Here is a 132,980-nt window from a genome sequence, read left to right as displayed (position 1 = left end):
ACCATTCCATTGTTCGGAAGGGCGTCTAGTGATACCCTAATCTGTGATCTCCTCTTCGCTTTATCACATTTCACCTCCTCCCACTCACCCACGCTGCACCTCCTGGACTCACGCACACCTGCCACGCCCCCCGCGACCCCCCAACACACCTGCGTTACTGAGGATCCCCAGGTACAGCAGGTGCGACAGTACACTGCCTTGCGATAATCCGGAGTCACGGTAAGAGTGGTAAGTGAGTTAATCCTTTATCTGATTGTGATGTCAAGGGGGGGGAAGGGAAAGGAGGGGAAAGGAGGGTAGGGAGGGGAAACTAGGAGGTGTTGGGGGAGGCTCAGAACCAGCACGACCACCACCACGACTACCACTACTGCTACTGGAGGAGGAGGAGGAGGAGGAGGAGGAGGAGGAGGAGGAGGAGGAGAGACCAGCTGCAGACACAAGCTGATGGTCACAATTGGATAATAAGGGAGAAATGGTGACATCCTGGAGTGCTGCCCTCCTCCTCCTCCTCCTCCTCCTCCTCCTCCTCCTCCTCCTCCTCCTCCTCCTCCTCCTCCTCCTCCTCCTCCTCTTATTTTTTTTTTATGTTTATCAGGACGTTTTCATATTTTTTCTTATCTAGTCTATTCATAGTATGTCTACCACCCCCTCTCTCTCTCTCTCTCTCTCTCTCTCTCTCTCTCTCTCTCTGTTGCCGCCAGGAAGCAATTATAAACAAGCATTTCATTAATTCCACAAGTTAAAGGCCACTTGATTCAATTGTCCGCCCGGGATATGAATGAAGGAGGAAGTGAAAGTATGAATGAATAAGCCTCAAAGTATACATGAATGAACCAGGAGGAGGAGGAGGAGGAGGAGGAGGAGGAGGAGGAGGAGGAGGAGGAGGAGAGGAGGAGGAGGAGGAGGAGGAGGAGGAGGAGGAGGAGGAGGAGGAGGAGGAGGAGGAGAAGGAGGAGGAAGAAATATGATGTCATTTTGCCACATATACACCGCTCCTTCCTTCCTCCTTCTCCTCCTCCTTCTCCTCCTGCTCCTCCTCCTCCTCCGCCTCCATTCACCATCTCCTCTCTCACGATTCAGCCTTACTTGAGGTCCTTTAAAAACATAATAAAGGTTGGTAATCGTGGGAATAAAGTGCTCTACCCTCCCATGATGCTATCGCTCTTCTTATGTTCCTCGTTCGCTTTCTGCCATTATGTTAGCTGCCATTATTTTTACTGTTTTATTTTTATGTCTACTGCTTCTTGTTTCCTTTTTGTTTTCATTCGTGTTGTTTTTCTTCCTCGTCTTCGTATTTTTATGCCTTGTGCTTCTTGTTTTGTTTTTCTATTCTTCTTTTTTCCTCTTCGTCTTTATTATTGTACTTTTCTTCTTCTTCGTCTTCGTCTTCGTCTTCTTTTTATGCCTTGTGCCTCGTGTGTGTGTGTGTGTGTGTGTGTGTGTGTGTGTGTGTGTGTGTGTGTGTGTGTGTGTGTGTGTGTGTGTGTTTGCCTTATTCTTCTTTCTTCTTCCTCGTCTTTTTCATTGTATTTTTCTTTTCTTCTTCTTCTTCTTCTTCTTCGTCTTTTTATTATTCTTTTCTTTATATTCTTTTCTGCTTATGTTATGTTGTCATCAATATTTACTCTTCTATTTATTGGTTAATTTGTCTGTTTATCTTTTTTTCTGCTTCTTCATCTGGTTTTCTTTTGCTTAATATTTTTTTTTCAACCATATTGTTTTCTTGGTTTATGTTTCCTTTCCCTATATAGTGTTATCTTTATGTTTGATATTTTCTTACTTTCTTTTGCATCTTGTTAAATTTTTTTTTTTCAGCATTTATCCTTGAAGATTGACTTTTTTCAACATTTGCTGATCTTTTTTTCCCGTTTTCGTCATCGTTTCACTTCTTTTCCTACTATTACAATGATTTTTTTTTCAGACTTCTTAAAATGTTTCCAGCTACTTATTTTCTTATCATTGTCCTGGCACGTTTATCCAATTCCTTTGCTTATAATGCAATCGTGTGTTCATATTTTACTTTTCATTTGTCCTTTTGTATTTTCAATGTTTACCACTAATATTTTCCCGTGTTTGTGTTAATTCCCACCATATTTTTACTTGTTCTATATTTTCTTTATTTTTCAACCCTTCCTTGTGTTAATTTTCGCCAGACTTTCACTTGCTCAGCTTTGCTTTCACTCACTCTAGTGTTTTTCATTTATTACTCATTCATTGTACCATTCTGGGACAGTTCAATTACTTTCAAAACTCTTATAGTGAAATAACTAGTTTTAAGGACGTTTATAAGGTTCAAGATTTCTACATTTTTTACAGAATTAACAATACTGGTAGAATTGGCCAATCATCTCTATGGGCTTTGAAAATGGCCGCGGTGAGAGTAAAGCATTTCTGAACAAGGCTAATGATGAAATGACGAGTTCTTAAGGACGTTTTTAAGTGTTCATGTGAGAAAGATGCAAAATTTCTACATTTCTAACAAACAATCTCCGTGTCCTTTGAAAATGGTCGTGGTGAGACAGCAAGGCATAATAATATAACAAGTTTTTAAGGAAGCTTTCAAGGTTCAAGTGACAGGTAAACAAGATTTCTAAATTTTAAACAGGACACACTATCTTGAGAACGCGGCTAAACATCTCTGTGGCCTTTGAAAATAGACATGGTGAGAGAATAAAGGGTTTCTAAATTAGGGTTTTTTTTAGTGGTGAGACAGGGGGGAGGGGATAAGTGGTGACAGTTCTGTGGACCTGAGGTCGTGCTGGTGACAGAGTAAGGCAGACGTGAATTGGGAGCACAGTGACGTAAGAGCGAGCATCTCTCAACCCTCCCTCAATGACGTTGAGATGTAGGCCGCTTAGAGATGTTATTTCCTCTCTCTCTCTCTCTCTCTCTCTCTCTCTCTCTCTCTCTCTCTCTCTCTCTACATCGGCTGTTTTGCTCTTTTTTTTTCATTCTTCAAGCTTTCTTTATAATAGTATTTCTAGCGTAACTCTCTCTCTCTCTCTCTCTCTCTCTCTCTCTCTCTCTCTCTCTCTCTCTCTCTCTCTCTCTCTCTCTCTCTCTCCCCGCATCTTTTTTCTTTCCTCCTTCAAGCTTTCTTTATAAATGTTTCTAGCGTACGCATCTTCTCTCTCTCTCTCCTCCTCTCTCTCTCTTCTTTATAAATGTTTCTAGCGTACATAATTCTCTCTCTCTCTCTCTCTCTCTCTCTCTCTCTCTCTCTCTCTCTCTCTCTCCGGCAGTAATCAGTCCCCCGTTACCTGTTACGGCGAGTCAAGGCAACACTGACAGTAACGGCGATTCTGCTTCTGTTGCTTCCTGTTGGTACTTCGGTCGAGGCTATCATGGCGGTGGCACTGTCCTCTGCGGTGAGCACTGTTGGTGGCGTCACTGTGAAGGTGGTGGTGGTGGTGATGGTGGTGGTAATGGTGGTGGTGGTGGTGGTTGTCTTGTTAGTAGTGTTGTTTCTGGTGATAGTAGTTGATATTATAGTAACAATGATGGTGGTGGTGGTGGTGAGTGGTGATGATCTTTGCTTTAATGGTGATGCGGAAGAAATGGTGATGATTCATAATGGTTGTGGTGATGATGATGGTGATGTCATCTGTTATGATAATGAAAGTGGATGGTGGTGATACTGAATGAGTGGTGATGATCTTAACTAACTGCTATTATGGTGATGCGGAAGAAATGGTGATGATTCATAATGGTTGTGGTGATGATGGTGATGATGATGTCATTTGATATGGTAATGAAAATGGGTGGTGGTGATACTGGTGATGCTGATGGAGAGATGACACATAATAGTGGTGGTGACTGGTGTTGATAATGTGGTGGTGACTGATAATGATCGTGACGGACTGGTATTGCTGTTGATAGTAGTGGTTGTGTTAAAGAAGTGGTGGTGTTGGTAGTGGTGATGATGGTGGTGGTGTTGGTAGTGGTGGTGATGGTGGTGGTGTTGGTAGTGGTGGTGATGGTGGTGGTGTTGGTAGTGGTGGTGATGGTGGTGGTGTTGGTAGTGGTGGTGATGGTGGTGGTGTTGACAGTAGTGTTGATGGTGGTGGTGCCGCAGTGACGCTCAGGGTTAGACTAGATCTTTCCTTCCACTTATGCCAACCAGCGGATACGGGTGGGACTGAGAGAGAGAGAGAGAGAGAGAGAGAGAGAGAGAGAGGAATATTAGCAACACTCCCTCGACTTTTTTTCCTTATATGGCGCAAACAAACATATCTAATAATCTTTGTGCTTTGTTTGCTTACAGAACGAACCACAGAAGATAGAGAGAGAGAGAGAGAGAGAGAGAGAGAGAGAGAGAGAGAGAGAGAGTAGTGAGGAATAACTCAATCACTTTTATCAAATTTTAGTCTTTGTTGTTGTCATTTTTTTCTATTTTTCAGTATTTTTAATCTTTTAGTTATATGACTCATTACTGGTGTTGTGTATTTGTGATTATATATATATATATATATATATATATATATATATATATATATATATATATATATATATATATATATATATATTTATTTATTTATTTATTTATTTATTTATTTATTTATTTATTTTACAGTTTTTACAAAATACAAAAATGCATAATGTGTAAATAAAAAGAAATTAAAGAAAATGTGCAATTTCTCGGTAACTGAGGGCTTCCATCGCCGTGTGGTAACAGGTGGGACTCCCTCAGTAGTGAAAGGGACTGCACAAATGAGTTCAGCATTATTCCTCTCTAGGGTTGGGTGTTGTTTAGGTTTTATCCAAAACCGGTGCCAAACCGGTACATTTGAAACGTTGCCGGTACTTATATGGTGCCCGAACAGGAGCTTAAAGAATGGAAAACATGCAAACTCTGTCCAAAAACGCTGCCTTTTTATTTTCAAGGCATTTTGTGAAGTGCAATTTGAACAGAATATTAATGCCCGTATCACACGGTCACGTATACCCGCGACAGCGTGTCGCCCGTCTGGAATATCGACGACCGCGTCGCAGAAAACGCCGATTTTCAGAGGACAGCGGGTCATCGGGAATGATCCAAGACCGTTGTCCATTTCCCGCAACTGGAAGACCGTCGTGGAAAGACTATAATGAACATACTCCACAAAAATACTGAATTATTTTTCATAATGCTTTATTTGGCATATATCATCAATATAATGGTGTAATTTTCATGATTTGCATACCCATCACTTATACGATATTTAATAATTACCTACAGATAGTATCGGATTTTGTTTTGGTTTGTTTACCACCACAAGTGCTGGACTAGCCACCTTCGCGTCCAAATCCTTGCCTTCCTTTTTCGTTTGTTCTGCTCTTGCAGTGCAATTGCATAAAGTCCAACAGCTAAGATAGCGTGGTCAACTGGGTCCGGGTTTGTTGTTGTGGTGGTGAAGGTCTCGGATGGAAGATCAACGCCGTGTGCTATGTTTCCTGCGATCTGATCGTCGAACATACTGGTCGCACGACACGCTGTCGCGGGTATACGTGACCGTGTGATACGGGCATAATTCAAATCCCTAAATAATAGGCTATAAATACAAATGAGACTAAGAAATAGATTATTAACTAGTATAAAATTATATTCACAGTAATCTGATGGGAGTAAATTTACTCATCACTATTTATAGCCCTGCTCTGACCACCCTACTGCCCCCACCTCCCTGTGTTCGCTCCTGCTCCTCTGTTGTTTGACACGCAGACACTCGCTGCTAACACACAGCGTGCAGGAAGACACAGAGAGGAGCAGTCATCGCTAATGACGTTCAATAAAAGTTTCACAGGTGAGGCTTTAAACAGACTATTCTTTACTTAATACATATATCTGTATATGAGGAAGACCTTGAGGCGGCTGATCACAGGAGATCACTGCTGACCACTACTGCACTATTGCTGTATTGGGGCAAATAGCTCACCTACCTAAAGTAAATGTAGTGCTTGAAGTTGGCTAAGTGTAAGACAGAGTCGCGAGGGTGATGTGTCAGTGACAGCTAGTGCCTGCCAGTCAAAGAAGTATAGGTGTCCTGCGCGCAACTATGTTGTTGGCGGAAGAGCAGATAAATGTAGACCCGTGAACAGTAGAGGGCATCTCTCCGATCTAATATTTATTTTGATTTTATTCTGTCCTGACATCTTTCAGCTAGACAGGGCAGTCTATGCGCAACAAGCACTTTATAATTCGTTAGTAAAAAAAAAATAATAATAAATAAATAAAAGAATAAAAAAAAACGTGAGGTCGTCTTTGACGACTGCAAAAAGGACGGCAAAAAGCGCAGGGACCGAAGCACCCTTTGGGTCTATGTGTGCACGTGCCTGAGTGGTAGTAGTAGTAGTAGTAGTAGTGGTGGTAGTGGTAGCGGTAGTAGCGGTAGTGGTACCGGTAGTAGCAGTAGTATAGTAGTAGTAGTAGTAGTAGTAGTAGTAGTAGTAGTAGTAGTAGTAGTAATAGTAGTAGTAGTAGGTTCATAGGGTAAATACTCGAAGGAAACTCATAAGCTGCTACTAACCTAACTTAACCTGACCTGACCTTTGACAGATCTCTCTAATAATACTTCGTGACCAAAACTTCTACAGTGAATATTCCGCTTTCACCTTACCTCACTTCCTTACCTTCAGCAGGTGTCTCGGGAATAACAATAACAAAACCAACAAGAGAACAACAACAACAATAAAGTAACAATAACAATTATAACAACAAGAAGGGAACAACAACAACAACAACAACAACAAGGAGAAGAGAGAGAGAGAGAGAGAGAGAGAGAGAGAGAGAGAGAGAGAGAGAGATTCTTTACCTGAGGCTTAACACTTTCGTGCTGTCAAATTAGTTTTTTTTTTTTTTTTTCGTTTTCTTTTTTCTGTCTTTCCCATCATGTAGGTTTTGTACTGTTCAGGGTGACAAGGAGGGAGAGAAAGAGATAAGGAGCGGGAAAATTGAAACATAAATAACAACTCTCTTTAACGAATGAAAATAGCAATAATACTTGTAGTTCTTCATAAAGACTAAAAATATAAAAACTACGAAGGAGAAAGAGAGAGAGAGAGAGAGAGAGAGAGAGAGAGAGAGAGAGAGAGAGAGAGAGAGAGAGAGAGAGAGAATAAAGATAAAAAATAATAGCTCTAATAAATGAATGAAGATAGATTTTTTTATATTTTGACGTAGAATACAAAAAGTAGAAGAGTAGGGAGAGACGAAGAGAAAAGAAAATAACAATAATATTCGTGGGCTTTCTATATAGACACGGAGTATGCAAACTGGTAACAAATCTTTATTGAAACAAAGTGAGAAATGAATGAAGAAAATAAGACTATTACAAATCACTGAAAGTTTTGATGCATTGAAGGGAGTTGAGATCAGGCATGAGGAATGAGGAAAGAGGAAACAGGGGAGAAGGAAATAGGGAAGGAGCGGAAATATCTTCTTTACCAGGATGATGATGATGATGATGGGGAGGAGGAGGAGGAGGAAGACGACGAGTATTGTAGGAGGAAAAGGACGAAGAGAAGGAGAAAGATATGGAAGTAGGAGAAGGAGGTGAATAAAGAAAACAAGAAGAAATAGGAGGAGGAGGAAGAAGAGGAGGAGGAGGAGGAGGAAAAAGAGATAAGGAGAGAAAACAAGTAAGAGATTGAGAAGGAGGAAAAGAGAAATGTGATGGAAAAATAAGAAAAAATATGGTGAAAAACGACGGTAATGACGATGATGATGATGATGAACAACAACAACAACAACAACAACAACAACCAAGGATATCAAAAAGGCTGTATGTGTATCAAATTCAAACGCTTTAAAAGTCCCGCGCTTGACTTTGTTTTCCGCGTCAATCTGCAATCCGCTTCGCCCGTCCCTGCAGCCTTCTCCCTGCCCAAGCCACAGCGGGGGAGACTGTCGTGGGAGTCATGGGAGGCTTCAGTAATACGGATGATTCTTGGAAGTATTTATTTCTTTTATGTAAGAGGGGAAAACTGTCCAAGGGCAACAAAAACGAATGAACAAAAAGGCTCACTGAGATTTCAGTCACCGATACACAGTAATTCATTGTATGTTAAGGTATTTTTACATGAACCACAAAACTATTATATATCTGCTAAGTGACTGATATCCTGAGGCGAGGACAAGGATAATCCACTCCTTGCGTGAGGGCGTGGAGTTTGTCAGTCAATCGGTCAGTCCAGCAGGCGGCTGGAAGCCTGGAACGGGGAGGTCAGGGTCAGCTGAGCAGTGTCTTGAGAGAACCCTACCCGTATTTGATAAAAGTAATCCTTCGTGTCTCTTGTACAGTCCTGTGTTTGATCTGCTGTTTCCGTTATTCATTCGTTTATTTATTTATTTCTGTATTTATTAATTTATTTATGAGGTACAGTACCTTGTTGATTTTTCTTTCGTTCTCTCTCTCTCTCTCTCTCTCTCTCTCTCTCTCTCTCTCATTTGTGTGCGTATTCACGGTCATCTGCTGGTCACCCAGCCAGCCTTTTCCTTAAGGCGGTGTCACGCTTTTTCCGTCGAATAATGCGATTTCCGTCAATCTTTAAACGTTCCGGATTAACTTATCGCATGAATTTGTCAGACGATAGGGACCGTTTCCGTCTGCAAATTTTCCGCCTTTGTTTACATACCAACTTACCAAGACTACAAGACTTGCCGCGTCTCCACAACCTGCTTCTACGTGCATTGGTTTTACCACTAACCATGAACGCATCCATGCACGCTTTTTGGCTTGTTTAGTTCGTCTAAGTTTCGTAATACACAGTATTACGTTCAGAGCAGCGTATCTTTGCCGCAGCGTGGCCTCCATGTTTGTTTACATTGTCGGTCTGTGTTGGAAGGCCGGGAAGTGAGTTCAAGTGACGACGGAAAGTGACGACGAAACACCGTTTGTGTGTGACAAGGCCGTAGCCAAAATATTGTCGATTTTCTGAAAAACGACGGAAAAAGTAGACGAAAAAAGTGCTAGTGTGACACCGCCTTTACGGAAAGAGCTCAGAACTCATAGACCGATCTTCGGGTAGGACTGGGACCACATCACACACTATACACACCGGGAAAGCGAGGCCACAACCCCTCGAGTTACATCCCGTACCTAGGTACTTGTTGTTAGGTGAACAGAGGCTACACATTAAGAGGCTCGCCCATTTGCCTGAGCGGTGTGTGTGTGTGTGTGTGTGTGCCTAAAAGGAAGGAAATAAGATACCAGTGTTATCTTTGACCACACGAGACCAATTAATCTGTGTAAAGCCCTTTCTCCCCCATCTCTCTCTCTCTCTCTCTCTCTCTCTCTCTCTCTCTCTGAGACGTGTTCCTGGGATTGATTTTAGTGCTGCTGCCTCAAGACGTTGCTTTATTGTTATTTGTTATGAAGTTGTCAGTACGAAGTTAGATGTATAACCAAAGGGAAAAGATATACATAAGGAAGTAAATAGAAAAGAGAAAAGGCATTTGAAAGACCACCACTACCACCACCACCATCAACAACAGTAACAATAATAGGTAACAACAAAAGAAGATAAATGAAGAAGAAAAAAAGAAAGTGACAACAACAACAACAACAACAACAAGAGGAGGAGGAGGACGTGAAGGATGAGGAAGACGAAAAGGGAAAGAGAGAAAAAAGACATAATACAAAAAGAAATTAAAAATAAAGAAATTACTATAGAAGAGAGAGAGAGAGAGAGAGAGAGAGAGAGAGAGAGAGAGAGAGAGAGAGAGAGAGAGATTATCAACTAGAAGGAAATGTGACAGGAGATAAGAGGTGTCCCAAGTGGTCAGCTAGATCAGGTCACACCAGTCAACCCTGCCAAGATGACCCCGGTTGACCCGCTCAGTGAGAAGGTGACCTGGATGAAGTGAACAGTGAGCAGCAGCACCACACGCCTTATCAGACACAAAGGTAAGAGACAGAGAGAAAAGTAGCAGATAGCGAGAGACAAAGGAGACTAACGTTGCAGGAATAATAAGGAAAAAGAAAGGCGAAATAGTAAGACAGAAAATAAAACAATATTGTATGTGAAGTAGCAGAGTTTGTCAGGAGAGAGAAGATAGAAGAGTAGCAGGAAGATGGAAGGTGAAACAGCAGAAGATAGAAAATAGGGCAGTGTTGGGCCTGAGAGAGAGAGAGAGAGAGAGAGAGAGATTATGGAAAGATTTGTCAGTTTATATTTTTTTCTCTAATCTTCTACTTTTATATGTCTTTGTAATGCTTTGGCGTCATATATTGATAATGGAGGAAATAACAACAGTAAATCTAGGATAAAAATAGCTGACATTTAAAGGCAGTGGTAGCGAGAATAGGTGTCGCTCACTCACTAATATTTCCGTGACGTTTTCTTTCACTGTACAATTAGTTTTTTTTGGTATGGTGCTTGTTAGTTACTTAGTCAGTTAGTTAGTTCCCGTAGTACGCAGATTATTGCGAGCTTGAATATTTTGCGTATGTTTTTCATTAGCAACGCGAAATATCTCAAACTTGTTTATGTATAAGTCTCGTTAGAATGGTTAGATGGTTCATCTCTGCGCCACGACCACAAGAACAGAGAAGAGTCACCAGTCCGTTTTGTTCAGTTCACCTTGATCAGGGAAAATGTGCATAAAACTATTATCATATTTTGTAAGATATTCATGTGCTAGGTGATGGGATTAGTAATTTCTATGGAGAATAAGATGCGGGAGGTATTTTGCTGCAATAGAAGTGACGTCTCACTGTAATGTGATAAGAAATAATTTTGCCATTTTGTCTCTTATCTTCCTTTTCTCATATTCTTGTGTTCATAATTTGACAAGGCAGTAATATGGCAAAATAAGCTTCAGAAATAGGATGAAACTACGTATAAGTAATATACTGATATTTGTTGCTTTACCCACTCGCTTTATGAATTAGTGCATAATATTGCAAAATGATCATTATAACTGAAATGTAAGTATTAATTAAGATGTAACAACATTGCGTCACGCATCAATCATATCAGCGGGCATCATCGGTAATCTCGACAAGATACAGATACTGCGTTCATATCACATTCGTTTGTATGAGTGACTGTTACATAGTCTTTGATTACTGCCTATCATTAATATTATTATTTTTCATCAATAATTTGATATTATAATGAAATATAAATTGTAAGATAAAACATTTACATTACTAAGATAACATTCATAACTACAACGCAAACTCCATTAAACATATTATTTTTATTAATTACTAAGGGTTAGAATTTGCATTGATTAAAATATAAACATATAATTATATATAAAGAATAGGATATAATGACAAACAAATATATATTATCGAGATAGCAACATATCGTCGCAGTCCTTCCTCCTCGCTGCGTCTATCGAGCTTCTGTGCGAGAATGTGAGTCCTCACTTATCCTTTTCTATCCTTGTCCTTGTGTATCATCCAGCCTAATAACTATGCTAGCGTGACTCATTAGCTGATGAGAATCGCGATAAAGTTATACCAGGATAGAATAAATTAGGAGGAATCATAATATAGTGATGTGTAGGTGGTGTCTCATGCTCGCCTCGCCATTGAGTGACTCGTGTTTCAGATCGCCTGCTGTGTTGATTCTCACTTGGAGGATACTAACCCGGCCATGGACGATGATTGGGAGACTGACGGAGATCTGGCACCAGGTGAGGCAAGGCAATATCTAATATGTAATAAGCCTAGGGCAGGAAATTGTATTCGTGTTTGTTATAACTACTCTTTATTTCTTAGACGCGAGCTTTGTGTTCATTTTTTCTAGAGGTGATTTTATCCACTTTTCTTTGATTTATGAATGTTTGTGGCTTTATACAGACTCTTCTTTATATGATAGTGTTTTATTGTATCGACTACTGTTAGATTTATAGAAGCGTGTTTGCTGTTAATCATTTGTGGGTGTCTTCCTCAAGATTTACACTGTTTCCTTGATGGTTGTGGTTCACCTTTCATATGTACGTATACGTGTTTTTAATGTACAGACTGGTCTTGAAAATTGAAAACCTTACAATTAATACTCCTTATGATCATTAGTTCATTTAGGGCTTGTCCACAAAGTTTGTCACTTAAGTATGCTTCATATTGGCTAACTAACCTAATTTAGTTATTTGTAATCTGGATATTGTTTGTCAGCATCTTAACTAACCAAACCTGATCAAACCTAAGCTTATCAGACCAAACCAAATTGGTAATTTTTTTTTTTTTTTTACTCTACATTCTCTCCTGAATGAACTTATTTTTTTGGTAGTTTTTGTCTTTTGAATGATTCTGCACTTCGTTTCTGTTGCAAATTAGTATATTTTTTTATTCCTCCTCATAAAACATGGTCTATCCCCTCAGAAAGTAATGTGCTGTATTGCAATAAATAAGTAAAAATGTTACAAAACAGGCTATTTTTAGTTTCATCTTAAGCAACATGGCTTTTCTCACCTCTTTTCATATTGAGCTTATTGTGAGTAATTTGGGTACATTTATAGTCTTACACAAACATTTAATTTCACGACCTGTTTTGAATGAATTTGCACTTTGTTTCCATCACACATCAGTAGGTTCTGTATTTTCCCCTCCTCCCACATACTTCAAAATATATGGTTTAGCCCCTCAAGAAGTACTATGTTGCAATGAAAAATAAAATGCTTCATACGTTTGAAACATCAAAATGTACCAGAAGAAAATAGTTCCGTTATCACAAAGTACCACTAAAGTAACAGTAAATAGGTATGGGATGTAACTCGAGGGATTGTGGCCTCGCTTTCCCGGTGTTATGTGGTCTCAGTCCTACCCGAAGATTGGTCTATGAGCTCTGAGCTCATTCCGTAATGGGGAAGACTGGCTGGGTGACCAGCAGGCGACCGAGGTGAAACACACACACACACACACACACACACACACACACACACACACACACACACACACACACACACACACATTAAGGAACACTTATAATGGCATTACTCAGTGCCGGGAAGTCTATTTCATGTGATATTACCGATTTCCCCCAAAAAACTGGTAAATCTTAAAAAAATTATCATTGACATTATAAACAATTTGTGACAGGTATGTATGGGTTCCAATTACTCAGAATGAAAAGCTATAAGATGAGAAGAGTAACAGAAGCCATGTTGATGTTGGTGTAACACTATAATAATACAGTAAATTGAACTGTACATACCTGTTGCAAATTGTTTATAACACTGATAACAATTTTCAAAGATTTACCATTTTGGGAGGGGGAGTGAGCTTAATATGTTGCGACACTCACACATGTGATGGACTTGATAGGCACTGAGGAACACTGTTAGGTGTGTTTGTGTACTGTCACATTATTTGCACGTGTGAAATCAATCATGGCGATTAGTTTTATATGAGCTTGAGGCCACTAACTAATGAAAATAATACATAATAAATTTAGGCAATCAGAACAATTTGTGGAGAGAAGTGACTCAATTTGAATCAGTATGTTAGATGTTTCAATGGGCTGGGTGTCACCTTGATTATATCCAGTGTACAGCTAGATTTTACAAAGAAAATGAGATACTGATTTCATGTTAATTTCTTAGTGTTACTAGTCGTTAAGCTTGTTTGCTTTGGTTAGATCAGTTGAATTGGAATAGATACGAGGTAATTTGCTGTGAGGAAGATGTTTCAGCTGTATGAGTTGCTTCAATTAGGTTACATGAGCTGGGTTTCGTTAAGTTAGCTTTAACATAACCTAACTTGATCTTGTTGAGGTGAAATGCACTGCTAAGAAGTCTTCCTCAGAATAGATGAACTTTATGAAAAATTAAACTGACCTAACCAAAGTCTCAGGTCAACCTTCCTAGTGGTCAGACGTGTCTGATAGTGGTGACTAGTCTCCGTTAGTGGTGTGTGATCTGCTGGCTTCTTTACGTAGTGATGGTTTTCCCTGCTTTCCATACGGTTTTGGCTGGTTGTGTTAGCTCTCCTATTCTCGAGGCCTTTGTTATGAAGGTCTCAGAGGTGGAGGCTGAGTTCCATCGAAGGATCTCGGAGGTGCGAGATGAGTTTCGAGGCCGAATCTCTGACCTGCAGGCCGAGTTCTGCCGAGTGAACTCCGCTACTGAGGAAGTGGCGGTTCCTGCAGTCTCATTACCAAGTAATGAGATGAAGGGCCAGGAAGAGTGGCGAGTTGTGTCCTCAGGTGCAAAGAGGAGAGAGGTCCTCAGGGCGACACAGCGAGTGGAAACGGAAAATTCCTTTGCTGTGGAGGAGGAGAAAGAGGAGGCGGGAAGCGACGAGGCCAGGAGGGTAGAGGGGTCCCTACCCGCAGGTAAGGGACTGCTTATCGGTGACAGTCAGGTGAGGCATTTGGATGCTGTGTTTTGTGATAAGGACAGGAGGAGGAGGAGGGAGGAGAGTGTGCCTCCCCGGGGCCGGAATTGAGAGGGTGAGTGATCAGCTGGACACGTGTTTGGCGGATGGGACCAAACCCATTGTTTTCCTCAGCGGGGAAATGACATTTGCAAGGTAAGGAGTGAGGAGCTGTTTAGGAGATTTAAGGAGGCTTTGGCTAAAATTAGAAATAAGGATGCAATCCCTGTGGTATGCGGTGTGTTGCCAAGGAGGGACTGGGAGGTGAATGGCTGTCCAGGGCTATTGCATTAAATTGCAGACTTGCAGATCACTGCAGGAGCAATGGATGGGCGTTCATCGATAACTGGGACCTCTTTTACGGCAAGGACACCTTGTATGCCAGGGATGGAGTGCATTTATCACGCCAAGGTGTTCGAGTTTTGGCTGGAACACTTGAAGGCGAGTTAAATGCACTCCAGCGCTTTTTTCGGTGGACAGGAAAGGGAAGGGGTATCGGTGACCCATAGGCAGGAAGGAATAGTCAAATCTAGAAAAGTAACCAGCTTAGTAAATGCAAAGAATAGTTTAAAAGTGTATTACACAAACTGTAGGAATGTTTTGAGTAAGATAGATTTGCTGAGGTGCAGCTTGTGTTGAAAATTTTTGATATAATTGCTTTAACAGAAACCTGGTTAGATATGTCAGGGAAGGTGTTTGATCAGGAGGTGAAAATTGATGGTTGTACACTTTTTCATGACGGAAAACAGAAGAGGGGGAGGAGTGGCCTTGTACGTCAAGGACACACTCAGGAGTCGGGACTTCGCATTGTCTCCGCTTTACCATGGTAATTCCAGACCACCACCAGGGAATTGTAAAATGGTATAATGCGAAGGCGGGATACGGTTTCATTACGGACCAACGAATGGGGAGAGACGTCTTTGTACACGCCACAGGACTCTCGAGGCCTCTTAACCCCTTCCTTACCGCAAGACTGTTTTGTGGTACGTGCGTACCACGCGCAAAAGCGACCTTGTGGTACCGCAAGATGCTGCCGTGGTACGTGCGTACCACACCAATACATTTCCGTGTATAACCGTGGCCTGAGTGTGGATTTTGCCTTTTCATACTCCACGTGGTTCACTATAAACAAACAAACACTGGAGGCGTTATTTTTAGCCACCCCAGCGTAACAAAACCATCCCCCCCACTAGCCAATCAATATCGGAGTTAATTTTTCATGCATAAACTATAAAGCCAATCACTATTCTTTGACATATATTATTCCCACAGTCCCCCCAAGAACATCAGTTCTCTAGTATCGGCCGTGGTGAAACTGTTCGTGTAGCAGCGATGAGGATTATCATAATTATGAGACAGATAGTGAGGATATACTGAAAGACTCTCCAGATGAATATGATTCAGACTATGATCCTGAAAAAGAAATAGGAGAGAGTGATAGTGACAGCGGTGTTGAAACCCTCTCGGCAAGTGAGGGGGAGCAGCCTAGTTATGACTGCCTCAGGGCCACCCTCACCAGGTGCAGAGTGTGTGGTGCTGAATTTATGATTAGTGCACAATTTATGATTATGTTTACGTTTTCTTTTATTAATAAAATGACAAAAATATGTTTAGAAAAAAGTACATAACACTGAGTTAGAAAGAAATATAATGTGTAGATCTGGCCGTGAGGCACATGGGCAGGGGACTGCGGTGTAGGAGGGGAACGCTTTGTTTATATCGGGGAGTGGCTGCGGTAAGGAAGGGGTTAAGGAGACTGCCAACGGAAAGGGACAAAGTCCTTCTGAAACTTTGTGAAGGCGCAAAAGGACCGGAGGCAAGAGATGTGGCTTGGGACGGACCACCTTATCGTCAACCAACAAAAAAGAAGATGAAGACAAAGATACCACACAGAACTGATGAGAAGGACGTGCAGGCAAAAATATGGGCTTGCATATACACAGCCAAGGCCATTGCAGGAGTGGACAACCGCTGACTACAAGACCTACTTCCGCTATTCGTGCAGCACAACAGCTTTCCTGCTATTTACATTCCCAGGACTGCCATTGACGTCCCCCACCGCTCCATGCAGAGGCCAACACGTCGAGCCCCTCCAGCTGACCACCGTAGGGAGGCGCTCGATGTGGACGAGCACTGCCAAAACCAACCAACAGTTGAGGTGGAGGGAGTTGAACCAAAGGTGGAAGATGAAGAGATAGATGTCGAACACGTTGAAGAGGACAATAACATGGAATATGGTGACGAAGATGAAGAACAAGAACGTGTGCACCTCACAACAAAGACAGGAACAGCCGACACAAACAAGTAAGGTATATATTGAAATGGCATGAAGCTTTTAGAAAACAACAAAAGAAGAGTACCTGAATTCAGAAAGGCTAATTTTGATGGATTAAGGGATTATTTACAAATCGCTTGGCAGGGACAAGGCAGATCTAGTCAGGTAGACGGAAGGGAGGACTAGGGAAGAACAGGGAGGTGTGAAGTCAGGATGGGGCGGAGAGAGAGTGAGGCGGAGGGGGAAGCTGGGAGGTATCCCGCTCAGCTGAGGATTAGTGAGAGCTATACTGAGTTCCTACGTAAGATACGTGACAGTCAGATAGCCAACATTCCATATAAAACAATAGAATCACGAAGCAACGATCCTAAGTGGATGAAAGACACATTAAAGCAGTGCATAGGGCAAAAAAGGAATATATTTAAGAGGCTAAAGGCAGGAGATGAAGCTTTAAGGCCACTATACTGAATTAGTAAGATCAGTTAAAGAGGTTAACGAGGAAAGCTAAAAGTGAATATGAGTTGAGGGTAGCCAGCCAAGCAAAGACGGACCCTAAGGGATTTTTTCAATTATATAAGATGAAAAGCAGGGAAGAAATAGGTCCCATGAGGACAACAAATGGTGAAATGGCTAGTTCTGCGGAAGAGATTAGTAGAATTATGAACGAGTATTTTTTAACTGTCTTCACCCAAGAGAACACACAGGAAATCCCAGATAGCGATGAGGTATTTAGGGCAGAGGATAGTGAAAAGTTGACTGATATCCTTATAACTAAGGCAATGAATGGTAGAGCAGGAGATAGATAAACTAAAGAAATTCAAGTCACTGGGACCTGATGAAGTATATCCAAGGGTTCTAAAGGAATGCAAGGACGTTGTAAATGAGCCTTTAGCGGCACTTTTTAGGACGTCACTGGAGTCAGGTGAGGTACTGATAATGTGGAGAGAAGCTAATGTGGTTTAAGAAGGAGGATAAAACCCTAACGTCTAATTACAGGCCTGTCAGCTTAACTTCAGTTGTGGGTAAACTAATGGAATCAATAATAGCGAAAAACATTAGGGAACACCTAGACAAACACGGCTTGATAAATCACACACAACATGGATTTACAAAGGGGAAGTTGTGTCTTACCAACTTGTTGAGCTTTTATAGCAAGGTTTATGAGGCAGCAGATAAAGGTGATAGCTATGACATTCTATACTTAGATTTCAGTAAAGCCTTTGACAAAGTACCTCACCAGAGGCTCTCTAAAAAGGTTAAAGCACACGGTATAGAGGGTAGAATATTAGGCTGGATTTAAGCGTGGTTAGACGGCAGGCAACAAAGGGTAGTAATTGATGTTTCGAATTCCGAGTGGGAAGAAGTAGTTAGTGGGGTGCCACAGGGCTCAGTTTTAGGGCCATTATTATTTCTAATATATATCAACGACTTGGATAGTGAGTGGAATTAATAGTGATATCAGTAAATTTGCGGACGACACAGATAGGTAGATTAATTAGGTCCGATTCAGATGCCAAGGATTTGCAGGCTGACTTGGATAGGATGAAAGAATGGACAAATAGATGGCTAATGCAGTTCAATATTAACAAGTGCAGGGTGCTGAGCGTGGGTAGAGATAATCCAAACAATAGGTACACAATAGATAATGTGGCACTAGGAAGTTCCAAGTATGAGAAAGATCTAGGAGTCATAGTTAACTCTGAATAAATGAAATGTCCAGAACAAAATCTCTTGAAGTGAGTAATCGCAGCAGAGCCAAACCACCACCTGGACAGGAGTAAAAGTTTGAATAATCAGCCAGCCAGCAAAGCCAACACCAAGAGCAATTGATTGAGTGACAGGCCACATGACGGCTGTGCTGGGCACACACTGGGGTGTGGTGTAGTAGGACAGAAACATTGCTGCTGCTGCCACTTAAAAAAAAAAAAAAAAAAAAAAAAATACTGTACTCATTAAGAAGTAGAGACCCAAACGTAAATGAAATAAAAACTAGTAAAAAACATAGGGTGTGATAAATCTTGGCGGGAAGTGAGCCAGGGTGCTGCTAAGCAACTAGTACTTTTAAGCACCTGTAAGCATACTTGAAGAGTATATGTATGTACAGGGCCGGCCCAAGCCTCCATGGGGCCCTAAGCGAAATTGTATTTGGGGGCTCCCTAAGTAAATAAACTGGTAGACAATGTTCTTACTGTAAATGTGTCATGTTTAATTATTTTTGGTTTTAAAAAAAAGTGCAACGGCAATGTGGAACAATAAATTGTAATGCAAGATGCAAGATCAATATAAACAAATAACACTTCCAAATTTCAAGTTTATTAGCTCACAAAAATTATAAATTCAATTGTACAAAGACATAAAGAATAAAATAAAATAATGAATAAATACCACACAAATATTTAATGATATAAATGAACAGAGCTACTGTACTGTACCTAAAACAAAGTAACACAAATGGTTTATTTCACCCACTCTTAGTGTCCTTAGTGGTCACGTGGATTAAGGCGCCACATTCTGCCACGATGGTGGTAGATTGCGGGGCATCGATTCGAATTCCATAACATTACTTATAATATATTTTTACGACTCCATATTGTCTCCATATCTTTGATCATATAGAAATAACTATTTATACATGGGCAAAAAATAACAGGCTACAATATATTTTTTATTGCTCTTGGGGCTCCTTGTGGCCTTGAGGCCCTAAGCCACCGCTTACTTAGCTTATGCGTCGGGCCGGCCCTATGTATGTGGGAAGCTCTGTTAAGCTTTTGCCCATTATTGGCGCAGGCAATTTTATTTATAGTACCCATATTAGGGCCCATATCACCAGCCAAGTGCATCTTTGGTGTAACCACCTAGAACCTGGGTATCTCTCTCACACACACACACACACACACACACACACACACACACACACACACACACACACACACACACACACACACACACACACACACACACACACACACACACACGGCCCGGTAGCTCAGTGGTTAGAGCGCTGGCTTCACAAGCCAGATGACCGGGGTTCGATTCCCCGGCCGGGTGGAGATATTTGGGTGTGTCTCCTTTCACGTGTAGCCCCTGTTTACCTAGCAGTGAGTAGGTACGGGATGTAAATCGAGGAGTTGTGACCTTGTCCCGGTGTGTGGTGTGTGCCTGGTCTCAGACCTATCTCAAGATCGGAAATAATGAGCTCTGAGCTCATTCCGTAGGGTAACGTCTGGCTGTCTCGTCAGAGACTGCAGCAGATCAAACAGTGAATTACACACACACATGAATGGATCTACAATGAAATAAAAGAACCAAATTCATCCACACCTAACCTAATCCAGCTCTTGGATGAAAAATAATAATGTATCAGTAATACCCACCAATGCTTTGTTTCAGTTGCACGTGCGAGTGACTCACAGATCCCTGAGTTCCTGAAGGATTCCGCCACGTCATTCTTTGAAAATGCGGGTATGGGCAAAGGAGGGGGAGGATTCGACTCCAGCGATGATCCCTTCGCTGCCTTTGGTGACAGCTCTAAGGGGCATTCCTCGGGGGTATGTGTCCTTCATTCCCTTGCTTGTTGTTACTATGGTTTGTCCAGTGACTTAAATAGTGACTTCTATGCACTTCAGTCTAGTAAGGGACAGTAAGGAATTGAAGGAAAGTGACAGTCAAGAATAGTAGTTGCTAGTGGTGTGGGTATATGTTTTATTTATACTGAGTGTCTTTTTAATTGGAGTGTAGATGTTGCTAGATTTAATGTAAGTTTTTATTTTTATCTTAAGGATCTTCATGAGTTCCTACCTGATATGTCTTATAATCTCTTTTGTGACTCCCAGCCTGCTTCTGTATTTCCATTTTTCTATGACCTGAATTAAGAGAGACTTGACATTTATCCCAATCTTTTGTGTGACTCACAGACCTACTCGGGGACTGGCATCTAAGTGGGCCTTCTTGTTTAATTGTTTTTGTTGCCCATGGCTTCTTACTTAAAATCATCTTTGTTTCTCTGATGTATTACTATTCCTTTGTTTGCTTTGATATCTTACATTCAGAATGTTGTCATTCTTTTCCATTTCAAAGTACGGAAATACTTCATTGTTTCCCGAACTCTTTTGTGGCCAGAATATGTTTATGTTAAAGTAACTTGCTTTATTTTTCCCTTAATCTTTGATGTCTGTCCATTTCCAATCGAAGTAACTTTTTTTTTTTTTTTTTTTTTTTTTTTTTTTTATTCCCTTCAGTTTGGTGGAGGAGGAGCTGTAATGTCCTTTGATGACTTGCCCTCGTCTTCCTTTGGTGACGATGAAGGCTTTGGGGGAGACAGCCGTGGACGAGGGCGGGGCCGTGGCCGTGGCCGGGGTAGGGGGCGTGGAGGCGGAGATGGTGGTGGAGGGGGTCGAGGAGGAGGCAGCTGCTACAATGTAAGTGTGAAGAGACCGCTTGTGATTCGTTAATACCAATGCTGTTTCTCTTTGATTACTGTGCAAGCATTACATTTCTCTACACTTATTGTTTGATACATATGCAAAGATGACGTTTCATTACTCTACTTGTCACCTTCGATGTGTCATGTGAGGTCCGCCATTTTTCACTTGTTGATACTTGCGTAAATTTTTCTTTACACTTTTTTATGTAAACACCAAAGAGTGCCTTTCTTTACACTTCTTCTTTGCTATATGATGTAAAGACCACACTTCATTTACTCTACTTATCTTAGATACGTAATAGACAGACTTACCTTCTTCCTGTTGTATGACGTAAAGACTGCATTTCATTACTCTGTTGATCTTCTTTTGATGTGTAACAGTCTAAGACTCATCTACTGTCTTGTCTTTGATACACTGCTCAACTGGTGAAATATAAGACTGTTGTGTGTGTATAATGGCTGTTATTTATCCCTTGTGCCCACAGTGTGGCGAGGAGGGCCACATGTCACGAAGCTGCCCCAAGAAGGAGGGTGGCTCTGGAATGGACTTTGGTAGTGGTGGTGGCAGTGGCTTTGGTGGTTTTGGTGGCAGTGGTGACAGTGGTTTTGGTGGCGGTGGCGGTGGTGGTGGTGGACGAGGTGGAGGATGCTTTAATGTAAGTATTGCTTACTAATGATGGACTTTGTTTTATTGTGTGTTTATAATATCAGAAGAAATCTGCATCTGCTGGTTTACAAACATCTGGCTGAACTGACTTGGCTAACAAATAATTGGTCAAACTAACTAGACATTTGGCTGAAAAGCTAAAAGGCTAAAAAGCAAAAACAATATTGTACAAACAAAAATTTTAAGGTTATTGATTATAAGGAAATTTATTTTAAAACAATATAGCATGTACTCAGAATCAGTTATCTGATGCATATTATACTTCAAAGTGATTGAGGTTAATGATTGGGGCTTCTTTGATTTTCTTAATCCTTCTGATTCTATCTACTCAATTGTCAACCCCCCTATGTGATGCTACTTTCTTGTTTTCAAACCAGACAGAGTTGGGTATGTGACTCATTTTCTGTGCCATCCTTCTAAAGAGCTTGTTGTCTATGGTATGTTGTTGTAGTTCTCTTGTGTTTCACGTACTGAATTTAAAAGTTGGTTTTTGTTGTCTTCCTCACTGTATAACACCAATCCATGTTGCTTTATAAAGTAGCCAAGATATTCAGAGAGAAGTTCATAAGTTTCATCATAAAGAGGTGAGACATTCATTAAAGCTCAACATCACCAACTGACATGAATGTCAAAGCATAAGCAGACTTGACAGTCTGTATTAGTTAGGAACTAGCTAATATTGGAAGAGATTATTGAGACAAATCAGTACAGTCTGGTGACAATAGACGTGACCACGGAAAAACAACAAACGCAACTTCCCTTGTATTGTAACTCCTCCAACCACTACAAAATGTCTACGACGTAAAAAAAAAATACTGTGTCAACTCATCCGAGCTGTCACTCGAATTTTGAAGGATATTTAAATTAATGGTCAGTTTTGATCACTCCTTTATTGGAGATAAAGATGCAGTGTCACCCTTCCACCCAACTAATCCGCACGACCTTGTGCAACTGACAAACATCATCAAGCACAAATATTTGATATGTCAAAGAGATACACAAAGTGAGATGAGATAACAAGTGTGATTCAGTGCTACAAATTAGGGCTACACATCCATGAAACAAGGTGGAAACTGGTGTGAGTGCATGTACAGTGCAGCGCCTTGTTGCAAAATTCAAGGCAAATGATGAGCGTGAGCTTCTGTGCCACAATTTTGGTGGAGGAAGACGTCCAAAGATTTCTGAAAAAACTTTGACTGTTATAAGACATGAGTTAGAGAAAAAAACAAATAGTACAGCAAGACAAATTAAAGAAAATAATGCTAGTGTTCTTCAAGGAGTGAGTGTGCGAACCATTCAGAGAGCCGTCTGAAAAAAACTGAAATACAAGAATGAAAAAGCACGAAACAAACCATTGGTGACAGAGGCACAGCGAAGGAAGAGGCTTGAATTTGCACGGAAGTAGGTGCCATGGACTGTTGATGACTGGATTAAAATTTTGTGGACTGATGAATCTGTTTTGTGTGAGTGACACAAAAGGCTTGAGGGTGTGGTGCTGCCCGGGTTTGACCCTTGGGACCCCAAATATACTGTGAAGACTCAAGCATCCTCCTCCTGTTATGGTGTGGGGTGCATTTTCATACGGAGGTGTGTCTGACCTGCATCTTTTTTCCAAGGGTGAATCAGTCACTAAGGATGTATATTTACGCCTTTTAAAGGATAAGTTGGCTACTTGCTTTGCCGTCACTGGCTCAGAGGTGTTCCACCAGGACGGGGCTCCTTGCCTCACCGCATGTGTTGTGAAGGAATGGCTGAGAGAGAACGAGGTTGAGGTGATACCTAACTGGCCACCAAACAGCCCTGATATATCACCTATTGAAAACCTCTGGCCTTTACTTAAACACAAGTTGAGAGAAGAAAACACGTCCACCGAGGACAGATTAAAAGAGGCAATTCATCGGGCGTGGAATGTGATACTTGCAGCAACTCTGCAGAACCTTGCAGCCTCTCTACCAGATCGTCTCTTGGAAATAAGAAAACGCAAAGAACACCCCATGAACAAGTAAAAGGTTAGTTATTGAGGCTACATATGCACTTCCAATTCACTATATATAATTACTTAGTTATTTTCAGCACACAACAAGTTGCGTTTGTTGTTTTTCCATGTAGTCACGTCTTTTGTTGCGGACTGTAATGTAAAGCTTGTTCAAGGTTTCGAAGCTTTTTAATTAACAAAAAGCTGCTGAGAAATTAAGAGATGAAAGGATGTGTCATTGGTTCTGTTTGACTAAATTTCTATTTGGCCAAATGTCCATCGGCTAAATATCTGTTGCTCATTTGTTTAGCCACACCTGCTATGGTCTCAGGATTGGTGTAATTGCAGGGTAGGGAACAATCTCATTATGAAGGAGCAGGAATGAACCAGTATATGCTTTGGTGTCTCGCTTTATATGAATGGCCAGTTATGTTATGCCCAAGCTCCTGAGATGTAGTTCAGTGGTCCACAAGACTATCCCTCTCCATTGTGAGACCAGAAGAGCTAAGAATGGAAAGTGTGTGTGTGTGTGTGTGTGTGTGTGTGTGTGTGTGTGTGTGTGTGTGTGTGTGTGTGTGTGTGTGTGTGTGTTTACCTAGTTGTATTTACCTAGTTGTAGTTTTACAGGGCCTGGGCTTTATGCTCGTGTGGTCCCGTCTCCATATCTACACTTATCAAATTTTTCTTTAAAACTATGTACACTCTTTGCTGACACCACTTCCTCACTCAAACTGTTCCAAGTCTCAACACATCTTTGCGGGAAACTAAATTTTTTAACATCTCAGACATCGTCCCTTCCTTAGTTTCTTACTATGCGATCTTGTGCTTCTAAAGTCATATTCTTCTCTCAGGATCAATTTTTCATTATCCACTTCCTGCTTGAATTATTTCCCATATACTATCCTAACTTATGGATTAGTTTCAGGTATAACTATTGTGTTGTCGGAGGATAAGGTAAACTATGACCTGGTTTTATAATGATGCAGAAGTGATGGGGCATTTTTCTTGCTCCCTCAGTGTGGTGAGGAGGGTCACATATCACGGAACTGTCCTAAGGAGAAGAAGCCCAGGAAGGATGGAGGTGTGTATGGCACCTGTACATAAGTATTATCTCTACCACTCTTTCATGCATTAGGTTCCAAACGGAGAGGCAGGAAAGAATGATTGACCTTATCTTTAAATAGGATGAAATGTTTTAGAATGGTTAGTTTTTTGCATTATAGACTTATTTTTGTAATTTTCTCTTGTGAGGAGATCCCAGATCTTAAATTTCAGTTTGATCAGGTGCCTATATGAGGCGCCCCGTGCCATATTGTCGTAACCCGGGAAATTTGAGATTCTGAGTTAACGGTTGCTCGGTGTAGGGGAAGGGTGTAAAAGTCATATGCTAAGGTCGGCCAAGCCAAACTCAACCATTTGGGCACCTAAAACAAGGTGCAAAGTCGTGCAAATTAATACAGGGAAAGTCGAGACTAACATGTATCCCGAGCGGTTTTGTCGTATCTCCACGCTCACAGCTGCTGGCAGCCAGCCAATCAGCAGCGCGTAAGCGCATGACGTCACACCCACGCCTCGCCATGTGCGTCGCGGCCGTTGCCCTTTAACTCGCCACAGCAAGACCTATGCTATTCTTTTCCTGAACTTACGGCTTTTACCAGCGCCCCTTCAATTTCCCCAGCCTTGGAAGAGCTTTGTCGACCTGCTGAAGGCCCCCAGAAGAAAAAGAAGGCTGATAAGTCTCAGTGGGAGAAAGATGTTGCCAAGAAGAGGAGAGACAGTGGTTTGGAGTACGTGAGATTGGCAACGAAGAAGGTTGTGGCTGCTCGTAAGGTTGGGGAGCCATGTGAGTGTCCTAAGGCCTGCTTTACCATGCTTGGAGACTGCACTGTGCAGGAGATCTTCAGTGGATATTGGAAGATGGCAGACAGCAACGCCCAGTCTGCTTACCTGTCCAAGGCAGTGATCTCAAGGGAGGTCAGCGATCCACGTGTGGGACCCAACAGCAGGAGGAAGGTGACGTTCGAATATGCTGTGTATGTGGACAACACGAGGACCGTGGTGTGCAAGAAAGCGTTCCTCAGCATACACAGCATCAGTGAGAGGCATGTGTCCTACGTGTTGAAGAGGATGGGAGGGACTGGTGTGGCCCCTGTTGATCGTCGTGGGAAGACAGCACCACCGTACAACAAGACTCCTGATGTGATGCAGCTTGTCCACGACCACATCATGTCCTTGCCCACATGTACCTCTCACTACTCAACGTGCGAAGAGCCAATATCGCGTCTACCTTCCTCCTGGCTACTCTCACAAACGCTGCTACGACCTCTTCAAGGAATGGTGTGGCGAGAAGGAAGTGCCTGCAGAGAAGATCATGCGCTTCGATGGGTACAGCAGGGCGTTTTCAAGGTTCAACATCGGTTCCAGATCTCCCATGGTCAACACGTGCAGCTACTGCAACAAGATTGCCAACAAGGTAGAGGTGGCAACAGCGAACAGGGACGAGGCGAAGAAGAGTCAGCTGCTCACGCAGAAGAAAATCCATCTCCTGAAGGCGAAGGTGGCAAGAGATCTCATGACTGCGTACAAACAGGACACCAACCCCACCCTGTTTGCTTTTGCCATGGACCTCCAGCAGACTCTTGTCACGCCACGTCTTTCCACCAACATCGCTTACTACAAGAGGAAGATGTGGACCTACAACTTTGGCGTCCACAACCTCAAGGAGACCACCCCTGCTACGCTGTACGTGTGGAACAAGTCGCTCGCCAAGAGAGGTTCGAGTGAGATCGGCAGCTGCCTCCTCCACTACATCAACACGTACGTCCCTGCCTCGATGACCAAGCTTGTAATCTTCAGTGACAACTGCGGTGGCCAGAACAAGAACCTCAACCTCTCACTTCTGATGCTACGTTTCGTCCAGAGTGGGAGGTTCTGCTCGATCAAGCACTACTTCTTGATGTCTGGCCACTCCTACATGTCATGCGATCGTGACTTCAGCAACCTGGAGAACTTCTTTCGTGGGCAGGAGATTTACACCACTGATCACTACGTCGAGCTGATGAGGGAGGCACGACGTGAACACCCCTTCAACGTGGTCCAGATGACGGGTGAGCAGTTCGTGGATCTTCAGCCCCTCCAGTCCAAGTGTACGAAGACCCAGGTTGCCAAGTCAAGATACAAGGAAGGCAGGATGTTCATGTACACTGAAGAATACAAGCAAGGTATGAGAATCTGGCAGACGTACGTAGATGACATCGGGACGCCACTCCAAGTGAAACTGCAGAAGGGGAGAGGAGCTGCCTATGATCCGAGGAACTTCGACCTCACCACCATCGACCTGCCAGCGAAGTATCCCCAGGGTGTGGTGCTACGACCAGAGAAGTTGGCAGACCTCAACCACCTGCTGAGCTTCATTCCCCTCGAGTACAAGCCCTGGTACAACGACCTCTTCGCTGCCCAGGGACTGCTGGCTGCAGGTGCTGCTGAAGATAACCCTGACGACCCGGACACCCTAGAAGACGACTTCCTCGACTATTGAAAGAACCTGACGAAAGTGTCACAATCCTGCTGTGGCCACCAACCGTGAAATAAATCCTCAGTCAACCCTACTTGGTGGGTTGAAGGGGATTTATTTGGTTGGTAAATCTGCTAAGGGCATTGTTGGGATCATAAAAACCTTGATCCTGATAATGATGAGAGCCAACCATCATTTATTTTTGTCATAAAAGAAAAAATATTTCTTAACAATAATTAAAAATTAATAGAAACTTTCATTATTGTATTTTAGGTAAAGACAATGCATAAATACATACTTTTACCTTTAGTCAACCCTTTCGAACAATAATAGAAAATGAAACATACTTGGAAGGATAATGAAAGTTGCGCTAATAATAAATTATTTATTTTTCGCTCAAAAAAAATTCATATAAAATCGAGTTTTGCAGCTATCATCATGAAATCTTCACACACTCCTAATTTTAACATGTATTCTTAAACTAGCACCTTAGAAACCATTTCACCTAAAAAAAAATTACCATTATGGAAATAGGCAAAAAAAATCTACGGACATGAACCCAAAATTTTCGGATTTACTATTGAAAACCACCATAACTAAACAAAACTACCTGAGATCTTTCATTTGATGTATAATCTTATATAATTCTGACCGATTTCATGCGTGTTTTCAGTGTTTAACTTTAAGCGCGTTTTACTTGAAAGTAGGGTTGACGGGGTTATGACAAAATGGCACAGGGCAACTCATATAAAAAAAGAATGTCAACTGATACATCTGCTCAGGCACTGGCATCTCAGTGGGCCTTTTTTGTTTTTATTCCCCTTGGCCAGATTTCCCCTCTTATATTAAAAGACATGATAATGCAGAAAGCTGAATAAAGCAACTCTGGCAGATTCCTTTGGTGGCGGCAGTAGCGGTTTTGGCTCTTTTGACAAGAAGGACACTGAGGGCACGGGGGAGGAGCCAGACCGACCACCTCTCTTCTGTCCTAAGGAGGTGGATGAGAATGAGCTTTTTGACCTGGGTGTTAAGACCGGGGTGAACTTTGAGGCATACGACAAGATACCCATAAAAGTGACTGGCGAAGAGCCGATACCTCCCCCAGTGATGACCTTCGAGGAGATGAACCTGCGTAGTGTGCTGCTGGAAAACGTGTGCAAGGCGGAGTTCCCCAGGCCAACCCCCATTCAGAAGTATGCCATTCCTATCCTCATGAACCAAAGGGACCTTATGGCTTGTGCTCAGACTGGCTCAGGCAAAACAGTAAGAATTGGAACTGTATTGGCCCTTTATTGACCTATTCTCACTCGGCACTATTTGGTCTTCTCTTTCTTAATCTGTACTTGTTAGAATGGTTGGTATCTCAGTAAGATAAGATTTATTTTGTGCATGAAAGGATACTAATTTCTTGTTTGGATATAACCTTTCACATTCAACAGTTTAGGTTATTGTCGCATTTTATTGTCTTTTCTTACTGGACTTTGTTTTTTCTAGTGTCACTTTTCCCTACCTGACAGTGGTTTCTCTTGCGTTTTTCTAGTGTCACTTTTCCCTACCTGACTGTGTTTCCTCTTGCATTGTCAAATCTTGCAGCCTTTCCCTCCTTGACATTGTTTCTTCTTGTACTGTTGAGATGTTGTATAGGTGTGGAAGGGTGTTCAGATCTATAAACTTGCCTTGTAGGCTGCCTTCCTGCTGCCAATGCTACACTATATCCTGGAGAACGATATCGAGAGCCACAGTTTTGAAGAAGTGGCTCAACCAGTTGGACTTGTTGTCGCTCCGACCCGAGAGCTTGCCATCCAGATATTCCATGAGGCCAGGAAGTTCTCGTTACAGACTGTGGTCAAAAACTCCTGTATTTACGGAGGAGTTGTAACAAATTTCCAGTTGAGGCGTATGAAGGTAACTGATTTTCTTTAAGTTAATTGTTTAATACTTGTCTTTTTAAATCAATGTTAACTACTTAGTGATTGTTTGTAAATTACATGTACTTAATACTTTGGCATGTTTACTTTTTTACATCATGCTTTTACATTCTTACGTTTCTTTTATGATTTAGAATTTGAGAACTGCTATGCTTTTGTGTGAAGCAGCGTTGCATTTACTAATACTTTCAGGAGCAAGGTTGTCATATCATAATAGCAACGCCAGGAAAGCTACTGTTCTTCCTGCGAATGGGGAAGATCACCTTGAAGTCCCTTAAATTCTTAGTGTTTGATGAGGCTGATCGCATGCTTGACTTGGGCTTCATTGATGACATGGAGAAGCTGGTGGCACATCCTGATATACCACCCAAGGGGGATAGATTAACCATGATGTTTAGTGCAACTTTTCCTGAGGAGGTGAGTGTACTGCTGTTCACAGGTTTGTGTTTATTTGTGTGGGAATTTGTGTGCGTGTATGTGTATGTTATTCAGTTACATTGCAGTGTTGTGAATGACAGGTTCAGCGATGTGCCCTGCGCTTCATGGACAACTACCTGTTCCTCGTAGCTGGACAGGTTGGGGCAGCAAATAAGGATGTGTGTCAAACTGTTGTGCAAGTTGCTAAATTTGAGAAGAGGGATAAGCTTGCTGAATATCTTAAAAGCTTTGCAGATAGTAAGTTTGTCCATTTATTCTTTAAAGATGCACACTGTAATGTGAAACCATTGTTTGGTAATGCTTTTAAATATATAATGTCTTGCACTTTGCAAGTATCAAAAAGATTTAATTTGTTTCAGGCCAAGAGAAAGTTTTGGTGTTTGTGGAAATGAAACGTCAAGCTGATTTTGTGGGAACATATCTAAGCACTAATGGCTTTAGATCGGTTACTCTTCACGGAGGTCGCTACCAGGAGCAGCGCGAGGAAGCTCTGTCTGCCTTTAGGTCTAACAAGTACAGAGTGTTAGTGGCTACCTCAGTGGCAGCCCGTGGTCTAGGTGAGAGTTTTGTTTGACATTAGGGATGTAAGTAAAAGATGGCATTTTTGCTTGACTTTGCGATGAATCCTTTTTGTTAATTGTCAACAAACCTTTTTTTATGAGAGAAATACAATGCCTAACTTTTTTTTCATAATTTAATATTGAATTATCTCAAGCTCCGTTCAAACAAATGTCATTTTGGCAGACATTCGAGGTGTAGGATATGTCATCAACTACGACCTTCCCAAGTCTGCTGACGAGTACGTGCACCGCATTGGGCGAACAGGACGTGTTGGCAATTGTGGCCAGGCCGTGAGCTTCTATGACCCAGAGCAGGACTTTAACTTGGCCAAAGACTTGGTCAAGATACTCAGAGATGTAAGTGTCTATCTTCCTGCCTCATGGTGGTACAGTTAATATTGTCCTTCACATTATTAGTGAAGCCTTTAAGCACAGCCTTTAATTAGTGAGAAATTGAAATGAATGATAGATGGACATGGATGTAATGAATGTGTTGAGGTTCTCCACAAAAGGCACTTGAGCCTTCCGTCATCTGAATCTCATGCACTATATTTTTGCCTGGAATCATGCTAAGTCTATTCTTCAGTTTGTCAAACACTCCTTCATTAACCCTTAAAGTACAGGGAGTTGGTTTAATTTCCATCTGTTACAACGGGGAAAATCACACCTGTCAAAAATGCCAACAGATTTTTTTTTTTTTTTTTCCTTATAAAAGCATATTTCTTTGTGTTATTCTGAGTTTAACAATGTAGTTTTCAACATGTTATGTCTCTCTCTCTCTCTCTCTCTCTCTCTCTCTCTCTCTCTCTCTCTCTCTCTCTCTCTCTCTCTCTCTCTCTCTCTCTCTCTCTCTCTCTCTCTCTCTCTCTCTCTCTCTCTCTCTCTCTCTCTCTCTCTCTCTCTCTCTGGAAATAATGATGATGGTAAGTGATTTTTTCGTAATAGGTATGTATAATAAGAAATAAACCAATGCAAATTTTTGAGAAAAGCAATATTGTCTTCCTTCTCAAGAACATTTTCGGAAAATGACAAAAGAGAGAAAGCGTAAATTTTTATGGTAAACTAATCTATTAGTACCACAAGAAAAAAATTCCATTATGGCACATCAGTACTTTTCTGTACTGTAATGATAATGAAAGGCAAGTGTGCCATCGTATCATATGTGACCTACATTCTGAGAGATCTCGTGCAGTATCTGGGAAAGAAAACACACATTCTTAACAAAAAAGCAGGCATGATGCAATATGTGCATTATCAGATATGTTACAAGCTCCCCAATGACACAAAATACACATCATGGTGTTGAAGGGGTTAACCTCTTGCTTGCCTAACATCTTTGAATTTATCCTCAATAGGAAAATTCTTAAACATCTGTTACATCACAATCTTTTATCTGATCACCAGTATGGCTTCTGTTAAGGTCGGTTGCTCTACTGGTGATCTGGCTTTCTTGGTCATCGTCTTTTAGAGATTTCGGTGAAACTTTTGCTGTCACGTTAGACATCAAAAGCTTTTGATAAAATTTGGCACAATGCTCTGATCTCAAAACTATCCTCCTACAGTTTCTCTCCTCTGCAACTTTATCTCAAGTTTCCTCTCTGACTGTTCTATTGCTGCTGTGATAGATGGCCATTGTTCTGAATCTACTAACAGTGATGTTCCTCAGGTCTCTATACTGTAACCCACTCTTCCTATTATTCATTAATGATATTACCAAACTTCTTGGCCCATCCCCTCTTATGCTGCTGATACCACTCTACACTTTTCCATGTCTTTTCAGAGATGACCAACCCTTCAGGAAGTTAATAGTTCCTGCAGGGATGCCACAGAATGCCTGACTTCTAATCTTTCTGAGATTTATGATTGGGGCAGAGAAAATTTAGTAGTGTTCATTGACTCAAAAACTCAATTTCTCCATCTCTCAACTTGACACAACCTTCCAGACAACTATCCTCTCTTCAGTGACCCTCAACTGCTCTTCTACAATGAATATCCTTGGTCTGTCCTTTACTGGAAACTTCACATCTCAACTGTTGCTAAAACAGTTCTGATGTCTTGTCAGTTTTTCATGCCTCCCCTATTGCTAACTGTACAAGGGTCTTATTTGCTCTTGTATGGAGTACTCTTCTCATGTTTGGGCATTTTCACTTGCACAGTTTTATTAGATAGGGAGGAATCAAAAGATTTTTGTTTTATCAACTGTCCTTCTCTTGCTGATTGTCTTCAGCCTCTCTCTCTCTAACTGCTGGACCTCGCTATCTTGCTACCACTATTTTCATGCTACCTGCTTTTCTGATTTTACTAACTGCATACCTCCCCACCTCCTGTGCACTCACTGTACAAGGCTTTCTTCTTCCTTTTACCTGTATTCTGTTCAACTCTAATGCAAGACTTAACCAGTACTCTCAATCATTCATACCTTTCTCTGATAAACTCTGGAACTCCCTGCCTGCATCTGTATTTTAAACATCCTATGATGAATTAATTTAAGAGGGAAGTTTCAAGACATTTATCCCTTTCTTTTGGCTAACTTTTGGACCTGGAACGGGACTGGCAACAAAGCGGGCCTTTCTGTGAGAGCCAGCTTTCTCCTCTTATGGGAAAAAAATAAAATAGAATAAATAAATGTATGTATACTGTGTAGACCTACTGTCTTCATGGAGTTGGCCTTGTGTTCTTGTATTACTGACAGGCTGAGCAAGAAGTGCCATCTTGGTTATGTTCAGCTGCTGATGGTGGAGGAGGAGCAACTTACTCTGGCAGTGGCCAGTTTGCTTCCACTGACATCAGAGATCAGGTGTGCTGTTAGTCCAGGTGTTGAAATGCTAGTCATTGTAATAGTTGATGGTATGTTATGTAAAGTGAATATGATCAATCTATTTAGATGGATGTGTCATTTCAAGTAATGTATTACTTCTCTCTCCCCAATGATGCTGAAGATAACATGATTCCTTCCAGAGCAATTTGTTTGAAGCACCAAGTGGGTTGTCTCACCTGGGAGGTCCTGTTCCAAATGATGATGACGAATGGGATGACTAATACAACCTTGGGGAAGATTGCCTTGTTCATAGAGTGCTCTACAGTATGTGCTCATTATGAGGAAATATGTGGTGTGCAAATATATAGCAAGGTTGGCTGAGTCTGGTGTGGTAAGGATGTTGATCTGTTCTTGCACTGGATGAAGTACTTCACTGCACTCACCTGTAATGTTTAGTTGGTGATTGTTGCCATATCAAGCAGATGTTAAACACTTGTGTTGATCAATTAATGATTAAGCTGTTCAGAGAAAAATTATTGTTAGCATCAAGGATTTCTTTTAAGTGTATTCTTGTTGTTATTATGAGTGATGCCCTTATTTATGGGCTTATTATTGTACTAGCTATTAACTCTAAAATAATCTTATTTATTTATTATTATTATTATTATTATTATTATTATTATTATTATTATTATTACTACTGCTACTGCTATTATTATTATTATTATTAGTAGTAGTAGTAGTAGTAGTATTAGTATTATTAGTATTAGTATTATTATTATTGTTTTAATGCTTTTGGAATATACCTGGACATTAAACTGTTGTATAACAATCATTAGGAAGACTTTTGTTTCATGTGAAGAACCTTGCTTGAAGTGTATTTTTATTGTACTCATATTTAATATAGCTTGGTGTGTTGTCTTCATGAGATATTGATGGTTTCTGGAGTGTCCGGAGCTGTGCATTGTGCACATCTGAGGTTATTGTAAAATTAGAACTGGTGTGGCAGTCGGGTATGAAACAAGAATGATATTTTGTAACTTTATTTGATGTACCATTGAACAAATATAGATGATGATGCTACAGATATAAGACTATCTTTATGATTGGGAAAAGAAGGGTGAACAACATCCTAGTTTAATCTTGTATTTTAGAAAGCTGTCCTTTACCAGGTAAGTATCCCAGAATATGACTTTAAATTGATATAAGGAGTAATGTCAGTATTTTCTAATGGACTTGGAAAAACCAATCCTTTACAAGGTAAGCTCCTGTTATTTTACTATTTGTATACCACATTAATTAAATAAGGTGACTGATATGCAACAGATATTCAGATTGCAAAATTGATGTCAAGTATTGCTGGCCTATTGTTGAATGTTCTCAGATCTACACTCCTCATTGTCAGTATGTTCAGTTACTGACCAATGGAACCTGGCTGAGTTACTTTGTGTCAAATCAGCTTGGCACATTTAGAGTGCCATGGGTCGAGAAAATCCCTTGGGAAGTGACAAGATTGCCATATCACTCATGAGGGTCTTGGGGCTGGGCAAGTCACTTTGGGCCTTCTCATTCCTAGGGAGAAATATTTGTTAGAAGCTAAATGTATTGGCAGCTGCTATTGCATTCTTAAAAATCAAAATTACACCCTGGTAGTCCATCCTTGAAATTGAATATAGTGATGTGGGTACAGAATGAACTTGGAAGGAGGAATTCACAAAAACTAGAGGTCTGGAGGAAAGACTGCAATTCAATAAATTTTGTTACCTATCTCAGAAAAAGGATGTACTTGCCTGGAGGAGACTACAGAAGAGGACCTGGAGAAGAAGTGAAGAATGGAGGATGCATCAGACCTTGTGGAGGACTGCATGGAGACTGAGGGTTGGTGGGTTAGGGAGGGCAGGATGCAGCACAGCCAGGGAAGGCGACGACTGAGCTCCTGTTACGGGTTTGTCGGGGAAAAAGGTCACACTATTTGTTAAGTCGTTACGTAGTGCATATGAATTTTGTAGTCGGTACTCGTCACTTCAGTCATTACTCATTGCTTTAGCTAGTCGATTATGGTTACTCTACATCAATAACAGTACTTGTCACTTAAAGCTTCATTATGAATCAAACAACTACGTAATTTGTTTTCATTTTCATATGCCAGGAATGGTTGGAATGTTATTGCACTTATTTAGTTTAGTAAGTTTTCTCTTATCACACCTTGACACTTTCTCATCCCCTATTCTGCCCATCTCTATGTAATGCAAGAATTAACAAGCACTTGGTCATTCATCCCTTACTCTGGAACTCCCTGCCTGCTTCTCTATTTTTATCTTCCTATGACTTGAACCCACTGAAAAGGAATGTTTCAATATATTTATCCTACTCTTTTTGGCTAACACTCAGATCTGCTTGGATACTGGCATCTACGCGGATCTTTTTGTATAGTTACTTAATACTTATGTTACCCTTGGCCAGATTTCCCCTCTTAACGGAAGAACAAAATACTGATACACAACTTACCTGCCTGTACTTGTGGTGTGAGATGGCATATATGAAGGGGTTGTAGACTGTGGAGAGCTTGGCAAAGAGTGCAGGCAGGGCAGTGGTCAGTGGAGAGAGGAGGCTATACCAGGAAGACACTCCAAGCAGGGACACAACTGGCAGGGAGAAGAGTGACCATTAGTAGCGAGTTAGATGTTCATTTGGAGCTTTATTTATTTGTTTATATTTTAGCTTGTTTACCTTGCAGTGTGATGCCTGAATTTTTATATCATGTACTTAGTTTGCAGACACGTACACACAGATAGGCTGGAGGATATTATGGATTTTACACAGGAAAATCATTATCATCAATACCTTTATAGATAATGGTATGAGCTAGAAAGTCAGTCAGTAAAGCATTAGAGGAAGACAGAGCACTCGGTGAAATAGAAGTGCAAATACATAAAACGACTTCACTTGGTTATACAGATAATTAAATAGTTCAGTGTTAATTTTTGTTTAAGTTTCTCATGCTTTCATACAGGATGGCACTGTGACATTGTAACTTTGCCTGCATGTATAGATAATTAAATTGTGTATTGTGTTGATTTGTTTTGTATATATTTTACGTGCTTTTATACAGGATGGCACAGTGACAGATGTAGACTGACTCGCCTGCATAGGGTGTCCATGCCAGTGCCCAGAAAAGACTGAGGTCAGCACCACACGGGACAGCTGAGCCTCACGCCGGTGCAGGTTGCGATACTTGACGGCCTGGTGGTGCAGTGAAGGGATGTGTGTCATGGCTTTTGGAGGCATGTATTCAGAAATATTTTGCTGTTACTATGACTATTTTCAGGTTCTCATAGTGTTTCTCCTGTTTATAGTGTAGAAATCTTGTTAACTTGTTGCTGAAACTCTAAAACCTTTTAAAGCCCATACAGCTTTATTTAGGGTTTTTCAAGAGTCAGGATGCAAGTAGAAGTATTTCACAATATAGTCCAGAATTTTTTAAGAACGCAATGTTATTAGAGATTTGAATGTATGTACATATATGTAGTATTATACGTAATTAACATCACACTCCCACTAACAGTTCATTTGATGTTGGTTATTTAATGTGGAGAATAATAGGATGTGTTTAGCTACGTGTGAACAAAATCTCGTAAATTGGTACAATAACATGGCAATACCTGCACCTCTCCTTGCACTCGCTGGTGGCCGAGTATTTCCTTGTCATGCTGCTTGACAGAAGACATGATGTAGAAGTAGCAGTAGCTGATCACCCCGAGAGGCAAGGCATAGGCTGCCAGGAAGAGCATCACAATGTACGACTTGCTCCACAGGTCATCACTCAGGTAGTCAAAAGAGCAGCTGAAAAAGGAAGTGTTTCAGTTGTGAGGGAAGGTAGAAGGATGTGGTGATGGAGTGAGTGTGTAGGAAGATGTTGCAGAGGCTGAACACTGGAAAGTGCAAAGAATGTTTGGTTCAGAAGAGATGGAGATTGTCAGGGTGATACATTCAGCTTTCAGATTTTTTTTTAACTTGTTAATTCTTTTACCCTTGGCCAACACTCCTCTTATATATAAAGAATTTGGGTTGAAAGGGTACTGAAATACACTTCATGTGCAAAGAATAATATGAAATAGGTAAAAAACAATTATTAGCAATAAACATACTTTCAGCAGGCTTACCTTGTTAGAAAACCTTCCAGGACATACTGATTCCAGCCCAGGAAAGGCAGAATACACCAGGACACACTGTACACCCACACACCACACACCCACCATGCTGCACGCCTCATGCTCAGCCTGGTACCTGCAACACAGCTGCTTGTCACAAACACACAACACACAGACAGTGGAATTAGCTCATGTTGTCAGATTACAATATAAAAAGATTAATAAGGTGTAACTTACTGCCAAATGGAGACATGATGGCCCTGTATCTGTCCAGAGCTATGAGTGCCAGGGAGATGATGGACACAGTGCCAAATAGTGCCCCACAGAAGCCAGACACCTGAATGCACCTTTGATTAGCTTTCAAGTTTAGTACACAGACATTACACTTTTGTGAAGTTTTAGTTTAGATTTTTTTAGCTATGTGCTTGTGGTTTGTTATGGTATATAAACAAGTTTATAAACTACTCACTGAAACACAGTCGTGAGGCAACTGACACCTCTTTTCTGTTCCCTCCTACATTCTCTATCCTCATTTTCGTTCCAAAGTTGGATGTTGTGTCTATGTGTGCAATGACTTGACTTGACTTTCTTTCTTGCCCACACTCTTGAATCTTCCAAGTTTTCCACCATCTAGCTTCAACTCAATAGTCACCCTCCAACTAAATTTATCTATGCTGTCTATCTCTCCCCTAACTCCTCATGATTATAGTAAATCCTGTTGACTATTTAACTTCCAAAGTGGAGCACATTCTGTCCCTCTATCCCTTTGCGGAGATCTCCATCATTGGAGATTTCATTGTTCACCACTAGTATTGGCTTTACTCTCCCTTCACTGACCATCCTGGTTAACTAGCCTTCAACTTTGCTGTCCTTCATGACCTAAAGCAACTGGGCAACCCTACTTGTATTCCTGATCGTGTTAGAGACACACCCAACATTCTTGATCTTTTCCTTACCTCTAATCCTTCTGCTTATCCTATTACCCTATCTTCTCTGTTGGGTTCCTCCGATTACAACCTCATATCTGCATCTTGTCCTATTTCTCCAGTTCCTCCTCAGGTTCCCCCAAAAGTGAATGTGCCTCTGGTGTTTCGCCTCTGCCAATTGGGGGGACCTGAGGAGGTATTATGCTGATTTTCCCTGAAATGATTACTGTTTTTGTATCAGAGACCCGTCTGTGTGCTGAACGCATAACAGAGGTGACAATGTCTGTCACAAGTATACATTCCTCATTATTTTTCTCAACCTAAACCTTCTAAATCTTGGTTTGACAGCCTGTTCTCATGCTATACATGATAGAGAGGTTGCCCACAAAAGGTACTTGACCCTTTCATCACCTGAATCTCATGCACTTTATATTTCTGCCTGGAATCATGTCAAGTCTGTTCTTCAACTTGCCAAACACTTCTTCATAAATAGAAAATGTTAAAATCTTTCCAACTCATTTTAACTCCCCTCGAGATTTCTGGCATCTGGCCAAAAATATCTCCAATAACTTTACTTATTCATCTTCATGGCGCCACTGCCATCTCATCTGTCTTTAAAGCTGAACTCTTCTCTCAAACCTTTGCTAAAAACTCTATCTTGGATGATTCTGGGCGTGTCCCTCCCTCCTGCTCCCTCTGACTATTTCATGCCTTCAACTAAGATTTTTCTTAATGATGGTTTCCATTCCCTCGCTGGCTTAAACCCTTAGAAGGCTTATGGACCATATGGGGCCCCTCATATCATTCTCAAAAGCTGTACTTCCATGCTTGCACCTTGCCTGGCCAAACACTTTCAACTATGCCCTCTACCTCTCCTTCATACTGGAAGTTTGCCTACATTCAACCTGTTCCTAAAAAGGATGACCATTCTAATCCATCAAACCACCGTCCTATAGCTTTAATCTCTTGCTTGTCTAAAGGTTTTGAATCTATCCTCAATAGGAAGATTCTCAAACATTTGTCACTTCACAATCTCCTTTCTGACTGCCAGCATGGCTTCCATCAAGGCCACTCTACTGGTGATCTTCTGGCTTTCTTTACTGAATCTTGGTCATCCTCTTTTAGAGATTTTGGTAAAATTTTTGCTGTTGTGTTAGACATATCAAAAGCTTTTAATAGAGTCTGGCATAAAGCTTTGATTTCCAAACTTGCCCTCCTACATTTTCTATCCTTCTCTTTACAACTTTATCTTAAGTTTCCTTTCTGATCGTTCTATTGCAGCTGTGGTAGATGGCCACTGTTCTTCTAAATCTATTGAAAGTGGTGTTCCTCAGGATTCTGTACTGTCACTCACTCTCTTTCTATTATTTATTGATGATCTTAACCAAGCTTCTTTCCCTATCAACTCTTACGCAGATGATACCACCCTACACTTTTTCCACATCTTTTTAGAGACGACCAACCTTTCAGGGATGCCACAGAATGCCTGACTTTGATCTTTCTAAGATTTCTGATTGGGGCTGAGAAAATTTGCTAGCGTTCAATGCCTCAAAAACTCAATTCCTCCATCTATCAACTTTACATAACCTTCCAGACAACTATCTCCTCTTCTTCAATAACACTCAACTGTCCCCCTCTTCCACACTAAATATCCTCAGTCTGTCCTTTACTCATAATCTAACTGGAAAATTCACTTCTCATCTCTTGCTAAAATGGCTCTGCCAGTTTTCACACTCCCCAAACTGCTAACTCTGTACAAGGTCCTTATCTGTCCTTGTGTTGAGTACTCTTTGCATGCTGAGGGGGGTTCCACTTACAGTTTTATTAGATAGGGTGGAATCAAAAGCTTTCGTCTCATCAACTCCCCTCCTCTGACTGACTGTCTTCAGCTTCTTTCTCACTGCTGGAATGTTGCATCTCTTTCTATCTTTTAACACTACAGTAAGTCCTTATACAGTACTTTGTTATCCGGTAAATTCACAGTTATGGTGTTTGGTTATTACTACCCTCGATTCTATTTATGGTAAGAAAAATTCACAAATACGGTATCTGCTGGTGTTTTGTTTACACCGTACCGTAGCGCCACCACGCCGCGCGGCCACCATAACAACCAGTCTCTTCCCGTGTTTCCCACTGAACACAAGTGAAATCCTTATGATGTGTTTCTTTTTTTTTTTTTTTTTTTTTTTTTTTTTTTTTTTTTTTTTTTTTTTTTTTTGGATATTATGTGTAAGGGTTGAAATCCCTACTGTCCCTTAGCCTTGGGAGGGACATCATCTGATAGAATACGTGGTGAGTGAAAGGTAAATAAGAACATTTTCTGTTTATTTCTTTTGTGCAGTAGTTTACATTATTTATATATGACTATTTTCATGTCTGTAGGGATGACTTTCGACGTGCTGGAACGCATCCCGTTATTACATGTTATAATGGGTTCGGTATACGGTAATTTTGATTTGTGGTAAGGTTTTCAGGAATGCATATGTACTGTATAACGAGGACTTGCTGTATTTTTCGTGCTAACTGCTCTACTGATCTTGCTAACTGCATGCCTTTCCTCCTGCAGCCTTTCTGCACAAGGCATTCTTCTTCCTTTCACCCCTATTCTGTCCAACTCCCTAATGCAAGAGTTAACCAGCACTCAATCATTCATACTTTTTTTTTATTTTTAAAATTTTATTTATTTATTTATTTTTTTTTTCTATACCATGGGTTTTTCACGGGAATTTATGGGCTAAAGGGGATAATTTTTGTGGTACCTCCTATTTCAAAGCCCACCTGCTAAGAAACCGTTGCCCCAAGTGAGGAAGCCTATGGAACTCCCCGTCTGCTTCTGTATTTCCATCTTCCTATAACTTGACTTCTTTTAAGAGGGAGGTTTCAAGACATTTGTCCCAGACTTTTGGCTAACTCTACTAATCTTTTAAGAAACTGGCAATCAGGTGGGCCTTTTTTGTTATATTTTTTGTTGCCCTTGGCCAGCTTCCCTCTTCCATAAAAAATTAAAAAAGCTACTTAAAAGTAACTCTGACAAAAAAAATATATCGCATTATAAGACTATATATTCAAATACTATTCATGCTGGTAAGTGCATAACTTGTCTGAAAAAAGTAGAGAACACAGGCTAAGTCTGGTCTTCAGAGGAAGTTTTCTCACCTCGCAGGCAAAAGGCCCCAGCGTCCATGACTGGTTGAAGCAGTTGGCCACAAGAATCGGGAACTGAGTCAGCATCATGAGGAGGTCAGAGAAGGCCAGGTTGATGGTGAGCAGGTTTGTGCCTGAACGCAAGCTTCTGGTGAAGGAGAACACCCACAGCACGATGCCATTGCCAGTGAGAGACAGCTGCCCTGCAACACCACCTCATTGCTCATCTATTCAAAGCAGTATATACCTAGTATCTGAACAAAATGTCACATATTATTGGTACTGGGAATAATTTGCACCAAGGTCACTGCCTCATTAAACCATGTAATGATATACTCATTAGACATGATTTATTGTTAACTGACTGATGTGTGAATTGTACTGTTATTAACACTCCTTTTGTGCATAAACTTACACACCTATAATAGTGTAGAGAGTGCCAAGGACAGGGTGCCATAGCGGGTGAGGGGGAGGGAATGAGTGCCAGTGCTGGTGGACTTTGTGATGCACCTCAGGCCTCACCAGATCCAGCAGAGTCACGTTGGCAGTTTCCCAGGAGGTGGGGTCAAGGCGGCCATACCCTGCCCTTACCCACGCCTGCCTGCACCAACACCAGCCAGTAAGTGAAGATAACATTTGTCATCTGTTTTACACCATCATGTCCACCTTTACTGTGGATGTTACCCTCTATCCTCCCATGACTTGCTGTGGACATTACCTTCTATCCTCCTGTGACTTAGTGTAACATTACTCTCTATCCTCCCATGACTTGACTTACTGTGGACATTACCCTTTATCCTCCCATGCATGGCTTTGCCGCACAAGACTTCTTTCTCTCATCCCTATTCTGTCCATCTCCCTAATGCAAGAGTTATCCAGTACTCTCAATCATTCATACCTTTCTTTGGTAAACTCTGGAACTCTATCTGCTTCTACATTTCAATCTTCCTGCAACCTGAACTCATCTTAGAGGAAGGTTTCAAGATATTTATCCCATTCTTTTGGCTAACTCTCTCGGACCAGCTCGGGAACTGGCATCTCAGTGGACCTTTCTGTTTTATAATTGTTGTTGCTCATGGCTAATTTCCCCTCTTACATAAAAGAAAAAGAAACAAAAAATCTCTCCCGTTGTTCTAGATTTAGTATGCACAAAACAAGACCATGCTGTAAGTAAATTTGTCACATGCCCTCTGCCATCAAGCTAATCTTCTGTACTACTGCAGATGTTATTAACTCTCCCACTTTGTTGAATGTCATATTTAGAAAGCACCATGAAAATATCTACATTATTATCTCTACCATGAACTGAAGATTAATTTAAAGATAAGTTAGTTTTGAAGGAATGGAGTCTTGGCAGCTATTTCTGTTCTTGTAGTCAATCACAGCTCAATGAACGCCTAAAGATAAATGGAAATAGACGGATTAGTGTATCTGAAGGAATGGAGTCTTACCAGGTGCTCCAGTCCATGTTGTCAGTTAGCCTCCACACGGCGTTACCTCTGTCAGGCAAGAGTTCTGGTGGTGCTGGGCTGGGTTTGAGTATGGGAGGAAACTGATAGCATTACATACATTAATACATACGAGACACACACCTCCTCTTACCCAGAAATGTCTTATCGCACAAGAATCATTAGCTTCAGTCTGATATTTGGTAGTGTTAGAGGCTGATGGGTAAACAGTATGGCATAATCTCGCTTCTGACGTTGTAGTAGTGGTTGAGGCAGTGGCAAAGGTAACTGATAATTGCTAAGATTTTTTTTTTTTTTTTTTTTTTTTGCTGCCAGGAAATGGGAACGAAAGATGTAAGACTAAGAAGGGGGACAATAGTAAGAAGTGATTGAGATGCTGGCCATCATGGGAAAGGCAGTGACAAAGATGACTGATGATTGTTAAGAATGTGTATTTTTTAGCTTGTTAATCTTTGATGCCAGGGAATGGGAAGGAAAGATGTAAGAGGGAACGGTTGTAAGAAGTGGTTGAGGCGCTAGCCATCATGCGAAAGGCAGTGGCGAAGATGATCGGTAATTGATAAGAACGTATTATTTCCTAGTTCGTTAATCTTTGATGCCAGGAAATGGGAAGGAAAGAGGGGACAGTAGTAAAAAGTAGGAAAGACGAAACACTGGCCAACATGGGAAAGACACTGGCAAGACAAGGTGTATTATTGTTATTATTATTATTATTATTATTATTGTTATGTTCACGATTTCTCCTCACTAAGACGGGGAAATGGTAAGAAGTAGGGGAGACAAAAATTGGCCATCATAGGAAAAGAATGAATTGACAATTATGAAGATCGAATTTTTTTTTTATTATTATTGTTATTTTTTTGTAGTGTTTCTCTTTGCTGCCAGGAAATAGATAGCAAGAAAATAAGAGGGAGGGAGGTTGTGGTAAGATATAGGAAAGATAAACCTTGGGAAGGGGCTGTTCTCCCTCGGAATCAGGAAGAAAAGAATGGTAATGTGGCCGATTTGCATTTTTTTTTTTTTTCATAGACTAGTGACGAAGGAAATATTTCATACTTTATATCCTTTAGTTTGTAGCTCGTCTTCTCAATATCACCACAGAAAATAACTTTAATGACTATACTGTATAAAAAAAAAAAAAAATGCGACAAGTAAGGCGTGAAGTGCCAATACCTAAGACTTACGTACGAATTGGTGTCTTAGGAGTGATCCAACATCCCTTCACTGGTATGACGCTCCTCGCCCTGCACCTCTCAACTTCTTACAAAGACTGGCCCGCCTGCATGCAGCCTTTGTCCTTATATACCCTCGCCTGTCAGAAACATTGCACGGTTACCACATTCTTCTCTCCTCAAAAATTGGAAGAGGCGAGCCATATTGAGCCACAACGCACCATGATGAACTGAAGGAAAGAAGCTTGCGTCAGACTCATTCAGTGCTGTCCTCTGCCTATCAGACAGGACACAGGAGATTGAGATGGAAAGAAACACTGGACGAATATTGAAACTAGCAAATGAAACAGGAGTAACTGAAGATATGAGACAACGAAGCACTTGAAAAATACAGAACAGCTAAGAGAAAGTAATATAAAAGGACAGATCCTCCATGTGTTTCAGTACACGTTGGATAAATTCTCAGGACATGCAGCGGCAGCCGAGCGTGATGAAATGTGTCGGTGTTGACATGGCTGGGAGTGACAGGTGCCCCGGGATGTAACATGCACCACAGGAACCTCCAGGAGAAGCGAGAGGCACGTGTAGGGTTTAAGGGGTCTCACTGCCTCCTCGGGTTCAGGGCTGTTACGCAGGGTTGTGGTCCGTGCTCTAAAGCATTCCACGGTGTATCTCTTCTTGTTCTTCAAGTTGTATTGCAGGATATTCGTGTTTTAAGTGAGCTGTCATTGTGAGTGTGATTATGATAAAGTTTAGTGTATCTGTTTTTCAAGTTGTATTTTATTCGTGTTTTTTTGTAAATTTGCATTATGAGCGTGATTGATATAAGGTATAGTATAAATAAATTTTTGGTGTTTTCACAGCGATTTTTTTTTCTTTCCAGTATGCTTGTGTTAATCATTACCTGTGCTACAAGTTATTCGTGTTTTTAGCTCGCTTTCATTATTCTGGTGATAATCATAGGTTGTAGTGGAATTATCGGTGTTCCCAAGGTTATTTTTATTATGTTGATGACAATCATAGGCTATAGTTTAAATTAACGATGTTTTCAATAGCGTCTCCATTCTGATAGTGATGTTTACATGGTGCAGTACAAGTTACTGGTATTTTCTAGTGATTTAACAAACACTGCATCACCATTGAGAAGAAATACCATGAGAGTCTAAGGAATAATCTCTCTGGCCTTTGAAAAATAATCTGAGAGGCCGGTGTGGTTCATGCATGCGGGCCTGTGTCTGACGCGTGAGTCGATGAAGTGTGTGTGTAACTACCAGTGTGTACAAGAATTGCTTAGGTTGACAGGAATACCTCACTGCAGGGATATGTCACGTGTTTATTCAGATCCCAGTAAATCTTTATATCATTGGATTTTTTCTATTTTCACCGGTAACTTGTGTAAAGATGAAATAATAATAGCAATGGTGACATGAACGACAATGTTAATAATAATAATAATAATAATAATAAAAATGAATAGATGATCTCATCGTATTACGACTACATTTTACTATAAACAGTTTAGTAAGTACCATAGACTTCGTATGCGGACTCTATGTAAACACCTTTGGTAAGAAAAATATTCTCATCCTTTCATAATAGAACAACAGAGGCAGTAGTAGAAAGATCTTTGTAATAGTGGTAATGGTCGTTGTTGTAGTAATTGTTGTTGTCATCGTCAGTATGATTGACCGGCAGTGACCGTGGCAGGGTTCATGGACACTGTCAACACCTCACAGAACAGCACGGTGGCGGCCGCTAACAGTCCCCCGGCAAAGAGCACGAACACGCCCTGTAAAAACACGAAAGGAAAATGTATGATAAGAAAAGCAGTATTAATCGCAAAGAAAAAAAATGACAATACGTACCTGGGAACATTGTACATCACTAGCTGGACCTGAATTGGGCAGTATTGAACTAATAGAATAAACACAGATAGAAAAGTAGATGATTACAATAGAGAAAAAGGTGCAGTAATGGAAGGCACGCACCCAGAGGCCCTTGAGGGAGTAGGGCTCATTGACAGTGACGCGCGTGCTGGCCCGGAGGCAGGCTGTGGCGTTGGGCAGCTCGTCTCCCAGCCACTTGAAGTACAGGTCGTGGGCAACCATCTGTTCCAATCTGCCCGCGGAAAGGTTGAAGAAGAAAGGAGGGGAATCATTTATCCCAGAAAAATTGCCTCATACAGCAATGTTTCTTGTTTAAAGGCGAGGTTATGCAGGTGTCAAAGATCTTGTCGTCGTGACAGAAACAGTGCGGGGACTGATAATCCACTTTCACCAGAACCTAGTCGAAAATAACGTTTTATTGATTCGAATGAACTACTTGAATTGGTATTTTTCCTATGGTATCTTTGTTTGCGATATGGTAATGTAAAAGAAAAAAAAATTTATATCTGATGATTTCTTGACATCAATGACTATATTGCCACTAATGGGCGGAAGCTTAAAAGCGCTTCCCATATATACTCGTGTGTCTACAGGCGCTATAGACCATAAGAAAAATTAATAGATAAGTAAAACAGCATGCTTGCGTGTTTTGTTGACTTGCGTACATTTCGCTGATGACTGGGATGAGCGGCGACCCTTTACGACCGATAAGGCTGAAGATGAGCGGCCAGTACTGCTCTTTGCCGATGTAGAAGTCACACCGACCTTCATGACAACATTCAAACTTAGCACACCTTAACACAATCACCAAGGAACAATAAATAAGCCGACCGGCATCTAAAGAATTTTAAAGTTACAATACCAACATAAGTGAGTCGCAGTATGACATGTACTGCACGTGGGAATGCTTAGAACGCTCACCATACTTCGTAAAATCATCAGAGTAAACCTTCCTGCATGTGGTGTCCTCGACCAGCAGAGCGTGGCTACCCTTGCGCACCTGCTGGTAAGCTGCTTTGTACAGAGCAGAGGAGGCGAGAAAGTGTGCCCGCTCCTGCTGCCTCGTGTCCGCCAGCTCCTTGTACACCCCGCGCTGCACAGTCTGTGTAGGAGTTAATGGGAGCTGTGGGATTTGTAAGTGTTAGAGGAGACACTTGATTTCGAAGTTTATTCAGAAATGTTTTACTCTCATCACGAGTACATTCAAATACCACAAAGATGATTAGAGAGGTTCTCCAATAATGTTTCTCCTGTTGATATGTAGTTATTTTTGTTAATCCATCACTATAGAACTATATATAAAAAAAAATATATATAATAAGTGTAACTTGAACTAGAGCAGTCCAAACACATGAACCTTGATATTTCACGCCAGCTGAACGAAAGTTTCAAGAGATCCTTCACACCCAACACGAATTTGATACCTCACTCCATCTGAACGAAAATATCTTAACCTCTTTAAGGATATGCTGAAACTTCTACCCCCCAACTCCACTACTTTCAAAAGCCATTGATTGAAGTTGCATGGGTTTCTAGAAGTGTTTATATGGTTCTGTTGACAGATTAGTAAGATTTCTACATTACTGAAAGTAATAGTTTTGAGAATGCGGCTTTTCATCACTGCTGTCTTTGAAAAGTCTTTGTCCCATACCTGGCTTCCGCGCATGTCACCGCGCCGCGTGCACCATGCACTCACCACTCACCGACATGTGCTCCACGAGGGCAGTAGCTTTCTCGAACACCAGGTGAAGCTGCTCGTCGGCAATTACCTGCGTCAAATAGTCGTACCTGAGGATGGTTACACTGCGTTTTAAATTCTCCTCCCTGCAAAGTTCATAATGTTATCAGTAAGCAATGAGTGTTTTATTGTACTGCTCATTGACTACTACTGCCGCACTCATCTGACTAGGCATGGCAGTGGTGTGTTACAGGTGGCTTAAGCGTCCCCTTTGAGCTTGTGCGTCACAAGACACCTTTTCCCCACCCACTATTCAATTAGCTCCTCCATCCACCCCACATTTTAAATTACCCATCCTGCCGTATCCACCTCAACCACTTCCCTTGCTCACCTGAGCGTCAGGGTGCACGTAGTCCTCGGGAAGTTGAAATGGTGTCTCCCAAACCCTTGTTTCATCTGACCCGAAACTGCAGGCGTTTACCTATAAGCCACGCGGAAAGTGTTATGTTCATCCTTCACAAAATCACTACCAGTCTCCTTCTCTCTGTGGGAGGATCAAGTCTTCCTCTCTTTTGAAGGAAGACACTACTTCCATCATGCTAGCCTGCATGCGTACACGTTCCCGGATGCTTACTGGTGTGGGACACAACCTCCGCGTCACACACCTCTGCCATCGCGGCTCACGGCTGCCACCCAGGCTGAGGTGAGCAATTGAGGTGGTGATCAGATGGGCAGCGTCCATCAAATCAAGATTATAAAGGCGCGGTGTCATGTGACGCAGACTCAAGAGAAACGCTTAATTTCTTGGAAATGCACAACTGTCATGCAGCCTCGGATGAGCCCACATAGCTGGGCTTGGATAACAGTATTATGCCTAACCGTGTTTAATTACCGTTTTTTTTTATCGTATGCATGAGTTGTGAAGCTAAGACCATAAATCCACTAAGACAACTGTAATAGTCTATTTTATACTCTATTAGATGGGATATAACACAAGTGAATGCATTGCTTCCATTGCACCATCATAGCAATCAAATGGTGTGATTTTTTTTTCTTTCTCAGTCAAGCCGCACCTGACGGGGACTGTTCTCACGGCGAGGAGGGAAGTGAGGCCAGAGCTGTAGGACCTTGCCACCACCAGCGCCGTCACCCACCACGCCCCCGCCGCCACGCGCCATCCCGCCCGCGAACCACTCCACCCACCCACGGCTGCATGAGGGAAGGAGCGAAGGTGAGGGGAAGATTGTGTTTACATCTTCTATAGCAAACACTTCCTCTTATACTATAAGCTTCACTATTATGTGTGATAGTAACATAATTCACCTCTCTCTCTCTCTCTCTCTCTCTCTCTCTCTCTCTCTCTCTCTCTCTCTCCTCTCCTCTCCTCTCCTCTCCTCTCCTCTCCTTTCCTTTCCTTTCCTTTCCTTTCCTTTCCTCTCTCTCCTCTCTCTCTCTCTCTCTCTCTCTCTCTCTCTCTCTCTCTCTCTCTCTCTCTCTCTCTCTCTCTCTCTCTCTCTCTCTCTCTCTCTCTCTCTCTCTCTCTCTCTCTCTCTCTCTCTCTCTCTCTCTCTCTCTCTCTCACGTTGCGAAAGAAGGGCGCCGTACGCTGCCCACCACTGCGACATGAGCTCCGTCAGCACCGCCTTCCTGCTGCCGGGGCCGAGGTAGTGGTGTCTCACGAACCAACGAGAGAAGAACATCACCGTACCGGCTACACCCACACTCGCCACCAGCCCCACCCACACTGGCCACCTGCACACCCACCATACAGGGAGTGGTGAGTGGTGACGCTTCTTGCTGTGGTAGACTAATGTTGCTGGAGAGTAGTTTGTGATGTGCTTGCAGTGAGTGTTGTTTGGCTGGTGGGGGAGGAAATGTTGAATGCTTTGATGGAAATAGTGTATGGTGTAGTTTGTTGTGTGTGTTCAGTTTACTAGTCCTCCTCCTCCTCCTCCTCCGCTTTTTGCTCTTTCTACTACTACTACTACTACTACTACTACTACTACTACTACTACTACTACTACTACTACTACTACTACTACTACTACTACTACTACCTGAAGGGCCGGAGGAAGCCAATGGGGTCGGGCTCTGAGCGGGGGCGGCGGACCAGGATGCGGTAGTAGTCGATGAGGATAGGCGACGTGAAGTCCACTACGCGTGACCGGGAGTAAGTGAGGCCGAAGGGACCCAGGGCGATGTCAGCCTCCTGGTGGTGGTGGTGGTGGTGGTTGTAGGGAAAAAAATATTGGATAAACCGTAGTATACTGTCTGAAATTCTCTGTTTGCTTCTGTATTTCCTGTTCCTATGACTTGAGTTACTGATACAACAACAACAACAACAGCAGCTACTACTACTACTACTACTACTACTACTACTACTACTACTACTACTACTACTACTACTACTACTACTACTACTACTACTACTACTATTATATAGTTTAAGGGTAGGTTAAATCGAATAAAAGAAGGAATCTAAGCCTTGATGGCACTATCATGCCTACTAATTAACTTTGCTAATCTGTCTGGAAGTCTTTGTCTGCTTCTGTATTTCCTGAAACCTATGACTTTAATCCTTTTACGAGGGAAGTTCCAAGACCCTCCTTTCTTTTTGGACTGGCACCTGACTCGGCTTTTTTTTCACTTTTTGTTGCTCTTGGCCAGTGCCACTCTGACAAAAAAAAATTGAGTTACGTTTCTTTTATGCTGATAGAAAATTAGGAAAAATTTAGAAAAAAATGATGGATACGTGCGTCGTGCAATTCAAGAATAGAATAGATCAGATAAACTTTTAAATAAATTTGGTTAAGCTGTTTTTGAATTTGTTGATGTAAATTAATGAAAAACGAAAAAGAGTGATAGATCTGGAAAGTAACTGTTTTACAGCTACAGTCGCCCGTCGGTAACCTTCCCACAGCTGTAAAAATGGTTTGTATGGAGGCGCAGAACAAAACAGAGAAGAGAGAATTTTAGTTTCGTGTTTGCGTACGGAACTGAAATATTGATAACAGCATACCATAGAAATAATGTCTCATAAGCTATAAGTATTAATAAAAGGGATTTTTTTCTTATTAATCCTTGAAAGAGTGAAGTGTACTTGACTCACGTTTCTCTTCACCATCCCGATCATGCCATTCCAGTCCCCGTCAGTGGTCGGGATGCCCCACGCTCCGTCAGGCGGCCTCACCAGCGTGTAGCTAAGGCAGAGGGAGGAGAAAGAAGCGTGTGTACCATTTACAGGGAAAGTTATCTGTGTATATGAGGCCTGTGGTAAATTGTCTTTGTAAATATTTTTTGTTTATTGATTTACTGGATTTCGTGTAATATCACGCAAGTAATGTTGGATGAAATCAAACTATGTATAAATGCAGTTAAAAGACGTATGTAGGAGTCTCAATAGTAAAAAAAAAAAAAAAAATGTGCGTAAAGCAAATTCATTCAGTGTAGTCTGAAAACAATAGGAAAGCCATTATTAAATGCTTTGAACTCCCACCACGACCATTTTCAAAAGCCACAGAGGTGGTTAGACAGATTTTCAAGTGCTTTTCTTTTTAACACTGCAGAAATGTTTGTGATATGTCACTAAAACCATTACAAGTTTTGTGACATCAATTTGAGCTTCCTGAAGGTATTGCAGGTGCGATGTACAAGAGTTTGAGTGTGTGAGCCTAAGACCAGTATTCGAAAACGCTCTGCTCTCACTACGACTATTTTCAAATGCCACAGAGATTATTAACTACTTTCTCGCGACTTTTTCTCCTTTCAGTAATGATAAGAAATTATTAATCTATCACAAACTATAAAAAAGAATCCTTAGAAACACGTGTCACTTCAACTTGAAGCTTTTGAAATAGTGAAAGTGCGACGCTGAGATGTTTCAGAATACAGTATCATCACAGCCCACCACGACTCACCAGTCGAGGCACTCACCTGAAGTTAAGCGCTTGGGCTAGGGCATGGAGCAGATTGGCCATGGGTCCTCGAATAGTGAAATTGCCACCCCCTAGGTCCACGATTGCGATATGTGGTACCCATTCCTCTGCAGCCACTCGCAGCACCGCCCCACCCGCCAACCTGCAGCATATCAACAATGCTTCAGTCTAAACCTGACTGGGCCTTAAAACCTTGGCGTAATCCCCTTATCTTGTCTGTACTGCCAACCATTCGTCTCCAACTGGCCCTCTTACGCTCAATCCCTTCACAGCTAAAGCTCTTCTCATATTTTCATTCCTCTGCAGTATTCCCTACGCTGTCACTCCAACCCATGCACGTATCGTCATTTATAGCAACTGTGTATTTATGTCAGTCATTCTCAGCGCAGGTGATCGTCTTGTACAGGTAACGGGCCTACTTTATAAGCAACAAAGCCAAAGTGTGTTTCAGTCGTCACCTTGCAGTGTCAGTCAGCGGGAGAGGAATGGCCTCACGTTTTTCCATGCGAGAGGCTGATGGCGGCCACGTCTGTGCCAGGGACTCGCTTCCTGGAAAGACTTGCTGTTACTCCTCGGTCATATGCTGAGGAGGAAGTGTTATTTTAAACAAATACTCGTCGAGCCGGAAGGTATCGGTGCACCTCACGTCGGAAAAGGACAAGCGAGTGGGAGGAATATGTTTATTTTCCTTTCAGTCACAGCGGGTTATCGCTGCTTCTGACAGCTTGAGAAGAGGGTCGCTGGGGCTTTGCTGAGTGTGGTGGGTGGGAAGGGTAGCGGGATGCAGTGTAGGTCACGTGGCCAGGTGAAGCCTTTACACATAACGCCTACATACTCAGTCACTGCTGCCGTGGTGCGCGGCGTGTGTACCTGATGTGTTTTTGGCCATTCTGCTCATGTGTGACTGGAAACACGTACGCAAAGGCTGAATTTCAGGTTAACAAATTGCTTAAGATATTGCTATGGTGCACCATGGTATATATGAAAATTAAGAAAGTGCAAGATAGATATGCTTAACTTAGTCCACCTGGGAGGTAGCGGCCGTCGCTCAGAGGAGGCCTGACGGACAGTCCCCCAGACAGCAGGGCAGCCCCTGTCGCCCACCACCACCACCACCACCACCCCACCATGTCCTGTTGAAGAGAATATTGGACAGTGATAATATTGCACGGTGCTACTTTGGTATGTGATCTACGTGTCATAAATCTCCTTTGGTATTTGGTCTACACTTCATCTTGTGGTCTACAACAAGAATGAAAATATTTTTTCTTTTGATTTTCAATAGATAAGGAAAACATTTATTTGTCTTGGTTTTGAAAGACCGTCTGGTCACGGTAGAAAATCTGAAACATGAGTGGGATGTCTGTTGGAGGGTCAAAACTCCTGTCCTTTTCCTTGGCGGCCTCAGTCTTCACTATACGTAGTCATCCACTTGCAGCGCCTCACACTAGGCAAGGGGTCTCCATAAGCAGAGAATCAATGTCTGCCATTCACCAGATAGAGGGAGTCCTAAAGGGGTGATAAGGGCTCCTTCCATACAGTCTGGTGGAGGGTGTGTACGGGTCCCTGGCTTGTGATGGCACCGGGCTGAACAACTCGCCATGAACGAGGCCACGCTGTGCACCATGCACCAGACACTGGCAGGACGAGGGAGTCCGTTAGGGGTGAGAGGACTTCCTTCATGACGGTGGCTGGGGCGTGGTGTGTAGCACGCTGTGCGTCATGCACCAGACACTGGCAGGACGAGGGGATCCTTTAGGGGTGAGAGGGCGCACTTCATGACAGTGGCTGGGGCGTGGTGTGTGGCGGGTCATTGCTCATGGCGACCCGTGTGAGGTGCGGCAAGATTGTATCGTCACTTCCCTCACGCCCACGGGACTGCTGGTGTGAACCCTTGGGGAGGAAGGGTTCATCCTGCTACCTGTGCAGATAAGAACACCAAAATGGCATAAAGGTATCGCCAGGTTATCGTGGAATCGCAGTTATCATGGAAACTCGTATCGTTATCTTGGAAACTCGCATCGTTATCGTGAAATCGCATCGTTGTCGTGGAAATCCGCATCGTTATCTCCGTCGCGCTCATCGTAATCTTAGTTATTTCTTTATTTCTTTATTTATTTTTTATTCATTTTCATTATTTTGGTTTACTGAGTACATAACTCCTACGATAATTTATCCAGCGGTACAAGTCCTCTATGATAAAGTCCAGCAAAGCTCGATACTTTTCTGATATATATTGTGTAATTTCGGAAGATGAAGTAGCTTCATACTTTTCCCCGTAAATGTGAAGCAGTGTTACATTTTTTTTTTTTTTTTTTTAATTTCCACATTTCAATTGAAAGACGCACTGATAACTTTTTCATTGGCGCTGTAATGTAATTGTAATCAGGGTTTGAGAGACCCTGATTGTAATAGTATTCGCAATTCAAGTATTGTCTCTGTTTCACTGCCTCTTTTTTTCATAATTAATGATGTATTTATTATTATTATTATTGTTATCACTATTATCTTCAGTAACTCCATTATGTAAATATATATATATATATATATATATATATATATATATATATATATATATATATATATATATATATATATATATATATATATATATATATATATATATATATATATATATATATATATATATATATATATATATATATATATATATATATATATATATATATATATATATATATATATATATATATATATATATATATATAATACTCTAGGCTATAATGAATTCAGGCATGTAGATCGCATACCAAACTAGAATTGCTCTGGCAGATCACGTTGGCTGTGTAGATCACATACCAAAATAGTACCATATTGCACATTTAGGATCAAGAATCATTGTAGCGATGAAGGGCACTACGAAAACATGTTAAAGAAGCTTATACAAGTCACTCTACAAGATACTCCCGTTCTTACTTGCTCCAGCCAATCACTCGAGGCTCGAGAGTCAGGCGAGGGAAGCAGTGAGGCTCCACCTTGCCGTCCCCAAATCAACCGCTGTGTGCCGCAGCCCCGCCTGCTCCTCTCAGTAAAGTAATCTTGTTGCCCCTCACCACACTCCGCATTATTCATTGTTTCGTGTGTGAAGGTATGGCGCTGTGAACGTTGCCTCTTGCTGCCTTGGAAAAAGAGAGAGAGAGAGAGAGAGAGAGAGAGAGACGTATTACCAGCCTATCATGGTGGTGATTAATAAAGGTTTGATCTAGTTTCGCAAAATGAAGTAGGTAAAATTAAGGGAGTTAAGATTACATTATAATAATTCTTTAACTGAACACACACACACACACACACACACACACACACACACACTTCAAGAGAGCAGGGTTGTGGGTCGGGGGACGGAAGCGGGCAGGGCAGTGGTTCACTCGTACATTGGTGACGTCAGAGGCGAGGCGTCATCTGCTGTTGTCACACCACTCAGATCGCCTCGCCACGCACTGCTCGTGGTCACCTTTGCAACTTATTTAGCCGCGTCCTGCACATACCTTAGGAATGATGAAGGGAGTGACTTACCGAGTCCTGAATGGTGAAAGAGGGATGGGGGGAGGGTTACCGAGTCCTGAATAGTGAAAGAGGGGTGGGGGGGAATTACCGAGTCCCGAATGGTGAGAGGGGTGGGAGGAGGAATGACCTAGTCCTGAATGGTAAATTGGGGGCGATGGGGTGAGGGGAGTTAACGAATCTTGAATGGTGAAGGGGAGGGACGGGGGTGAGGGGAGTTAACGAGTCCTGAATGGTAAAGGGGAGGGAATTGCCGAGTCCTGAATGGTGAAGTGAGGGGGGGAGAGTTACCAAGTCCTGAATGGTGAAGGGGAGGAGAGTTACTGAGTCTTGAATGGTGAAGGGAGGCGTTACCGAATCCTGAATGGTGAAGGGGAAATAAGTTACCGAGTCCTGAATGGTGATATGAGGGAGGGGGGAGTTACTGAGTCCTGAATGGTGAAGGGGAGGGAGTTACAGAATTCGGAATGGTGAAGGGGGAGTTACTGAGTCTTGAATGGTGAGTGAGGGTGGAGTTACTCAGCCCTGAATGGTGAAGTGAGGGAGGGGCATTTACCGAGACCTGATTGGTGAAGAGGGGAGTAGGAAGTTACCGAGTCGTGAATGGTGAAAGGGGAGTAGGAAGTTACTGAGTCATGAATTAATGGGGGGTGTGGGTGGGAATGGTTACAAGTCGTGGCAGTGATTGATGGTTTGTCTTATATTGCACACACTGCTGCCTGAAGACCAGTGTGTAGCTTGCATAGACAGGCTGTTCCTTCAAGACTGTCAATGTATCGCATAGAAAGTTAGGGTGCTAATCCAAAATACGTCTTTACAGGTCATTGGCAGAAAATTAAGTCAAGGGTGAGATTGAGAGAGAGAGAAAAAAAAAATATAAATGATCTGAACTGCTGCGACTCAACTGCTTGAGTCAACCCCGCCAAGGCTTGAGGAACACCATCTCTTATGGACTGCTGTTGCTGCTGCTGGGAAAAGCTTGCTGTGAATGTGTGTCCAGCCGTGTTTGTTGAGGAAAACTCACACGCTCATCATGTAATAATAAATTCAAGGTATTAATTTCTGCTTCATGTAACATGTATTTTATTTATTAGAAAATGTATTATCATAATTATTATTGATTTATCAATTATTATTATTATTATTATTATTATTATTATTATTATTACTGACATCAATTTTTTTTATTGTTACTAATAAATGATACCAATAATAGAAATGAAAATATTATTATTATTATTGTTGTTGGTTATTATTATTGAAATATATATGTATGATATAAATGTCATTAGGAGGACATTCATTGTGCTCATGACTACTTAAGTCAGCAAGCTGCAGGGCATGAAGTCACAGCTGGTGTGCTGCAGACCTGGCACTTCAGTTGTGTAGCTGAGACCTTAACTTTTATCTTTCCCACAGGTTTAAGTGTTCTGAGAAGCTCCATACAAGTGTTGCAAAAGGAAACTAAGCTCCACACTACTGGCTTCCCTATGCTCATCACTTACAACCAAGCCAAGCCCCACACCAAGGCACTTAACTTCCACTTTGTCTTTCACATTCAAGATAAGGTTCATATTTTTCAGATCAGTGACACGGCAGGATACTAAAAACTGACAATATAAAATTAATTTATTGACATTCAATATACAAAATCCTTGCATGTAGGCATCAAAAATTTGTCTTTAAAACTGCATCAGTGTCTTGAACATGTAAATTACTTCAAGACAATGTTCAATTAATTTCTTTTTTTAAATTGGACATTCTTATGTACAGTTGGGCTACCTGTTGTATATAAAAATACATATGTACAAGTGTGTTTACTGTAACAAAATGCAGTTATATGAATTACTTTCAACCTACAAATAACTAACTAATCACAAAACAAGCCAGTGATTATTCTCAGTAATCCATTTTACATATTCTTCAAGGTGAGGCATGTTGAAAAGCATTGAAATTTTATTGAACACTTGCAACTTATTTTCAAATTCCTTGTGGTTCTCCAGAGTCTTGAAGTGTCCACCACAGCTGCAGTGAACTGTCAAGTTGGGCTGCTTCACCTGCAGGAGGAACACATGGTGAGAAAACCTTCAGCAGTGCATGAGAGAGAGAGAGAGAGAGAGAGAGAGAGAGAGAGAGAGAGAGAGAGAGAGAGAGAGAGAGTGAGAGAGAGTGTGTGTGTGTGTGTGTGTGTGTGTGTGTGTGTGTGTGTGTGTGTGTGTGTGTGTGTGTGTGTGTGTGTGTGTGTGTAATTCACTGTGATCTGCTGCAGTCTCTGATGAGACAGCCCCCACGGAACGAGCTCAGAGCTCATTATTTCCGATCTTGGGATAGGTCTGAGACCAGGCACACACCACAACCACACACCGGGACAACAAGGTCACAACTCCTCGATTTACATGTACCTACTCACTGCTAGGTGTGTGTGTGTGTGTGTGTGTGTGTCCCGCACGTGGTAGCTCCGTGTTTCTAGTGGTGATACAATGGCCTAACGAAGTGCAGTGCTATGAAAATTTCAGTAAGTGAAGTGTTAAGTGTTCTTGTGTCTAGAATAAAGCGTAAAGTGTGCTACGACTTTCCACAGCACTGAAAATCACTTGAAAAGAGTGATCACACCCGTGTAGTAGCTGTGACCCTTGGCTTGACCTGACTCCACTCTGGGCCTGAGGCAGCACACTGTTGCCAAATCTCTCTCCCAGGTCGTTTTTAACAACCTGCTTTCTCGCTCTCTCCTTGCTGGGTTTGGCTTGTCTTGTAGCCTGTGGGTAAACACCCAGCATGGTTGTCGTCGGGGAGACCACACACCGGCAGATAGAGAAGCCCAGTGGGATTCCTGGGTACAGACCTGCTCTCTAGTGTGCAGCGTGTGGGCAAGCAAGGGTCTACATCGCACGGAGGAAGGCTGTCCCAACCTCTGCCACACAAGCTGCCTGGATGTGGCAGGTGAGTACAAATGTGACATCACCGCACTTCTTCATGAGCACCTGGGACTTGACAAAAACGTAACCTACACCAACCAAGACCTGATTAAGGGGACCATCCAGTGAGGTTTTTGAAAAATAAAAAATAGAGAGGTACATGGGTTTTTTTTTTTTTTTTTTTTTTTTTTTTTTGCTGATAGATGTTTATTACACAATGTTAGTTTAGAAGTTACAAGTGAATCGACCCATAAATAACTGCATGAAAAATTTTAAATCAATTAAAAAAAAAAAATTTCCTATAAACTTTGTCACCAGAGGACAGATTTCAATTTTGCCAGTACGGATATGAAGTATGTGGTATAACAAACCTTTCCATATCATAGAATTTTGATTTTTTTTTCTTTTGATGGCCATTATGAATTTTTTTAGAATTTTTTTTAGATTTTTTCTATAACACCCTACGCTTGGACCCCACCCAGCCTCTTCCTGACCCCACGGAGAGGGAAGACCCAGACAGCCTCCCTAACGAAGAATTAATAACGTTGGTGGTGAACTTGAGACGCGAGCTTGCCGCCAGCAAAGCCAACATCAGGACATACAGTGACGTTATTGACGAGCTGCCTGAAAAACGCAGCGTGTTAGTTGAGGCGCTCTCAGTAGTGGACACGTTACTTGCCCTTAAAGACAGTTTAGGTGGAAAAGACCGTAAGCACACTTCCTGTACTGCAAAGCAGGATAAAATAGACAGTGACTGGGGCGATCACATAAGAGCGAACGCCGCAGCCCGCGAGTGGTGAACATCAGTGACAGACAGGAAACCAGGCAGTACCAGAGGTGAGTGAGGAATGCGTACTACCTGACTCCCTCACGGACTTTCTGCCTGACATGCTTCCGCCACTCACACCCCCGGAGGATAAGAAGAAGCTGAGGGGTGGTCAAGTCGGCTCAAAACAGTGGTGAGGCCTCGTCAGGGACAGCCAGCCACTCACACCCCCCTCTCCACTCAGCCAGCCCTCTCCCTTGCCCCCCAACCAACCACTACCCGTGCATACACAGCCGCCTCACTCCCAACTCGCTAACCCACCTCACCCTCAGTCTGACCGTGAGGTGCTCCCACTTCCTGAGGCAGAGAGGAGAAACCCACCCTACCCCCAGCGAGCCCAGGCCAAGGCTGGGAACAGGCGGCCACCTCAGGGACACAGGCAGCCCCCTCTACAACAAACCAGCAAGAAACGGCCTGCACGACTTGGTGGTAGGACTGCAAGTGCAAGAGAAGGTACCACAGAGGAAGCGAGGTCAAACCGAGCCAAGTGCTCCAGTTGCCGCCGTCAGGGTCATACCAGAGAGGAGTGTCCTAAAGGCTCTTGGGAGATCCTCTCTTCGCCCGGAAAAGAGAGAGAGACAATTGCTAATATTTTAGACACAAGCGGGACGCATGTAGCTTATCTTCGAGAGAGAGAGAGAGAGAGAGAGAGAGAGAGAGAGAGAGAGAGAGAGAGAGAGAGAGAGAGAGAGAGAGAGAGAGATTAGAAAATTTGTTATTTTTGTATGTGTGTGTGTGTGTGTGTGTGTGTTTTCACGAATGTTACAAGGCGGGACACATGTAACTTATCTTTCGAGAGGGAGATGGGGAGGGAGGGAATGAAGATGGGGGGGGGAGAGAGAGAGAGAGAGATATGGGAAGTCTATGCCATTGGGTAATTTTAGACACAAGGCATCCAGGACACATGTAGCTTATCTTTAGTGATTGGTGGAGATAAGGATGGTGGGAGGAGCACTAGGATTTCAAGGACAGCATACGGCGTGTGTAGTTGGTATCCAACACACTATACGGGACAACTGAACTGAAGAAAGCTCAGAAAAGAAATACGACGTCTACGTAGGCGTCACCGTATTTACTACTGGGACTTCATGACGCCCACATAGGCGTCACCTGTAGTGAAGGGGTTAAATGCAGTGGTGCTTGACACTCCCATCCCTGCAGGCCTAGAAATGATTATCTTCAAAATAATCAGCCACAGTGGCCGAGGAACCCTGTGCATGGAGTGCTACAGACCTCCCTCACAAGGAACTGCACTGGTGGACTTCATCGTGGACAATCTTGATCGCCTCATGACAGTTCATCAGTGTGAGAATATAATCATCCTTGGCGACCTGAATCCATCAGGGATAAATAACACCTTTAACTCCCTGCTGGCACCGCCTCAGATAGAAAATTTTGGGCATGGCGAACCTATAAGCGCCACCCCATGAGTAACAACAGAGCGGGTCACAGTGTAGCAGCTGCCAATATGGAAGCCACTCAGCTCTGGGACAAGAACCAATGGGTAGAGGATAAAAAGCTGAGGGGCGGCCAAGTCGGCTCAAAACAGTGGTGGGGCCTCGTCAAGGACAGCCAAGGGAAATGAATGAGTCCAGCATTCCTCCCCTTTTGAGAGGGAATGGCAGCACCGCCACTTCAACCACAGAGGTGGACCTGCTGGCTCAAAATTTGTCACAAAAACAGACTTCACCAAGCCTCCTCCCTCACTCCCTGTGGTAGCAGGTACCAGGCTGACCTCACTCTCCACGAATGAGGCAGAAGTGTGAGCTGCCCTCAACGCACTAGAGGAGACGAAAGCGGTGGGGCCTGAATATCTTGGTGAGCCCCCTCACCAAGATATTCAAGGCCATCCTGCGGCACAACATGTGGCCACGATTGTGGAAGGCCAGCCTCGTCGTCCCTGTGCATAAGGGAAGCAACATGTCCGTGGCAACCAACTACCGCCCAGTCTCCCTACCATCTGTGGTGGGCAAAGTGCTGCAGGGCATCACTGCACAGTGCCTTACCGCCCACTTGGATAGCCAGCACCTCCTCAGCGCCAGACAGTTTGGGTTCAGGAAAGGGCGTCCAGCCGCAGACCTCAACTTGCTTCTGACCAGCAAGTGGAGCAACGCCCTGGACCAAGTCAAACCAACGGCTGTTCTGGCGTTGGATATTGCCGGCGCCTTTGACTGTGTGTGGCATCCTGCCTTGCTGGAGAGGCTACACGCGGTAGGTGTGGAAGGGGTTCTGCTCCAGCTGCTGCGCGACTACCTGCAGGGGTGGTATATGCAGGTGGTGCATAACGGGCAACAATCGTTCCCACATCACATAACTGCAAGTAACCCTGGGCCACATGTTGGGGCTGTTGCTGTGGAATGTATATATAAATGACCTGCTGAACCTCGTCCCCAGCGCCAGGGCATATGCTGATGATATATATCACCATGTCATTGGCCTTCAACCCTGGGGAGGAAGCCGTCACCACATCACGCCTCAACTCCACCCTTCGCTGCATTGGGGAGTGTGGGAACAGATGGCAGGTGAAATTTGCTGCTGAGAAGATACAGCTGCTTGTGGTGACCAGAGGAAGCTGTGTACCTTATCATTTCTTCTTTGTCTTTTTTGTCTGTAGTGTATAAGTGTTCTTGTATTTTATAGTTAATTTTAATGTTACAAATAATTCAATAGGGTTAGGTTTTAAGATAGGAACTACTCACCATACTCCCTTTAACCTGTAACAAACTCCCTAAACTTGTAACGGACTGTATCAATAAAGAGAGAGAGAGAGAGAGAGAGAGAGAGAGAGAGAGAGAGAGAGAGAGAGAGGTGGCAGATGACTTCTGGAAGGATGTATGATACACAAGGATCTTTCCACTCAGCCTCAGCTGAAAACTCTCCAATGTTCAGCAGTTTTAGAAGATCTCTTCGAAGTTTGCATACCTGGAAAGTATGTACATTCAATATTAATGAAATAAGAACTTGCATGGATATTATTTGCACATTCTGAGCCTGTCTCATTGTTAAAATAGCAAAAACTCACTTCTTGTGCCACAGTACTGTCAAGAGACAGCACTTTTGTTACACTTTTCACAAACTCAAGAGCTGGGAAGTTGTGGAATGTGGTGGTCAACATCATGCTGTTTTCAGCATCCTCCACCTCCTTGCTGGCTGTCCCCTTCTTATGAATGCGCTGAGTCAGGAAGTACAGCTTCTGTGCCAGCTGACCAGCCACCAGTTCTTGAGCAAACTCTGCACAGGTCTTGTTGGAGTCTGCAGGGCCTGGCTGCTGAGAAGCTTGACTTGAGGGTTTTCTCTTCATTGGGGTGTAGCCAGGGGTGTGGCGACTTGTCTCTTCCTGCATCTTCTCATAGATGGTGCAGATGTATGATGCTATGACATTGTTAAAGCTGGACTGGCAGTCACACCACTTGGGCAGGAACTCAGCTAGATTCCAGGCCATCTCGATTAAAGGTCCCTCCTCATCAGTAGTGGTATTAGTTTGTTCTTCACTCTCAACAACTTCACCATTCAAACTTCTCATCTCCTCTTGGCTCTCCTCACTGGCCTGAATTTCCTTGGGGAGCTTTCCTTTGATACCACCGTGGTTGGAAGGATCTAACCACATAAGGTACTCCCAACACTGGTTAAAGGAGAGATCAATAGAGTGAAAGAGCTCCTTGCCACGGATACTGTTCACAACGTACTGAACATAGGATATGGCATCTTCTAACCTCTTTTTTCTTGTACAGAGTATAATTTTGTTGAAGTTTGCATGTACTATGATTGCTCCAAGTCTCTTGAACTCAGCAATGAGGTGAAGGAAGAGCTTCCTCATCAGGTTACGCAGCATGCGATGCAGGGCCGGGTCGAACATGAGGGAGTTTGGATCATGCAGCCAGCGGTAAAAATGTATAATCTGATAATCTGCAAACACATTCTTGTACACAGAGACATCACGCAGCCAAGCGGCAACCATCTGACGGAGAATTTTAAAAGCTGAAGCACTGCGAGGCGTCTCATCATAAACTGTGGCTGAGGGGTCCGGCCCATTCATCATGTCCTGCAGTGATGCCTGAGGAGCTGCATCAAAGGCCACACTGCTGCTGGTTCCCTCCATCTCATTAATGTTGTTTGCCTGACGAATAAAAAAAGCAAATTATAACATTATTCCAACTATTTCACCACATGAAAGTTGGTCTACAATTTTTACATAAAATCCAGAATCTTATCTAATCTGATATCTTTTCCTGGTAACATACAGAAAAGCGAGATAGTGACAAAAATCACTCCAAGGCAGGAGTACTCAAGCATTTGAAAAGTAGACCGGAGAGACACCCAAGAAACCAGCCGCTCACCTGGAGTATGGTAGTGACTGCCAAAGCATCAATGTCCAACTCAACACACACTGTGGAGTAGCAGCTGGATTGGTTGATTTGGGAAGTGGCTGACATTCCATCAGGCTCCAACACTGCCCTGTTGTCATCATGTTCATGACCCCCAAGGTCTGGCCTGGGTCCTGGTGAGGCCCAAAGGACAGTGTTGTGCTTCTGCAGGTGCCGGGCATAGAAAAGATCTGCTCCAAAGGCTGTAGTGTCACGAGGAAGGTTACCAACAGGAATGTGGAAGTAGCGACTCTGCTCCATGGAAGTTGAGAGGAGCTGCTTCACTCCTAGGAAGTGCCGCACCATTGCACGTGCCCCTTTGTGTTGCCAGTCCAGGACATTATACATAGTCTCAGGGTCTGTTACATGAACTGGTACCTGAGGGAACTCTCCAAGGTCTGGCATCTGAGATGTCAAGCTTGTGAGCTTCAGTGGAGACTGGACTGCTACCAAAGTGGGCCCTTTCTTCTCATCTCTGTAACTTTGCAAAACACGCTGAATTTGACGGTGTATTTTTCTAGCTTCTGTTTCAAACTTGACGTCAAATTCAAAGTTGGCTTCGGGAAGATTTGAGTCTTCAATGCCACTGGCTATCCTGGAGTTCCTTTCAGTATTGTACAAGTTTGCCATGTTTGGCATCTGATTGGTACGGACCGTGTCAAGCACAAAGATGCTTGCCTTCTTGCTGTGGTTAAAGAAGATACCAAACATTGCTTTGCTCCCGCTGGAGTGGTGGTAGAAATAAATATGACGCATGCTGCCTTCCTCTAAGTACTGGTACTGAGCCACTGTTTTGAATTTCAATTGATTTAACTCAAATGTATCTGTATCTCCCTGAGCAAGGGATCTGTCAACCACACACACACACCCAAGCTGGACCATGGCTCTGAACTCCAAGGGCATCTGTAGACACAAAAGACCTTCATTACGAAAGTATGATACTAAAGTCATGGATTGTCATATGCATAACTTTCAATTATATTACAGGAAAATCCTAACGTCTGCACATGACATACCTGAGTTTCATAAATCCCCTCTACATCTGGGGATGAGAGATCAGCCACCAGGCCACTGCTGTGCTTCCTGAACACCTCCTCCGGTAGGCTGTACTCATAGAGGTGGTGCACCGGGTAGCAACGTGGCAGGGTCTTGTTCACCTTCCTCCAGGTCCTGTTGTCATCCTCTGATTCCTCCTTGGGTGACCGCATGTTAATGTAGAACACTCTAGGGATGATGAGCTTGATGAGGTGAAGGTCATTACCCACCAAGGCCCACAGCTTGTACTGTCCTGGAGTGTTGGTCTCTGCAAGCTGAAACAAGAGGTAAATTTTCTATAAAGTAAAGTGCAAAAAAAATCATCCTAAAGCTCTCAGCTCTCTAGTGTAATTTTCATCTGCAAGGAACAGCTTATATGGATATAATGGATATAATTCTTACTGGTATTCCATCTTGTATCTGCAGGTTGATTGTCAGGTGACCCATTGTTGCATCAATCAACACCCACCTGAATAATCTGCCAAGGGACATCCAGCAATGTGCGGTGAGCCTGACGCAGGAAGCCCCCAAGTGTCATGGCTGGCCCAGACCTCACCACTCTGCCACTGCCAGCCTCCTCCCTACCTGCACCACCTCCAAAGGCCATGGCATCCTTGCGTATCCTCTTGGTCTGACTGTTCCTCTGCTTTTGTTGAAACTCCCACTTTTTCTTTTGGAACTGAATCCATGCCCGAACCTCTTCCTGCATTAGAAATAAACTGTTAGCTGCCTGTAGGCCTGCTGAAAGGAATGAGACTTGCTGAAGTATAAAAGCTTTCCATTCAACTGTGTACACCTTCAGATTCTCCAGTACAGCTGAGCTAGCACTAATAAGCAGGGAAACACTAGCATGGTTTGGAAAGTATAAGCTTTAAAAAGATAAATTTATGTACAAGGAGATCTTTAGTAGAAACTCTTAAAAATAAAAGTAATAATGAAAAATACACCACAACTTTACCTTGGAGCTCCCCATCTTAGGAGGGTTGCCTAAAACATCCCTCCAACTCCTGTTCAGATGATTTGTGTCTGCCTCAAGTGAGTCTGCTGGTCTTTTGCGCTTGCTTGTCACAGTCGGTCCCAAAGATTTCCTGTTCATAGAATTTGATGACAAACCATCTTCTATATCAGGTGTTTCTTGGGATGCAAATAGATCCTCAGACTGGAAAGACATTCACAACATGAATTACTAGAATCATTATATAGAGTAGTGGTAGCAGTTTGCGCTACCCTAAGCAGACAATATTAGCTACGAAACCTCCAGACTGGAATAGGACAATGAAAGTTTCACCAGTAGTGTAAAATTGTGTCTGATATGATGGTGGGTATTGGGCTACCCTCTATTGCTGCAGTTTCTCTGCATGGAGTACTGTAAAGAAAGGAAGGTTAGGATGACTCAGTGCGCCTACTGGTTTACGCGCTACGAGATGTTGGGTTATTGCGCTGGGTGCCTTAAGTTCTTTTTTTTTTCTTATCCACAAGCTATCAAAATCATTGGTAGTAAGTAGTTAGTAACTTCTCTTGTTTTTGAGGAGAAAAAACTTTATATTTTTCCCTGGGGAAGGGAGAGAGTCAGGTCACCAGGCAGGTGTGTACGTGTAAATTGACTCGCTTTTCTTCTGGTCACCACAGTGGAAATACACACTGATGTTTATCCATCTTACTGTCTGTGGTACAGCCACACCCGGGAAAAAGTCTCCATCCAGTGATGTTCAATAGATAAGTCAAGCTTAGGGCAATAACTGAAATAAGATATTGTCTCATCTTATGTTTCTTCTCACCACTCACTATGTTAGATTGAGTTTCTTGAGAGGACGTAACAGTAAATATTTGATAACTTTACCAGTCTCATTTTCACTTTTATAACCAGCATCTTTACTGTATTTAATTTACTTATGACATAATCACTTGTAGAGATCTTCATGTCTTGTGTTCCCACTTTTTTTTTGTGTGTGAAATGCATTAAATTTATTGGAAAACTGTTATTTCATTTTCCTTGAAGTAACGAGAGACATGGCAACGTGACATGGATCATTGGCCTCACCCTGTGGGCCAGTACAATTTAGTTTTACTAAAGCCTAGTAATGTACTACCCTGGTTGACATGCTATCCTCCAAGGGCCTTTTATGGAGGGTTTAAACACTACCCACACAATTCCTTATTTGTTGAGATTAGAGAAGTTTATGTTCAACCATCAGACAGCCAGGCATAATAACAATGAATTCATTGACAAGTTATGTTAGTTTTGTATGAAAACAGGTAGCAGTGACTAACGCTGACATTCATGTTTGCTTTAGAAACCGTTAGCGGACCTCAACATACCTCAGTTATAGTTAAAAACACACTACCTAGTTCTCTCTAGCACACAAAACAGTGGAAAGGTACCAGCAGAAAAATTTTAACTTTGCCTTGTCATTTCCACTCTCTGTTTATGTGTTATGGGACTTAATTAACATGGGACATAGCGCACACACCCACCTGGTGCACAGACCATCCAGTGCTCAAGTAGAATGTTAACACAACAAGAATTACTCTATATTTTAGTCTCTGCTGCCTTGCTCTCCTAGTAAAACATCTATTGTACTGGATAAAAATTGCTCAGACATTGGCACCACATGACCATCTCAAATAACTGATTCTTGCAGCATAAACTCTTGAGTAGACCAAAAAATACACAAAGTCTTAAAAAGTGTCACATCAGCTAAAGAACTGGCAAATACTCATCAAGCTTTTACAGCCAAAGTGGTCAATGTGAGCTATGAGCAAACAACTTCAACATTTATAGAATTTGTATTTCAATAGTCACCTACTTTCACTACATACAAATAGTTTTCCAAGTTTTTTTTTTTTTTTTCCCTCACAGACAAGACCTGCTGCAATGTGGTTCCATACTCACATCCTCCTCCATGGTCTGCACCCTTGGCTTGGGCTTGGCAACAACAGAGAACATGTCGGTAATACGTTTCTGCTTGAAGGTGTCGTTCCTCTCCAGTATCCTCTTGTGCAGCCACTTAGGGTGAGCCACTCGGGGCACTGGGTTGTCAATACCCTGTGTGAGTTGAGGAATTAAGCCTATTGTGCTTATTCTGATGATTCTCTCTACATTGTGTTTGTAATGAGATATTAAACAAAAGGAACTATCTTACTACTGTATTTATTTTCAACCCTTTCAATGTTGGATGAATATTTTCCTACAAAGACTTTTAGGACACTTAAGTGCTCAAGTCACTAAATATATAGATAGTTCTTTGGCCTAGAGAAAAATAATCCTCTACTCCCTCAGCTTTCTTTCTGTAATCATGGAAACAACATTTATAGTACAAATGATGCTCAGAAGGAATAACAATGAAAGGATTAAACTTCATGCACAACATAACATTTCTCCAAAGAAATGTATGTTTGATATATTTTTTTATAAGATGAATAAATCTGATGAGGCCATAACTTACCTGTAGGGCAGCAGGTATAGTAACAATCTTCATAATTGTGCCAGACAGTCTCTCAATGTAATAGTTCCAATCCAAAATGTTCCTGATGTCAAAATTGCAGAGGGAGGGATCCTTGAGCCAGCGCCGCAGGTAGTGGTGCTTCACGGACGGCTCCGTCTGGAAGATGTTCAGGGGAATAGCTCTGCAAGGAAGTAGAGCAGTGATGTACCAGTCAAGGAAGGGACATACTGTGTGTATCAAACCAATAAAGAGAAAAAGTGTCAAATTACAGATGTTATTCCAACCAAGTCATCATCAATCCTGTTCTATCAATCTTCTTTGTAGCCTACTCCCTATTCAGGATTGCCATTTCTAATGAGCCTTTTCCAGATGTTTTTATCTCGAGATATTCTTTCATTCTTACCTTGAGAAATTTTTCAACTAATCTTTCTATATAAAGATATTCATTCATCTAAACAATCTGCTCTATCAATAACCACATCGCTTTATCTACTCAAAAGGTTAAATCAATGAATGTACATCTAGAGAGAACATGTCAAATAACTTCACAATAATGACCAACCTCTCTGTCACTGGGGCTCCGTCAGGCTTTTTAGATATAATGTAGCGGCAGCTCAGCCCGGCATCCTTCACCATCTGGTCACCAAGGAACTCAGCGAGTCTCTTGGCGGTGGAGATAGATGTGGATTTCTGGTCACCATATTCCTCAAGTTTCCTACTCATGGATCTGTTCTCTGCAATCAGTTCAAACAGCTCCGAGTCCGGCATGTTGGCAGCCTTGCTGTACAACACATCCAGCCAATAATCTGCAACCTGCCAGGGCAACATTGAAAAGTGTTACATGAAAAGGTCCTCAGACTGCAAAGATGTCTGATATGCTTTTCCAAGGAAGCCAAGACCTTGATGATGAACTGCCAGAAACACACTCTGCCACTGTTCCTCACCTTGGCCACACTGGCATAACAAGACTCCAAAGTGTCTCCCTGTAGAAAGGCACTAAACACAGAGGACTGGAAGATCTTGATGAGCTGCAGCTCCCCTCGCCGCTTCACCTCGAAACCTTTCAGTTCTGCCAGTGAACCATCAAACTCAAACACAGCATAACGTTTCTTCAGTTTCTTTCCTTCCTCTTTGGACGCCGGGAGTATCATGGCTTTGTAGGGCCCATCAACCTGCACCACAACATGCACTTCATTACCACAAGCAACAATCCATTTCTGTCATTTACATCATGAAGAACAGCAAGATCTTTCATTACAATAAATAAACATCTTCATGCCAAGCACCCCACCTCTCATAAGTGTGTGCAAGGTGTCCAGTGGGCAGTACCTCAAGTGTAAGGGAAAAAATTTGGTCATTTGTTATCTTTTAGAATGATACCAACTTCTACAAGGAATGACTGAAACAACACTATTTACTGCTTTTTTCACATCAAATCACACCTATCTATAACAGCCACAGAGTAGGTACACTTACGTATGTTCATGGAGTAGGCACACTAACCTCAAAGAAGATGGAGTTTTCTGACCGCACCGAATACTCCAAGTTCTCGGGATCCACAAGGTCGTGATACTGGTGGTTGGTGTAGTGATCCTTGACCATGACGTTGAGCATGGCACCTGGGTACTCTATGACAACCTTGGCCTTCTTGGGATTGCTTGTGGTGATGGTGTATTTCTCGGGGAAGGATTCAGGAAGGATGCACCAGATGCCATCAGTGTCCAGCTCAAGAGGACGGCCAATCTGTGGGTAAGATGTGTGTATGAGACCTGACTATACTGCTTGGGGACTGGCGCCTAAAGTGGGGCCTTTTGTTTAATCATCTTTGTTGCCCTTGGCTAGATTTCCCCTCTTATATAAAAAGTAAATCAATAAAAAACAGAGAGAAGAAAGGGAAGCTACAAGAAACCATCAGACCTACAGGTGGCAGACCCTCTATGAAACACTTATCATTCTCATCACTAATGCATCTAATCTTTTCAACCCCTAATGACATGACATCAGAACTTCCTCTATTTTCAAACTCTATGTATACAAACTTTATCACCTCTTATAACTTTCCAAAACAGCACATCTGCTGAGAATGTTAACTTTTCTTAATTTTTAAAACCTGTCATCTCATTGTTACCATTCCCTTTGTCTTTAATTTCCCCTGAAGGGCTAAGTGGCTTAGGAATCTCCCTTTTTTGCAGTCATGAACAATCTCTCTCTCTCTCCTCATCTACACCCTTATCTTGTGTCCCTCAAAATACCATCCTCAGGTCTTTCTTTCCACTTACAATAACCACTCCACCTTTGTAGTTATGAACAGTTACTTCCCTCTACTCCATCTTGCTTACATCTTCCTGAAAACACCATCCTCAGGTCTTCTTCCATCCTTCACAATCTCTTTCCTCAAGCTCATCCTTCTCATGTCTCCCTAAAATACCATCATCAAGTCTTCCATCTATCCACTAGTCTTACAATTACCTCCCACTTCGCAGTCATGAACAATATAATAATGCACATCCTTCTCCTATCTCCCTCAAAACACCACTGCATGTCTATCTTTCCCATGGTCACCTCATAACCCCTTACAATGCTCACCTGCTCAATGATTTCCCTAGAGCGGGTGATAATGGTTGCTCCGGTGTAGCACACAATGCCGGCCATCTCCATGGAGTGCCAGCGGGAGCCCTTCCTCATCACGTACCCATAGAAGGAGTTGAGGATGCACTTGTGAGCCAGCTGCAGGGAGTCGTACAGCACTGCCTTTGCATTGGCTGCCTTGATCTCTGATGGATCACCCTAAGGATTAAAAAAAAAAAAAAAAAAAAAAAAAAAGTGAGGTAAACACTGGAAAAGGGAAAAGCAAGGCATAAGAACTATAATAGTCAAGTAAACATCATAATTGGTGAGAGTATCTGTTGTAGTGTTATCCTCCTAGAACTATTTCTTCTTCCTGGATAAACATCTTACAATATCTAAATCTGATGCATTAGTAGATCATGTAAGTAAAAACTATCACTTTGGACAAGAGGATTTATAAACAGATGAACTAATAAACTGCCAAAGCCTGCAACCACATCTCTGTAAGGTCATCTCATAGTGTGCAGGCCATGAGTGTGCACAGACCTTCTCTTGTGCCTTTGCCACATCTTTCTTGGCTACTTTCAACAGTCCCTTGTACTCATAACGACGGTCCCTGAAGGAGCGCACAGTGCTGATGTAGAAGCTGTTCTCACGCTGGCAAATTGTCTGCCAGCGCTCCTCGGTGCTGGTGGTCTTGGTCTTCTTGTAAGCCTTACGGCAGTAGTCCTGGAGACGCTTCTTTTCCACAGCTGCCTGCTCCTCCCTGCCAATATCATGGTGGATATAGAAATGCTACAAATACAACATGCAATTACAGTTACCACAGAAAACCTTGAATTCATCTGTCATTTAATAGAAAGATCCTATGCCTATTATCCATTTCCCAGAATGGATTGGCTGAGAAAGACAACTTTATTTGTCTTTGTCCCATCATTTAACTCCTGTACACTACATCATTGTCATGCACACCAGCACCATCCCCCTACTCACACTAAAGCATCATTAGAGCAGCACATACTTGTTTAGCTGGTGGAATGCCCTGCGCTCCCCGCCCGGCTCTAGTGGAGGGAAACGCTCCGTTTCCAGCTGCAGCTTGAGTTGCTGGAATTCACTGCGTGATGCTGGCATGATATCACCACGCCAGATCCAAGACATCTTGCGCTGGCAAGTGGCTCCCGGCTTGTTAAAGTCACACACAGCACAAGCACTCTCATCAACCTGAAGGACAAACAATCTGGTTACTGATCATTGATAGTGATATGCAGTGCAGAGGATAGAATGAGGACAGCAAGTCAGCACTGTCACTGATGTGGTGCACCAGTTAGTGGAAGGGCTATCCACTCACAACCAGCATTAGGAATGAACGTACTTACACCACAGGCATCTTATATACTTTGTTAAAATGAAACAGGAGTAAAAGAACACTGGCTGCATCTCTCTCATCCCTGCTTCACCTAGTTCTTTTCTCCAGGATGGCATAAATGGCCAAACAAACCAGCTACACTGATACTCACCATGGCAGACGGTTGCAAGCGGTTGGTAAGGATGATGTTAGGGTACATGGCACCCACATCCAAATGGTAGATGAGAGGTTTTTTCAGACAATAGGGTGAATCCCGCAAGTTTGCCAGCTTGGCCTTGATGTCGTCCACCACCTCAGTATAGTTGGTCACTTGCTCCAGTGGAATGCCTTGCTCAACCTCAATGCAGAACTTGATTGTGCGGTCCACATTGTTCAGCAGCTTCTGGTATGCTTCTGGTACCTGAAAAGACAGCTTCCTTTGAATTACTGGGCATCCAAATGTGGTGCTCAAAGAATACACCAGGAAATTACACTACAATCAAGCAAAACCAAGTAAACATGACCTACCATCCTAAAGCTACAGGGAATGTCTGCTCGAAACACCCCAGACTCAATGGCCTCCACGTGGCCTCCGACATATGTCTCCTGGTCCAGCACATGACCATCAGCAGTCTGCTTGTTTAGGATGGACTGTTGTTTGTTGGGGTAGACAATGTTGGCATGATAGGCTTGCACCATCAACAATGCCTCACACAAAGTACCAGAACCCTTGCGCAGCACCTACAGGGTGAATCCAAATTAAATCAAACTGTGAAAAACATAAATAAGCTTGTTGATGGCTTCTTCACAATCTCACACTATCTGTGTCTATAAGAATAATGAACTGCCCCAGTACCTCATCAGGCTCCATGGGGATGATGGTGCACAGAGCCACAATGAAGGGGTGGACGTACTTCATGTAGAGGTAGTAAGTTGCCACGGCGTCTGACACGGAATAGTTTGCCAGGACCTGCAAAACAAGGCACATGAGTGTTGCTTACAAGTATGAAGCAAAGTACTGTGGAAATACAACATAGAAGAGAACAACTGGTCACCTCACCTGTGGCTGCTCCACTGCAAAGGTACACATGTCTTCAGGGTCTATTTCCACTGGGTCATAATGCAGCTTGGCCTTGGCCACGGCCTTCAGGTTGTGAGATCCAACTGGTAAGTAGGAATCTCTCTTCACCCAGCTGTTGAAAAGTTTACCGAGGTGATAAAAATGATAAAGATTGAATAATGCCCAGTGCAACAGTGCTACAAGTCTCATAATACAATTACAGCAGTGTGCCAGAAGCAGATCACATCCAGCATGTAACTTTAAATCCCTTTACCCAGTTGCTGGAAATATTACTTGGGTGAAGACAGTGACGGAAAAGATGAAAGACTGAATAATGATAAATTCAACAGTACTATAGATTTCACAATAAAATCAAAACATCACACCAGAAGCAGTCCATGTGCATGCTGGGCCGTGAGGTGTAGACGCCATCACGGCTCTTTGCAAAGCCAATCTCCTTCTCCATGTCCATGTTGTGCATCTTGGCTCGAGCCTCCACAAACGGCCAATCAAAGAAATCTCCGTTGTAAGTCACAAAGATGTGCGGCCTCACCTTAACAAATGAGAAAAATAAAAGTTTAGGTTTAGCTCACTAAAAACAATGCAGCACTGTGGTAATGATGTACAACAGAAAACAAAAATAAAAACATCGTACCTCCAGAATGTGATCAAAGAATCTCTTAAGGACTTTCTTTTCATTTGGCTCGTTGAACACAGTGAAGGGTCCCTCAAACTCTGGCCGGGGCGTGTACTCAAAGTCCTCCACATCCTCTGACACTATTTCTCGGTTTACAATTAGGAATCCCTGCAGATCAAATGTGCAACTAGTTATCCGTGTGTGTGTGTGTGTGTGTGTGTGTGTGTGTGTGTGTGTGTGTGTGTGTGTGTGTGTGTGTGTGTGTGTGTGTGTGTGTGTGTGTGTGTGTGTGTGTGTGTGTGTGTGTGTGTGTGTGTGTGTGTGTGTGTGTGTAATTCACCTCCTCGGTCACCTGCTGGTCACCCAGCCAGTCTTCCCCATTACGGAGCGAGCTCAGAGCTCATAGACCGATCTTCGGGTAGGACTGAGACCACATCAACACACAACACACAGCGGGACAGCGAGGCCACAACCCCTCGAGTTACATCCCGTACCTATTTTACTGCTAGGTGAACAGGGGCTACACATTAAGAGGCTTGCCCATTTGCCTCACCGCCACGGGACTCGAACCCGGCCCTCTCGATTGTGAGTCGAGCGTGCTGACCACTACACTACGCGGTGTGTGTGTGTGTGTGTGTGTGTGTGTGTGTGTGTGTGTGTGTGTGTGTGTGTGTGTGTGTGTGTGTGTGTGTGTGTGTGTGTGTGTGTGTGTGTGTGTGTGTGTGTGTGTGTGTGTGTGTGTGTGTGCATGTTTATCTAGTTGTAACATACAGGAAAAAGAGCTATGCTCGTGCTGTCCAGTCTCTTTATCTATGCAAATCCAACATTTCTTTAAACTTAGTGATTGTCCTTGTTTCAACAACTCTCTTATCTAAACTATTCCACACCTCTACACATCTTTCTATCTAATTTTTCAGTCCATTCACTCTGTACACTGCTATTAGATCTCCTCTTTCCCTTCTCTGTTCTAAGCCTTTCTTCTCATGACCGTTCACTTAAACTTGGGAGAAGCTTTGTTGCTGCCTTCTGTATTCTCTCTAGTTTCCTTATGTTTCTTTTTATTCAGTGACCATACTATAGTTGCATATTCTATTTTTGGGCATATTAGTGTCATTAACATTTTTCTGTTTTTTTTATCATATCTTTGTCTATGTAAGTGAATCCCATCTTTATATTTCTCAAAAGTTCATATGAATTTCCTGTAATTCTATTTATATCCTCTTCTGGTGACAAGTTATCCACAATGGTTACTCCTAGGTCTTTTTCTTCATATCCCATTGAGTAAACTCCCTTTGGCCTTCTTTTGCTCATTCCAAATTCTAATACACTGCACCTTTTTGTTTTATGTCCATTTCCCATGTGAGTGACCATTCCACTTGTTGTAGCATCTCACAACCTTCTTTTCTATTCACCCTCCTCATTAATTTAGCATAATCTGCAAATAGACTGAGTGTGTATGTGTGCATGTGTAAGATTTTAAAATATGTATAATTCCAAGTTTTAAAAAAACATAATTTCAATAACTAATTAAAGGTACACCAATCTATCCCTAGGTTATATATGGGTGTAAGCTTTAATATCATATATAACTTTGACAACCAATCAAAAGCATATCTATTCATCCCTTTGAATATGTGTTTGTAAGCTTTCAAAATACATATAATAACCAAAAAAGAAATGCATCAGGAACCAGAATAAGGATATTTCTATCAGTGGTGGGCAGGAAGATTCCACAACATAGCATGCCTCTCGCCTCTCACCTGTCCGTCAATCATGTACGAGATCATCATGACCTGGTCTGAGTTGGAATCTGGGAATTTCAGAGGCAGCTTGGTAGTCTCGATGTCATAGGCCAGCACGATGCAGTCAGGCCACACCAGCAGGTCCTCCCGCCGAGTGATGGAGGGGAAGCCAGTGCTGCACTTTTGGATGGAGTACCACAGCCCCACAAAGATCTTGCAGTCAATGGAGACCCGCACATGGTAAGGGACGTCATACTCCCTGAGAAAAGAACATAAGAACATGAGGGAAGGTGCAAGAAACCATCAGGCCTACATGATGAAGTCACTATATGAAGTGTATTTATATGTTTCCACTATCATTACCATTCTAGAATTTGTCTGATCTTCTTTTAAGCTTCCTCATAGCTCAGCACATCATTATGAATAGTACATGAGTTTCTAATCAACATTAGTAATCACTGATGACAAGATAGATATATCTAAATTGCAATTGAGATGTGTGCTTGTGTACCTGATGTCCAGAATGTTCTCCAGGTGGTCCTGCACGCTTGTTGCCATCACTCATCTCCCCAGGAAAGTGAGCCGACAGCATCTCAGTGAACACAGTTTTGGATTTCGACACCTCCTTGTTCCTTCTGACAGCTGTGTTGATTGTATTCCTCACCTACAGAATAAAAAAAAATTAAGAATATATTTCTGATTGACCTTATGCTGCTCTATGCAATTAATTTTATTTCTTAAGTGCATCCTTGTATGAACCAACAAAACATTATCCATGATAAATCCACACAACAGTCATGACTACACAAGAAGTGTCTGCAGCAATGTATGTTGCTGAAGCAATATCTTACTTTTACAAGATCATTCACAGTCATAAAAGACAGCTTGAGTAAAGTCTGCTTCAATCCACTCAAGTGATTGTCCTGTAAGATAAAACAGCACAAGTAAGTTACATATATTTTGGATGACAATTGGTGCTCTGTAATAAAATATTTCTTATGTGTATACAAGAATTACAAGAACTTTTACTTTTGCAGGATAAAGAATTCAATCATCAGGAAGAACAATGTTTCACTAAACTTACCAGATCCAAATCTTCCTTTTTAACAATTTCCACTTTAGAAACCATACCAGAAAACTTCTTAGACAAAAAGGTAGCAACTTCCCGAGTTACTTCCTTCTTGGTCATGACGTAGAAGTATGGCTCGTATGGCAGCGACACCTGGGGAACACAGCAGTATTACTGACCATAGCTTGGAAGGAAGCATCATTATAACATAACAGCCAGCATTACTGAGAACTGAGTAGCTGCGGTGGCGAGTGGACGTGTTGTGTGTGCGCTCCGTTTTTGGCTGTGGTTTTTATAGTTAGCGAGTGGTGCTCGTGCTTGGTGTCTGTGTGTGGTGCTTTTGAGTGTTAGTGAAGTGAAAGTGTGTACTGCAAGTGTTAGATTAGAGTGAAATAGTGGTTAGAATCAGTGTTTGTGAGTTAAAAGTATTTTGGTAGAGCGAGGAGACTAGGCTTGTAACTGTCAAGTTGACCTTGAAAGAGGATTAGTTGACCTCACTTAGGCCCCCCACCACCGCGGTTCCCCACCCTCCGTCACCAAGTATTTTTATTTGTTTGTGAGTTAACAGATTGTAAATTAGTATGGCGGTAGCTACTGAGGTATATCAGAGTGTGATTGAGTGCGTGAAGAGAGTGTTGAGATGGGATTGGGAGAGTTTGTTGTGTGTGAGATGTGTGGGCATGACAGGAAGGTCGTTGACTTTTCTGAGTGTATGGTGTGTAGGCTCAAGAGCGAGAATTTAGTTCTTTCTCTTGAGCACCGAGAATTGCGAGAGGAAATCAGAAAGCTAAGTGAGGGGAAAAGTGCGAACGAAGTTCTCATCTTTGAGTTGAAGGAGGAGGTTAAGAGGCTTGGGGAGGCAGTGGAAAAAATTAGGCAGGAGATCAGTGTTAGGCCGAAGGTTGGACCTTCTGAGGGCGACAGGGTGGCTTGGCCCTCTGTCGGGAAGAGCAGAGTGGGGAAGAGGGAGCAGGCGAGCCAGACTGGGAAAGATAGTAGTCAGGATGGGCAGAGATGGCAGGTTGCGAGGGAAGGAAAGCGGAGGCAGTTAGGGAGGATAGGACTAAACCTGTTGAGTGTGAAAATAGGTTCGGTTTGTTGGAGGGGGAAGGGGAGAGTGAGAGTGAGAGTGGAGTGAATGAAGTGGTTGTGGTGAGTGAAAGGAGAAAGAAGGGGGTAGAGGAGAGGAGGAGGAGGGTTGTGCCTAGCACACCTCAGGTGTGTGTGATGGGTGACTCTCAGGTTAGGTATTTAGATAGCACTTTCTGTGGAAAAGACAGGGATAGGAGGACGAACGTGTGTATGCCTGGTGCAGGTGTGAAGGCAGTGAGTGAGGAGGTGCAGAAGAGGGTTGGGGGGATGGAGAGGGAGGGTGTAGTAGTTTTGCACATAGGTGGGAACGATGTCAGATTTTGGGAAATGTTAGGCAAGATAAGGGAGAGTGGTAGGAGGTGTATAGTGTCAAGAATCTTGCCTCGTGTGTATATTAGCAGGGAATGGTTGTCTAGAGCCATTAATGTGAACGATCGGGTAAAAGGGATGTGTAAGGATGTGGGTGTCAGCTTTGTGGATGTATGGGATAGGTTCTATGGGTGAAGGGATTTGTATGCTAGGGATGGTGTGCATCTGAGTAGGAAGGGTGTGGATGTGCTGAGTGGATGTCTGGAGGGGAGTTGGGATGGAGTGTAGGGGTGAGGTAGCAAATGCATTCCAGAAGAAAGATGCTAGACATAAATTAGATAGGATAAACAGAGATAGTGAAAAGATTAGGAAAGATTTCCAGGTGCAAATAGGAGAGAATAAGATTAGGATTCCAAATAAGGAGACAGCATCTAGGAAGGTAGCAGGACTTAAATGTTTTTATGTAAATGCCAGGAGTCTTAGGAACAAGAAGGACGAGTTATCTAGTTATATAGTTGAGGAGGACTTAGATGTTGTATGTGTCACAGAGGCATGGGTAAATGAGGAAAAGTTTAGGAAAATAGGAAAGAATATGAAGTAGATGGATACATTATGTATTTACACCAGAGAATTGGTAGGATAGGTGGAGGAGTAGTTATTTATGTAAAAAATCCTTCATTTCCAGTCAGGTTAATGGTATTAAGGTAGATAACAGAGTAGAGTCCTTATGGCTGGATGTTAGAGTAAACAAAAGTAAGGTTATTAGAGTAGGAGCTTTTATAGACCACCTAACCAGTCAGCAGATGTAGACAACCTTATGGTAGATGAGATAAATAGGGGTGTACTAGTCAGACAATTATCTTAGGGATTTTAATCTTAAGTCAGTAAACTGGGAGAGGATGGTAGGAGATGCTAGTGAAAATAAGTTTATGGAAAGTTTTCAGGATAACTATTTAGTGCAGATGGTAGATAAACCTACTAGGGGAGGAAGGTTTTAGACATAGTACTAACAAATATTGAGCATTGTTTAAAGGAAGTTGAGGTAGGAGAGACTTTAGCAAACAGTGACCATCATATAATTAGATTTATCATTAATTCCAGTAGGGATAATATAGTGAATAAGACTAGAGTCCCAAACTATCAGAAAGGCAATTATGGTAGGTTACGTCAGTTATTAGGAGAGGTAAACTGGGAAGATAGTTTTGGAAATAAAACTGCACAGGAGATGTGGGATATTTTTAAGGTTGTAGTAAAGGGTATAGTGATGCAGTGTATCCCTTACAAAGATATAAGGCAGAGAAACAGGAAGCCATTATGGTGGACTCATGAGATAGGTAGCCAGATCAGAGAGAAGAAGAGGGCATATAGAGAGTTGCAGAAAAGTGGGAAGATGTAGATTTGATTAGGTACAGACAGGTCAGAGATGATTTGAGTAAGGTTATAAAAAAAGTAAAAGGCAGGCAGAGATAAAACTAGCTAGAGCTGGGAGTAAAGATCCCAAAAATTATATAGTTATTACAAGGTCAGTGATAAAAGAAATAAGGATAGGATTGGACCACTCAGAAAAGATGGTGTAGTAGTGGATCAAAATGAAGACATAGTAGAATTATTGAATGAACAATTTTCTTCAGTATTTACTAGGAAAGAATAGGAAATCCTGTTACAAACAGTGCGACGAGTAGTTTAAGAGCTTTAGAAAATATTGATATAAAACCGGGAATTATTAGGAAATTTATTCTTGAACTAGACGATAGGAAAGCTAGTGGTCCTGATGAGCTACATGCCAGAGTACTTAGGGAGGGTGTAGACAGTATTTCTGAAGCACTTAAGTTAATCTTTGAAAGATCACTTAGGTTTGCTGAGATACCTCAGGACTGGAAGTTAGCTAATGTTACTCCAATATTTAAAAAGGTAGGAAGGATGATGCGAATAATTATAGACCGATCAGTTTAACTAGTATAGTATGTAAGATACTAGAGAAAATCATTAAGGGTAGTATTTGGGAGCATTTAAATGAGAATAGATTAATTAGAGATACCCAACATGGCTTTAGATCAGGGAGGTCCTGTCTTACAAATTTGCTCGATATCTTAGAATATATTACCAAGGAGTTAGATGATGGAAATAGCATAGATGTTATATATCTAGATTTTAGCAAGGCGTTTGATAAGGTACCGCATAGGAGGCTAGTGTACAAATTGAGACTACATGGGATAGGGGGTAGGTTAGTTGATTGGATTAGTGAATGGCTTTCTGATAGGAAACAGAGAGTAGTATTAAATGGGGCAATGTCTGAGTGGAAGGAAGTGGTTAGTGGGGTACCCCAAGGATCAGTGCTAGGACCTCTTCTTTTCTTGGTGTACATTAACGATTTAGATATAGGAATTAGTAGCAAAGTATCAAAGTTTGCAGATGATACTAAGATAGCATGTGCAGTACAGGGTGAAAAGGACAATTACAGAATACAACGAGACCTGGACAGGCTGATAGCATGGGCAGACAGGTGGCAGATGGAGTTTAATTCTAAAAGTGTCAGGTTATGCATTTAGGTAAAGACAACACAAACTTTAACTATGAGATGGAGGGATGTTGGCTAGAGGCAGTAGAGGAAGGAAAGGATTTAGGAGTAGTGATAGACAGGACTATGAAATTTTCAAAGCAATGTTTAGAAGCAAGAAATAGGGCAAATAGGATCCTGGGTTTTATAAATAGAAATGTTAGTTATAAAAGTAAGGAAGTGGTGCGTAGCTTATATAATTCCTATGTTAGGCCCCATTTAGAGTATTGCATACAGGCCTGGTCACCCCACTATAGGCAGGATATCAACATGTTAGAAGCAGTTCAGAGAAGAGCAACTAGGATGATACCAGCATTAAAGCGCCTGGAGTATAGAGATAGATTAAAGGAATTAAACATGTTTTCATTTGAGAGGAGATGTATAAGAGGATATGATAGAGTTATTTAAAATGTTCTCAGATACAAACTACATAGATGTGAGATCTTTCTTTACCTTAGAGGAGGGAAGTAGGACTAGAAATCATGGCAGGAAGATTAGAAAGCAAGGCTGCAGGTTAGATATAAGAAAATATTTCTTTAGTCATAGGGTGGTAGACTTCTGGAATGCATTGCCAGAGAGGGTTGTAAATAGCACTAGTTTGACAATGTTTAAAAACAGATTAGATAAGCACTTAAATTTATTAGATTTATAATTATGTATAGCACTGCATGATAGTTTTTATAAGAAATTTACTATAGTTAAACAAGACATGATCCCCATGTATGGGGACCACAAATTGTAGAGGATTTCACTGCAAGACTTAGCCCTGTTAATGGGCCAAATATTTAGAATTAGTATATAATGTATTGTGTACTTGTAAGTGTATCTTTAAGTACTGATGACGAGGTCGCTGTGCAACTGATACAGGATAACCTAGATGGGCCCTGGTGGCCCTTTGTTATCCTATTATTTATGTTATGTTATGTTATGTTATTACTGATCACAGCTAAGAGGAGGACAGCTATGACATTACACAGCACTACTGACCATAGCTAGGACTAGAGAACCATTGACATAACAGAGCAGCATTTCTAACCACAACTAAGAAGGAAGCATTGGGCAATATTACTGACTACAGCTGTGAGGAAGGAAACATCAGTATTGCTGACCACAGCTTGGAGGAAGGAAGCATTCATACAACACAGCAGCATTACTGACCACACCTACGTAGAAGGCAGCATTGAAATAACAAAGCAGCATTATTGACCACAGCTAAGAGGAGGGAAGCATTGGTATATCACACCAAACAGCAATGTTCTCACCTTGAATCTGGATCCATCTTCCTTGATGAAGTAGTAATCAACAGCACTGATTAACCTTTTCTCTTCATTAAGTATTTCAGTCTGTTGGATAAAATAGTTACCTTGACATAATGAAATGAATAAAACAGAACACCTATTGCTTATCTTCTGTTTAATGAGAACACTAAGTCATACTATGTCCTTAAAAGATATTCCTAGTCCTGCTTTGTAAAATTAGACTGGATTCTATCAAATCATCAAGAACTAATTGACAACTGAATAATTAACAAATAAGTTTTATCCAACTCTTCTGAAGTCATGGGAATAACACTAACATCTTTATCTGGAGGCTGGGTTGGGTTAGGTTTGATTTGGAGTAAGTTCTTTAATTTTATTGCTAATCTCTTCACTGAAAAACACCTAACATTTTGCTGATAACAAAGTCAGTCTCTGGAAATTGCTATGCTGAGGTCATTTCCATAATCCATCTATCATATTTTTACTAGTACAAAATTATTAGCAAAACTTAATGTGATGTAACACTTGAGTGATGAAAATACTAAATAGATCACCATTATTAATGCATTTCTTACTAAGTTATTTTCCCAGTAGTGTCTAACAGTTACCATACTCCTAAGGCACTTCTACTCTGTTCTCCTATGCACTGCCTATCAAGGAAGAGGGTATCCCACACTACTTGGGAGCTGGCATCTAAGTGGGCCTTTTATATATATATATATATATATATATATATATATATATATATATATATATATATATATATATATATATATATATATTTTTTTTTTTTTTTTGTTGCCCTCAGCCAGATTTCCCCTCTTATATATATATATATATATATATATATATATATATATATATATATATATATATATATATATATATAAAACTCACAGGATGCATGTTGAGCAGCCAGCCCACTATCTCCTGTGGCTTGGTGTACCGCACAAACCCAAATTTCTTGTCAGTAGCGTCATTCTCCAGGCTCTGCTGCAACCGCCTCTCAGAACCGTCACCTGCCCCACTGGAGAAAAAAAAAAAAAAAAAAAAAAAACAATCACTGTAACTACCCAGAAATCTGCACTGCCATTACTGAGACTTCAAAATACAAACATAACACTCTCACTCTTGTGAGCTAAAATGACAGTAAGATTCAAATAGAAGCAGGAAGAAATCTTTGTAACTTAGAAATTTCAGTCATTAGCTACTGAGACTTTTATACTCTAACTACACACTCAGTCCAACCAAGTGAGCCAACTATTAATATTTTACTTGGGCGTGATACATATTAGTCTTCCTTAAACACTTTATCAAGATGCCTGCCATGAAGTGAACCAAAGGAGAACTATATCATCGGACCCCAATATTCGTAAATTATCCATCTGTCAAACCACCGAAGTACTCGTTAATTGTTACACTTATTACACTAACGCAAATAACCCAATGGCCTGCAGTATCAATAAACTTAGAGAATCACGTAACAATAACAGCCTACATGTGTAAAATGAAAGCTCACATGAAGAGCTAGAGAGAAAAGGCAGAAAAGATTCACCGCCTGTGCCCACCACCACCATCACTTACCTCCCATCTCCCTCCTTATTACTGCTAAATTTATCAGGTTTGAACCTCCCCGTGTTCTGGAGAGGCATCTTGGTATTCTCTTTAGCAACACAAAGCTAGGAGCAGCTAGGACACGCGGTAAATCAAGCACACATGACAGCAGCCCTCAGCCGTCCCACCACAAGTCCACAACAAGAGTCAGCTGTGAAAGTGCGCGCCAAAATTCTGTTTCTGTCCTCGTCTGGCGCCAATTCTGAAACATTTATGTCCGAGCCTTTACTACGGGATTTCAAGGGTGTTTTTGGGATTGTAGTAATATCGAAACAAATTTGTTAACATTATTAGAAATATAAATTCTCTTGAAAAACCGAGTAATCATCGATGTGGTCTTTTGTAATAACCAAGGGACAATACATATTCTGAAGCACTGCGTGACTGCACCGCACCACCACTACTCCTCCAGTTGAAGTGATACGGGATTTTTATGGGCGTTGTTATGGTTCTAGTAACATATCAACAAGATTTCTGTATAATTAATGAGAGAAGCATTCTTGGGAACTCGGTTAATCAATTTACCTGTTGTAAATTGATGCCATATCGAGTTCATAGAATATTTTCACGCAATTTAAAGGGTTCAGTGTAGCTAAAGTTGGGTACATACTTGGTGAAGAAGTCTTTCTACCTATAATTCTAACAAAAGTAACAGATATCAATCATCTTTTTTTTCATGGTAGCTGTCATTGGCTACAGCTAAGCTACCTCTGCCCTTGCTGATGTGTATCGATAGCCGCCCCAACCTGCCCAGCCACGGTGAGCACCCGCCAAGGTCCCCGCTAGCCTAACCATTATCTTGCCACAGCCAAAATATCCGTTTCCTCTCCCAATGTTTTGCAGGTGTTTCGATCAGGGTGATTTAAAGGATCGCTATGTTGGAGTAGGTGGACAAGGTGGAGAGAAAATGAGGAGTGTGAGAGGGAGGGAGAAGAAATGGGACTGTTGAAAAAAAAAAAAAACAAAGGCGAAAAAAAAGACCTTCGATTTTACATAACGATTATATCTCTTTTATTAGGAAAGTTTGCATTAGTTTGATATCTAGTTTATTAATGAAAATTCAAATCGTTATAATTTCTAAAAAAAAAATCTTGTATAATAGTTTTTGTTTCTCTTTGAAATAATACTTCTAAATTTTTTTATTTTCATATTTTTTTAATTAGCCCACTTAGGATTATTTTGGTATTAGATATAATATTCAAAAATTATGAGAAACATGGTCAAAGTACGACTATTTATCCAATAGTCTAACTATTCGTATTTTCAAATTTAAAACTTTTATGCCAAAATGCAAAAAAAAAAAAAAAAAAATCTTCATACGACGAGGAATTTGTTTTCTTTATTTAGCTGGTAAGTATAATTATTTTGTAGTCAGAAAATATAATATAATGTAGTCTGGCTATGACTTCCTTCTCGACATTATAATGTGTTTGTGGCACCGTTGATAGTTAATACGGGCGGTTCGCTGCAATTTGTTGTGTAAACAATGGACTCGGTAATGTATTGGTTATTAGTTTAAGTATTTGTTGCATCTAAATATGTAGTGCGTTCCTGTATGGGGGTCTTCTTTCTCCTCGCGATATTTAAAATGATTTACATACGTAAATAATGGGTCATGAGGTACATCAGCACTGCCTTCTTTCCAGGTCAGTGCATCAATGTTTACCTACACTCTTGTGTTTTCAGAACCAGAGAGTGAAGTAAAGTAAAAATTTAGCTATCAAAATAGACATATAACTCCTAAATGTCTTCGAATAAGGCAATAGATATATCTCCATTCAGACTGCCCACCATAAATAAGGTCGATTTACACACATCAGTGAGACAGTGACGTATCAGTGCCGCTTCCGCTCAGTGTCAGTGATATCCGTGTTGTTTCAGTGACGTCTATGCACACATCCGTGGTGATGCCGTACAGCGTGAGACGGTAAGACCAATGTCTTGCAGGATAGCAACGTGTGATGTGATGTGATGTGGTGTTGAAGTGTGGTATGTGGTGTGATGTGATGTGGTGTGGTGTTGTGGTATGATGTGGTGTTGTGGTGTGGTATGGTGGTGTTGTCATATGATTAACTACATCAATTAATAAAAAGATTACTTACCATCTACTTTCATTTCTTCTCCTATTTTATTCCATATATCTTGCTTGAAATTGCTTTCCATATATTTTGGTTGTGATAGGTCAAAGAGAACAGGATGGTTTTGCACCAATTCAATGAGAAGTTCGTCATCCATTACTCATATCACTCGTCTGGCGTCCGTGAAAAGTTTAAAAAAATATCGGTGGCGACGATACTGAATTTCACGGAACGGAGACGTAACTGTCACCGAGAGTCAAAACACGGTACTGCGCCGGACGTGTTTAAATGTCTCGGTTGAATTCAAAGTAACATTTTTTTTTTTTTTTTCACTGACACTGAAGCACTGAGCGGACGCGGCACTGATACAGCACTGGTGTGTGTGTGAATCGACCTTATAACGGGAGCGAAGCCAGACCAACATCCACCCTCCTTCCTCCCCATGTCAACTTGTCAATATTTCCTTCAATTTTTAGTGTCTCCCAGTAAGGTCTAGTTGTTTTCCACCTGATGTGCATATATTGTAGAAGAGGCAAAAATAAATGTGCAATACGTATATGATTTTGTGAGTGAGGATAGTAGAGTCGGTGGTGGTGGTAGCAGTTGAGCAGAAGTACCGACAGCAGCACTATTTACTAATATTGTTACTATTTGTGTATATGTACGTGTGTGTATTACAGAGAGAGAGAGAGAGAGAGAGAGAGAGAGAGAGAGAGAGAGAGAGAGAGAGAGAGAGAATGTGGGGTTTGATGGCAGTGATAAGGAGGGGTATGGTATGAGAAATGTAGAAAAAGAAGGGAATGGGGATGTGGAGGCAGACATGAAGTCCGATTGAGAAAGGTGATGTGGCTTAATATATGTCACGAGTTCTGGCTAATGATATTTACTTATTAGAATCCTTGAATTGACATATTGTTCTAGGTAAAAGTTAGGGTAGGAATGCTGCCTCATTAAGTAAGGAGCCATCAGTAAGTATAAGAAATCTCATCAGTAATGGACCTGGATTCACTGAACTTTAAGAAATTTGTAAGGGCCTCATTTTATTCCTAAATTCAAGAACCCTTTATATGAATTAGGATTTTTTTTTTACAATATACAAGTAGGAAGATATTAAGGTGGGAAATGAAAGTAGTATTAGTGAAAGTTGCATGAATGTATGCCCATGCACTGAGGAGGGAAAGAATGCTTAGACCTTTAGCTCTTTCAAGGTGGATGATGAGTACCTGCTTCTGTAGAGATATTACAGGTTGCTATAGTCACAATCAACATTTTAGCATTGCCATGAATATCTCTTGAATGTCAATTTGTGAATTATCAGCTAAAGATATTACTCTGTCCAAAGGAACACAATGTGAGGAAATCTTGGCTGCGTGACTGCCAAAGGGTTACAAGGATACTGCTCAGAATCTAACAAATTTCATTTCACACGAGGCCTGCTGGTCACCCAGCCAGTTTTCCCCATTACGGAGTGAGCTCAGAGCTCATAGACCGATCTTCGGGTAGGACATCAACACACAACACACACTGGGAAAGTGAGGCCATGACCCGAGTTACATCCCGTACCTATTTACTGCTAGGTGAACAGGGGCCACACATTAAGAGGCTTGCCCATTTGCCTTGCCGCTTACCGGGACTCGAACCGTGCCAACCACTACACTACACGGTGTGTGTGATTGTGTGCATGTTATTCACCATGGTTGTCTGCTGGTCACCTAGCAAGTCTTCCCCATTACGGAGCGAGCTCAGAGCTCATAGATCACTCTTCGGGTAGGACTGAGACCACACCACACTCCACACACCGGAAAAGTGAGACCACAACCCCTTGAGTTACATCCTGTACCTATTTACTGCTATGTATATATATATATATATATATATATATATATATATATATATATATATATATATATATATATATATATATATATATATATATATATATATATATAGACAGATAGATAGATAGATAAGATAGATAGATAGAGAAATAGATAGATAGATAGATAGATAAGGAGAAAGATGGATAAAACCAGTAAATAACACAATACAAAATACATAAAAGGCATAGAAACTAGTAACTACAAAATCTCAATAAAATTTATTTTTGTGTAATTTAGATTTGACAAAAGAAAAGCAATATACGTAATGCCATCTGGAAAAAAAGAAAAAGAAAAGAAAGAAAAAAAAAAAAAAACACTCAGTTAAAGTGCAACTGCGTGTTCTTGCCCCAACTCCCGCTAGGAGGCCGGCAGATCACTGGTGGTGAAGAAGATTGAGTTCCAGCCCCCAGCACACATGTCACTGATGCCATGCCTGAACACTCTGCATGGCTCCTTCACAGCACGCACATGACCCAGGCCCAGCTGCCCATACCTGCAACACAACCCCCCAGGCAACACATCAGACTGAGACACGCACAAATAAATACATTGATATTTGAGTAAATAAACTGATACATATACCAATCCTGGAATCTAACACTCTGAGCCAAATTGTCATATATATTGATATATATGTATTTTTTCCCAGATAAGACTCAGTGGTCTTGGGCAAAAAAAAAAAAAAAAAAAAAAAAAAAAAATAATAATAATAATTTCTCAAGGTTTGTTGATTCTGTAAACTATAAGCAAATGTTATCCTTACCTATTCATTCCTGCTGACCAAACACTGCCGTCATCTGCAAAGTATCCAAAAAATTTTCTAGATTAGGTGCTGTAGATTGGTTACACTTAACATCGACTTGCTTGCTGGTTATAAGAAGATGTCTTTATTTAGGGTGAAAATCATTTATCAGTTTAAAGAAATACAGAATACAAGCATGGAGCAAACAAACTATCTATTTACTTAGAATATACTTAATGATATGTAACATCAATGTGGAATACCTGGTAGAACAGGACCACTCACCTAGCATGTACAGAGTGTGTCGGTCCCCACACCGAACATTAGTTATGTTCACATCTTCAGTCCAAAAGTCCAGCAATACAGGAGATGCTTGAACATTGATGACTTCTTTCCTTCTTTTAGGATTTATTCTCTTGTCCTGCATTCCTTTACTTCTTACTTCAGTCTGCACTCCCTGGCCTTCCTCAGTGCCCTTGTTTTCCTCTTGCAATGGTTCCCCTTCCACATGTTTCCTCTCTGGACATTGACAAGCGTGCTCAAAGAAGAGGAAGAGAGACTGGCTGCCCTCGCAATTATAAGGATACCCAAGCTGTCCACTCTCATTCCAGCCCCACACATACAGGTCACCTGTCTCACTCAGAGCTGCAACAGTAACACATAACATTAATTCACCCATTTCAAGCCCTACTTATTACATATAGAGCAAGGATACTACTACTACTACTACTACTAATGATACCAGGAATAAAACTTAACATATTTTGTTGATGATAACTTTAAAGAATATGATCAGAGTAAGATCTTAAGAAGTAAAAATAATCATCAATATTTAGTTTAATGTCCTGATTTCCTGTTATAAGGCAGTGGATCATTATAATGGAGCAACAGTTACATCTCCCATAGATGCTCCTATCCTCTACAGTACAAAGGGAGACGTGTTAACTCTCACCTGTACAGTGCCAGGCTCCACAGGCAATAGTGGTGATAGGAACCCCCTGCAGACTCTCCACAGGTACTGGCATTTCTGCCTGACACAGTTCACCAATACCAAGTTGCCCTCGCCTGCAAACCAACCAGAATCAGCACTAACACAGAAGACAAAAGGAAGTGAACACAACATGCACACTACTAAGTGAAAGGGTACTGATTCAATACTCAGAACATTTGCATCAGGGAAATGGTACATAGAAATGCTGTGTATTAGAATATCACTATGAATACTTAAAATTCCAGTGAATACAAATACTCTATCCTTGATTTATATATTGGTGTGCTGAAGAATAAACTTTAAAGGATTAATAGTGAAGAGATGTATGTACATAAACTATGGTAACTTACATTCCACTTCCCCAGGTTATAATGTCCCCAGCTGCTGTAAGAGCCATGCTGTGCTCCTTCCCCACGGCCACCTCCTTCATCTTCACCCTCAAAGGCACGGGAACACTGCCGCAGTACATCACTCCAGCTAGTTATAATCACAGAAAAATAAACACTTCAAGTCCTTGTATTTCCATTTTCTTACTGAACAAATCCTAAATACAAAAGTTATAGCATTTTTACTTATGATACATTTTACACTTTGTTTTTTACCTGTATCTACTGCCAAGAGCGAGTTATCTTCAACAGCAACCTTAGCAAAGGTAATCTTTGTCATCGCTGGACATGAATGATTAGAAACATGCCTCTCGTCTTCCTTCTTTGTACAAGTCTCAAGCTTACACCTTTTATTCATAGTCTGTGTTTCAGTAATATGATTATAAGGCACTGTGTCATGAGAGCTCTTTTCCACATCTTTTCTTTTAGTACTTTCATATTCTCTTTGTTCTAAGTGAAATTTCATACTGGTATCTACATTTGTACTTTCCTTCCTTTTATAATTTGTACTGTCAATATCCTGTGATAAACTTTTGCCAAGTGTTTCACTGCCTGTGTCTCTCTTCTGGAAGTGTAAAGTTCTCCATTGGTTCTCCCACACCAACACAGACCCATCATCATTTATCGCAGCAATACGATTTTCACAAACACACACCTGTAAAGATGCATGCCTATAATGTTGGGGAAACCTGCCACATAGCAAAGTACACCATGGCTTGTATCATTATTTTCCACTACATGTGACAGCACCAGACCTCATCAATGCAAGTGTTTGATTAATAAAGTGTTTGTTTCTGATTGGATTCAACATAAATATAATAACATAATGCTTTCAATATCTCATGAAAATGTATATGAAGAATATAGACATCAAATTGTCAGACTCTTAATATACTATAAGATGAAGTTTCCATTGATTCTGGTACATGCTTTACTGATTTCATAAATTCATTTAGGACAAGTAATCTTTCATTATAGTATTTTCAATAAACTATGATAAAACTAAATTCTCTCCCAGATCCAGACTCTTACACCACTGTCAGTCTACACTAAGATAGCAACAAATGATAAGCATCCATATAATGACAAAATAAGTAACAGTTTCTTACCTTCCAACTTGACTTTATCACACCTCTTGCCCGAGAACCCTGAGAGCCTCCACTGTCATACCCTGTCCATTGCCACCCTGCGTCTGGAAAGTGTATACAATAAAAATACACAATGTAATGCCTGGACACCATTACACACATTAGAAAACAGACCAATATGTGCACCCATTGGAGAATTCAGAGACAGGCAGACAGACAGATGCATTAATGGACAAGGACAGATGGGTACAAATACACAGATAAAGACAGCCTCCTCCTCCTGTTACTATTACTACACATAACAATATCAACTCATTGGAGAATAAACAGACAAGAAGACTGATAGATGGAGAAATAGATACAGATGTAAAGAGACAGACAGAACCTTCTTCTAGTAATTTTTAATAACACAGTATCATTCATCAAGGGACTTACATAAATAGTCCTAACTTACTAATTTTGAGACAATTACTATTTATATCTGGGTAAAAAATATGTTATCTAAAATCATGATACACAAAATCAATGGATTATCAATGAAATCAGTGAACTGAATTAATCTAAAGCTAACCTGACCTAACCTAATTGGGTGGAAATGCTGATGTTTACTTCAGCCTTAGCTATCCTTAAATTTTCCATTATTCTCTTGACATCTCTTTTTGAATTGGCACCTCAGTGGAACTTTTTTAGAGGTTTTGTAGCAATGACCAGTGCCCCTTCATCATAAAAGAAAAAAACTTACCTGTCCTCCAGAGTATATGACTGAAGGCAATGCTGGCTGCAGTGACACCTGAGGGGAAGGCAACAGGTGATGGGCAGCAGAGGATGCCTGGCCCAGCCTTCATCACCTGGCCTGATGTGTTGAGACCACAGGCAAGCACACTCATCCTGGGGCCCTGAGGAGAGGCCAAAAACATGAGTTAACTGGTACACTCTAGAACTCCTTATCTGCTTTTGTATTTCCATCTTCCTGAACTAATTTAAGAAGGAAGTGTCAAGGCATTTATCCCATTCTTTTGGTTAACTCTCTTGGATCTGCTTGTGGATTGGCATCTAAGTGGGCCTTGTTGTTCAATTGCTTTTGTTGCCATTACCCAAATTTCCCCTCTTACATATAAACAAAATATCATAAGGTTGGTTCAATGGCTTGTATTCTCGTTTATGTGCCAAACAACAACATTTTTAAGTATATATGGCAGCAGTTGTTTATCTTATTTTATTTTATCTTTTTTCAAGCAGAAACACTCATTCTGGGACTCAGATCGCAAAATACATTGGTTAAGTAAAGCTGGGTTAGGATAGAAATTTCCTTGTTTTCAAAATGTGGCGTCTTATTCTTAGACTTTACACAAATGGCTAAATTTGGCATAATTAATTTTGGCTTTCCCATCATAATACCCCACACCCCACCACCAGGCCCTCAAGGTTGTTTGAGAGATTTGAGAGGTGGAGGGACGGATCTATTACAAAGCATTAATAAAGAATGCAAACATACAGATGCTTCAACACAATGGGGAAGACTGGCTGGGTGACCATTGACCAGCAGGCGACCGAGGAGGAGGTGAATTACACACACACGTATAATATAAGCTGTTGTAATAGGATAGATACTGAAGACGCAGGGATGTACAGATAAACTAATGGATCCACCAAGATTCAGCAGCAGCCGTTCACTAGCTCAGCACAAAGCACACTCTGGTCTAGTCTGGCAGGTAAAATCAATGGATACCTGATGAAGAATTAGTTAATGCGAGGCCACCCGCGGATCCCGGGAATGTTTATGTCTGGTGAGAGAAAATGACTTCCTCTCATCGCTGACTAGCCTAAACATGAAGGGTACAGACGGCAGTTGTTGGCCTACCGACTTGAAGCAGTTTTCTACCTATTCTTCTGAAGTGACATATGCCATCCTTTTCCCATGATAGCTGACATTAACTAGAGCTGCCTCTAACGCATACCTGTGGTTGCTTTCTTCCCCCCCCTCCCCCCAACACCACATCCTATTTTCCAGCCTTCTTCCCAACACCTATGATTCTCGTTCTTCCTTCACCGTCCACACACACACACACACACACACACACACACACACCGCGTAGTGTAGTGGTTAGCACGCTCGACTCACAATCGAGAGGCCCGGGTTCGAGCCCCGGCGCGGCGAGGCAAATGGGCAAGCCTCTTAATGTGTGGCCCCTGTTCACCTAGCAGTAAATAGGTACGGGATGTAACTCGAGGGGTTGTGGCCTCGCTTTCCCGGTGTGTGGAGTGTGTTGTGGTCTCAGTCCTACCCGAAGATCGGTCTATGAGGTCTGAGCTCGCTCCGTAATGGGGAAGACTGGCTGGGTGACCAGCAGACGACCAAGGTTAATTACACACACACACACACACACACACACAATGATTGCAACATTAGACTAATAGAAGGAATCGACAAGCATGACAGAAAAGATTTGGTAATGCATGAAGAGTGATCCACGAAGGGGCACAGGAAGAAACTGAAGGGCACATGCAGGAGGGACGTGAAGAAATACAGTTTTCCACACAGAACTGTCGAACCTTGGAATGCATTAGATAAAGAAATGACCGAAGCGATAACAATACCTAACTTTCAGATGAAGTTAGATAATTTCTCGGATAACAGAGACGGGGCAGCAAGGGCATAGCTCCTCTCTCAGCTAGAAAAATACTACTAGGTAAACAGTAAACACACACACACACACACACACACACACAGCCAGACACACACACACACTAGCAGTGAGTATATATATGTAAATCGAGGAGTTGTGACCTTGTTGTCCCGGTGTGTGTGTGTGCCTGGTCTCAGACCTATCCCATATATATAGACTGCAGCATATATATATATATATATATATATATATATATATATATATATATATATATATATATATATATATATATATATATATATGTGTACCTGGGTGCTCTTCAATACCCCTATAGGCCGTTTCACACCGACGCACGAGGCGCGAAGCTGCGTGGCTTAATATCGCCTCAGTGTATTTCCAATAGGGGTGTTCACACCGGATGCAAAACTTTGGGACAGATGCCAGCAAGATGTATTAGTCTAATACATCTTGGATGCCAGCCACACCGCGAGCACCGATGCCAAGATCGCCGGGCAGGCGATTTTTCTGGCTATAGAATCGGTGACTCATGCTCCCGCCTTTGTGCTTTCGTCTCCAGAGAAGAGACCTTTTTCGACCGCACTGACCTGACTCCTCAATTCTCCCTCACTCATTCACTGTCCTTCACCGTGAACTGATGGATGTCTTGTAGTTGGCGCCTCGTTTCTTGTTCATTGAATGACAGAACTTCAGAGAACTGAGCTGGAGTCAGTCCAAATTTCCCTCATCCATTTCTAGCTCTTAACTAAGATGATGATATTCGCCACATTACAGTCGTTTCACATTTGCTTGATATACCCAATTCCTTTTCCTCTTATTATTTAAGGTTAAAGATAACATTAATATCTCTTCTTTCTCCTCCACGTCAGGAACTTAAGTCAAGCCTCCATCACAGCGAATGTCTCGCCTAGCATCGTGCCCGGTGTGAACATACCCATAGCAACCATAGCCAGCCCGACTCTCGTGCGTCGTGTGCCTCGTCTCCAGTGTGAAATGGCCTTAGCCCTACAAGCAAACAAGGCAGTGTCACATGCGAAATTATCCCACCGTGTGAAAATATCTCTGAATATTTCTCTTTTATTAATGGAGTTGGCAATGTTCTGGTATCTGATTTGTTATTAGCAAAGTTTAAAGCAACTTTCAAGACGCAATAGAATCGAGTCAAGCTGCATGCTTTTGTTTTACGCAAAAATAACATTAAAGTTACTAGATACAATATAACTTTTTTCTTTTTTAGTTACACGCCTAGGATTGTTTTGGTATTTGATATAACACTTAAAAAAAAACAAAAAAACATGACCTAAATAATAATATTCCAGATGATTTAGTCTATTTGTATTTTCAAATGTAAAATTTTTAACATTACTAAAGTAAAAAAAATATTTGTTTAAGAATGTTTTTATTTGGCTGGAAAAAAAAAAAAAAAAATCGTTTTCAGAAACTGCAGCATGATGTGTGGCTGTGCTTTCCTTATCGACATTATGATGTGCTTATGGCGCCCGTTAGTTTGAAATAGATACGGTTCGTTGGACTTTGCTTTATAAACAATCGAGTCGGTAACGTCATTATATTTTGGTTATTAGTTAAAGTATTTGTTGTGTCTAAAATGTTGTGCATTCTAGTCTGGGTGCCTTTTTTCTTCTAGCGATTTTTTAAACGAATTACTATCGTAATTATTGGGCCACAGGGACACCTCAGCCATGCCTACCACCCTAGGACATTCCATCAATGTTTGTCTACACTTCCTTGTTTGTTGACTCAAGAGAATGAAGCAAACCTAGAATTAAGCACCAAAATAGATAAATAGCCCATTACTGTGTTAAATAAGGTGATGTTTACGAAAACCCCTGTTCAGGCCGCCCGGCGCCAACTATGACCCGGATGAAGACTGCCCCTCAACCCTGTCCCTCATTGTATCAATTTATCAACATTTCTTTCAATTCTCAGTGTTTCCTGTTGTTGCCCTCTTCCTGAAATGCATGAAGTGTAGCAATAAGAGAAAAAAATGAGGAATAGGAAGTGTGTGAAGGAGTGCAGTACCGTAGTAGTAAAAGTAGGAGTACAAGTACAAGTAAGATTAAGAGTAAGAGTAAAAGTAAGAGTAGGAGGAGGAGCAAAAGCAGCAGCAGTAGTAGCAGTGTTATCATCACTAATGTGTGTGTGAGTGTGTGTGTGTAATTCACTACCACGGTCACCTGCTGGTCACCCAGCCAGTCTTCCCCATTACAGAGCGAGCTCAGATCTCATAGACTGATCATCGGGTAGGACTGAGACCACAACACACACAACACACACCAGGAAAGCGAGGCCACAACCCCTCGAGTTACATCCCGTACCTATTTACTGTTAGGTGAACACATTAAGAGGTTTGCCCATTTGCCTCGCTGCTTCCCAGGACTCGATCCTGAACCCTCTTGATTGTGAGTCGAGCATGGTAACCACTACACTATGCTGTGTGTGTGTGTGTGTGTGTGTGTGTGTGTGTGTGTGTGTGTGTGTGTGTGTGTGTGTGTGTGTGTGTGTGTTGTCTGGGGTGGGCTGCTCAACATAGGGCTCTCTCTCTCTCTCTAACATATCACTAGAACCATGAAAAACTCCCTTAAAAATCTGCATCACTATCAAAGAGCTGTATTCTGAAATGCTCTGGCCTCTCACCATGACTGTTTTCCAGGGCCACAGAGATGACTAGCCCAGTTCTCAAGAGTGTTTCTCCTGTTAAAAATGGAGAAATGTTGTTAATTTGTCAGTAAACCTTGAAAACACCATTAAAAATGCTATGCTTTCTCATCATGACTGTTTTCCAAGGCCACAGAGAAGATTAGCCAGGTTGCTATAAGTGTTTCTCCTCTTAATAATAAAAAAAAATATTGTTAATCTCTCATTAGAACCTTGAAAACATCCTTAAAAATCATCACATACAATCTTCAACTGTGTTCTACTGACAAATGTTAGACACACAATCCATAACTTTGGTGGAGTTAGGCAGCGTCTTAAGGTGCGGTTTGACACTGTTTTGATTGTACACATTACTGAGCCCTCCACTCCCTCACTTCAGTCTCTCTCTCTCTCTCTCTCTCTCTCTCTCTCTCTCTAATCAGCAAAGCTAGTCAGGGTAGAATCAATGACCTGCAAATGTATTTAGGGAAGGGGAGTAAATATGGCAAACATGACCCTAGCAATTTAGCAGCATAAAAAGAACCAGTTATATACGCAATTACCTGTTGAATGGGCATGTGGGTAGGTTAAGTACATCACAGAGCAAAGCCTGAGATTGATAATATTGTAGTTCTGACTGACTAGCTGATATGAGAGAATGAAACAGACTGCTTCGAGAGTGATAACAGTAGTAGCAGAAGTAGTAGTAGTACGAGCAGATCTCTACCTATCACCATTATCATCACAGGAATAGTAATAGTAGCAGTAGCAGTAATAATGATAGTAGCAGGCTCAAGAAAACTCAGAGAAGCAGAAACTTGTGGGAAGATATTTACTTTGAGAATTTATAAATAAAGTTGTATATTGAAAGTTAATTTGATTTAATGTTGTTTGAAGTAAGGAAATGCAGAAATACTTAGGGTGACATTAACTTAAGAGAATTAAAGGAAGGAAAGAGAGAGAGAGAGAGAGAGAGAGAGAGAGAGAGAGAGAGAGAGAGAGAGAGAGAGAGAGAGAGAGAGAGAGAGAGAGAGAGAGAGAGAGAGAGAGAGAGAGAGAGAGAGAGAGAGAGAGAGAGAGAGAGAGAGAGAGAGAGAGAGAGGTGTGTGTGTGTGTGTGTGTGTGTGTGTGTGTGTGTGTGTGTGTGTGTGTGTGTGTGTGTGTGTGTGTGTGTGTGTGTGTGTATTTACCTATTTGTGTATTACAGGGCCCGAGCTATTCTCTCTGTGTCCTGTCTCCTTGTCTACTCCTGTCATATCTCTCTTTCATCTGATTGACGTACACCGCATCAATGATATCACTGCTCAGTTTATTCCACTTATCAATACTACGATGTGGGAAACTGTACTTTCTCACGTCATTTAAACAGATGTCTTTTATTAGTTTTTTTCCATGTCCTTGGAGATGATTGCTTGTGGTCACCTTTATCAATTCTCTGTCCAATATGTGTGTGTGTGTGTGTGTGTGTGTGTGTGTGTGTGTGTGTGTGTGTGTGTGTGTGTGTGTGTGTGTGTGTGTAATTCACCTCCTCAGTCGTCTGCTGGTCACCCAGCCAGTCTTCCCCATTACGGAGCGAGCTCAGAGTTCGTAGACCGATCTTCGGGTAGGACTGAGACCACAACACACTCCACACACCGGGTAAGCGAGGCCACAACCCCTTGAGTTACATCCCGTACCTATTTACTGCTAGGTGAACAGGGGCCACACATTAAAAGGCATGCCTATTTGCCTCGCCACGCCGGGACTTGATCCCGGGCCTCTCGATTGTGAGTCGAGCGTGCTAACCACTACACTACGCGGTGTGTGTGTGTGTGTGTGTGTGTGTGTGTGTGTGTGTGTGTGTGTGTGTGTGTGTGTGTGTGTGTGTGTGTGTGTGTGTGTGTGTGTGTGTGTGTGTGTGTGTGTGTGTGTGTGTGTCAGTAGTAGAGAATAATGTCATTTATATTCTCACTACATTGTGACTGAGGGGTTAATGTGAGTGAGGAAAAAAAAAACAAATGTGATTAAGTGTAAAAATTAACAATAGAAAGTGTCACAGTGAGTAAGAATAATCTTGTCAAGCTGATTTTAAGTGTGGCTGAAATTTGTCACTTGTTAGTGTATAATTAATAGAATTATATAGAGTAAATTACAGCGATGTGTAAAAACTCCACATTCACATAAACAACCATGAGTCTGCATGACAAAAATTGATATTTGAAATTCTGCACTTTTACCCACAAATGCATTTTATGACAATGCACATTTGGCTTCACATCAACAAATCTCTATAATTTAGCATCCAATACATCACCAGTATGTACTACAGGCAAGACTTGAATTTTAAGCTTCCTTGTATCTTACCATGGGTATCCTGCTTGAAATATAGTTATTGAAGGTGAACAAGATAGGCATTGAAGCAAACTGTTGCTGTGGCAGGAATAGCTTTTAATTATTGGTTCCATGGACCAGTGACCACCTTTCTGAGCATTGTGTGGAATGTGCTTCTGTTATCCTATCACTTGTACTTCTTGTATATAGAACAACTTTGAAAATACATCACGGAGTATCTTATGGACTAGAGGTCTTCTTGTGGGTGTGACCTAATATATTCAACATCATGTATATCTAATTATAAAATTTAATGCTGTCTTTTCTCCATACCTATGCAATCTAATAGTATATACTTTTACCTTACCATAGTTGGCTTTCTCTTCTCAAAGATGATGCAATATATATATATATATATATATATATATATATATATATATATATATATATATATATATATATATATATATATATATATATAAATCAAATTATAAATAACGTAATATGCTTTCACCTAATAGTCCACAAATCCGTTTCTGATAAAACTTCAATGACAAAATCTATATCACCTGCTCCATATAGACTCTGTTCTACTGGTGGCATCAGCTCTCAGTGACAGAGCCATCCAGCACTGCCAGGACATACTTCTCAGCTTCCTTCCGCTTGCCCACCCTTGTCACCTTGCCTGAGAAGCGAGTCTTTCCACCGCCTCGTCCCTCCAGGATTTCACACACCCTACACACACAAAAACAAGACCAAAACTAAAACAAAAATACAATAATGCAAACAGTACTAAATTATCTAAATATTGCCTCATTGAAATCTATGCACACTACAAAATTACTGTTTCTAAACTAAACACATGATTTATTTACATGTAGAGAGGGAAAGGATGAATATTTCTCACCTGGGTCCCACTTGAGCCACCAGGTCAGGGGGGCCGTGAACCACCAGGATGCCGGGGCCCTTGTCCTCCCCTGCTGTCAGCACCTTCAGGACACCCTGGCATTGGAAGAGACCCATCATTAATTTTCTTAATCTTTGGTAAAAACTATCTTGGAGAATTAAGTACAATGAATTATAGTAGTATATGTGGTTATTTTACACATTATATTCAGAATTATGGTATGCTGTATGTATCTAATTACAATATAGGTATGTTCTTTTTGGGTTATCATACATGCCTAGCATAATGACTTGAAAAATGTTTTTTTATATATATTTTATGCCTTCTAAACATTTACAATTACAATTACATAAATCATGGCATAAATTAAGTCACTTCAGCAGTCCAATAACTCTAAGGTAGATAAGATTCAGCATGAGGTAACAGGATGCATGGCTGCCCACCTCATCATTGATCTCATTGATGATAACACTGAGGTAGTCGCTGTCTCCATCCCGGCGGTGGTGGAAGAAGACGGATGGTCTTGGCTCCTGGACCAGAAAGGCTCTGGCCTCACACACAGCAAGGTCCCTGAAGGCTTCCCTCAATGATTTCTGACAGCCTTTAAGGACACAAAAGTATGCATACTTCAAAGTTTTAAGAGATTAATAAGAAGCATGGATCTTAATTTCATAGTGTACCAAGGATTCTATGGTTTTATCTGTATCTGTTTTGACATCCTATGCAGTCATCCTAAATTTGGCTTATCAACAAGAACAATGACAAAGTATAAAGACATCAATACACTGACTCTTTGATCACTAAGACTTCAACTGCTCATGGCTTCACCAGACACCAGACTTACTTTTCAGGTCTTTCTGGTTCTTCTCTGCCAGGCGAATGTGGTCAGCAGGACAGGAGTGCAGGAGGGTGTTCAGCTGCCGCTCTCGTCCCACACACTCCCCAAAGTACCTGTCAAATACACCAAAACACTATACATAACAAAATCTTATCTAACATCTTTATATTGCCTACATACATAAACACACACATATGTTTTCACAGGTTATGTCAAACATCACTGGGTCATCTGACTATTCAATTTTTATAATATCTATACATCTTTCAGAGAAGCCCTAATCAACACTCATATAAAGACAATTTAATGTAAGAGGGCAACTGGCCAAGAACAACAAAACTCTGGAATAAAAAAAAAGCCCATTTAAAAATATATTGCACCTCCACTACATTAAAAATGTTCTAGTTGAAGCTACACAAGTTTTCAATGATGTTTTTATTGTAATAGTGATGGATCAACGAATTTTCTATTTTATTTACAGGAGAAAAACACTTGAGAACTCAGCATGTCATCAGTGTGGCCTTGGCAAACAGTGGTGGTGAAAAAACAATGTTTCTGAATACTAGTCTAAAAATAATTTCCTATGATTATAAGTTAAAATGGGCTAAATCATTATATTGCAAGAAAATATTACCCAAATTTTAAGGATTAAGAGTAATGAAGTGGGCAAGTGATATCAATTGAAGTTTATACTGCTAAGGTCACTCATTAACACCCAGAACAGTGTGTAAAAATAATAAAAATGTTTGCAATTAAAGAGAAAAAATGAATGAAACAAAGTTGATTTTGCATCTGCAAGGTTAGAGAAATATTTATGAGACATAATAATAATGGTCAATATATCTACAGATAATCACAAGAAAAATGTTTGCAAGAAAAGACAGAAGAAAAATTGGAGAAATGAAGTTGATTTTGCTCCTTCCAGGCTAGAAAAATATTCAAGAGACAAATATAACAATAACACTCAAGATTTACAGATAATCATAGTACAGTGAAACCGTGCATGCTTTGAGCACAGAGGGGTCTCCAAGCACATGGGTTCAAATCCTAGCCACAGTCCGAGTATAGGATGGGGTTCCTTATTTGAGGTAACAGTTCCCTAATGGGTGGGCTTTCATATAGGATGTCTCTTTTAGCCCGGAAATTCCCATGAAAAAGAAAAAAAAAAAAAAAAAAAAAAAAAAAAAAACTGGGTTGGTTTATACAACATTTAGCAGTGAAAGAGTTAAATATGCAAGGAAACCATACCTGAGGAGTCTGGTGCCAGCCATGAAGAACAGAAGAGTCCGGCCGCCCTTGCCCTTCTCGGTGTGCAGCAGCTTCACCGCCTGCAGGTCAGCCAGGTTCCTTACATGGGTACCGCAGCACATGTTGGCATCCACACCCTCAATGGTCACTACTCGCACTGGCCCCACCACGTCCTCAGGCAGGCCTCGGGTGCGAATCTGCCAAAGAGGTCATGGATGTTGTGTTTGGCTTTTTGTCTGTGCTTGAAGTAGAGTTTTCTTGTCTTGTCTTGTCTTGGGTGGATTTGCATACCATCCTGTTGTTATACGTCAGGTCTTGTGGTGTTTAGGGCGACAGTGTTCTTGTTATTATTTGTTTACTTGCCTTCATGTCTTATAGTGCTTAGGGTAGTGTTTTCTTGTCTTGTCTTGGGTGGATTTGCATATCTTCCTGTTGTTATGTGTCAGGTCTTGTGGTGTTTAGGGCAGTATTGTTCTTGTTACTACTGTCTTAGATGGTTTTTGTACAGTTTCCATTCACAAAATTTCATGTCTTCATGTAGCTTCATATTTTATAGTGTTAAGAGTATTATTAGTATTATTGGTGATTGTCTTATCTAGATTTGAGTAATTCATGTTACTGACTCATTCCTTGGCTTTCTATCTTGTAGTGTAAGGAGCAGTATAATTCTTGTCTGTTACTGTCTTTGATACCTTCTTGTCACTAAATTCCAAGACTTTTCTTCATCTTATAATGTCCGAGGCAGTATAATTCCTATCTGTTACTCTTTACCATAATTTTGACACTTTATAATCAAATTATGAAAAGAATGAACTTCTTCTATACTCATTATTTCTTAATCAATCTTAATGTGAATGTCAATGAAAAAAATCAATATGGCAAATACCTCTTTTAATTTAGGGTCTGATGCTTCATACTCCACAATGCTGACTGGAGTTGCTTCCCGGATCTTCTGGTTGGCAATGTCTTCAATTTTAGCCATTTCTTCCTCAGTCACCTTGTCTGTGTCGAGCTCAATGTGAGAGACGGCCTCAGCCAGGTACCAGGAGGTAGTGGCATATCCATAGAGGTCATCAGCCACCGCTACAATGATAACAATAAAACAAATTTACAATGAAAAAATAAAGGAAGCTACAATAAGTCACCAAGCCAACATGTGGCAGTTCCTGAATGATACATTGCTAACTATTTACACCTATCATTCCCATCCATAAATTTGTGTCATCTTTTAGAGCTCCATAATGACTGTACTAATCTGGATGAATTTTCTATAGTTCTGCTAACAACAAAACTATCCACCCTTGCTTAATAAATTCTTTACATATAGTTTTCTACAAGTGTGAATATTAATGACAAAAAATATATAGAATAAAATAATGCCACATGCTTTTCCTAAAACTCTTCTCATCAAAAGGTCACAGCTGGGGAAGTGTTCGCCTAGTGCCATCAGCCACGGCTCACCAGTAATGAGGTGCTGGCCGGAGTGCTGCTGCATGTGGTCATGGCGGCGTGTCCAATCCACCTCCTGTATGACGCTGGCACCCTCTTGCAATGCCTCGGCCAGGTAGTGCACAGCCTCACCTCCCCTACGCACCACACGCAGCACTGCCATACCTCCCACTGTACCCCGGTCATCAGGCTTCAGTAAGAATTCAGTGTCTTAATGTGGATTAATACCGTCTTCACTCACCCATCACCAGCAACATTGAAAGTTCACCTATATAACCTGCCCCAGCCTGCTCAGTGCTCACTTATTCTGCTGTACTCATTATCAAGCCACAGCAGGATTTCAGTGTCTTCATGTTGTTGAAACTGACTTCACTCACCCATCCCTAGAGTGATGAAAAGTTTCAATATATAGCTATGGCATAAAAATCTCTACTCTTTGCAGATTGGCTCCTTCACTTGTTTTTTTTTTTTATGGCCTTTTTGTAACCATTGGGCTGAGCCTCTATTGAACACATATACACAAAAAAGTAAAAAATAAAGTGTCTCAGCCTGCTTACTTGTCCTGCTGTGTCCTAATCTAAGTCTACAGTAGGATTGTGTTGCCTTTACGTGGGGTTAATATTGTCTTCACTCTTACTTTTTATCATTGAGATTGAAAGTTTACATACACAACCTTGGCCAGCCTGCTCACCTGTCCTCCACCCTCAGGGAAGAGAATGGTGTCCTCCAAGGTGACTTCATAACATGCTACCTTCTTTTTCTTCCCCTCCACCAGCATGTCAAGCTTGGCGGGCTTGCAGGAAACCACTTTGGTCGTGTACTGTTAGGTAAACATGTGACATGTGATCAGTACTCCTTTAGTTGTGATTTTAGTATTAAGGTGAGGATGGCTTGTTTGGGTAAAAGGTAAAAGTTGGCGTCTTGGGAGGACTGTCATGTGATTATACAAGGTAACACCACAAATTTACCAGGCACTACCCTTTACACAATCTACATATACCAGCACACTACAGCCGCTGTTTCGCCTAAACACTTGCTACAAACCTTAGTGTCATAGCAGTGACGTTGGCAGTAAAACACCATTGTAAAGGCCACGGGCTCACCGGCATCCGCTTCTTCCTGCCGTTATCAGCTGATTGAGTCAACCAAAACAAAAAATCCACGTGGTCACCGCAGCTGTATAGTTGCCACCTAGGCCTCTTTTAGGTGGCCACACATTGGAGTGTTTATCGATCCTTTGAATCTAGATATTACTTTTAGACAATGGTGCCATAGGAGCCACCTGCGAATCCGAGTATATAAAACCAAATCCTAACGATTCAATTCCCTATAAATTTAAACACTAAGGATTTAGTTTTAGCTTTTCGGTTTGGCAGGTGGGTCCATTGCTCTCACTTTAAGCCGCCGCCGCACTGGAGTGTCTTGAGGGGCGCACAGGCTGCACAGGCTGGTCTGCAGTGTTGTGGTGAGTAATAGTAAATGTAAGGAAATATGTTTATTAGATTACAATATCAAAGGCTGAACGCAATGACTGATATCACTGATTATCATTATTTCTATCATCACACTTAATAATATACTATATGATATGTACGAGTTTTGTGTCAGTGTTGAAAAGTTTATATTGACGCTATAAACAAGTGTAATCGAATGAGTAGTTTGCTGTTCTCTTTAGTAACTAGCGTGGTCAACTCCTCACCGACACCAAGTCACACATTCATAATACAAATCAATCAGTAATCAATCAGCGTCCATCACTACGAAATACAACTACGCACAAGAAACGTCAAACTGCATAGAGCCACTAACTAACGCCACGCAGCTGCACAGAGGTCACGTGCAACATTATAACAGGTACAGACGCACAACACAGCTCTCAGAGCACCAGGAGAGGGCCCGGGCCGCGGCAGGTACACGGTAAGAAGAACCATTACTTCCCTACAGAGGACCAGCGTCAGTAGGTCATCTCCATGTGTTTGTAGATCCAATCGAGGTAGTCAGTGACCCTTATGTAGACTCCCGGGAAGGAAGGCTTGGCGCACCCCACTCCCCAGGAGGTGATGCCCGCCTGTGTCCACGGCCCGCCCTTGGCACGGCACTGCAGAGGACCACCGCTGTCACCCTGGAGAGATGTGCAGGGATAGCAGTGTTTGTACAAATAGATGGAAGCCTAAACGCAAAGCAGAGAGAGAGAGAGAGAGAGAGAGAGAGAGAGAGAGAGAGAGAGAGAGAGAGAGAGAGAGAGAGAGAGGCTAGTAAATAGTAGCGATATGTCTGTCGAAAAGGATAAAAGCAGAAATCTGAAGTTACAAGTTCAAGTAATAATAATAGCAATAGTAATAAAAATAATGATAATGATAACTATAATAGTAATAATAATAATAATAATAATAATAATAATAATAATAATAATAATAATAATAATAATAATAATAATAATAATAATAATAATAATGATAATAATAATAATAGTAACAATAATAATGATAATAATAATAATAATAATAATAATAATAATAATAATAATAATAATAATAATAATAATAATAATAATAATAATAATAATAATAATAATAATAATAATAATAATAATAATAATAATAATAATAATAATAATAATAATAATAATAATAATAATGATAATGGTAGTAGTAGTAACAATAATAATAACGATGATGATAATAATAACAATAATGATAATAATAATAATAATAATAATAATGATAATGAAAATAATAATAATAATAATAATAATAATAATAATAATAATAATAATAATAATAATAATAATAATAATAATAGTAATAATAACAGTAATAATAATGATAATAATAATAATAATAATAATAATAATAATAATAATAATAATAATAATAATAATAATAATAACAATGATAATAACGATACTGTCATTACTAGTCAAACCAAAGAAAACGAATAATTTGAGAGGTATCTTGTCTCAGGTTCCATTTTTACATCAGGTGTGTGGCTCATTTTCTCACAGACATCACTTGCGAAGATGGGAAACTGGAGTGAACAAAAAAATAAATAAATAAATAAAATGAAATAAAATAAAATAAATAGAAAAAAAAATAATAAAATAGAAAAAATAAAAATAAAATAAAAAGATAAATAAATAAAATAAATGAACAAATAAATAAATAAATAAATAAATAGAAATATCCAGCCATCTTTCTCTCTTTACCACTGTACTTCTCTTCATACCCTTTCCTCACTGCTATTTGTCACATCTTTCCTTACACACTAGCCACCCTGAGACACCTACACTTGTTCTTTACACTGGTTAGAAATTACAGAACTTATTACTTTACGTCCTTCTTTCTTGTAGATTCCTAAAAAAGACTTCCTACATTGCTTTTAGTGCTCTGAACTGTAGCGATCTGCATTGAAATCTTAACGTCTCTTTTTTGTTGCCTGTCTAACAAACCCTCACGCCTTTCTACTCCTTATACGCACCACGCACGGTCCTACGCCTCCGTGCTCCCATCCTGCACAGATCATCCTGCTGTTCACGGGGCTGACCTTCTTGTACGCGCCCTGGCACTTCTTGTTGCTCACCACTGGCACGCGAATCATCTGCAGCAGGTCTGAGTTGCTTCCGTCTGCCGAGGTACCGAGGTGACTGTCATTAGCTCATTGGTTTGCGTGAGTTTGTGGACGGAAATGAAAGGTGAGGGTTGGTTGGTAAGTGTGTTTTGTAAAGGGATGTGGTATGTGTTGGTTTGATGGGTTCTTGTTGGGCTTCTTATTTTGCTTTATTTTCTTGTTTTGCTTTTATCTTTTTTTGATATTTTATTTTTGGATAACTCTCTCTGACCTACAAGGGAACTAGCAATTAAGTGCGCTTTATATATATTTTTATGTTACCCTTGGCCAGTTTTCCCCCTCTTACATAAAAAAAGATAATTAGTCACTATTATTAGAACAGCAACAACAACAACAATAACAACAAAAACAACAAATACTACTACTACAACAACAACAACTACTACTACTACTACTACAACTATCATTACAATCACTATTACTGCTACAACAATAACAACAACAACAACAACAACAACAACAACTACTACTACTACTACTACTACTACTACTATTCCTCCTCCTCCTCCTCCTCCTCCTTCTACTACTACTACTACTACTACTTTTCATGTAAGAGCAGCACTGACTTGAGGCAACAAATAAGAAATCCCACTCCTTATTACAATATGAAAAAATAACATTCAGAATTGAAGAAAAGTGTTTTGAGATTTACTTTGATTCTTCTAACCACCACCACCACCACCACCACCAGGCCACTCACGCTCTTTTGTCCTGCCCCACCCCGTGACGGAGCACTGAAGGCCAAGGAATGACATGTTTCTGGATGGGAGGCAGATTGTGTTGACGAGGCCGGCGTGTTCTTCTAGGTCCAGCGGTCTCCTGAGTCTCACCAGAGCTATGTCGTTGTCCCAGGTCTTAGGATCGAAGTACTGCAGCAGAAAATGGCGTAGACGTTAGTGCATGATAAGGGAAGGTATGTACAAGAAACTATTAGGGTTTTTTATGCGTTAGTCTCTATATAAGGCACGTCTGTTTCAATATTTCGCCTATAATTTTGTTTGCTTACCTATTTCCCTCCATGAACTTGTCATCTTACTTCCTTCTATCTGTCGCTTATTAGCTTTTCTTTCTGACTATTTCCTTCCATCACCTCGTAAATTTGTCTCCTTATCTATTTCCATCCATTAATCTGTCAGCCATTCTCCTTCTATCTATTATCGCTTATTAACTTTTTTCTACCTATCTTTTTCAGTCACCCATAAATTTGTCTACTTATTTCCACCACTTACCATGAAGCTGTCTGCCTCCTATTTCCACCAGTAAATTGTGTCTAATCTTCCTCCAACACTGATAGCTTGAGTAGTGAGACTTTTCCATTCATCAGCCGCTCTGAGAATCTGTTTTACTATCTCTCCTTTTTTTTTTTTTTAATCCTGAATTCATATTAAGCTTGAATCCGTTATTTCTTGTGAGTAGTTGGTGAGTGAGAGAGCGAGTGAGTGAGTATGTTGGCTGGTTAGTTCTTGAGATAGCTGGTCACTCAGTTAGTTAATTACGTAGCTGATCAGTTAATTAGTTTTTAAATCCCCCAGCTTTTTGCCGCCAGAACACAGAGAGGTGGTGCTCCTGGTGTTTCTAAGTGCCCTTCAAGCTGGTTCGTTGGTTCGTCTGTCACTTTCCGTCATTCAGTCACCCAGAAGACAGATTGACTAATATGTGTTGTCATTCATCCGGTTGTCAAGTAGTTTAATCAATGAGTCAAGGAGTGATAATTTTTTACAGACAGTTGATTGATTAGTTGAGTACGTGCTACTATTGCAACACTGTCATTGTTAATAGTAGTTACCGTTTTTATTTTTCTGCTACTACCACCACCACTACTACTATTACTACTACTACTACTACTACTACTACTACTACTACTACTACTACTATTACCACTACTACTACTACTACTGGTCTACTACTGTTACTACTTACTGGTCTACTACCACTACTACTACTACTACTACTACTACTACTACTACTACTACTACTACTACTACTACTACTACTACTACTACTACTACTACTACTACTACTACTACTACTACTACTACTACTACTACTACTACTACTACTACTACTACTACTACTACTGCACAGTGACTGCCACGTGTCAATCTGATAGTTTCTTACATGTAGCTTCCCTTATTATTTTTTTTTGTTCTTATATACTACTACTACTACTACTACTACTATTAATACAACAACTACTACCTCTTCGGATACAGACGAACTCGGTACCTTATGCGTGATGATTTTGGAGACAGGGTAGAGGCGGCGTGTGTCTGAAGAGAGGCTCACTTCCCCGACCCGCACCGTCCAGAAGGGAGGAGGCAGGGCGAACTTGAAGACAGGGCTGAGGAGAACCAGAGTCACCACTAGCAGGAGGCGAGGTAAGAGATTGTTTACATTTTCAATAGGAGTTTCAGAACGTTTTGTAGATTGATCACTCGAAGGAATAAGGAATGTAGGGTAGTTGAGAATGAATGATTAAGATGTTATAAAGGTGTTCTAAATCTCAGGAACTTTTTGTAAGAAACTATAGCAGATAGTGATGCTTGAAATTTTGATTCAGTGTAAGGTAGTTGGGAATGAATGGTTAAGGTGTTATGTATGAAGAAGATTGCTAGCCGAGTTCTCAAGCGTGTTTCTCCACTTAATGACATATAAATCTTTTTAATATACCACTAGAAGCGTAGAAAAAAAAAAGAGAAAACGCCTTAGAAAATCAGTGAAACTTTAATTATACTATTAGAGGTTTTCGAATATAGTGGAGATGTGACGCAGAAGTGTTTAAGAATACACATAGTTCTACATCAACATTACGAGGCTGACTCAATCACATAGAAACACAAGTAGGTTCACATAAATAGTCGGGTAACGAAAGAGGTGGACAAGCGACTCACTCCACGATGCAGTGTGCGGCAGTGAGGACCCAGGAGGGGTGGATGAGGGTGCCGCCGCAGTGCTGGCCAAGACGCTTCCCGCTGTAGGGGTTCTTCTGCTGGAGCGCCACCTGCCACGGCCACTCCCCCGCCAGTACGCTGCGCCCCCCGATGATGCGCATGTAGTAGCGGTGCGTGTGGGACGACTCTCCACAGACTAGGTCCACAGTAGAGTAGAGTCAGCACTGGTATTATTACTGCTGCTGCTGCTACTACTATTACTACAGCTGCTGCTTCTATTGCTATTCTGCTACTGTTGTTAAGAGTAGTTGTTGTTGATATACGGACACTACCATCGCTCCTACTACTACTGCTACTACTATTTCTAGTATTGCTACTACTACTACTACTTCTACTAGTACGCTACTGCTACTACTACTGCTACCACTATCACTACTACTACTACTACTACTACTACTACTACTACTATTACTACTACAACTACAACAACTACTACTACTACTACTACTACTACTACTACTACTACTACTATCCCAACCACTCCTACCACTGCATACAGAAAACAAGAAAACACACACACACACACACACACACACACACACACACACACACACACACACACAAAAGGAGAAAACAAAAAGAAAAAAACAAAACAAGACAACACAGCACAAAAATACTAGTAAGACGAAAACAAGATAACAAAAAATAAAGAATCACATAATAAAGAACAAAACTGAGGCATTTATGTGCGAAAGAGTAGGAGAAAATCATAGGCTCTTGTGATGATATACAGACAAATCAAGTGAAGGAATGCAGGAGAGCGAGGGAAGGGAAGGCAAGGCAGGGCAAAGGGTGAAACAACAGCAACAACAACACTAGGAAAGAAGATGCACACCTGCTTTCTCCCCAGCGCAGGTAAGAAGACTGACCCGAGAAGCTGCCAACCAACCTAGATATTTGCATGAACTATCTCAGGAGCGTGTTAACGAGAGAGAGAGAGAGAGAGAGAGAGAGAGAGAGAGAGAGAGAGTCTTTCCCTTCAGCAAGAGAAATAATACTTTATCTCCCCCTTCTCTCTCTCTCTCTCTCTCTCTCTCTCTCTCTCTCTCTCTCTCTCTCGCATTCCTGCAAGAGTCAATGGCAGGAAAATAATGATAATAATCTCGGTCTTGTTTCAGTCAGTTTTTCAGAGCAAGAGAAAGTTGGAAAGCCTCACTTGCATTCTTCCCTACTTATGTCCAGGCTGTGTGTGTGTGTGTGTGTGTGTGTGTGTGTGTGTGTGTGTGTGTGTGTGTGTGTGTGTGTGTGTGTGTGTGTGTGTGTATGTCTGTGTGTGTGTATGTGTGTGCTGATATACTGTATACGTTCACAGAAACAAGATTAAACGAACACACACACACACACACATACATGTGAACAAATGAGGTCGTGCACACTACAACTATATATATACATACATACATACATACAAGTTACACACACACACACACACACACACACACACACACACACACACACACACATACATGTGAACAAATGAGGTTGTGCACACTACAACTAGATATATATACATACATACAAGTTATACACACATACACAAACACACACACACACACACACACACACACACACACACACACACACACACACACACACACGTATACTCACAGGCATGATGATTGATGGCAGCGAGGGTAGCGGAGACAGAACTGAAGACCAGGGGAAGCAAGAGGATCCAGGGAAGCGTTGTTGCATTTACACACCTCCCCTGCACCTCACTCCCCGGGCGACTCATCCTCCCCAGTGTCTCCCCGCGTCATAGTACTGGTGAAGGACGCCCCGCAGCCTCACCAGGTCACAGGTCACCGTACAACGCACCGTCACTCCTGTTTTATTGGTTGAGTGCCGCTAGGTGGAGATCGAGTGCCTTGGGTGTTTGCGCATCACACTACATGAGTTTACTGTTCGTTCTCTGAGTTCGTGTGTTTAAATCTGGTCACTGCTGGATTAGTTTGTTTCCTCCATAGCCACTTGTAATGTTGAAAGATGTGTTTTTATTATCTCGTGCGAGTCTCTTATATGTAGAAAAGACAAAATGAATCCCTTTTTTCTTTTTTTCTCTTAATTTGTAGTTTTTCTAGGGTATATTTGTTACACTACAGGTTTCCAAATAGTTCTGTAATGTAGAAAAGACAGGAATAATCGTATTTCTTCTGTTCCCATAATTTAAAGATTTTCTAAGGTACATTTTTTCCTTAGTCTTTTAAACGGGCCGCCGTGGTACAGTGGAACCATGCGTGCTTTGGGATCCGAGGGGTCTTCAAGCGCACGGGTTCGAATCCTGTCCACGGTCCGAGTGTAGGTTGGGCTTCCTCACTCGGGGCAACGGTTTCCTAGCGGGTGGGCTTTGAGATAGGAGGTACCCCAAAAAGTATCTCCTTTAGCCCATAAACTCCCGTGAATAGTCCACATGGTATAAAAAAACAAAAAAAACAACAACGCTGAAGTGATTTAAACGATACAAGGGATCTCATCTTTTTTGTCAGTGTCTCCATATAGATTATCTTTTTCTAAGCTGCCCTAAGTGTTACCAGAATAAAGGAAACCATGGGAGTGAGAGAGACTAACAGGGATTTGATAATAATACTGAGACTATATTCTGCGATGAAACCGTTCTCCTTTCCATTCAAAAGGTTCCATAAAGGTTCCATCTACCTGAAGCTACACGAATTTTTCATGGTGCTTTTATGGTTATGGTGACGGACGAACAAGATTTCTACATCATTAGCAGGAAAAGCACTCTTGAGAATACGGTGAATCATCTCTGTGCCCTTTGAAAATAGTCGTGGTGAGAGATCAAAGCGTTTCTAAACATCGGCAATGGGTAATGAGACCTCGGAGGGTTGAAGAATGCAGGAACACGAACACACACACACACACATACACACACGTTTGGGTTGGCAGGTGAGAGTTGAGGTGTGTCCAGCGTGCGTCACAACAGTAGCAGTCTTCTCACGTTCGTTGCTTCGTTCCTCTTCCTTAATCGTGTTTCCTTAACTTGTCCGGAATCTATAAACCAGTTTTCGATAGTTCTCTTTAAGTGTTCCAGGATGTAAGAAGGTGTCACAGAGTTCAGCAGGTTTATAGAGTTGGTGTTCTTTGTGTGTGTGTGTGTGTGTGTGTGTGTGTGTGTGTGTGTGTGTGTGTGTGTGTGTGTGTGTGTGTGGAAATGGTTGTTGGGTACTTTTTGGGGTTATGGTTTATACAGACGCACTCTCTTCATTTTACATTACTATTTTGTTTTTCAGTTTTGAAAGATGTCGCAGTAAAGATAAAATAAATCAATGAATAAATGAATAAGTAGACAAGTAAATGAATAAATAAATGAATGAATGAATGAATAAAAGAAGGTAAAAAAATAAACGAAAAAAAATTGGATGAACAAATAAACATATATGAAAAACAACAACAACAACATCAACAAGAACAACAACAACAATAGCAACAACAACAACAACGACAACAACGAAAACAACAACACTATGCAATCGGTCTACGCCCACAGAGAAGACACACAAGAACCAAAAACAAAACATACAGGCCAGTCTTCTAAAAAACCAACATATATTTCAGCTTTCAGTGGCGTGTAAAAACAAAATGAATGAATGAATAAATAAATAAAAAAACAAGTAGATAAATAAACAGATAGATAAAGGAATAAGATAAATAGATAAAATGAAACAAAAACAAAGAACATGTATTTTTATTATCTAGCTTTTCATTTATGTATTTATCTGTATTTATTTATTAATTTATTTATACTTTTATTGTATTTTACGTGTAGCAAGCATTAGTTGTGTGTAAGTGTGATTAAAAATGAACGATGAGGAAACAGTAATAAAAAATTCAGCTATCCGTCGGTTATGTGTTTTTAATCCTTTTACTGTTATCTGTCGCATCCTTAACTGCCAACCATTCTTGAGACGTTTGTTTTTGTTCGCCAGCCATTTTCGAACATTGTACTGCCTAGATATAGCAAAATCCATTCTTTTTATCGACTTTCTTCCTTGTAGATACTTAATGATATTTCGTACATTGCCTTTAGAACTATGGGTTGCAGTGAATGGTTAAGAAAAATAAGATTCTCAAAAGTTTCAAAGTTACAGAAAGTATTATAGAGATTCAAGAGTGTGATGATGATTCTACAAAGAGGTCAACACAGCAATTACTTCAACAATAGAGAAAAGAAACACTCATGAGAACACAACTGTACCCGTGTTTCAGAGACGTTTTTGTGGTTATAGCGCAGTGGTTCCCAACCTGTGGTACGTGAAGGCCTGCCAGATAGTACATGAGCACTTTGGGAATCATATGCGATTTTTAGTTAAATCAGATAATCAATTTATCAGAAAAAAAAATACTATTGCCTTACAAAAGATAATCTGACATCGATCAGCTGGCGAAGGATCAGATACATGCCCCGGATTAAATTGAGTTGTGTTCCTTGTTGTTAGTTAATTTGCGTTGTTATATTTTGTGAATAAATTGACATTTGCTGGAATTCAGTTTTTCTGGAACCAAGTGGTACGCAGGAACTTTACGGGACCTCCAAGTGGTACTCGTTCAGGGAAAGCTTGGGAAACACTGTTCTAGCGACAGACTAACAACATTTCTACATTATCAACAGAAGAAACACTCATGAGGACACAGCTACACGTGTTGTAAGGGAATTTTTGTGGTTTTAGCAAATCATCAATAGTTCTAGCAACAAATTAACAACATTTCTACAGGATCGACAGGAGAACTCACGAGAACCGACTTTGAAAAAGGTGCTGATGAAAGAATGATGCGTATGAGAAAAATATGAGGAATGTTGCACAGCCGGCGTGACGTAGCAGCTGTCACACACACACACACACACACACACACACACACACACACACACACACACACACACACACACACACACATTAGGCGTTATGCAAGGTTTGTTTATGATTGCGGAGCGGCGAGAGTGTGAGGGCGGCCACTCCTCCCTGTCACCGCCTCGTTACCTGCCTCGCGTTCATCCGTGTTTTGAAAGGTCTTCCTCTCTCACCACGACAATTTGAAAGGTCACAGAGATGATTGACTGGGTTTTCAAGGATGCTTCGTCTGTTAGTAATGAGGATCTTGTTTATTTGCCACTAGAACCATAAAAAAAAACATTCTTAAAAATCCATGTAGATTTATTCTATTTTCATATAGCATTTTTTCCTGTTAACATTGTAAAAATATTTTCAATTTGTGACTATAACCATAAAACATCCTTGAAAACACGTGTAAGCTTCACCATAACTATTTTCAGAGGCTATTAAGAGCGTTCTCAAAAGTGCTGCTCCTGTTAATAATGCAGAAATCTTGTTAATTTGTCACTATAACCATTAAACATCCTTACTTAAACACGCGTAGCTTCATCACGACTATTTTCAAAGATCACAAAGCGAACAACCGCGTTTTTGAGTGTTTTCTCCTACTAATAACGAGAAAATCCTGTCAATCTGTTTACTATAACGATAAAGCATCCTTAAAAACACTTGCATCTTCTTCATAACTATTTTCAAAGTCCTCAGAAATGCTAAACAGGGTTCTCAAGTATTTCTCCCGCTAATAATGGAAAAAAGCACCTTTAAAAAAAAACATGTAAAATTTGCTAGAGCCGTTTGAGCGTAGTGGCGGTGCGGTGCGGAAGTGCATCAGAATACAATCTCGGGAGATGTGCGGCAAACAGCTTCTCTCGCACTCCGGACATTTCTTGGGTGAAACTCGTGCCAACAAAAACAAAGGAACGACCTGACTTGCTCCACCGGCCTTCACATTCCTAAGATTTCCTCCCTTAATGCTTTTTTTTCCTTCTTCCGTTGGTGATGTTATTTAGCTGTGGATTTGTGCATTTTTCTTTCCTTGATTCTTTTCTTTTTGTTGCTGTTTTTTTTTTTGTGTGTGTGTGTTTAGTTGGGTAGCGAGTGATGGATGTTTAAGAGTGTGATGAAATGCATGTGCTGCACGTGTTCTTTATAAGGGACATACAGGAGTGCAGGGATTACTCATACAGTGTCTCTTCCACGCCCAAGCACTCTCTGACTCACGCCCGTATGCTGTTCTATCTACATTGTCTTGTACACGTCCAAATACTACCCTCTACTCACGCCCACACACTGAGTCACGCCCACAGGCTGTCACATCTACGCCCACATACAGCCACCCGTACCCCATGCACTCTCCACGCCCACACACTCTTTTATCTACCCTTACACAGCGCCACACCCATCCCATTTTCCACGCCCGCACATTGCTATTGACGCCCATACAACGCCCAGCCCACCCCTACAGCGCCCAAATCACCCTCACAGCCCCTTACCCACTTCCACAGCATCCCGCCTTACCCTATCCACCCTCCTCGCCCGCGCAGTCTCGTTACGTAATGCATATAACTGGACCTTAGTAACGGTGAGGGAGATGATTAGGTGAGCCAGTTCGTTAACCTCCTGAAGGCTACAAGCGCCTGCCTTCCTTCCTGCATTCCTCTCCGCCTCCTCCTTCTCGCCACGTGACGCCTTCCTTCCCCAGCACCTCGTCAGGGCAGCCTCCTCGTCGCCTTGCCCGTAGTGTCTCCAGCTCGTGACTCGCTGTGACGTGACGCAGAGTCGTGAGTCAAGGTGGAATCACTCACTCGCGACTGGCCACCACCACCGCCAACAACACTCTCCTTCCTACTGGTGGTGACTCGCCTTGCCTGGCCGTCACCGAGCACCCCACCAGCTCCCTCCTCCCTGCCTCCCCTTCCTCCCTTTTCCCACTCTTTCCATAGGCTACCGTCCTCTTCTCCACTTCAGAATATCCTCAACAAAATCCTCAGTCTAAAAAAAAAAAAAAAAAAAAAAAAATTCAAGAGTAATTAGTACTCAAAAGGTGGTTTTCTGTGAGCGAGTTTCCCTCTCAGTTTGACTCCTAGGCCTGGTCGAGGAGCATTCCAGTAATTATGGGTTAAGGAGAAACCTGTGTAAGCCTCCACTGCAGGGCTGCGGAACGCGATGACACTGCAGCCAGGGAAGCGATGAACTAACAGGTGATAACTGAACCCTCTTTGTCTTGGGGTGTCGGTGGCTCTGGTTTACGAGAGGTTATCAAGCGGTGCAGCGCTGTATGGCTGTTTATTGGCTGTGTTGTGACGCCTTACATCAGCTGATTCTGAGCGAAGTCCTGTGGAAAAATTAGAAAGCGTTCGCCACCACACCAGGCGGTGAGCGAACGCGAGAGGAAGGCAGCGACAAGTGACCCATATTTCTAGCCTGATTCCTCACCAGACCTGCCAACCACGCCGGGGACGAGTGAGACACTCATGCACGCACCCATTCATCGGCCAGGGCCCGGTACTCACCCTGGCCTCAATCCAGCATCCAGGGATGGGAGGCGCCGCGTGTTGCCTCAGGTCCGTGTCTCGCAAGGCGCCACCGCGTGGTGGTAAGCGCCTAGCTCGAAGGTCACTCACCAGGTAAATGGTTTGTTGACAGTGATGAGAGTTGGTATCCTTGGGGACACTAAATGAGCGTCCTTGCTGACTTTCTCTGGCTGCTGAACACTGCTACCTGGCCATTCGGGGCGGGGAACCAGCGGCCACGCGAGGCCCACCGCACTGATGCCCCGGCCATGCCTTACTTTGCTGCCGCGTCGCAGGAATCCCTTTCTCCGCGCTTCCTCTTCCTTGACGCTTCTTTGAAGAGTAAATTTTGTACCCGAAAGTAACTTACAAGCCCCACTCTTGCTGATCCATCACCACAACAGAAACATTAGCAGCAAATGAGCGAGCGGTTGTTTTTACGCATGAGGAGTGGATCGCCGTCAGAGCGGTGCGAGGACCCGCCGTCGTCACTTCCACAAAACACCAGTGAAAGCTTGCATTTACCGGCTATGGTAGCCCGCGGCGAGACAGCGTGCTGGAGCGTAGGTAGCAGGGTGGCAGGATGACAGGAACACATGCTGGATTGGCGCTGGAGTGGAGGCGCGAGGGGCGGCCCAGTGGTCAGACCCGTCACGTGCCGTGCAGCGCAGTGATGGTGTCGCGTTACGGTGCAGTTCGCGCGGCGGCCACGCGTTAGTGGTCCAGTGGGCGGGAGAAGCTGCCGCCTTCACCACAACTCACCATAAAGAAGAAAAGTCAGTCAAGAGGAAACATGGATGTTTCCGGTGTGGGGGACGCTCCCTCGGCGCCTGCCCCGGGCGGCGCCCGAGGCAGTGTGTCGAGGAGGAAGACACAGGCAGGCTAAGCTCACTTTTATGCTTTTATTTGTAATAAGGCTTCCGCGCAAACAACACCCAGCTTTCCTCGCGCCTCACACTGGTACCCGCTCAACATCTGGTACCCGCGCAACACAACCCGCACATTCCTCCAGCCTTCACTCACCCCTGCACCGGCGCCCTCCTCTACAAAGGGGTGAGGCAGTGAAGACTCATCCTTCCACCCTTCATGATCATATGCCAGAATCATTTTTTAAGTTTTCTTAGGGTGAAAGGCAAGTGTGAGGTGGTCAGCGGTGTGGGTGCCCCTGGGGTGCGCGAGGAAGGCCGCTGTGCTTAGGGAAGTCTGGTACAAAATTTTTACGAAAATAAGCTGAGTTCTATAAATTAACTTCAACGTTAATGTACGAACTCAGGTAAGTTCTGTATATACAAACCATTGTGGTGACCTTTCGCGGGTGTGTGGTGATGTCCAGGAAAGACGGCTGAGTTACATGAAATATAGTTATATACTCAGTCTTTGCTCTGGTTTCCCTTTCCCTTCCATTAACAGAAACTGAAACTGGCAAATGTTTTTCTTTAATCTTTTCTATGATTAACTTTTGAAAGTGTTGAGTTGAACGCTTTTTCCTTTCGTTTTCTCTTTTTTTTTTGTTTTGTCCCCAGCCAGCCTCCTCGTCACGAAAGATAAATAAATATGTCAAAAATTCAAGGAGAGCCGCCGTCTGTGTAGAAACAATCCCTATTCAGAAACAAAGGTGTAATCTTATCAGCAGGCTCCTCATCTCCAGTAGTGGGAAGAGAACCAACCCTCGAAGACTGCAGCTGAAGCGAAACACAAACCACACTATCTCTCTCTCTCTCTCTCTCTCTCTCTCTCTCTCTCTCTCTCTCTCTCTCTCTCTCTCTCTCTCTCTCAGCGCACTTCATGGAGGCTAAAACATGGATTCCCTATATACATACATCTCTATAAATATATCCATTCCACCACAGTCTACCACAGCACAGTCCACCACAGCTCACCACACCACACCACCACAGCTCCTCAGGCAGTGATGGGGCGTAGCTTTCCCAATACAACGCCTATATAATTATAACCACTCCACCACAGCCCGTCAGCCTATGATAGGGCGCAGCGTTCCCCTCACCGCTGAGTTACAGGTGCGGCAGCGGTCCAGGGGCCTCGCACAATTGGCACAGAGGTGGAGGTGCGAGCAGGGCTGCAGCACCACCTCCACTCGGTTCGTCTTGCATATGCGGCACACCAAGCGACGCGTCTCCTCCTCCAGGCGGCGCTGCAGGTCCGTCACTGCGGGGCAAATATAGGTTTGAAGGTTCGAACGGGGCCTCGCTGTGCTGTCTCACGCTCCACAGTAAGTCTTGCTGTTCAAGTTTTATTATCTCATCTCTCCACTTGAGGAAAATAAACACTTGAGAAAGAAACTCGCGGGTCAGTCAAAGAGAGAGAGAGAGAGAGAGAGAGAGAGAGAGAGAGAGAGAGAGAGAGAGAGAGAGAGAGAGAGAGAGAGAGAGAGAGAGAGAGAGAGAGAGAGATGAAAGGACAGCATTGTGGATAAGTCGCAAAGGACGGGAGTCACAGGGAAGATGGAAAAGACAGAAACAGCTGGAGACTCGTACTACAGGGCGAAAGGAGAAGAGGATCTCGCCTCACCTCAGCACGTTACACAGAACACCTCAAGTCAACTAATCCTTTACTTCTTGACACAGCTGGTGGAAGCATGAATGTACGTGTCTGTTCTGACTTATGAGGAGTATTTATAAAGAAGCAGGAGACAAAACAGGAAGGAAAGGTGCAACAAGAGAAGAAGGGAAGAAATTGCTATCACCCCAATCTTACACACACTCACACACACACACACACACACACACACACACACACACACACACACACACACACACACACACACACACACACACACAAGTACGTGCGTGATAATAAGCAGGAAAAGTCAGAAGAAGGAAAGGGAGGAAGGGAGAAGACAGAGGGAGGAAAAGTATGATAAAAGACACATGTTTGTTTCTATCAGTACCTTCCTTCTGTAGACGTTGCTTTCTGGTCCTTAGCTCCTCCAACCGCGCATTCTGGCTCCCCGTGGCGGCCTGGGGAAGGGACAGGGACAAGAGGTTATTGACGTCCTGTGACGGGGGACGAGAAGGAGACGGGAAGATGAAGGTTAAGTGCATGAGTGCGTCTGTCCGAGAAGTGGTTACCGTTTGCATGAAAGGAGTAATAAACAAACAGACGTGAGAGAAAGAAAGGCTGTCACTGACCCAAAAATGTGCATTATCTCTTTCCTGCAGAAGGCAGCTCAGTTACCACATGAGAAGAAAACTGTTCATCATCAAAGCATGAGGTGATCTGAGCGTGAGGCAGCTTGATAGCGTCCCACCTGTATGCTGTCCGAGACTAGCCCCGTCTCAAGCACCGGGGCGGATTCCATGGGCACCAAGCCGTCCCGCATCAGAACAGAAGTTGAAGCGCTTCTTCTGTTTTCGTCATAATCGAACACGACCTCCAGGGCCTCGGTCACCTCAAGGCAAAATCTCCCTGTCCGCTCAAGCTTGTCTTTGAGTGCCGCCTTCACGGAGGAAGCCAACAGACCCATCTCCACCACCCGCTGCCGAGGAAAGGGAAGGTTGTTACTGCAATGACCACTTGAAATTGATAGATGAGTCACGAAGACGTCCCATCGCGGGTACAGTGACCCACCGCATGCTGGATCTCGAGGTGCCTCACTACACAACCATATTCTCAAAGCCTCACCTTGGCCAAAGGATGGGCGAGGAGCAGGTCCTCCTCCTGGCTGGACAGCTGGATGGGTCTGATGATGGGTGCCGGAGGCAGGTTGTCCCCCCACGGCCGCGTCTCAGCGGACCTGTCCCATATGGTGCGGATGAAGGGGCACCACGGGTAGTAGTGGGCGTGGTCTGCTGCAGGGTTGTCCCCTTCCCGCCAGCCAAACAGGCCGCCGCCGCAGTGGAAGCACTGCACGAAGTCTGACAACCCCGTATAGAAGAAACCCGCAGCGGCGAGGGCATCCAGAGACACCTTCACACTCTTGGGCCACTTGCGGAAGGTCTGGCTGCGCGTAGCGTCAGTGTTGAACTGCGGGTAGGACATATGGCTACAGTCTTGCTGTGTCGCGTCTGCAAAGAGTCAAGGATCTGCATGAGTCACGTCGCGTCACGCTGCACAAACTACAACAAAGCTTCATGCACGCAGAGAATCTCTTCACATTAGCGTTACTAATGAAGACCAAGTTACACCTTTCACCCAACCCGCGTGACAGCGAGGGGTGTGGCGTATCATATACTCACCAGTGCGGTAGTTACTCCCGGTGGGGCGCGTGCTGCTCACCCTGAAGTGGTGGTACTCCTCCAGCAGGCGATACACGCGCCCAGTGTCGTCTGCTGAGTGGTAGGCGGGTACGTTGCCGGTGGGCATGCCGCTCACGAATCTGCAGGAAGAAAAGTGTCTGCGGTGCTCCTCCAGGGGCTGGTCGCCGGGGTCCCAGTAGCCCACAACGCCCTGACAGAAGGCGCACTGCACATGGTCATCGGTCCGCAAGAAGAAGAACCCTGCCCGCGCCAGCTGGTCAGGGTCCACGAAGGGTAGCGTCCAGTTGGTGAAGGTCTGGCGCCGCACCGACTCGTACATGAGGTCCCCAAGGGAGTGGAAGCGACGCTCGCGACGTAGCTCGACTGGCGGTAAGAGAGACAAGTAGAGGACGAGCGGCCTTCCCTGTACCTGGGAGGCGTCCTGCAGGACTCCAGAATAGAGTGCTGCTGCAATAATGTACACCTACAAAGTCATTGACGTCTGTATGACATGAACATAAAACTGAGTGTGCCTCATGGTGTGTATCAGACGACAAGACAACACAGTTTCGCCTTCAAGGAGACGGCGGCGGCGCTCCCAAGCACGCATGTACTTACGCGGCCTCGGCAGCGACCCCTGGCCCGGGCCGTTACCCGTTAGGTCGGACATCGCGGGGCGGCGCGCTGCTGCCGGGGGTCTGAAAGCAGGTTATCAAGTGTACAGTAAGGATGTGTGTGTGTGTGTGTGTGTGTGTGTGTGTGTGTGTGTGTGTGGGCTTCATTACAGCACACTATAGCGGGCGTTACTTTAGAATGGTGGGCGGTTATTGCATGGCGGGAGAGGCGCCCCTGGCCGTGGGTATTCAGTCCTGCTTAATATTGACAGTATGATAAGGGAAAAGATAAGGTGAACATGTTCGTTCAAACTTCCTTATCTCCTTATCACACGTTTAGTAATCTGGTGAAGGTAAGAACGCCAGCGAATATAATGGGGAGATGAATAGTACCGCTTCTCTCTCTCGCTCTCTCTCTCTCTCTCTCTCTCTCTCTCTCTCTCTCTCTCTCTCTCTCTCTCTCTCTCTCTCTCTCTCTCTCTCTCTCTCTCTCTCTCTCTCTCTCTCTCGCTGAGAACCTTGAGAAATGTGCATCTGATAAATGTAAAATTTCCCGTGTTCGTCCTTTAAAAAACAGATTCTCACGCGATACCAGAGAGAGAAAGAAGCGCACACACACACACACACACACATACACACACGCCCGGTAGCTCAGTGGTTAGAGCGCTGGCTTCACAAGCCAGAGGACCGGGGTTCGATTCCCCGGCAGGGTGGAGATATTTGGGTGTGTCTCCTTTCACGTGTAGCCCCTGTTCACCTAGCAGTGAGTAGGTACGGGATGTAAATCGAGGAGTTGTGACCTTGTTGTCCCGGTGTGTGGTGTGTGCCTGGTCTCAGGCCTATCCGAAGATCGGAAATAATGAGCTCTGAGCTCGTTCCGTAGGGTAACGTCTGGCTGTCTCGTCAGAGACTGCAGCAGATCAAACAGTGAAACACACACAGGCACACACACACACACACACACACACACACACACAAGTAAGCTGAGGTAGCAAGAGCCAATACAAACAGATAAAAACAAAAAAACAAAAACAGAAATGAATAAAATAAAGTGTGTTTCTTGCGTTGCATTCACCAGGTGTCAAGTCTGTAGTGAAGGCGTGAAGACAGCAGCCTAATCTCTCCTCTGTGCTTTGTTCTCCTTCTGGTTCCTCTTCGTTCATGATTCACAGACTTATTTCCTGTTTGTTCTTGTATACATTTATCTAATTGATATCCCTGGTAAATACTTATCATTAATTCACCACTAAGTTCTCAGCATTGAATCTGGAACCTCATAGCAACACCAATACACACATACCTTATAATTGACATGTTGCATACCAACACTTATACACTTACATATCCCTCCTTTCCCTCCAGTGTTTTCTATTCCTTTACTTTCTTCTTTTTCTCCTAAAACCTTTGTATTTTCTGCCACATTTCTCCTTCTGTGGTCTGCCTGGGATCTGCTGTTTCGTGTCCTTTGCAATCTTCTGTACCATTCTTTGCCTTCAGTTACTTTCCTTTTTTTTTCCTACTCTATTGCTTCTGAAACCTCTCTTGCGATTCTCTTTTTGTATTCTCATAAAGATCTGTTGCTGTTTGGTATCTTTCGTAATTCTTTGTAACCATTTGTAATCTTTCATCGCCTCAGTTACGGTCAATGGAACTTCTCTGGTCAGATAACAGGATAATAACACACTGCCTTCAGGAACAACATTTATGATACCGTTACATTTCAACCTCAACTTTCCTTCCATAACAACATCTATTTCTATCCGGCAAGACCATCCAGTCAGTCATTCTCACATCTCCGTCATCCCACCAGTTGCTCAAGTGTTGACGTGTTTTGTATTGGCACACCACTGACTCAGCGGTGGATGGCAATGTTTGCTTGAGATGACTGAGCGTTGAGTACACAGTGTTTGTTTATTCTTTCCTCGTGTTGCAAGGTGTTATATGTGTTGTTAATAAATAAAGGTGGTAAACAGCGGGGGAGTTTAATACACACACACACACACACACACACACACACAAACACACAAACACAGACCGCCTCCCTCCCCCCGACACACTGAAAGTCACACTGGACAAACAAAGATATGATATGACCTAACTGCACCTCAGACCTGTAGATTATAGACTATACAAACACAGCTAGGTACTTCACCACACATACACTTTTGTCTATCTAATAAATTGGCTAAACTTTTGGAAATCTCCTGTTAGTTACTTGAAATCTGTCGCTTTTTATTTTTTAATACATTTGGTCTTTTCGCTTTCCTTCTTTAATTTTTTGAGATTTTCCTTTGTAATGTGATTTTTTTTAAATATCCTAAAGGTAATTTTTTAGAATCTAACTTTATTTTTCAAATATCTTTGTATAAATTGTTTGGGATTTACTTTTACTACTTTTTAAAAACGTTTATGGAATTTTCTTCTATATTCCTTAAAGATCTTTTGAAATTAGCATTTTGAGCTTTTTTTCCTTTACTTTCTTTATTTTTTGAGAGATATATCAAATTTCAGAACATATACATGAGAGAGAAAGAAAAGATGGAGACAAAAAACAAATCCCTTTCTTACCTTACAGGGAGAACAAGCCACTTTGCCCTCTTGTTTTCCAACACGAGGGAGAAAAAAAACAAGAGGCTGAACCCCAAGAGGAGGAGGGAAGCTCAGCCAGCCAGACGCGTCCTCTTTCCTTTACACCACCAGACGAACTGACTGATACACCTTCCCTCCTCGTGTTGTAGCGCCCGTGCTGCCATGCCACGCTGGTTATCAGGGCACAGCAAGGCCTCCAGCGTGTCTTCTGTTATGTTATATTATGTCTCTGTCATCGTCTGGTCTTCTTGGTGATCTGCTAATAGCCTCCTGGTGTGACTCATAGTCGTGGGTTTGAAAGGCCAGCGTATCTTTGGATTGGTTTTATCTTTTATCTAGTTATCTTGTTTTTTTTCCTATTTTTTTCTGCAAATTTTTTTTGTCATTTTCTTTAAAGTATCTATCAATTCACTTCTTTATTTGACTTATTTTTTTTTCTTACCATGTTTATGTTAATTCTTCTTCATTCATTTATGTGTGTGTTTTTTTTTATGTATTAGCATCACAAACTTTCTTCTATGTTTCGAGGTTTCGTCGCCTCTTTGTGATGTGATTCCAATATATCTATAGTGCCCTTCAGTTTTACCTATTTTGTGTATAGATCTAGTGTTGATTTTTTTCTTACATGCCAGAAAATTCACCAATATCAGCGTGCCTTTCTAGTATTCGGAGCCAGAGTGTGTCGTGCCTTTCTAGTACTCACAGCCGGAGTGTCACGTGTGAGTATCGTGACTTCCTGCACCCTCCTTCATTTCCCTTTGTTTACAGTGAGGCGGAATGCAGTGAAAATCTCACAAAAAGAAAAAAATATATATTAATCTTAAAGTTATCAGTGTGCCATGCTGAGGAAATAGATTATAGATTAAGTGTTACATGGAAGGTCGTACAGTGACAGGAAACACTGAACATTTCAAACTGATGAAATGTAAGGAAAACCCTGCGACACACATATAATCAGTGTACCTTCCTGGAGAAAAGAAGATGTAGATTAACTAGAACTGTACGATATGTGAAACAATAACCGGAAACAGCAAACACACAAAATTATCTCAAAATATAAATAAAACCTTACCAACCTACACGTGCTTGACTGAACACCGCTAGAATAGATTACAGACCTTTCAGTATTACGTATCATACATTACGGTAACAGGAAACACCAAGTATGCCACACTGCTGAACCACAAAACACCAAAAGTCGGGAATTCCTTATTAGTTACGCTGGACACACACACAGACACACACACACACACACACACACACACACACACACACACACACACACACACACTATAAACCTTTTTTTTTTTTTTTTTTTTACGTAGGGAAGAGGGCCAGCCAAGGGCAAAATAAAAAAGAAAGTTAAAAAAAGGCCCACTTGAGTGCTGGCTCTCTAAAACGTGTAAAAAATGCCAAAACCGTCAGCCAGAATTAGGGGAGCAAATGCCTCGATACCTCTCTCTTAAAAGAAGACAAGTTGTAGGAATTCGGAAATACAAATGCAGGGAGGGAGTTCCAGAGTTTACCAGTGAAAGGGATGAATGATTGAGAGTACTGGTTAACTTTTGCATTAGAGAGTTGGACAGAATAGGGATGAGAGGAAGAAGAAAGCCTTGTGCAGCGAGGCCGCAGGAGAAGGGGAGGCATGCAGTTAGCAAGATCACTAGAACAGTTACCATGAAAATAACGATAAAATATAGAAAGGGATGCAACATTTCTGCAGTGAGAAAGAGGCTGAAGACAGTTAGTGAGAGGAGGAGAGTTGATGAGACGAAGAGGTTTCGATTCCACCCTATCAAGCAAAACTGTGGCTGGAACCCCCCCAAACATGCGAAGAGTATTCCATATAGGGACGGATTAGGCCCTTATACAGAATAAGCAGTTGGAGAGGCGAGAAAAACTGGCGGAGACGCCTCAGAACACCTAATTTCATAGAAGCTGTTTTAGCAAGAAATAAGATGTGAAGTTTCCAGTTAAGATTATGAGCAAAGGACAGACCGAGGATATTCATTGTGGAAGAGGGAGACAGTTGAGTGTCATTGAAGAAGAGGGGATAGTTGTCTGGTAGGTTGTGTCGAGTTGATAGATGGAGGAATCGAGTTTTTGAGGCATTGAAAACTACTAGATTTTCTCTGCCCCAATCGGAAATCTTAGAAAGATCGGAAGTTAGGCGTTCCGTGGCGTCCCAGCGTGATCTGTTGATTTCCTGAAGGGTTGGACGTCTCTGAAAGAACGTGGAAAGATGTAGGGTGGTATCATCAGCGTAGGAGTGGATAGGGCAAGAAGTTTGGTTAAGAAGGTCATTAATGAATAATAGAAAGAGAGTGGGTGACAGGACAGAACCCTGAGGAACACCACTATTAATAGGTTTAGGAGAAGAACAGTAGCCGTCTACCACAGCAGCAATAGAGCGGTCGGAAAGGAAACTTGAGATAAAGTTGCAGAGAGAAGGATAGAAGCCGTAGGAGGGCAGTTTTGAAATCAAAGCTTTATGCCAGACTCTATCAAAAGCTTTTGATATGTCTAACGCAACAGCAAAAGTTTCACCGAAATCTCTAAAAGAGGATGACCAAGACTCAGTAAGGAAAGCCAGAAGATCACCAGTAGAGCGACCTTGACGGAAGCCATACTGGCGATCAGACAGAAGATTGTGAAGTGACAGATGTTTGAGAATCTTCCTATTCAGGATAGATTAAAAACTTTAGACAAGCAAGAGATTAAAGCTATAGGACGGTAGTTTGAGGGTTAGAACGGTCACCCTTTTAGGAACAGGCTGAATGTAGGCAAACTTCCAGCAGGAAGGAAAGGTAGAAGTCGATAGACAAAGTTGGAAGAGTTTGGCCAGGCAAGGTGCAAGCACAGAAGCACAGTTTTTGAGAACAATAGGAGGGACCCCATCAGGTCCATAAGCCTTCCGAGGGTTTAGGCCAGCAAGGGCATGGAAAACATCATTACGAAGAATTTTGATTGTAGACATGAAATAGTCAGAGGGAGGAGGAGAGGAGGACAAGCCCAGAATCGTCCAAGGTGGAGTTGTGAGCAAAGGTTTGAGAAAATAGTTCAGCTTTAGAGACAGAAGAGATGGCAGTGGTGCCATCAGGATGAAATAAAGGAGGTAAAGATGAAGAAGTGAAGTTATTTGAGATGTTTTTGGCTAGATGCCAGAAGTCACGAGGAGAGTTTGAGTTTGAAAGATTTTGACATTTTCTATTTATGAAAGAGTGTTTGGCAAGTTGAAGAACAGACTTGGTATGATTCCGGGCAGAGATATAAAGTGTATGAGATTCAGGAGATGGAAGGCTCAAGTACCTTTTGTGGGCAACCTCTCTATCATGTATAGCACGAGAACAGGCTGAGTTAAACCAAGGTTTAGAAGGTTTAGGTTGAGAAAAAAAATGAGGAATGTACGCCTCCATGCCAGACACTAACACCTCTGTTATGCGTTCAGCACAAAGAGATGGGTCTCTGACACGGAAGCAATAATCATTTCAGGGAAAATCAGCATAATACCTCCTCAGGTCCCCCCAGCTGGCAGAGGCAAAACGCCAGAGGCACCTTCGCTTTGTGGGATCATGCGGAGGGATTGGAGAAATAGGACAAGATACAGAAATGAGATTGTGATCGGAGGAGCCCAATGGAGATGAAAGGGTGACAGCATAAGCAGAAGGGTTAGAGGTGAGGAAGAGATCAAGAATGTTGGGCGTGTCTCCAAGACGGTCAGGAATACGAGTAGGGTGTTGCACCAGTTGCTCTAGGTCATGGAGGATAGCAAAGTTGAAGACTAGTTCACCAGGGTGGTCAGTGAAGGGAGAGGAAAGCTAAAGCTGGTGGTGAACATTGAAATCTCCAAGAATGGAAATCTTAGCGAAAGGATAGAGAGACAGAATGTACTCCATTTTAGAAGTTCTGATTTGTGTCACGCGATGCTCTAACAGGACACGGGAAGATAATGCAATTGATTCCCAGATTGTACAATTATCGAGATGGCGGTGACAACTCCGTGCCTGGTACTGTATCGAGGGTCTCCCACCCACACAAGCAACACAGGTAATATTGATAGAAGCGGGTAATAAGACACGACCATCTTAAAATCCTTTGCTCCTCGTAATTTTATTTATACTTTTTTCCCTTTCTCTCTCTCTCTCTTTCTTTCTCTGTCTCTCTCTCTCTCTCTCTCTCTCTCTCTCTCTCTCTCTCTCTCTCTCTCTCTCTCTCTCTCTCTCTCTCTCTCTCTCTCTCTCTCTCTCTCTCTCTCTCTCTCTCTCTCTCTCTCTCTCTCTCTCTCTCTCTCTTAGTAACTTCCCTCCCCTTTACATAATTCCTACTGCAACCTGACTCATTCACTGCCTTAAGCTTAACAAAATGGTCTAATGCAAAGATGGAATACAATCTCGAAACACACTCCAGCTTGTTAAAACGAGTGGTGGAAACGTTTAAATCAAATCCTATAGCGCCTAAAATCTTCGAACTGTTCACTGAGATAATGGAGGGTCACCTAGAAAAGAAAACAGCTGGTGTTCACAAAATGGTCCAATGCAAGGTTGGGAAATAATCTAGAAACGCACTGCAGCCTGTCAAACGAGTGAAGGTAGAATTCAAATCATTTAGTGCTTGAATTCTTATAATCTTTCACTAGGGTCAATTAGAGAAAATGGCAGGTGTTCAAAGATGTTCATTTAGAGAATCAGAAGCGAGTTGAATTCCTGTCCCATCTTTCAGAAATCAATATTAACAACAAACACTTGAAGATTTAAGGAAATGTCTATCTTATCACTGTATTACGGAATCTTTCACTGATTTTGTCTTCTTCCGTTTATGTAATCAGAGCACAAAAGCAGCAAATATTTGAACATTTAAAGATATTCGCATCTTTCTGCTGCCTTACGGGATCTCTGAATGATTTTAGTTTTCATTACATACGAGGGACTCACGACAAGGTGGCAGAATCCAATATTACGATAGCTTTTTTTTTTTTTTTTTTTTACATTACAAGGGCACTGGCCAAGGGAAAACAAAGTGTTGGAAAAAAAAAATCCCGCTGGTTGCCAGGCCCTGTTAAGAGGAAAGTAGGAGAAAGAGAAAAAACAAAAAAATCTAAAAGGAGGGTCCAGTTAACGTAAGAGGTGTCTTGACACTCCTCTTTTGAAAGAGTTTAAGTCATAGGCAGGTGGAAATACAGACACAGGTAGAGAGTTCCAGAGTTTACCAGTGTAGGGAATGAAGGAGTGAAGATACTGGTTAACTCTTGCATTAGGAAGATGGACAGAATAGGGATGAGAAGAAGTAGAGAGTCTTGTGCAGCGAGGCCGCAGGAGGGGGAAGGCATGCAGTTAGCAAGTTCAGAAGAGCAGACAGCATGAAAACAGCGGTAGAAGACAGATAAAGATGCAACATTGCGGCGGTGACTTAAAGAATCAAGACAGTCAGTTAGAGGAGAAGAGTTGATAAGACGAAAAGCTTTAGATTCCACCTTGTTTAGTAAAGCTGTGTGTGGATCCCCCAGACATGAGAGCCATACTCCATACACGGGCGGATAAGGCCCTGTACAGAGCAAGCAGCTGGGAGGAGAGAAAATGGACGAAGACGCCACAGGACACCTAACTTCTTGGAAGCTGATTTAGCAAGAGTAGAGATGTGAAATTTCCAGTTTAGATTTTTAGTGAAGGATAGACCGAGTGTGTTTAATGTAGAGGAGAGGGAAGTTGAGTGTTATTGAAGAAGAGAGGATAGTTGTCTGGAAGGTTATGTCGAGTAGATAGTTGTAGAAATTGAGTTTTTGAGGCATTGAACAAAACCAGGTTTTCTCTGCCCCAATCAGAAACAAGTGAAAGATCAGAAGTTAGGCGTCCTATAGCATCTCGCCTTGAGTCATTTAATTGTTGTTGGGTTGGGCGTCTGTTGAACGCTGTTGAATAATGCAAGGTGGTATCATCAGCATAGGAGTGGATAGGGCATTGAGTCAGATTTAGGAGATCATTGATGAATAATAGAAAGAGAGTGGGTGATAGGACAGAACCCTGTGGAACACCACTGTTGATAGTTTTAGGGAAGAACAGTGACCGTCTACTACAGCAGCAATAGAACGATCGGAAAGGAAACTGGAGATGAAGGTACAGAGAGAAGGATAGAATCCGTAGGAGGGTAGTTTAGAAATTAAAGATTTGTGCCAGACTCTATCGAAGGCTTTCGATATGTCAAGGCCGACAGCAAAGGTTTCACCGAAGTCCCTAAAAGAGGATGACCAAGATTCAGTTAGGAAAGTAAGAAGATCACCAGTAGATCTGCCTTTACGGAAACCATACTGGCAATCAGAGAGAAGGTTGTGAGCTGATAGATGCCTCATTATCTTCCTATTAAGGATAGACTCAAAGGCTTTAGAAAGGCAGGAAATCAAAGCTATAGGGCGGTAGTTAGAAGGATTGGAGTGGTCACCTTTTTAGGGACAGGTTGAATGTGAGCAAACTTCCAGCAAGAAGGATAAATAGAAGTAGAGAGACACAGATGAAAGAGTTTGACCAGGCAGTGAGCGAGTTCGGAAGCACAGTTTTTGAGAACAACAGGAGGGACTCCATCCGGACCGTAAGCCTTCCGAGAATCAAGGCCAGAGAGGGCCAGGAAAACGTCTTTATAAAGAATTTTAATTTTAGGGATGAAGTAGTCAGAGGGTGGAGGAGTAGGAGGAATATGCCCAGAATCATCCAAAGTTGAGTTGGTAGCAAAGGTTTGAGCGAAGAGTTCAGCTTTAGAAAAGAAGAGACAGCTGTAGAGCCATCTGGATGAAGTAAAGGAGGGAAAGACGAAGAAGTAAAGTTGTTAGAGATATTATTGGCTAGATGCCAGAAATCTCGAGAGGAGTTAGAATTGGAAAGACTTTGACATTTTCTATTGATGAAAGAGTTTTTAGTAAGTTGGAGAATAGATTTGGCATGATTACGGGCAGAAATATATAGGGCATGAGTTTCAGCAGTTGGATGGCTACGGAACCGTTTGTGAGCCGCCTCTATCATTGACAGCACGAGAACAAGCAGAGTTAAACCAAGGCTTTTTAGCTTTAGGGTTAGAGAAAGTATGAGGAATGTATAGCTCCATGCCAGAGATAATCACCTCTGTTATGCGCTCGGCACAAAGAGAAGGATCTCTGACATGAAAACAATAATCATCCCAAGGAAATCAGAATAGTACTGCCTTAGTTCCTCCCACTTAGCAGAGTTAAAATGCCAGAAGCACCTCCGCTTAGGCGGGTCCTGAGGCTGCACTGGAGTGATAGAACAGGTAACGGAAATTAGATTGTGGTCGGAGGAGCCCAACGGAGAGGAAAGTTTAACAGAGTAAGCAGAAGGGTTGGAGGTTAGGAAAAGATCAAGAATGTTGGGCGTGTCTCCAAGGCGGTCAGGAATACGGGTAGGGAACTGCACTAGCTGCTCTAGGTCATGAAGGATAGCAAAGTTGAAGGTTTGTTCACCAGGTTGGTCAGTGAAAGAAGATGAAAGCCAAAGCTGGTGGTGAACATTGAAATCCCTAAAATGGAGATCTCAGCAAAAGGAAAGTGAGATAAGATGTGCTCCACCTTGGAAGTCAAATAGTCAAAGAATTTTACATAGTCAGAGGAATTAGGTGAGAGGTATACAGCACAGATGAATTTAGTTAGAGAGTGACATTGAAGTCTTAGCCAGATGGTAGAAAATTCTGAAGATTCAAGATTGTGGGCACGAGAGCAAGTGGTGTCGTTACGCACGTATGCGCAACATCCAGCTTTGGATTGAAAATGAGGATAGAGCAAGTAGGAGGGAACAGAAAAGGGCTGCTGTCAGTAGTCACAGACAACTGTGTTTCAGTTAGGAAGAGAAGATGAGGTTTAGTAGAGGAGAGGTGGTGTTCCACAGATTGAAAATTAGAACGAAGGCCACGAATGTTGCAGAAATTGATAGTGAAAGTATTAGATGAAGTGTCAAGACACCCAAGGTCGACAGCAGAGGGCAGTCCGACCTGGGGACATTTATGGTCCCTCCCAGAGGGGACTCCGAGGCAGGGCGTGGTGAAGCCATTATTAAATTTTGATTTGAAGAGAGTGTAAAAGTGTAAGGTGTTGTAGTGTAGTGTAGGAAGTAGTAGAAGTTGTCTTTAGAGGGCAGGCTGCAGCTGCTCAATTGTATAAATGAGATCACAAAGGGAACCGGGAAGAGAGGACACGGGGAATCACTCAGTCTGCAGCACTGCCTACATCCCCGTAAGTACCTCTCCTGGAGTATTCCACCGGGCGGCAGGTGACTACTGCCTACTGCCTAGCTGTCTTGAAACCTTGCAAAAAACTGAAATTAATGGCAGGAGAGAATACAAAAGCAAGCAGAGAGCAGAGAATTCCAGAGCTGACAAGGGGTGAACAAAAATAAACAGAAATGAAAATACAAAAGGTGGATATACGTAAATCAACTGAGCTTTATTGTTGAAGATTCAGGGATTGAACAAAAGCGGTGAAACATTTGACAGCACAGATTTGCAAGACCTTTCCAACACGCAGCATTCATCACGAACACGCCCACGAGCTGTATAACAAACGAACATACTTTCTCACTTAGTTCTCAGCGCGCACCATTCTTTTCCAGCTGCGACAAAGAAGACAAGTGATTTATGCATATGTGTGTACCAGTGGTGAACGTGGTGTAAGATTCATAATATCAAACTTACCCACACTGCCTCCTTCCCTCGGCAGTACGGGTGATATATAATAGTGACAAGGTATGAACAGTACGAGTCTGTTCTTTATTTATAAGTAGGAGCTGTAACGATATGCTAATTCACACCTACGGATAAGATTGAAGTTTATACAGGGATACTTGGAGAAAAGAATAGGAACTTGTAAAGGGATATTTGGAGGAACAATAGGAACTTGTAAAGGGATATTTGGAGGAAAGAATAGGAACTTGTAAAGGCATATTTGGAGGAAAGAATAGGAACTTGTAAAGGGATATTTGGAGGAAAGAATAGGAACTTGTAAAGGGATATTTGGAGGAAAGAATAGGAACTTGTAAAGGCATATTTGGAGGAAAGAATAAGAGTGTGTGGAGGGATATATGGAGGAATAAATAGGAGAGTGTGGAGGAAAAATAGGAACTTGTGGAGGGAGACTGGAGGAAAGAATAGGAGCTTGTATATATATATATATATATATATATATATATATATATATATATATATATATATATATATATATATATATATATATATATATATATATATATATATATATATATATATATATATATATATATATATATATATATATATATATATGTCTATTTATCTCTCTATCCTATCTATTTATTTATCAACTTTTATTCCTGGAGTGGAGGAAGTAATACATTGAAACAGCCCCAAAAATATAGTTTGGGTTTCTTCTTTCCTTCAAAATGTAAACTACAATACAATCAAACAAAATAAGCACTCTTTTCTTCTCCCCAGAGCAGTGCAGGTAATAGAATGGAAAGACAATAACGTAAACACAGTATAGCTTTCTTATTTACAGGTGACTCGCTTTACATTACTTTAAATACGAGCTCGGTTTCACACTACTTAAAATATATCAGATTTAATTGAATTTGCAGGAAGTTCTCACTCGCGCTATACAAACGTAAATATTAAAAGGCTTTTCTACTGTTTTTATTACGCCTTTCTATTTCTTTTAGCTTCTTTAAAGTGAAGATTAATCAACAAGGATAAACAGTTGATATTATTCACTGACCAAATTCAAGGACAAAATAATACAACGTAACAAATCACATCCTTTAATCTTTTCAGCACCAGGACGCGTTTCCATATTCATTCGGGTTTGCATTTTGTACCACTTTAGAAACATATGTTGGT

General features: G+C 41.8%; 7 protein-coding genes across 17 annotated transcripts; 1 reads left to right on the top strand and 6 right to left on the bottom strand.

The window, feature by feature from the left end:
- The first annotated feature begins 11,285 nt into the window (after window positions 1–11,285).
- On the top strand, window positions 11,286–33,931 carry LOC123508817 (probable ATP-dependent RNA helicase vasa-like). Its single transcript, XM_045262738.1, has 14 exons — window positions 11,286–11,345; window positions 11,542–11,626; window positions 19,972–20,129; window positions 20,820–20,999; window positions 21,490–21,660; window positions 24,664–24,727; window positions 28,053–28,423; window positions 28,844–29,065; window positions 29,281–29,505; window positions 29,607–29,763; window positions 29,886–30,083; window positions 30,271–30,443; window positions 32,779–32,883; window positions 33,045–33,931. The coding sequence occupies exons 2-14, from the start codon at window positions 11,587–11,589 to the stop codon at window positions 33,123–33,125; spliced, it is 2,145 nt and encodes a 714-aa protein (XP_045118673.1). The 5' UTR covers window positions 11,286–11,345; window positions 11,542–11,586; the 3' UTR covers window positions 33,126–33,931.
- LOC123508819 (rhodopsin-like) lies at window positions 33,872–43,955 on the bottom strand. The gene is given in 12 exon segments (XM_045262744.1): window positions 33,872–34,416; window positions 34,635–34,780; window positions 35,353–35,489; window positions 35,989–36,021; window positions 36,024–36,087; window positions 36,513–36,687; window positions 37,008–37,131; window positions 37,233–37,332; window positions 41,078–41,268; window positions 41,485–41,666; window positions 42,517–42,594; window positions 43,719–43,955. Coding segments are annotated over 11 exon segments (1,272 nt in total). The 5' UTR covers window positions 42,534–42,594; window positions 43,719–43,955; the 3' UTR covers window positions 33,872–34,313.
- Window positions 43,956–44,698: 743 nt separating this feature from the next.
- LOC123508818 (probable glutamate receptor) lies at window positions 44,699–54,247 on the bottom strand. Of its 5 annotated transcripts, none has more exons than XM_045262741.1 (13): window positions 54,143–54,247; window positions 52,224–52,338; window positions 51,664–51,754; window positions 51,204–51,347; window positions 50,380–50,470; window positions 49,328–49,479; window positions 48,853–49,022; window positions 48,344–48,479; window positions 47,296–47,380; window positions 46,514–46,694; window positions 46,258–46,357; window positions 45,695–45,824; window positions 44,699–45,495 (listed from the first exon to the last, which is right to left on the bottom strand). In XM_045262741.1, the coding sequence occupies exons 2-13, from the start codon at window positions 52,333–52,335 to the stop codon at window positions 45,382–45,384; spliced, it is 1,506 nt and encodes a 501-aa protein (XP_045118676.1). In that variant the 5' UTR covers window positions 52,336–52,338; window positions 54,143–54,247; the 3' UTR covers window positions 44,699–45,381. The 5 variants fall into 5 exon arrangements, with proteins under 5 accessions (XP_045118676.1, XP_045118677.1, XP_045118674.1 ...); XM_045262742.1 differs by having other exon boundaries at window positions 52,233–52,338; XM_045262739.1 differs by lacking the exon at window positions 54,143–54,247 and having other exon boundaries at window positions 52,224–52,809.
- Window positions 54,248–56,343: 2,096 nt separating this feature from the next.
- Window positions 56,344–82,712, bottom strand: LOC123508524 (DNA polymerase epsilon catalytic subunit A-like). The gene is given in 36 exon segments (XM_045262260.1): window positions 56,344–56,812; window positions 57,341–57,576; window positions 57,637–57,747; window positions 58,730–58,903; window positions 59,892–59,953; window positions 60,176–60,249; window positions 60,426–60,661; window positions 60,774–60,959; window positions 61,271–61,390; window positions 61,491–62,585; window positions 62,806–63,735; window positions 63,849–64,142; window positions 64,337–64,570; window positions 64,826–65,026; window positions 66,761–66,913; window positions 67,314–67,494; window positions 67,876–68,126; window positions 68,258–68,485; window positions 68,817–69,056; window positions 69,900–70,100; window positions 70,428–70,647; window positions 70,903–71,102; window positions 71,399–71,647; window positions 71,755–71,967; window positions 72,083–72,196; window positions 72,287–72,419; window positions 72,673–72,839; window positions 72,942–73,091; window positions 74,684–74,924; window positions 75,177–75,211; window positions 75,213–75,329; window positions 75,517–75,588; window positions 75,750–75,887; window positions 80,955–81,035; window positions 81,849–81,978; window positions 82,536–82,712. Coding segments are annotated over 36 exon segments (7,746 nt in total). The 5' UTR covers window positions 82,604–82,712; the 3' UTR covers window positions 56,344–56,601.
- A 4,078-nt stretch (window positions 82,713–86,790) lies between these two features.
- Window positions 86,791–103,155, bottom strand: LOC123508631 (alanyl-tRNA editing protein Aarsd1-B-like). Of its 7 annotated transcripts, XM_045262466.1 has the most exons (10): window positions 102,827–103,155; window positions 102,474–102,602; window positions 101,795–101,972; window positions 101,220–101,416; window positions 100,334–100,530; window positions 99,092–99,198; window positions 98,691–98,848; window positions 98,248–98,342; window positions 97,910–98,075; window positions 90,493–90,626 (listed from the first exon to the last, which is right to left on the bottom strand). In XM_045262466.1, the coding sequence occupies exons 1-9, from the start codon at window positions 102,863–102,865 to the stop codon at window positions 97,943–97,945; spliced, it is 1,233 nt and encodes a 410-aa protein (XP_045118401.1). In that variant the 5' UTR covers window positions 102,866–103,155; the 3' UTR covers window positions 90,493–90,626; window positions 97,910–97,942. The 7 variants fall into 7 exon arrangements, with proteins under 7 accessions (XP_045118396.1, XP_045118398.1, XP_045118399.1 ...); XM_045262461.1 differs by lacking the exons at window positions 98,248–98,342; window positions 98,691–98,848; window positions 99,092–99,198; ... (3 more) ...; window positions 102,474–102,602; window positions 102,827–103,155 and adding exons at window positions 86,791–87,016; window positions 87,287–87,320; window positions 87,551–87,910; ... (2 more) ...; window positions 88,859–89,297; window positions 89,752–89,834 and having other exon boundaries at window positions 90,473–90,626; window positions 97,910–98,046; XM_045262463.1 differs by lacking the exons at window positions 97,910–98,075; window positions 98,248–98,342; window positions 98,691–98,848; ... (4 more) ...; window positions 102,474–102,602; window positions 102,827–103,155 and adding exons at window positions 86,791–87,016; window positions 87,287–87,320; window positions 87,551–87,910; ... (3 more) ...; window positions 89,752–89,834; window positions 91,361–91,459 and having other exon boundaries at window positions 90,473–90,626.
- A 109-nt stretch (window positions 103,156–103,264) lies between these two features.
- On the bottom strand, window positions 103,265–115,105 carry LOC123508634 (transmembrane protease serine 3-like). The gene is made up of 7 exons (XM_045262469.1): window positions 114,780–115,105; window positions 109,969–110,476; window positions 108,301–108,496; window positions 107,636–107,750; window positions 106,110–106,278; window positions 105,260–105,405; window positions 103,265–103,904 (listed from the first exon to the last, which is right to left on the bottom strand). Exons 2-7 carry the CDS (start codon window positions 110,093–110,095, stop codon window positions 103,737–103,739), a joined length of 921 nt encoding a protein of 306 aa, XP_045118404.1. The 5' UTR covers window positions 110,096–110,476; window positions 114,780–115,105; the 3' UTR covers window positions 103,265–103,736.
- A 1,498-nt stretch (window positions 115,106–116,603) lies between these two features.
- On the bottom strand, window positions 116,604–123,383 carry LOC123508633 (baculoviral IAP repeat-containing protein 7-like). The gene is made up of 7 exons (XM_045262468.1): window positions 123,099–123,383; window positions 120,535–120,614; window positions 119,917–120,300; window positions 119,363–119,745; window positions 118,989–119,216; window positions 118,629–118,698; window positions 116,604–117,886 (listed from the first exon to the last, which is right to left on the bottom strand). The coding sequence occupies exons 2-7, from the start codon at window positions 120,584–120,586 to the stop codon at window positions 117,693–117,695; spliced, it is 1,311 nt and encodes a 436-aa protein (XP_045118403.1). The 5' UTR covers window positions 120,587–120,614; window positions 123,099–123,383; the 3' UTR covers window positions 116,604–117,692.
- Window positions 123,384–132,980: the final 9,597 nt, after the last annotated feature.

The sequence above is a fragment of the Portunus trituberculatus genome, chromosome 25, assembly GCF_017591435.1.
Source record: "Portunus trituberculatus isolate SZX2019 chromosome 25, ASM1759143v1, whole genome shotgun sequence".
Taxonomy (NCBI): domain Eukaryota; kingdom Metazoa; phylum Arthropoda; class Malacostraca; order Decapoda; family Portunidae; genus Portunus; species Portunus trituberculatus.
The sequence above is the reverse complement of the archived record's forward strand: the minus strand, read 5'-3'. Positions and strand labels throughout refer to the sequence as shown.

What these genes read in the sequence shown, in the direction of transcription:
- LOC123508817 (XM_045262738.1), top strand. Translation starts at nt 11,587, where the DNA reads ATGGACGATGATTGGGAGACTGACGGAGATCTGGCACCAG. An exon ending in AGACTGGCTCAGGCAAAACA is followed by an intron (nt 28,424 to 28,843) that starts GTAAGAATTGGA and finishes CTTGCCTTGTAG; the next exon opens with GCTGCCTTCCTGCTGCCAAT. An exon ending in GTGCAACTTTTCCTGAGGAG is followed by an intron (nt 29,506 to 29,606) that starts GTGAGTGTACTG and finishes TGTGAATGACAG; the next exon opens with GTTCAGCGATGTGCCCTGCG.
- LOC123508818 (XM_045262739.1), bottom strand. Translation starts at nt 52,407, where the DNA reads ATGACACGTAGATCACATACCAAAGTAGCACCGTGCAATATTATCACT. An exon ending in TCGGGATGGTGAAGAGAAAC is followed by an intron (nt 49,480 to 50,379) that starts GTGAGTCAAGTA and finishes CACCACCACCAG; the next exon opens with GAGGCTGACATCGCCCTGGG. An exon ending in CGGCGCCCTTCTTTCGCAAC is followed by an intron (nt 48,480 to 48,852) that starts GTGAGAGAGAGA and finishes TCCCTCATGCAG; the next exon opens with CCGTGGGTGGGTGGAGTGGT.
- LOC123508631 (XM_045262461.1), bottom strand. An exon ending in TGATAAAGTCAAGTTGGAAG is followed by an intron (nt 89,298 to 89,751) that starts GTAAGAAACTGT and finishes GCATCTTTACAG; the next exon opens with GTGTGTGTTTGTGAAAATCG. An exon ending in GCTCTTGGCAGTAGATACAG is followed by an intron (nt 88,734 to 88,858) that starts GTAAAAAACAAA and finishes GATTATAACTAG; the next exon opens with CTGGAGTGATGTACTGCGGC.
- LOC123508634 (XM_045262469.1), bottom strand. Translation starts at nt 110,095, where the DNA reads ATGAGTCGCCCGGGGAGTGAGGTGCAGGGGAGGTGTGTAAATGCAACA. An exon ending in CCAAAATCATCACGCATAAG is followed by an intron (nt 106,279 to 107,635) that starts GTACCGAGTTCG and finishes TTTCTGCTGCAG; the next exon opens with TACTTCGATCCTAAGACCTG. An exon ending in GAGGCGTAGGACCGTGCGTG is followed by an intron (nt 103,905 to 105,259) that starts GTGCGTATAAGG and finishes ACATCTCTCCAG; the next exon opens with GGTGACAGCGGTGGTCCTCT.
- LOC123508633 (XM_045262468.1), bottom strand. Translation starts at nt 120,586, where the DNA reads ATGTCCGACCTAACGGGTAACGGCCCGGGCCAGGGGTCGCTGCCGAGG. An exon ending in TAGTCTCGGACAGCATACAG is followed by an intron (nt 118,699 to 118,988) that starts GTGGGACGCTAT and finishes TCCCTTCCCCAG; the next exon opens with GCCGCCACGGGGAGCCAGAA. An exon ending in GCAACGTCTACAGAAGGAAG is followed by an intron (nt 117,887 to 118,628) that starts GTACTGATAGAA and finishes TTTGCCCCGCAG; the next exon opens with TGACGGACCTGCAGCGCCGC.